The 144,179-nt window shown below is 39.1% G+C and overlaps 1 protein-coding gene, 1 non-coding gene and 1 pseudogene across 3 annotated transcripts; all 3 read right to left on the reverse strand.

The window, feature by feature from the left end:
• Positions 1–32,091: 32,091 nt before the first annotated feature.
• HYCC1 (hyccin PI4KA lipid kinase complex subunit 1) lies at positions 32,092–94,414 on the reverse strand. Of its 2 annotated transcripts, XM_037136296.2 has the most exons (12): positions 94,224–94,414; positions 72,038–72,116; positions 65,423–65,524; positions 60,442–60,621; positions 59,532–59,612; positions 58,699–58,814; positions 58,226–58,321; positions 53,865–53,981; positions 51,061–51,148; positions 50,474–50,633; positions 37,376–37,671; positions 36,488–36,576 (listed from the first exon to the last, which is right to left on the reverse strand). In XM_037136296.2, the coding sequence occupies exons 2-11, from the start codon at positions 72,086–72,088 to the stop codon at positions 37,403–37,405; spliced, it is 1,260 nt and encodes a 419-aa protein (XP_036992191.1). In that variant the 5' UTR covers positions 72,089–72,116; positions 94,224–94,414; the 3' UTR covers positions 36,488–36,576; positions 37,376–37,402. The 2 variants fall into 2 exon arrangements, with proteins under 2 accessions (XP_036992189.2, XP_036992191.1); XM_037136294.2 differs by lacking the exon at positions 37,376–37,671 and having other exon boundaries at positions 32,092–36,576.
• On the reverse strand, positions 86,457–86,560 carry LOC119042566 (small nucleolar RNA U13). Its single transcript, XR_005081253.2, has one exon. It is a non-coding gene; the product is annotated as a small nucleolar RNA U13 (small nucleolar RNA).
• Positions 94,415–142,334: 47,920 nt separating the features above from the next.
• On the reverse strand, positions 142,335–143,767 carry LOC119042549 (ribosomal protein L18-like; annotated as a pseudogene).
• Positions 143,768–144,179: the final 412 nt, after the last annotated feature.

Below are 144,179 nucleotides of genomic sequence, written 5' to 3' on the forward strand. Positions count from 1 at the left end.
GAGAGGGGCTGGCACTGTCTGCCTCCCGTGGCCCCCCAGAACAGGAGCTCTGGCTGGGGCCCTCTGGGCTTGTAGGTTGCTGCACTGGGAGAAAGACACACTGCCTCTCGTCTCAACTTGGATGAGGACGAGAGACGACCGAACCGTCCCTGTCTCATAAACACCTAGGCCACGTGCAGAAAGACTTGTTAAGATTCTTAAAGAAGAAAGTGCTATTTTGCACTTCGACCTGTTAGGACTCAGAGGCAAACAAGAGCTGGACCTCTGCAGAGTTAAGTGGCAGCACCCCCAGAGTGCCTTTGTGCTTAGAGGGACCCCTTGGGCCCGTGGCTCCCCAGGCCTCTCCAGAGCAAGGCTGCCCAGCCTCTTTCTCTTCGTCAGGGCTTCGAAGCATGGACGCTCGCTCTTGCTGCCTCATTCCTTTGGGCCACTGTGCTGGCCAGGCCCTGAAGAGATAGCAGGCTGCTAAAGGTTCATGCCACGCGGAAGTTCCCGGCTGGTCCTCTCGGGCTGACTGGCTTTCTTTCCAAGAGCAATGCAACTGAAACAAAAGGATTCCATTTTTTATGGCAATTTCAGGAATCGGTATGTTCTCTTGGCTGAAGGACGGTGGGTTAGGGGATGTTTCCAGTTCTTTGGCTCATAACATAGGGGATAATAATTAGTGGCAGTTGTGGCTCAGCAAAAAAAATATATTTCTGTCACAAAACCTCGGAGCACTGAGTAAAAAAATCCTTGAGGCCCCAATTTACTTCAGTAATGACCTGAAATATTTCTTAAGAACAGACATAGACTGGACTGCCTCCATGTTTAGTCTAAATGACTAGTTTGCAGTTAGTAGCGGGGTTAGTTGAAACATCTAAGATAACAAGACTTTCCCTGTATAAATGTTCTACCAAAGAAAGCCAAAAAGCTATCTTGACTTGACACATTCCAGATCAATTATTTAAATTGGGCTGCAAGTGCCTCAGCCTAAAATAAATGGCTTTGTTTGCAGAAATGTGTACAGCACCACCCATTTGTCAGAGCCCCTCTCCCACCAGGTGATGCTGTAGTCCTGGAGAAAGGAAGCCCTCCAGAGAGAGAGAGAGAGACCCGCATGCCACGTCCACTGCCGCGTCCACTGTTGGATCCCTCTCTCCGTGACAAGGTCCTGAGAGGGGGTGTAGGACTTCAAGGAAGCAGTTTCCAACTTGGTGGACGTGGCATGGAAGGCCCTGCAATAACCTATTGTGATTGTGCTTGCTTTGGGGATCATGACCTTTTCTGCTTTAATCATTATGAATACCCTGGCAGTGATTCAGATAGTGTGCTTAGACCTTTCCCTGCTCAATGAACAGAATAATAATATCATACTAGAACGTCAGGGAATATAGGCACAAAGAAACAACCAGAACAATCTGAGAATTCAAGCTTAATCAATAACAGATCATTGGAAAAACACCCAAGATAAGATAGAATACTCTAGGAAATCAGGAGATGATCTCACTGCTTTCTTAGAAGGAATCAAAGTACAAAACATGTCTATAAAAGAACTCCTAGAGAAACTTAAAAGAAGTACCCTTGAAAGCCCCCTGCAACATAGGAATAGCCCCTCCTTTACCTTGAATAGGAATATATATCAACTAGACAGGCAAAGTAATAACAAAAGCTAGTTAGTTATTACAAACAATCACTAGGGAGTCAGAATTTATGGTACACAGAAAAACATTTTAAGCAAAAAAAAGGTAGATAGCTAAGTTAGACATCACAAGGGCCTTATAATAAATCTCCTATTTTCTCTACTCAATCTAGCGTATCCTTTTGCCCTATGACAAATTCTGAGAAACTTTAATATACAATAAGATACTTCTAATTGTCTGATTAATAGCTCTCTTGGTTAAAATAATCTTTATTATAACTAAATCTATAAGAACTTTCATACTTTTACTGATTACCTTTATATTAATTTTTTCTACTTAAATGATCATGTTATACGGCAAATGTTAATCACTACCTAAAATGAAAATATAAAAACCTGCTTGTACTTGCAATAAACGGAACAGAGCTTCACTGTCCTTTGACGCGTGTTGTCGTCTGTTACCCAGCGCCGACGCCTACCCTCACCTGTGGGACCCCTTGACCCGCTGCGGCGGGACCACGGCACCCGCAGGCTGGCCCCTGAGGGCAGGCAGGGCCCAGACACAGGGCTGGCCCTCCAGGAACAAGCTGGTTGCTGTGTTTACAAGTGTATAAAGATAAAACAATAGCCCAAGGCCCTGAGCTGCAGATTCAAAGACAAGGACACTTCCTCACTTGTTCTCTCTCTCTCTCTCTCTCTCTCTCTCTCACACACACACACACACACACACACACACACACACACACACACACACACATTAAACCCTGTGGAGAAAAAAGGAGCAGGTGTTTTTTCTTTTTTTCAATAGGAAAATATTCCCAAAGTATATGGAAATATTAACACAACTTTGAAACCTCAGGGGGCTTCCCTAAGCAGGATTTGGCAGAAGCCAAAACAGCCAGGTTAGTGCTTGAGGCAGAAATTTGCTGGCACTTGGGAACGGGAGAATTTTGCAGTTCTGCGGCTGATGGTGTGTGTGCACACATGTTACATTGTGTTAGAGATGCACGTATAAATATGTGTCCATATGGACACATATACACATGAGTGTGTGTTCACCCATTTAAACACACGCTCTGTGATGCATCAGAGATGCTTTGGTCATGAACAGAGAAATGATGAAATAAGTCCCAAAGTTTGGGCAGAAGTGGGGGGTGGAGAGAAAATGGTTTCTTATTTAGCATAAGACAACCAGCTTCTTAAAAAGTACTGTATTTGTCAGACTACAAGACGCGCCAGCCCGTAAGATACACCTAGGTTTAAGAGGAGGAAAATAGAAAAAAATTTTTGAAGCAAAAAGTGTGGTAAAATATTTAATAACCTGTGACCCTGCTCCATTGCTGCCCCCCGCCCACAGCGAGCCAGGTACGCTACATTCAGACTATAAGATGCACCCTCCTTTTCCTCCCAAATTTGGCGGGGAGTGCATCTTATAGTCTGAAAAATATGGTATCTTTCTCTATATAAACTATAAAAATCATATAAAAATGTACCACTCTATGCTTTCCATGCCTGTAAGGAACAAAACTGACATATCCAGTTAAAATGAAAAGAAAAGGAATTCTTATTCACAGGCCCCTGAAAACCAGCCCCTCTTTCTTCTGAAAGAGGTTTCTTCCTGCTGTGGTTCTAAGGAAGAGGACCTGGGAACTGGGAAATGGTTGCAAGGCTTGCACGTAGATGGGTTTTTATTCCCCAAAGCAGAATATTTTCCCCTCACTCCACAGTGCCTGATAGAATTATGCACTTGATTAAGTAGCCCAGCAGCCACTGAAACCTTAAGTTAACAGGCTCAAAGCAGCCCAAGGAGGGAGTGATGGGAACCGGATCAGACAGGTCTCCCCAAAGTCATGCACGTTCCAGTTCAGACCAGCTCTGTTTTCTAAGCTAGAAGCCCGGGAAATGCTGACCCCTGCACCCAAGCACTGGGTTCAGATCCTGCCTCCTCTACTCACCAGCCGCGTGGCAGCAGTCCAGCTCATGGATTTCTTCAAGCCTCAGTTTCTTACCTCTGAAATGGGGGTAATAACAGTCCTTAGCTCACACGGTAGTTGTTTAAAACCATGATAATGAAAACATGGAACAGACTGACAGCTGTAAGAGGAGCGGGGGTGGTGAGGACTGGTTGAAAGAAGGTGAAGGGATTAGTCAAAGAACCTGTATGCATGACCCATGGACAATGGTGCAGGCACTGCCTGAGGGACTGGGGCGGGAGCTGGGTGGAGGCGGGGGTCAAGTTTTATTTTTGCGTAGTCACAGGTACACAAATTCATCTGGTAGAAGCCGAGTGAAAATACTTGCATCTGGGCTGTTTTGGGTTAGGGGTAGGGGGTTAGGATGGCGGTGGGAGCTAAAAGAGAAGGGTGGGTACTCTAAAAAGTTCATTCACTTATTCGTTCGACATGTACTGAATGCCCCCTCTGCCCAGTGGTGAGGTTACTAAACAACCAAGACCATTAGCCTCTGTGCTTCCAACATCTTCGCCATCGCCTGTGCCCCACCCGAAGAGCGGCTGCAGGATGGCGGGGGCCTGCGGCTCCCCCGTCCACCACCAACCTGCCCTGCTGCGGCGGCGTTCGGGTGAAGCCTTGAAGAGCCACTCGTCAGCACGTCCCTTTAATAAGGTTCCCTTTACCCCGCCATTCATGCTTTATTCAGTAGAGGAGAAAAGGGTGGTTGACAATAACCTCTTTATGACTCTTATTGGTATTTGTGGAATATATTTTAAAAATACTTCCTGACACCAAAAAGAAACGTTCTTTCAACAGAAAACTGGGACCCATCATGGTGTGAATGGACAATGGTAACATCTGAGCTGTAGAGGGAGGTTAAAGGTCAGCGTTGCGATGTTGGAGAGGGTTAAGGGGGACCCAGCCAAGCTTCCCCTACCTTCCTTCCTGAACTACAATAGGTCGTAACCACCCAGGGAGACCACGGCACCACCTGCCTCACTTCCCCCGGTGCCTCAGGAAGGCAGTCCTTGGCCTCCAGCCCTTAGACACCCTGCCTGCCTGCATCACACAGTTATAGTTCCAGCCAGGTGGGCACTGGATTAACCCTAGTTTTCTTTTACAGATGCTGCACATAAACCCATGAAGGGCTAAGCAACTCTTCCCTTCCCCCACCTCCTACCGCTCCACACTGGTCACAGGTTTAGAGCCTGTGGAGAACAGGGCTGGTGCTCTTAAGCAGACAGTAGGGTAGCCCCATTTTTTCCAGCCCCCTTTTCCTTACAATGACTTTCTTCTGTGCTCTGCCACTGCCCCTGGATGCCAAGGGTCCTGAATCCAGGGCTCCTCACTGCAGGAGAGCCCTCCCAACCCCTCCCTGGCACAGAGTCCCTTCCCAGGGTCCTTGAGAATGGCTGTAACCTCAAAGGGGAGGATGTGCATTCTCATCTGCAGCCCTGGGGACAGAGGCCTGGTCCACGCCTCCCAAAGATCTGATGTTGCGTAAGAGGGTCCCCGGAGGCATGATGTTTTCAACCCTCTGTCTTTAATGGTGTATTTCAAACCCTGTTGGGTGGAAGGGGTTGGGGTTTTTTCGGTGGTGAGTTTTTTCTGAAGCAGCTCACATCTCTGCACTTTGTCCTGAGAACAAAGGCAACTCATTATTATCCTATGCATTTCCCTAAAATCCCTTTTCATCCTCAAAACCTGAGGGCTGAAATCAGGGAATAAAATTGCCATATGCCTACAATTCAGCAAGATGGGACGGGCTACAAGCAATAAGTTAACCTTTATGTAAAGTGAAAGCAAGTTTAATGATCAGTAAATGAAAACTGGATTATATAGACACTTCAGCAAAAATACACTGGACTTTTTTAAAAGCAGTCATCAACTACTGTGTCTGTGTTAGACAGGCTGAAATTCCAAAAAATATATTCAGTATAGATTATTCATGTATACACATACTCCTTTTCTGATAAATCATTCCATTTATATTAACTTGATGTCAGAAAAAGCTTTGATTGGCTTAATCTTGGAATTTCCTCTTTGAATAAAAATATTTGAATTATCAAAATCATTTTGGACAGAGTTAAAAATGCATGTGTATAATATGTTTATTTAATAAAGTAGTCTCCTTAGAATTATATTTTTCCCCTGTGTGTAGGAGCATTCTCCGTGTGATGGAAAGATAAATATGTAAAATTGAATAAAAGGCCTAACATTCATTCTTCCCTTTTCATTCATGTGCAACCCTTTCTAGAGTAACAGGCTCTGTCAGTTAAAATGTAGTTCTATTTGAGGTGTTTGTGTGCCAATGTTCTCTTGCAAAGATTATCTCCAGAGGTGCTGGCAGAAATGACAGAAATGTAAAAGCTATGTAGATAGCCAAGGGGGTGGACCTGGCCAGTGCTAACCCCCACTGGGCGGGCCGTCCCTGAGGGCAGGGTGGGCCCAGGCCTTTGTCCCACAGGCCTGTGGGCTCCCCCAGGGCACCAGCCTTCCTTACACCTTTGCCTCCTTGTAAACTGCATTTTTCTCCTATCTGCTATGGGATGTTCTGCATTCTTATCATTCTTCCCTTGTATAAACCTTTCTCTACTCGCCCTCACCTGGACAGAGAGGCAAACAACCCTGAAAAGTTTTAAAAGCATCATTTCCACATTGCAAGTTGTCCATCATATTTCATCTCCTGAAATCCATTCATCCCTTCTTAGCTAGTTGTCATAGCTTAGTTTTCCACCTTTCAGATCTCCTGGGTACAGTGCTGTTTCTCTGACCAGTAACCTGCAGGACATGGTATGGGGGAAAGAGAGCACCAAACCCAGGCAAGGCAGAGGCTGTTTTTATTGTGATTTCCTTGTTCCGTACACACTGTGATACCCAGCTAGATAAGCTCTGTGGCTAATGTTATATTCGAAATGAAAAAGATTCCAAGTTCTTCAAAATTTGCATTCTCAAAAGCTGTCGTCTTGAATTTCTATATTTGAAAAACAATCTTCCGAAAACTAAGATCGGATTAGTCGGCTTTGCAAATTCCAGCAAGAGACTGAGTCCGGATCGCTTGAGGATCTATTCGGTCGACTTCCCTTGCTTCCCCCTAGCCGAAAAGATAAACCATTTAAAATTCTTATCGAATTACTTTTAAGAATCATTTTTAAGTATTCAACATACAGCCGGCTAAGCACCCTGGGAACTACGATACAGAAAGAGCGAGGGACAAGAGGACACAGTGCCAACACTGGCAAATTCATAAATCGAATAGGACTCCAGAGCAATGGGACAAAGCAGACATCACTGGGCAGACTGCAATTCTGGTTTAGTTATTTCTGAACTAACCCTGAATTAATTTGTTTCATTTGACCCCTACAGAGCTGATATAAGGGCGCACCGTTCACAGATGCATGAATTTTTTTCACGTGGCAATTAAGCTGCAAGGCAAAAGCATCCAGCTGTCTAGCACAGGCAGAGCCTAGGAGAAGTGGGCTTTAGTGCTAGTTTGGCTGCAGACTCCTGGCTGGATGAAGTCTCTAAAAGTGTCTGCACCATAGTTTTGCCTTTTATACAATTCTCTTTGGTTGTTGCATGGATGCTAAAAAAAGAAAAAAATGTTTCACTGAGCATTCCCTGGCAGAGAGAAGAAAGGCCTTGTCCATTCCAATCTGAAACTTCTCTGCCCCTTGTTTTCCAAAGATGAGTCTTCTTTGACCATCTGGGAATTCAGAGTGCAAATCCACCCTTTATTAGCTCTGAACATTTGGCAAATGACTTAACTTCCCTAAGCCCACATGTACTCAACAGACACTGAGTTACTATCTGCCAACCAGTTTTCTAGGGCTCAAACAAGACAAAGCCTGCACTTACTAAGCTCTCATTCTTATGAAATGAGAAACGACAAACAGACAGATAAAGAGGCATTTAATATGCTGTCGGGTAACACTAAGTGCCGTGGGGCAAGGTAAAGCAGGGTGAAAGAGAGAGAGTGAAGAAGGGAGGCTATTTCAGGCAGTGCGGGCAGGAAAGGGCTCCCTGGGGTGAGGATGGACCCAAGACTAAGGGAAGTAAGGGACTGAGCTGGGTCAGGGAGTGGGCGGGAGGAGGGAACAGTGGCTGCAGGTGGGAACAAGTCTGGCCAGATCCCAAAGTGGCCAGGAGTCAGCACAGCTAGAGCGCGGTCAGTGGGAGGCAGAGCAGAAGGAAGATAAGGAGGTTGGGGATGTCCCTGAGGCCACTATGGGACTTTAGATTTCATTCAGTGACAGGAAGTAGTCAGAGAATTTGAGCAGAGGAACTGATTTCATGTGATAGAAAAGGCTCAAGTTGATTTTGTGGAGGATGGACTATCTGGGTGTAACCATGGAAGCAGAAGACCAGAAGGGAGATTGCAGTAATGACTGTACAGTCATTCACTAATCTGTAGCGTGAGGATAATGGTAGCATCAACTGCTTGGCGCTGTTGTGAGAATTAAATGAGATAAGTGGCTTAACATGGTGCCTGACACATGGCAGTAACTCAATGGCAGCATTGCTACTGTTCCAGCATGATTACTGGGGGCAATTCTTCTACCCAACTGGTAGCTCCTTTCCTAAGCTTTGGCACTGCCCTTGCTTGGGGGATTCCAAATACTCCTTTATCCCCTCTCAACATTGCCTTCTGTGTCCTAAAGCGGCCTGTGTACAATGTGTCTGGCCACAGGCATTTGAAAGGCTTTCTCAAGACTGTTGTTATTGATCGTGGTTGTGAGCCCCACCTTTGGGACAGCAGAGGCAGCACAGAGGAGAGCGCTGGGACAGTACCACTTCCCAAGGGGCAGCGAGTCCTGTGGTGGCCCATTTCTGGATGTCACAACGACAGGGGTCAGTGCTGGCACTTAGTGCATGAGGTCTAGGGATACTAAGTGGGACAGCCCTGCCCAATAAATGATTTCCTACTCAAACTGCCCATGCCGTCCTTCCAGGAAACAGTGCAGGAGAGTCTCTCCCTCTGTGCAAGGGGTACACGGCCCCACTGCAGGGCAGATACACAGTAGGGCAGGGGGACCAGCCCTGCGGTGGGGCTGCGGCAGAGGAAAGAGTGTCGGGTTCAGGGTTGGGTCTCAGTCTCAATGATCACAACAGAAGTCACGTGAACTCAGATATTTCATTTGCTTGGCTTCCTTAGCCATAAAAATGGGAGAATTTTTTTTTTTTTTACTCCCTCCTGGAAAAGTTAAGGAAATTCAATGAGATAATGCCTGTGTGTTCATTTATTAAAATCACAAACCACGATGAGGCTGAACAACCTGCCTCTGTACAGACGCGTCACTAATGAGATACAAATACAGTCTCTGCCCTAGAGAATTCATAATCCAACCCTCAGCAATGAAGACCCGCAAGCTCCCATTAGAGAAGACAGTAGGGAATGTGCTTTTAAAATTGTATGCCTGGTTTTCACAAGCCAAACATTTTATATTTAATTAAACTTTGCAAATGGTTTTCTTTTCATTTCTTTCCACCCCTAATTAGCATATTTTCCTAAGCATAGTCATGCTGTACTACAATAAATTAAACATTTAAGTATGTACCATACTTAAAATGGTACATAGGCTTTGTAAACAAAATTACAAGTAAAATTGTTTATGACGTCTACCTTCTTTTTAAACCAGGAAAGAACAGATTTCCAGTCAAGACAGAGGCTTACGTAAACACACTTTTCTTCCTTGCACAACCACAGACACAACTAAACCTCAAAACAAATAACACTGAAAACCATCATAAAATCAAGCTGCAGGGAACACTCCAACAACCAAGGATTTAACAAAGCCACATTCATCCAGATGCAGAGTCACAGTGTGGAGAGGAGGAGGTGGTCCCATATTCATGTGTGGTAGATAAAAATCGGGAGAGATACCCTGGGAGCAAGCAATCCTAGCCTGAGGCCAGACTGTACAGCCCAGGGGGGTTCCAGCACCAGGATGATAAATTCCCATAATTTCTGGCTGTAAAAACCAGTTGGGTTTAGGGTGGCAGAAAAAAACCTGCTGGATTTTCAGGAGAGTCTGCTTAAATGAATAGCCTGCATGGACTTAGAATGTATGCAGACCCATCCCCTCTGGAATTCAGCACCATGGCAACAGCTGAAAGGATACCAGTCACATACAGGAAGTGGGTGAAGTGACTGGAAACAGGGCAAGTGCTGGGCAAACCTCCAGAGGCCAGGGAGCAGCACTGTCCCTTCTCTAACCCTCCCCCAACTTAGAGCCGTAACGCAGGTTGCCCCACCCTGGCAATTACCCAAGGCTCCACCCCACACAATTCACAGGTGCCTTTTCTACAACAGGCCATGCTACTAAGACAGTCAAAGCAGCTCTACCTAATACACAGAAACAAACCCAGGGAGGCTGCCAAAATGAGGAGACAAAGAAATATAGCCCAAATGAAAGAACAGAACAAAATTCCAGAGCAAGAACTAAATGAAACTGAGATAACCAACCCATCAGATGCAGAGTTCAAAACCCTGGTGATCAGGATGCTCAAAGAACTCACTGAGTATGGCAAAAACATAAAAAAGACCCAGGAAGAAATGAAAGATACACTAAGTAAAATAAAGAAAAATCTGCAGGGAACCAACAGTAAAGGGGAGGAAGCCAGGGTTCAAATCAATGATTTGGAACATAAGGAAAAAATAAGCATTCAACCAGACAGCAAAGAGAAAAAGAATTTAAAAAAAATGAGGATATGTAAGGAGCCTCTGGGACATCTCCAAACACACCAACATCCAAATCATAGGAGTGCCAGAAGGAGAAGAGGAAGAGCAAGAAATTGAAATTTTATTTGAAAAAATAATAAAATAAAACATCTCTAATTTGGTGAAGGAAACAGACATACAAGTTCAGGAGGCACAGAGAGTCCCAAATAAAATGAACTCAGAGAGGAACACACCAAAACACATCATAATTAAAATGTTAAAGGTTAGCCCTGGCTGGTGTGGCCCAGTGAATTGAGCACCAGCCTGTGAACCAAGAGGTTGCTAGTTTGGTTTCCAGTCAAGGTACATATGTGGGTTGTAGGCCTGGTCCCCAGGTGAGAGGCAATGAATCAATGTTTCTCTTTCTCTCTTTCTCCCTCCCTTCCCCCTCTCTATAAATAAACAAACAAACAAACAAACAAACAAATAAAAATTTTAAAGTCAAAGGTTAAAGATAAAAAGAGAATACTAAAAGCAGTAAAAGTAAGGCAGTCACCTACAAAGAAGTTCCCATAAGACTGTCAGCAGAGTTTTCTAAAATAGAAAAAAAAATAATCCCATAGCACAAATTAAGCTTTTTCTGTTTTGTTTTGTTTTTGTTTCAATTATGATTACCTTCTTTTTAGCAAAATAATCTCAAATCAGGAGAAATCCTGATCTGCTAGAATCAGTTTAATAAAAGTTAAACGATGTCTTATGAAATTCACTTGGCAGTCAAAAAATAGCTACTTTGATGCATTCATTCATTCATTATTCAGTCACTCACTAACAGATCATAACTATTATCTACCACAGGCCAGTTTTGAACAAACATTCAAAATTTATTTTAAAGAGCACTCCTAGCCCATATAAATGACAACATGGGTATGAGAGGTATGGGGGCAACAAACCTAAAAGCTAGACTTTGTATAATTCTTTGAAAGAGACAGTTTTCTTTAGTTAGTGAAATAAATTATTAATAACAAAAAAGGAGTTGTGTTAAAAGGTACCGAGGTTACAATTTTGACAAACTAAGTATATTAATGAGGTTAATTACTTTGGCAGACATAAGACTATCAGCTGATTTTTCAAAAGAAACCTTGCAGACAAGAAGGGACTGGAAAGAAGTATTCAAAGAGATGAAAAGCCAGGACCTACAACCTAGATGACTACTCTATCCAGCAAAGCTATCGTTGAGGATTGAAGGACAGATAAATGCTTTTCAGATAAAGTCAAATTAAAGGAGTTCATCATCACCAAGCCCTTATTATATGAAATGTTAAATAAATAGACTGATCTGAGTAAAAGAAGATTAAAACTATGAACAGTAAAATGATAACAAACTCACAATTATCAACAACAGAATCTAAGAAGATAAAAACAAACTAAGCAAACAACTAGAACAGGAATAGATCCGCAGACATGGAGATCACCTGGAGGGTTATCAGTGGGGAAAGGGAAGGGGGAGAATGGGGGAAAAGATATAGAGAATAAAAAGCATAATTGGTAGGTACAAAATAGACAGGGGGAGGTTAGGAATAGTATCAGAAAGGGAGAAGCCAAAGAACTTACATGTATGACTCATGGACATGAACTAAGGGAAGGGAATGCTGGAGGGAAGGGGCATCCTGGGCAGAGGGGGGACAAAAGGGGAAAAAATGGGAAAACTGTAATAGCATAATCAATAAAATATACTTAATAAAAAAGAAAATTCACATATCATTATAAACAAAGAAGCAGTGTGGGTCAGCAATAATTCAAGAGGAGGGATGGGGATTTATTTTTATTACCTCAAAGGCTAATGTATTAACTCTGAAAATAACTCCAAATAGGATACTATTAACATTAAAAAGGATAAAAGCTAGAAAAATAGACTGGTATATTTCTCTTAGCTGTGGAAGAATAATACATGAGAAAATGGAGGCCATTTTCATGGCCTATATAATATATACTATAAAACTATAAAACTTTCAAAAGTTTTATAAAACTTTTACTATACTATACTATAGTAAAACTTTAGTATAGTATATACTATACTATACTATACTATACTTTCAAAAGTATACTATACTATAAAACTTTATAGTATACTATAAAACTTTCAAAAGAGTGCAAAATATAAGAATACTGATCAAAGAGAGAAATATGTAATAAACTGTTGAGAAAAGTTTACTGCCCAAACAACTTTAAATATAGACGATTAGCACCTTCTTTTACTCGACTTACAGACCATTTATACATGCAGGCTTGCAAACATCAAATTACCACACCAAAAAATGCACAGCCTTCCTGGCTTTCTTTAACAAGGAAATGGACATTCTAGGACACAAATACACATTTGTTAAAAAATTCTAAACAAAGTAAACTCAAGATTGGGGGCACTGGTCGGTGGAGGATGGGGATGGATGGCGTTGGGAGTAACTCACAGATGAGCACACAGATGTCACATGTAATCGGCAACAGTGCAGATGTTTTTCGTAATTCCAAAAATCTACCTAAGCAACGAGTCATGAAAGAACTAATATCCTTAAACTTGCTAGTTCTTTTTAGAGGACTCACAGTGGAATAGTGATCACTTGAATCACTATGTTGAAAGTATCGATGTGACCCTGGGCAAGTCACTTAACTGCTCTGGGTCTTGCTGCTGTTCAGCTGTCTGCGGTGGGCTGGGTGAAAGCGATGGCTCTCGCATTCAGTGTCCAAGTCAATCACGGCGCTGCTGCTGGTCCCACCAGAGAGCAAACGTTTCTAGAAGACCGGGGAATCTCCCCTTTTCACCTGACTTAATTCGGGTAAGATCTGCCTGGGTTTTGTAAGTAGACTTTTATTATGAAAAAGTGTCAGCACCTGGAGACAAGGAGCCAGAGGCTGGCTGAGGCCGGCGTTTCCATTACCCTAGTCCCTCCAGGTGACCTCCATGCAAAAGCCTCCTCAACTCTTGAACCTAGGAGGTCTGTTAGGAAAGTCAACAACTATTCAAAACATCTACTGAGAGCTTTCTGGGCAACGGCACTCCATTGGCACAAATGTTCTCCTGGGGCTTACCTAAACAAAGTGCAAGGAAATCACTGTGAGTGCGCAAAACATTTTGAAGGACACCTAGGTGGAGCCAGACTGACATACTTGTTAAAATGAGGATTCCTGGGCTCCACCTCCACCTCCCTTGCCTGGAGGAGAATATCTGTTGATAAGGCTGAGAAATCTGCCCCAAAAATTCCCATGCAGGCGGTTTGAGGGCTACCCTTAAAATCAAAAGTAGACTTTAAAGGAGCTGTAAAATCTTTCTTGCCCCCAGATTTTCTATCATTTTGTTTTTGGTAATTTAGAACTTAGAAATAGCTTAAGTGATGAAAATGGGGCAATGAGTACAGCATATTACTGTACAGTGGAGCAGCAGAAAGGTCCATTGACGAATTTCTTTTAGAGGACTTGGTAACTCTCCATTTTATTGGATAGCAGGGGTCCTGATGCCCCTAGTTCTTTCCCCATGATTCCCACTGAATGCTCTGTGGAAGAACCTCTCCTTGGTGAGGTATCCTGGTGTGGCGCTGTTATGGAACACATGCCCCAGTGTTTCGGCGCCCAGACGCAACTTGGTTCTTCTTTTGCTTACGATTTTGGTTTTACTATATCTCTCTCCTGGTCTTCCTGGTACTATGCAGAGGAAAGTAATGATAAAACAACATTCCCCAACTATGCTGGTTAATTCCAAGCATGTCTTTGACATATGTCTTCCATAAACGGCATCTACGCCTCCTCCTTTTGTCACCCCGTCAGTGATGCTCCCTCCTGTCTCTAACCACCCTTCCAGCATCTAATACACTCTGCACTCCAGCCAAATGGATTCTTCATAGCTGTTGTCATCAAGAATGGACCATATGCAGACAGGCCTGGCCTTTGCTCTGAGCTCTGGGGAGGTGATCTCTAATTCTTGGAATGCCCTGCCTAGTGAGAGACTGTTTACCTGGGGGCTTTGGACCACACTGGATAGACTAACAATGTAATTTGTGGGAGGGGCTTCAGGTCAGGCAGTATCAACTTGACTTCTAGAGGGACTACAGACTGCAAGTTAGCCATGCAGATGGTAAAATGGATCTACATGTGAGCCCCAATAAAAATTCTGTACATCAAGGCTCAGGTGAACTTCCCCAGTTGGCAACACTCCACATATACTGTCACACATCATCACTGGCAGAAGTTAGTGCCGTCCAGGACTTCACTGGGAGAGGGCAACTGGAAACTCCAGGTGGAATCCTGGCCTCTGCCCCATGCACCTGTTCTACAGGCTGACTTTAATCTGTGTGTTTTTACTGTAATAAGCCATGAGCGTGACAGCTTCTAGTGAGTTCTGGAGTCCTTCTGGTGAATTACCAAACCTAAACGTGGTCTTGGGGACTCCCCAACTTTGCATGGCCATAATGCTCTGAACACATCCAGGCCTCTCATTCTGCCAGGCCTTTCCTCCCGCAGCTCCCTCTACCTAACGCTCCTGTCCCTGTGACCATCCTCTCCCCTACTCATCTGACAAAACCCTGTTCTTAGATTTGGGATGATTAAACAGCGCCTCTTTTGTTGCATCTCACCATACCCCTCTTTCAGACAAACTTAGTGTCTCCCGTGCTCCCACGTGGGTCCCCCTCAGTTCAATCAGGAGACCTAGCACAGATGAGCACATCCTTCTCACCCTTGCATTCCCGTACCCAGCAGAGGGCCTGGTATATAGCAGGTACTTAGTACCTGTGTGTAGAACCAGTGAACACAACATATACATATAAACACAACTAACTAAAATAAAGAGGAAATAAATCAGGCTATAGAAACTGCACAAATGAAGTACAACTCAGTGGAAAATACATAAGGCCATTAATAAACATCAATGAGGTTTTTTTTACGATTTTATTTATATATTTTTAGACAGAGGGAAGGGGAGGGAGAAAGAGTGGGAGAGGAACATTAATGTGTGGTTGTCTCTCATGCTACTGGGGACCTGGCCTGCAACCCAGGCATGTGCCCTGCCTGGGAATCGAACTGGTGACCCTTTGGTTTGTGGGTCGGCATTCAATCCACAGAGCCATACCAGCCAGGGCCTAGTTTTCTTTTAATATGCAAAATGAGGGTAGGCCTGCTAAGATAAAAATTATTTACCAGAGAAGCACATGTACAATTGCAGGATTAGGAGCTCTAAATTATGATGTGTAAAATTTTACTAAAATGGGTAATTTTTCATATTTTAAATTCATAAGCAGATTTGCTTTAGAAATCCAATTACTTTGAGAAATAAAATATATCATTGCATCTCCCTTTTGTTTTTCCTGGCCAACTAATTTTAGTTAACTTCTAGTGAGTTATAGTAAGAAAGCATTTCAAGCATATACTTATTCTTTCTGAAGTATGTTCACTCAAAAAATACCCTGCAACCCAAAACACTAATTCAAAAGAACATAAGCACCCCTATGTTCACTGCAGCATTATTTACAAACATCAAGATACAGAAGCAGTCCGTGTCAATCAGTAGATGAGTGGATAAAACAACTATGGGACATTTACACAATGAAATACTACCGGCCATAGAGAAAAAGAATATTTGACACTTTGTGACAATGTGGATGAACCTGGAGAACATTATGCTAAGTGAAATAAGCCAGTCAAAGAAAGGAAAATTTCATATGATTTCACTCATATGTAGAATCTAATGAACTGAACTAACAAGCATAATAGAGACAGACTCATAGAGCACAGGTTGACAGCTATTGAGGGGGGGTTAGGGGGAGGGTGGACAGAGCAAAAAGGAAAAAGGACTCATGAACATGCACGGTGTGGTGATTGTGGGGGCAGAGAGTGGGGTATAAGGAGGATAAATGGTAACTGAAAAAATAGAATAAAATTTCAAAAATAAAGACATAAATAACTTTTCCATGCCAAAAAATATACCCTTCAAAAATCCACAAAAAGTACAGTACTCTCATAATTTCATGTTACTATTTTTTGTTTTATTATTTTATAGTAGTTCTTCAATTAGGGTTCACCTGTTTGGATTTGCACAAAAGCTGACAGCAAATTACTTTACTTTAGCATTTCATTGAAATTACTTTAGCATTTAGAATTTTAGCATTTAGAAATGCTAAAGTAATAAGCATGAAAAGTGCTCATTTACACAGGTTTTGGTTTCAGGGACAGGCAATAATTTCATGACCTTTTGGCTTTATATGATAGCATCTGTGGACAATTACTGGAATTGGACCCTAGCAGTTTGGTGGCTGCTTAGAGGAACTTAATCTTAAAAGGTATCAGGTAGACAGGGTGCCTGTAAATGAGAGCAGCAGTATATAGGTTGGTTTGTTTTTTATTTTTGTTTTTCTTGGCTCATTTGTTAATTGTTAATTATAATCAATTGCCCTGGTGCTAAAGTTCTGTGTAGTTTTGGTTTTATACCAGTCAATCTTTGATAATCAGTCTTGATACTTTATAAGAAAACTTTAGTAACATCTTTGACAGCAAAAGATAAATTACCCCTAAAACAGTCCCTGGAAAAAAATCATTTACTGTTCCCATATCTATGTTAAGTACAACTTCTTCAAAATGTTTTTAATTCTAGAACTATAAAGTATATTCTAACTAGCCCTGGCTGGTGTGGCTCAGTGGATTCAGCACCAACCTGTGAACCCAAAAGTTGCCAGTTTGATTTCTGGTCAGGGCACATGCCTGGGTTGTGGGCCAGGTCCCCTGCTGGGGGCATGTGAGAAGCAAGCAATTAATATTTTTCTCCCTTTCTTTCTCTCCCCCTTCTCCTCTCTCTGAAAATAAATAAATAATTTTTAAAGTATATTCTAACTAAATGTTTCTTGTCATGTAGCCTCAACTTAGCAAAGCAAAGTATTCATCTTTTTCTCAACAGGAACAAATAGTAAACTAAAAAAGGCAAATGTATTTGAAGATTGGCTAGTGGTTGTTATCATAAAAGTACAGTGATTGACTCCACAGGAGACTATAGAACATTTGCAACTTGATGGCAATGTTGATGACATTTGTTCAGGAAAATCTGGTAAAACTCCAAAAGAACAGAAGGAAAACACATAGGATGTGAGTTGTGATTTTCTCCCTCCTTTACGCCTCCCAGGTCAGCTTGACAGAAGCTCCATTCTAGTTGGATATGGCCAAGAATATTGGGCCTCCTGTCCCCTAAGCTCCTGATCAAAGGTTAATATATCTCAGCAGGAGGGCAGGCCACCAGCATTTTCTCCTCTGCTCCAACTCCAACAGGAAAAATTCCTGGAGAGTACAGCCAAGGAATTGGAGGATCTATTACTCCACTCAGTACATATCCATAGAATAAAGACTCCACCCCAGATGTGGCAGGCAGAGAATACTAGGACCCTAATTACCCCAGCTCCAGCTCACACAAAAGTCAGGGTTTTCGTGCCAAGATAGGCAACTCAAGAAGATCAGAGGCTACTTCCCCACTTGGCACCCAGAGAAGTGCTTCAGAGACTCTTTTCAGGGGTAGAGGTTGTTCATAAGAAAAGAAAGCTCTAAAGATTTCCCTAAAGTAACTGATTTTCTTTGACAGACTGGGAAAGTTGAAGCTTGAGGGTGCTCTGGAAAACAATAGCTCCTCTCAACTAAAAGCAACAGTTAAACCACAGGCCAGCTAGAGAACCACCAGAGAGAACAACAACAACAAAAAAAGTGACAGCTAAGAAGTGCCCAATATATTAAAATAGGAAAAAAATTTAAAGACTAGCCTCAAAAAGTAGTCCTACCTGAATTTAACTGGATCAGACTGAAAAACAATTTATGCCCCAGTGCACTGTTGAAAACAATGGAGGAATTAGCCAGTAGTGATTCATAAAGCCTAAAACTTGGATGTGATGCCAAATGAGTAGACAGTTTAACAGAGAGACTGGGGGAAACACAATCAAAGCCCTTCTAAAACCACTGTCATCCAAACATGACTGTGTGCGTGCCCACAGCACTGCCCTCCAAGAAGTGGTACCACATGGTGGGGAAAAAAAAAACAACCTCACTGGAATAATTTAATCAAGACTTCTTCTCCTTCTCTCTCTCTTTCTCTCTCATCTCACACACACACACACACACACACACACACATGTGTGCACAGGCATGCCACAAACAACAAAAATATGCCCCAGAGGAAGGGAAGGGAAATCAGTATCCACCATCCCATTATATTACTTAGTATGTCCAGTTTTCAACAAAAATTATGAGACATGCAAAGAAACAGGTAAGTGTGGGTCATATATAGAACAAAAGAAACTGCCTGTGAAAGGAACCAGATGTGAGATTAACAGACACAGACTTTGAAGTGTCCATTACAAATATATTCCAAGAATTCAAGGAAATAATGCATAAAAATGTAGAGGAATTTATGATGAAATGTCCCCTCAAATGAAGAATATCAAGAAGGTGATAGAAATTATAAAAAAGAACTAAATAAAATTCTGCAGTTGAAAAGTAAAACAACTGAAATGAAGACTTATTAGAGGGGCTCAATGATAGAGTTGAGATGATGGAAGAAATAAGCAGCAAACTTGAAGATACATTGATAGGGAATATACTCAGAAGAGAAAAACAGAATAAAAAATACAATGAGAGAGAGAAATAGAATGAAGAAAAATGAAGTCTCAGAAAAATATGGGACACCTTTAAGTATTCTTTCAAGTAATAAGAGTAGCAGAGTAAGAGAAAAAAGTAAAAGAAGAAAAATATTTGAAGAAATAATAGCTGAAAATGTCCCAAATATGATGAAAAAAACCATTAATCTATACCTCCAAGAAGCTCAAAAAATTCTAAGTAGGTAAATGCAGAGATAGAGACTAATGTTTCATAATAAAGATGCTGAAAGACAAACACAAAAGAAAATCTTGAAAGCAGCAAGAGTAAAATGTCTCATCACATACAAAGAAATCCCAGCAAGAGTAACACTTGACTTCTCAGTAGAAACAGTGGAGGCCAGAAATCAGTGGGATGACATATTCAAAATGCTGAAAGGAAAAAAAAACCTGTCAACCAAGAATCATATCTAGCAAAAACTATCCAAAAATAAAGTTGAAATAAAGACATTCCCAAACAAAGCCTGAATGAATTCATTGTTTGTAGACCCACCTTACAAGAAACTTAAAAAGAAGTCCTTCAGGCTGAAAGCAAGTAAACCCAGATGGAAATACGAATCTACATTTTTTTAAAAAACCCAAAGATATGGATAAGAGCAATAATGTAATCATAAAAGTAAATTGCAGTATGAATGCATGTGTCTTCTTTCTTCTCTGATTTGCAAGGCAATTGGATACAAATAAGTATGGAATTGTGTTATTGGACCTGTCACATGTAGAAATATAGTATATTTGGAAATAATAATAGAAAGGAATTGGGTTGGAACAAAGTACTGGAGTAAGAAAATGACACCAGATGGTAAATTAAACCAATAGGAACTAATAAAAAAATATCAAAATAGCAAATAAGAACTTAAATATAATTTCCAGTCAGGATGGCTGCATAAGCAGACATGGCTCACCTCTTCGCATAACCACATCAAAATAACAACTAAAATATAGAACCACCATCACTCAGAAACATCAGAAATCAAGCTGAATGGAAGTCTAACAACTGCAGTACTAAATTGAGTTGAATGGAAGTCTGATAACTATGGAATTTAAAAAAACACATCCAGCCAGACTGGTAGGAGGGGCACAGAGACAGAATGAGCTGGTCCCACACAATGTGGTTAAAAATTTGGGAGGGTTTTCTCAGTAGCAAGGAGTTCCAGTCCCACACCAGGCCCTCCAGCCCAGGATTCCAGTGCCAGGAATATAAGTCTCCACAATTTCTGGCTGCAAAACCAATGGCAATTGATTTGGTGAAAGAAATTTCTGGAGCCCCAAGCAGTTCTTAAAGAACCCACACATGGACTCACCTACTCAGATTCACTCCTTCCGAGCTCCAGCACCAGGGTAGCAGCTTGAAAGGCACCAGTGGTATACAGGGAAGAACTGAAGTGTCTAGCATCAAGGCCATTGTCTCTTCACTAAACCCTCCCCTCATAGATCCAGTAGGCTGGCACCATATCTGAGACTCCATCAACCTGGCTGACACTGTTTGACACATCTTGGAGATCCCCAGAGGCTCTGCTCCACCCAAATTACGGGCCCACTCAAGCTGCTTTTCTATTTGAATAGCTGGTCTTTGCCCCTAAACCAACAAAGCAACAGCTGGCTTCAGTGAACCCTAGGCAGCCAGATTAGATTAATAGCTTGGCTTCACCTGGGAATCTCCAAGCCCAGCACAAGTAGCAGCCAACTCAGATTGCTTTAGGACTCAGGGTGGTCCCAAGAAAACACAAGTGGAGGCTTACCTTGGCCTGCACCACCTGTAGCTGTCCCGGTAGACAGCTACAGACCACACTGGAGCACCACCACCCTGCCTCTGCACAGCCGATCCTCTGTAGATGACAGAGACCAGTGGTCAGTAGTCACAGCCAATGCTTGCAGCTGACTGGCCTGGGTAAATCTGTACCATTAATCTGCCAACAGCAACAAAGGCTCAACTACAAGAGGAGGGTGTACTCAGCCCACACGAAGGGCACACCTCAAGTACCCAGCTTGGGTGATAGGGAGGCTGTGCCACTGGACCCTACAGGACAGCTATTACATTAGGCCACACTACTAAGACACAGAGTCAAAGCAGTTCTACCTATTACACAGAAGCAAACATAGGGAGGCAGCCAAAATGAGGAGACAAAGAAACATGGTATAAATGAAAGAACAGATCAAAACTCCAGAAAAAAAGCTACACCAAATGGAGATAAGCAATCTATCAGATGCAGAGTTCAAACCACTGGTTATAAGGATGCTCAAGGAACTTAGTAAGGACCTCTGCAGCATAAAAAAGACCCAGTTAGAAATGAAGGATGCACTAATTGAAATCAAGAACAATTTACATGGAAACAACAGTACAGTGGATCAAGTTGAGAATCAAATCAATGATTTGGTAAAGGAGAAAGATTTATGCGATCTGAAGAGAAACTAGAGTATCAAATCAATGATTTGGAACATAAGGAAGCAAAAAACAATCAATCAGAACAATAAGAAGAAAAAAGCACACAAAAAATGAGTAGAGCATAAACAGCCTCTGGGACAACTTCAAGAAGTCCAACATTTGCATCACAGGGGTACCAGAAGGAGAAGAGAAAGAACAAAAAATTGGAAATCTATCTGAAAAAATAGTGAAAGAGAACTTCTCTAATTTGGTGAAGGAAATATACATGCAAGTTCAGGAAGCACAGAGAGTCCCAATTATGATAGATGCAAAGAGGCCCACACCAGAACACATTGTAATTAAAAGGCCAAAGTTTAAAGATAAAAAGAGACTCTTAAAAGCAGCAAGAGAAAAGAAGTTAGTTAGCAGATGATTGCCAGATGGGAGAGGGGTGTGGGAGAATGGGTGATGAGTGAGGAGATTGAGTACAAATAGATAGCTGCAGAATGGTCAAGGGGAAATGAAGTAGACAAAGAACTTATACTCATGACCCTTGGACATGAACAATGGTGGGTGATTGCCTGAGGGAGGGGGGAATTGTTCAGTGGAATGGGGCAAGAGAATAAAAATCAAGACAATTGTAATAGCATAATTAATAAAATATAATTTTTACAAAAGGAAATAATTTAAATACAATAAGTGATATACATATAAACTTTGTCCTTCCTCAACTTCTTTAACAGACATAAAATTACATAAATTGATATTGGACTTCCGCCAACATGGAGGCATAGGTGGAGACTTGGTGGCTTCTCACACAACCAAGTTTAGAGATAATTAAATATTAGCAACAGAAAACACAGCCAGAACACAGAAAATTGAACTTTTCGGAAATCTGTTAACAACAAATTCAACCTGACCGGTAAGGGGCAAAACCAGCAGCTGGTGGAGCAGGGTTGCACAGGAAAACTCGGTCAGACGAACTCAGGTGCGCAGAATGCAGGCGCAGGGTTGGACCTAGTGAGACACCGAGCGAGCGACCGTGGGGAAACAGCGAGGGAGCAGGGCTGTGGGTTGACTGTGGTCACGCATTTGTGCGCTGATAGACAAGTGAGGGAGTGGGCAATTGGACCAGTGCCCAGTGGGTCCCCACAGCAAGCAGCAGCGGAGGGCGCCGCCATTTCCCCGCTCTGACCCCACCTCCACATACAGCGTCATAACCCAGCGACTCTGAGTGGCCCGGCCCTGGTGAACCGCCTAAGGTGCTGCTCCTCACCCAGTGGCCAGTAACAGCAGAGGGGGCCACCATTTCCCCCGCTCTGACCACGCCCCCACATACAGCGTCACAACCCAGCAACCTGGGAGTCCAATGATCCACTCCTCACACTTAAAGGGCACGAACAGACCAAAAATGGCTCAAGAAGATCTCAAAGCCCCAGAGCCTATAAATCTAAGTGATGAAGAAATAGCAAAACTCTCAGACGCACAGTTTAAAACACTGGTGATCAGGATCCTCACAGAACTGGTTGATTATAGCCACAAATTAGACAAACATATGAAGGCAAAACTAATTGAAATGAATGGAATTGCATAGGAAACCAATAGTAATGGAAAGGAAACTGGGACTCAAATCAATGGAGTGGACCAGAAGAAAGCAAATAATGGCCAAACAGAAAAGAGTCAAGAAGCAAGAATTCAAAAAAATGAGGAGAGTCTTAGGAACCTCCAGGACATCTTTAAACACTCCAACATCCGAATTATAGGGGTACCAGAAGGGGGAAAGGAACAACCACCAGTGGAAAACTTATTTGAACAAATAATAAAGGAGAATTTCCCCAATCTGGCAAAGGAAATAGACTTCCAGGAAATCCAGGAAGCTCAGAGGGTCCCAAAGATGTTGGACCCAAGAAGAAACATACCAAGGCACATCATAATTACATTAGCCAAGATTAAAATGAAAGAGAGAATCCTAGAAGCAGCAAGAGATAAGGGGACAGTCACCTACAAAGGAGTTCCCATCAGACTGTCAGCAGATTTCTCAAAAGAGACCTTACAGGCAAGAAGGGGCTGGAAAGAGGTATTCCAAGTCATGAAATCCAAAGACCTACAACCAAGATTGCTCTATCCAGCAAAACTTTCAGTTAGAATGGAAGGGCAGATAAAGTGCTTCTCAGATAAGATCAAATTCAAGGAGTTCATCATCACCAAGCCCTTATTATATGAAATGTTAAAGGGACTTACCTAAGAAAAAGAAGTTAAAAAAACATGAACAGTGAAAGGACTGCAAACTCACAGTTATTAACAACCACACCTAAAACAAAAGCAAACTAAAAGGACAGCTAGATCAGGAGTGGAAACACAGAAATGGAGATCTCAAGGAGGGTTAGCAACAGGGGAGTGGGAGGAGGAGAAGGGGGGGAGAAGGTACAGAAAATAAGTAGCATAGACAATAGATAGAAAATAGATAGGGGGCAAGAATAGTATGGGAAATATAGAATCTAAAGAACTTGAGACACATGGTCATAAACTAAAGGGGGGGTAATGGGGACGGGGAGGTAGGGTGGAGGGGAATGAAGGCCGGAATAGAACAACTGTAATGGCATAATCAATAAAAAATAAATTAATTAAAAACAAACAACAAAAATTACATAAATTGATTATGTAATTTGTATTAATATGTATAATTAAATCCATAATTATGACACTATATTACTGGGTTTGTAGCACATAAAAATTCAGTATGTATACAATAATATTGCAAAAAGAGGGGAGCAGGGAATGGAGTAATATCTCAATATCTCAATGGCATTAAATTAGTATAAACCTGAAATTGATTCTGATGTTATTATATATATATATATGGTGAGCTCTAGAGCAACCACTAAGAAAAACTCAAATGGCTATAGCAAAAAAAAAAGTTAGAGAAACTTTATGAGAAAAAAATGAGTTATGAGTATGGAGTTGACTAATGACAGCCCCCTCTCAAGTCATGTCCACCTGGAATCTCAGAATGCAATCTCATTTGTAAGTAGGTTCTTTGGAGATGCAGTCAAGCTGAAATCATACTGGATTAGGGTGGACCTAAAAATCCAATGAATGATGTCCTTGTAAGAAGCCATATGAATAAGACCACATGACACCAGAAACAGATGTTGGAGTGATGCCGCTCTAAGCCAAAACTTTCGGGGAGCCTCCAGAATTGAGGAGGACGTGTGGACGAATTCTTCTCTAGAGCCTTCAGAAGAGGCCCTGTACTGATGACACCTTGGTTTCAAATTTTGAACCTCCAGAATGTTGAGAGCATACATTTCTGGCATTTTAAGGCACAGCATTTGTGATGATTTGTCATAACACCTGGAGGAAGTTAAAATACCAACCTTGAATTACTAGGATGAATTTTTGTTGATCTTCTGCCTCTGTGTTCTATCCATTATTGAAGGTGGGGTATTGAAGGCTCCAACTACCATTGAACTGTATATTCCTCCCTTCAATCCGGCCGTTTTTGCTTCATGTATTTTGGGGCTGTGCTGTTGGTGCATATGTTTGTCATTGTTATGTCTTCATGATGGGTTAAAACTTTTGTCATTATATTGGAAAATGCCTCTCTATTTCTAATGACACTTTTTGTTTAACAGTCTAATGGTTTGATATTACTATAACCATTCTGGCTCTCTTATGCTTGCTGTTTGCATGGTGTATCTTCTTGGATCTTTTTATTGTCAACCTGTTTGTGTTTTTGCATCTAAAGAATGTTTTATGTAGTCAGCATATAATTTATCCAGTCTAACAATCATTCTCTTGATTGTCTAATCCATTCTCTACTCTGCTTAAACATATTGAGTTCTTAGTTGTAGGTTTTGCATTTTTCAATATTCAAATTTTTAATTGATTAAAAAAATATATTCTTGTTCTCATGAAATTCTCCATCTTAACTCATTAATCAAGGTTATTTTTAAGTTAATCTCTGATAACACTAATAACCGGGTCATCTATGAATCTGGTTTCATTGCCTTTTTGCTCATGGTTCTGCTCTTTGGCATCCACTGTGATTTTTGACTTAATGCTTGGTATTGTATATGATATAGTGCAGTCTCTGGATCACCCTGTTCCCTGGTAGGAAGATAGTGACAGGCAGACCACATGAATCCAATATACAATTCACTGGATGTGAAACTAGGCTGCAATTTTTATAAGGCTTAATTTACTCTGATTCTCTGTTCTTAGGGTGTAGCTTTCAGAGTTCCGAGACTCTAGGGTATGTACTAGGGCCTCTTTCTCTTCGTGGTTCCTGAAATCCAGTTTTGGTCTCTTCAATACCATGATGAAATATACAAGTATATTAACAAAATACCTTCGCTTTGGCCTTCAGCAGATTTCTGCCCCACCCCCATTTTAACCATTCCTTCTCTGAGCAGTCCAAGAGTTCAGCAAATTCTCAAGGTGGAAAACCAGCAGAGTGCCAGGCTCACTTCTCTGCACCTTGCCTTATTGGGATTTGAGTTCCCCCAAGTGCTGGTTGATTTGGTGATTCTAAACTTTGCCTCTCCATTCCCACGTGGTTGCCATACTTTTGTTTGCTTCTCTGATTCTTAGCAGGAACTCTCTTCCTGAGCCTTCTACCCAGGTTAGTGTCAAAAACTGGCAACTGCCATAAAGGAAGAAGTAGCTGCAAAATATTTGCTTACTTCTGTGGTTACCTTCTGTGTTGAGACTCCCCAAGGCAACGCACAAGTTCAGTGAGTCAGCAGAAGCACTCACAGGACTCATGGCTATGATTTATTACAGCAAAATCAGCAAAGGTAAAAAGTACATGAGCTGAAATCCAGGAAAAACCACACACAAGCTTCCAAGAATCCTTTCCCTGTGGAGTCATACAAGATGTACTTAATTTCTTCACTATTGAATTATGACAACATACGTAAAATGCTGTCTGCCAAGAACACTCATTAGAGACTTCACAGTCTGGATATGTACTGGGAGCTAGCCAAACAGGTATCTTCTGCCTAGCATGTACATAGTTACAGATCCCAGAAGGAAAGGAGGTGTTCACCATATACCATGTTGTTTGTAGAAAGTTAATACATTAGGAAACTGCCTTATTCATTTAGGGAACGGTGGGAAAGTCCCTGTAATCCAAGTTCCCAGTTGCCTGCCCGAAGGTCCACCTTGCAAGCAGGGCTTTCTAAGGATAGTGTCTCAGGCCTGCTCTTGACTCTTTTCTGCATACCTTCTCTCTGGGATTTTGGCTCTTGGAGTTTTAGTTGCCTGAAAGTTCTTCAATGACTTCTGAGTTTTAAAAAATTTTATCCAGTGTTCCTTGTTCTCCTCAATGAGTGTTGCCTGCAGTACAAGTGTCTGGTTATTTCTCCTCTCTGCTGGACATTTAATTTGAAAAACCGAGGAACTTAAGACTTAAAATAGCTTTTCCCCTCTTCTTAAAGTATTTTTTTAATTGCCAGGCATATACGGGATTATTTTTATCCAATCTGAAAAGGGATGACTTAAGGCTGTGCTGAATTCTGTGTGGCGGTGGGGGAGTCGCTGGGGCAGAGTATGCCTCCAATTCATTTACTTTGGTGGGGATTTTTCGGGTCCTGAATCAAAGCCTGGTAGTTTTCTACGCCCTCCCTCATGACTTGGCAGGCACTAATTAGTATATCTAATTTTTGTTCTCCTAACCTTTCAGGGGTGGTAAAAAGCACTGCTTATCCTTTACAAGATTCTTCTAGAATCAGCCAATAACCCCAGTAAAACACAACCCCAGTGTTTGGTTTGTCTCTGTAGATTTTCATATTTCAAAGGAATTGTGTTCCGGTTACCTAGTTGTCCATGGAAATGCTGATGTTAATCACCGAATCTGCCACTACAGGAAGTGGTGTTTCCTTTCCATCTTACTTCTCATAGTATAAAATAACTTCCTCAGATGCACTATCTTGAGGAAAAGCACGATTACATAGGGAAGGCAAATCTAAACCCAGACTCACTGTAACTATTTTATGAGGACAAGTAGCTGCCTCTCCGAGAAAAGAGATTTGATATGATAAATCTGCCACTAAAAACTATTCAGTCACCCCAGGGCATGATATCTCAGGGTTGGTCACTCCTGCTGGCAGTGGCAGAAATCAGAGCAGCCTTGATGAAAGGAAGGCCGTGTTGTTGAAGTCTATGTACAGCCCCGATCTTGCTAGTACAGCCGCTTTATTCATAAGCTGATTGAAAGAGGACTAGGATATCAAAAAGAGCTCTATGGCCATCCTTAGAGTCATACTGACCATCTGAATTAGCTCCTTCACAACGGGACCTTTGTTTAGCATGTACGTGGGAAACAACTATTCTAACAATCTGAGCCCATACATTTAGCTCCCAAGTTTTTTCACTCCTGCTCCATGCTTATTATGTCCCTGTCTTGCACCACCTGGCCAAACATGTGTCATTTGATTTGTACCTTGAGATATCTCACCTTCTGTACAGAGCCGACAATCAGAAATACTGTTCGGATTTATTGTTACTGTAGAGTTGTTTTCCTTCTTGTCCTCCCCAACCGTTGCTGAGTGGCTTTGCAGAACCTCAGAGGACATCTAGCTAGCACCAGCATGCTGTCGTGTACTGCTTGTATAGCAAGACTCCATTTTTAACTCCTAAGTGAACTGGGAAGTAATATTCTCTCCTTTATAAGTATGGTTCACTGGCCTGCTTGTTTGCTTGTTTTCTCCTTCTTTCAAATATATCCTGCCATGTTAAGTTCAAGTTGATGGATGTAAACGAATAGAAACAAAATTCTACATCAGACTGGATTTAGAAGAAACAGTTGGTGACATGTTGTTCCAGAGAGTTACATTTCAAGAAATTTATAGAATGTTAGAAAAAACCATAAAGCACAACAGACAAGACATTAGTAGAAGAATCTTGACTGAATGAAGAGAGTAAAAGTTTTAAATAAATGCACTATGGGCCTTCATTAGGTCGTAGTGGACCTGGGATATGAGAGTTAAATACACCTGTACCTAACTTCTATTAAAGGAAGCAAGTGCACCAAGAAGTGAGAATATGTAGTGAAGTTAGGTCGTTCCTACTTCATGTTCTGACAAATCTACATATCACTAATGTGACCACAGATAAACAGAAGAAAACATTAAAGAAAATTTTTTTAAATTGTCAAATAGCCCAGAAAATGTTTATGCTATTCATTACTTTAAAATTTAAAAAAAGATATATAATTTACTTCTCAAAAACTTTGATACACATACTGTAAAGAACCAAAGTAGTCAAGTTTTACAAGCTTCATCTTCTCCGTGTAGACACACATTAGAAAACCAAAGGAGTTTTACGGACATCTCTTGAATGGAAGAGGAGCAACTCCGCTGTCACCCATTTCCTGGACTTGATTCACATCCTATGCAGTAAAACAAATCTTTATTCACTATCCTGTATGAGGCATCATACTAAAACTTCCCCAGTGCAATGGTCCAGTGAGGGCGACAAATATGTGAAAAGATAATCACAGTACAATGTGATGAGGATCACATCAGAGCACTTAGCAAGTGTGAACCCAGTGTGATAGGGGTCGAGAAGCTTCAGGAAAGAACCCTCTGAGCACAACAGCAGAACCCTAAGAAGCCACAGAAGACATATCAATATGCTGAATTTCTAATAGTGACTTACAATCTTTGAATAGAGATAAACAGAGCTGAAAACACAGTGTAGATGTGGCTTAGATAAAACTGGACGTAGCCCACCTAGGTCAACTGATTTAGTTATTTTTGCCTGGGAAAGATAAGATTGTAAGCAAAACAAAACAAACAGAAACAACCTCTAATTTTTTGTTTGCAGGAGGAAATTCCCATAGGATGGAGATAATAATCTGCTTACCTGGGTTAACAGCCTGCTTACTTAAACCAATTATTAAGATTGCCTAAACCAACTTGGAACCATTTCATTAACTTTGCCAAGTCCAATCAGTTCCCTGTCTTCACAGACGTGGCCAACCCCTGTGAACACAGGTCCCAGAGCTCTACAAATATCCGATTTCTGGTTCTGAGACACAGTTGGGCCTATCAAAGTAGTGCACTCTCTTACGCCAGTTTGAGTTCTTAGTTCTACTTTATTAGCAGATTGTCTGATGATATTTGGGAGAGTTGAAAAAATACAGTGTTTTTTTTTTAAGAATTGCTCATTTAATTGGTGTGTACTATACAGTAGATCTTTTTTTCTTGTCATGCCAATTCACCTTTTACTAACAGGTCTATGCTGCTGATGTTAATACATGTTAATTGGCTTTATCTTAGGGAGGCCCCATTTAGAATACAAGATCTCTTTAAGAAGTCTGTCCTTTCTGAAACAACCTAAGGGTCCATCAATGGACGAATGAATAAAGAAAATGTAATGTATTTATATAAATGGAATATTATTCAGCCATAAAAAAGGAAACCTTGCTTTTTTTGGCAACATGGATGGACCTTGAGGGCATTATTCTAAGTAAACTAAGTCAGAGGCAAGAGTAGAGGATTCACAAAATGGTTAAAGGGATCAAAAGGTACAAACTTCCCATTATAAATATGTCATGAGGATGTAATCTTAAAAGTTCTCATCACAAGAGAAAAAAACACTTTGTGACTCTGTATGGTAATGGATATTGACTAGACTTATTATGGTGATCATTTCACAATATATACAAATATTGAATCATTATACTGTACACCTGAAACTATTATAACATTATATGTCAATTATACCTCCATAATTAAAAAAAGAGGTACCATCCTTTGTAACTACAAACCACCAAAGAAACAAAAATTCATTGCTGTCACCTACCAAGCCAAACATTCAGTTTGAATCAACTGATATAAGAATCAACTGAGGGACTTGTTAGAAACACAGGTTTCCAATATTCACTCAAAGTGATTCTGATTCAGGGGATTTAGCACAAGGTCCAGGAATCTATTTTTAAAAGCACCAGTTTTTCCCTAATTCAGGCTGTCTTTAGATCACACTTAAGAGAAATACATACATACATTTAATGTATGTATGTATGTAGAAATACATTTAATGTGGATTAAATGTTCCACATGCTTAAGAAAATGGGATCGTATTCTCTATAAATATTGTTCTATCATTTGCTTTTTTTCAGGGAACATTATAGTATTATTTTTGAATAATCACATACAGATCTGTGTTGTTTTAATGGCTACGTAATATTCCACCATATTTTATCAAGTCCTCTATTAATGGTCATTTAGAGTCTCTCTTTTTTTGCTACTACAAGCAATACTGCAATGAATACACTCACATATCTGTGCTAAAATTTCTGTAAAATACAGAGTCGAAGAAGCACAGAAAAGTAGAACTGCTATGTCAGAGAGTACTTACACTTTAAAGTTCGATATATCCTGATGAATTACTCACCAGTTTAGTTGTACTGATTTATAATCCTGGCAATGGTCTGAGACAAATGATTTTCCCACACTTACACCAATACTATTATCAATCCTTTTAATCTTTATCTAGCTGAGAAGGTAAATTATAATTACAACCTTAATTTGCATTTTACCATGTTTTAAATAACAGAATAACCAGCATTCACTGTACCACTGCAACCTAATTATCTCAAATTCTTAAAACATACCATAATTTCTTTTTGGAAAACTTTTAACTTAACTCTATCTCTTATAAGACAAATAGGATAAATTCAAATATATGCCCACTATGTAGTATTTACTTAACATCTTCTTTTGCCAAGTGATATAAAAGAAAGAAAAGTGAGAGTCCCAAGTCTCGTGTTCAAGCCCCAGCTTTGCGACCCAGCAGCTGGGCAGCCTCAGGCAAGTCAATTGCTCTACTGAGAGCTTCAGTTTCCTCTTTTTGTAAAATGGGGATTATACTCATTTTATAGGATTGTTGAAAATTAAATGAGATCATAATTTTAATTATAAACATTACTACTGCCACAATAATAATGCAAGTAAAATTGCCAAATGATTAGATTTGTTTGTAAGTCTTCCTTATAAAATTATACAATGATTATGTTGTTATTACCAAAGTCAGATTTTGTTAGGTGAGTCAACTACTCATTGGGATTAATAAAGTCACTAGAAGAGTGTGTGCTCCACAAGACTAACCCCTGCTCACAAAATCTCTGCTCCAGTTCTCTAGGAATGCTCCTTCAACAGCAGTTCAGAAATGTTTCCTAAATTAGTTTTTTAGATGAGATGGAATTTATCCAAACATGTAATTAACTACACGCCACAATTTTTACTTCAAGTTTCTAAGAGGGTCCCATTTCTAAGCACACAGTAATGCAATTCAAGTAATGCCATGGAGGTTTCATAGAGCCAATAAATTCTGAAATTCACTGTAATAATAAAATAATAAATAAGGACACTCAGTGTCATATAATACATTGGAGACCTTTTCATAGATTCTTTCCCCAAACACCAACCTAACTTTTTCATTGTCTCAATAGTTATCATGCACAAAGTCCTATGGTAGGTACTTTGGGTGTATAATCTGCACTCAAAAGACCCATTAAAAATTAAAAGGCAAAGCATTATCTAAACTTTCCTGTGCTTTTGGTGTGACATGTAATCAGCCAGTGCAACCCGTGGTGCTCACCGTCCTTTGGACGGACACTGATGGCCCTGTCACAGTTCTCGTCCCCCTGCTGTGTAAAACATCAGCAAGGAATGAGGCGCCACTACCCTATGGCTCGCTCCCCAAAGCTCTCTCGTCGGCTCAACTCACCTAAGTCTTCTTTATTTTCTTCCTCCACATCATGATTTTTGCAAAAATTTATGATGACTTTTTAAATAAGTAAAATGATCTGGAAAAAATATTTTTTAGTTTTTATTTTAATGAAAGAGTCAACACTGCTGTATAAAGTATTGTTTATGGAGACCATTTACATGAATACATAAAACTTCAAAAAACTCAACTCCAGTTTATTTCCATAGACTTAAAGAGATTAAGAGCACATAAAAATACCCAAAGTCATAGTTTATTCCTTAGGAATGTAAACTCTAGGAATACAATTAGAAACAGGTATACTTACTATGAAAAGATCAGTACCACTACATGATTAGAAGTAAAGATAAGGAGTACACAATAAATTCCACCTAAGAGAAAGCAACAGCATGTGAAATAGGATCTAGAGTTTACCAAGTAGAACCTTCACAGCAAGACACAGGCAGGTACTATAATGCCACTAGAAAAAACCACAAAAACATTTTCCAAAATGTTCACTGCTGGTCTCTCTAGATACGCACAAGTTACAAAGCATAGAAAACAACGTATTTATGTTCTCTGAGGAAGACTCTAACAATATTAAACATAAATGTGAATAACTCAAAGTACTGAATATAATTTTACTAAGCAACAAATATAAAAGTATGAATTCATGCTAATTAAATGACTAGAGAGTTTTTATTTTTTACCCAAAGACTGGGAAAACACTATTATACATTAATTCTTATCTACAATGCTTAGTGTAAGTACCCATCAAATTATTCCTTCTTTTTAAAATGGCTTTTCAAAAAATATTTTTTCAGTTACATTATTTAACATACATATTGCCTTAAAGTATATTCCCTTTAATAAAGTACAGATTTATTGTGCCTACAGACTCAGATGTTTACAGCATATTTAAAATATTTGTTTAAAATTGTCTCAGAGTACATCGTTGTCTATAATTTAAAGGGTCTAATGCTTTAATTTTAGTCTTCCAAAATAGGCAAAAAACCCTTAAAACTGGGATCATCTTTATTTTGGTTTTAAAAATATATTTCCCTTGAATTCAACTTTTTGCTTTTAAAAATGAGTAATGTTTGCTAAGCAGTTAAGTCATAATTGAAAAGGGCAATAAAATATTGCTTTCTCAAAATGAACTCTTGTCATTTAAGGACTGAGAATTTCTACTCTCCAAGTCTACAAAGGGTCCATAAAACGTTCGCTGGTATTGTACAAAGGATTCTTGGATGCTCACGTGCCTTGGGTCCTCTGGGAGAAATCTACTTTCTTTCCTCTGAAAAGTCTTCTTTGCGTCTCTCTCCACGTGGATTTCGAAAGGCAAATGCTGAGGCCCAGTCTCACTAGAACACCACGAGTGCTGGGGCATTTGAAGAGTGAGAGGTTGAAAATGTGGAATGGAGCTCAGATCCTCTGAGCAGTGACCTGCAAGGCCCCAACCTGGTGCAGAACCCCCCTCGCAATAAAAAGGTATTATTATGAATACATAGGAGGTCTGTGACCAAATGGACACATCAGCATCCTTATGAGCAAATTATCTACAAATCACCTCAACTTTCAAATTTGGAGAGGTGAGCAGAAAGAGAATAGTAGGCATAATTCCAACTGAGTACCATAGTTAGCATTATCCCATATTTGTAATAGCTATAAAAAAATCTCAAATGTATGACCCTTATTTGAAATAGTATCAAAGGTACTAATAAAGACTTATACTATTACTATAACTCCATACTCCAGAAAATTAACTGGTGGAAATTACTTGGAGCAAAACTTCAAAACCAGTCCAGTGAGTAAGCCTTCAGAGATTTTAAACGAATGAGCATGTGCAGACTTGCTGTGCGTTGTTTAAAATCATCTCAAAATACATTATTTTTATATACTATAAAAGCATGGCATACTTTTCATAGTTAAAATTGTAGATATCTTCAGCCCTGATTTCATGTATGGTTAACAAGAAAAATATAAAATGTTACATTTTTATTGTAAAATAAGTGAGAATCACTAAAAATTTATAATTAGAGGACTTATAGGTCATGTCATTAACACTATCACAAATTGACTTGCCATCTCCGGTTGTGATACCACTGAGAATTCTAAATATTAGATAAGTGATGTATTTGTACTTCGATATTCTCTTCTCAAACTTTATCGTACATAAAAATTATTGGAGGATCTTGCCAAAATGCAGATTATGAATCAGTAGATCTCAGATAACTCTGAAATTCTGCATTTTAACAAGATGCCAGGTGATGGCGAGGCTACCCAGTGGTCCCAGACCCAGTGAGTGGTGACGATCTGGAACAACACCAGAGTGAGTTTCCACTCAGCAGCTGAACACTGAAACCTCACCTCTCACTGTGCCAGCTAACGCCTCCGCAAACTTATTCTGCAATATTTCCCAAGCAACTGAACTTGCTTAATATGCCAATCTTTTAAATTAGTTCTTAAGATTTTTAATACTATTAGTAACTATACCTAGGGGAAATTCTTTGTTAAAAAAATTACAAAAGGACAGAGAGAAATTCACAGTGACATTTTACAAACATTTTAAATTGTAAAAAAGGTTCCTATTAAATTAATGCTATATCAACTTTTACTGTCTGGCAGCCTTACTTTTTTTTTAAACTATAATTTATGCCAATAATTTATCATTTATGCCATCTTATTCCATTTCTAGTACTGGATTACAACAATCAAATTTACTCATGTTAAAGCCCATATTCTATCCAGGGTTAATGAATGAAAATGAGTTCATGCCTTTTGGATAATTAGATTTATAAATGGTAGCCAAAACAGTTACAGTCAGAACTGAATTTATATTGTAAATGTGTTAGCACTCGACACATGTTTGTCACATATTTGAGCTCTGCATAAGCAGGTAGAAGAAAACTCGTATTTTCTCTGTGTGACCATGGCTAGGGACCACAAATAAGAAAACCACTCTGTACTAACAGTGAGAACAGACCAAGCAGAGAGCTCCCAGAGCCTTCTTTCCCAGTCAGCTTCCTCTCATCCTCAGCCTTGCTTTCTCTCTCTTACTCTGACTTGCCATCAAGAGTATTACTTAAATACTCTTGATTTACAGGAACTTCCAACCATAGCTAAAATGACCATCACTAGCAAACACCAACCTTTTATGTCCATGCAGAAGTCACGTAGTTCTCTGTGACTACATACATGTTTGCTTAGCTTCTACAATGTTGCCTTTTTTGGGGGTGGGGGGGTAACCACATTAAATATTCTTCCTATCATAACCAAAACACTTAAAACAGGCCTGTTTACAAAATAAAAAACACATTTAATTTTCCTCATATTTTAAAATTTTAAATTCAAGAACACAAACATAAATAACCCTAAATCAGGTAATATGTAAATGTTCTTTGTCCATATTTGGTGTTTTTATTTTTTATGACATTCTATAGATTAAAAATTTACCTAATTTCCTTCATTTGTAGACATACAACATGGCCAACACTGTCATCTTGAGCGCTGTGTCGTGAGGTTTACAGGTTCCGGGAAGCCTTCAATAACGTGTGCTCTGAATTACGGCAATCCAAACTAACTAGAATTTCTGAAGTCAAGCAGGAGTTGCACGTCTGCCTCATCCTTTAAAAAACAGTTCATGGGTATTTCCTTTATTCTGAAGGCCAAACTTACATTTACCAGGACAGAAGTTATCGGAGGCGGAAACCACCCATGTCCTCACATGAGATGTCACCAATCTCATCAGACAACCTGCCAAAATTCATTGTCACACTGACAATCTTAGGGCAACAGAAACAAAGAAAAAAAATAAGAAACACACAACCCATAAATAACAATACCATATTTCAACTTGCTGCAACCTAGACATTATTCCCTTCATAAAGTCAAGGGAACCTTCAGAACTTAAGACATCGAGGCTCTGTCAGAAACAGGGCTGGAAGACCCTGCGCACTTTCATAAGGAAGCAAAGTCATATTTCCAGATTGACTCGTCACACAAGAAACCTCTTAAAACTTAATCCGTGGACAAAGTAATGCTAATACTGGGAGGTCTCTGCTGGCCTGACTGATGCTTCATTGGAAGTTCCGTCCGTTCAGAAACGTAAATAAGCTTTTCTTCTTGGAGACTACAAGCGGAAAACCTGTTGGCATCTGTCCCAGCCCCACAGCCCACAGCTGGTGAAGGGTTATGTGGGACTGTGACGCCGCTGACTTGTTCGAAGGATTTACTAAATACAGTCGCAGCAGTCTTAGCCAAACCATGGCTGTTAGGTTTAGGCAGGGACTGGCTGGTTGTTAACGTAAGTCTCTTCAAAGAGAGAAGCTCAAGGTTCTCACTTTGGGCTCTCTGAGTTTGTTTTCGAGCAAAGTGATCTTTGCAAGACTCCCCTGTAGCTTCTTTCTCTTTTCCTCCAGTCTTGCTTCCTCCCGACCGTCTCTGAGTCTTTCCTGCACTTGTTTTGCTACTAGAATTGTGACTATGGTTTGATAACCCTGACTGGCTGGTACTGGATGCAGCTCTGGAATAAAATCCCTCGTCAACTTCGGATATGTCCATCAGTTCTTCTTGACCTGTTAATTCTGTGTTTCCTAAACAGAGAAATAACAAGGATTAATTAACATTAAGTATTTTTAGTAATTATCTTTTCATGACTAATACCAAATCAATTGTAATTTAAGTAAGTCATACTTGCGCATAATTAGGTAAAGCAACAGATTATAAACCAAAATCAAAGAATAAATCAAAATATTCTACAAAATATCAAAAAGAATTCATTGTAATTAAATAACAGTAATTTATAGTATATTAAACAAAAAGCATGCCATAAGCCACACCCCACTGTGTTTTAGAGTTTTCTTACTATTCATGCAAAAGATCAGAAACAGTTAGGAAAAATACCACACAGTAAAGTTAAGGGCAGAGTCTCCTCCAGTAACAAAGCAGTGGAAAATCAAAGCTCTTTCACACCAAGGAACTTTTTACATAGTGGTATTAAGTTATTTTTAAAAAATTTTAAAGGCTGTATACTATAGTCTAGATTATTTAGAAGGATTAAAAATAGACTATAAGTATCACAAGCTCAACCTTGTTAAAATTCTATATACACTACCCTTCATATCGAAGATGGCAAAAATATAAACATGAAATAAACAATTTTTTACCTCAAAATATGAAGAGAAAATTATTTTGGAGGCAGTTTTCTGCCTCAGTTTTTATAACAATTTACTCAGAGACAATATAAGTATGACCATTCCAAAGAACATTAAGAGTCATTGAGAAATTATGGTGCATAATTCATGCATTTTGATTATTAGATGACATGCAAAATTTTTGTGACTATGCAACTGTTCCTTAAACATGCAGCAGTGGCCCTTTTCCATGAGGTACCTTGGAGTGCAGCTATAAAGTGCTGTGCTAAAACTGCACTCTGCCAGGTGAGCTTATTCCATCCTCCATCATTTTTCTTACAGATTTTTGTCTCCTGATCTCTGGCAAGCCTTTGCTTTCAGTTCTAGGATCTGTGGCTGTATCCTGCACACCCTGTATATGCTGAGCATCAATCTCTCCTAGTGTTCTGCCTTTTTCCCCATTCCCGGTTCTCTCTCCGGCCACATTTGTGACACTAATCTCAGGAATGACAAGGATGCCCAATTCAGTAGTATCATTATTGTTGTCAGGTTGCTCTAGAATTGAAGATGATAAGACAAAATGATGGCTGAAAACAAAACAAAATAAAAATGCAAAACAAGAAAAACAAAAGATTCAAAACCAAAACTGGACGACTGAATGTTATGAATTAGGTCAAATGTTTGCACTACAGAAATTTCCATAATTTACAATATTGAAGCACTAGAGACAATAGGGTCACATACTTTATTTTCGATGACAATGAAAATAACTCATAGAACATAAAATTTATGTTCTGCCTTTTTTCACACATGTATTTGACAAGGACTATGAAACAGAAATTTTTTATAAATCAAAATTGGATTTCTATTGTTTGAAGATAATATTGTGAACTTATTTGCAAAGCCCTAGACAAATATTCAAGGGCATACAGCCAAAACTCTGGCTTTTATCGACAAAAGGAACCAAGCCACTTAGGGATTCCCCTTTGTACACTTAAAACTCTATTTTTTATTAGATTTCATTGAGGCTGACTTAATAAATCACAATACTGGAAAAAGGTTCATTCACTTATGATTTCATAGTTAACAATGCTACAGGTGTACTTTTTATCTCACATACCAATCATCTTGAATTAATGCAACTGTGATATAACTAAACTGCCTATTCCTTTAGACTCATACTAATTCCATATTTTTAGGCCAGCTTGTAACAATTCATTACTAAACTGGAGAAAAACAAAAATGGATTTGGAAAAACAAATTGTGTGTCAATCCTTTATTCTGAAAATGGTCATTGTAATCAAAACAAAGGAACGAACCTCCTGACTAGTTAATACTTAGAGACATTTTATTCTGTATCTTAAATCATGAAGGCATGCTTTTATTTAAAGTTGTCAAGGAAATGTCTGTAAGAAATAGGGAAAAACGGCATGAATATATCTACCACAGGCCAGTAATGAAAGTTCAAGACAACATAAGACTATGTAAAACATTACATACTCATAAAAATGTAGACCACAAATCTTCTTGAGGGACATTACCTATTACTTTTGAATACTTTCCATGATAAGATTATAACGCTCTCACTAAGGTGCTAAAGCATGTGAAACAGTAGCAGGTAGTAAAAGAATGGAGGCCACAGCCACGTATTCCCAAACTTTGGATCATAAACTTTGTAGCACTTTGGTGTCATCTGGGGATCTTTAAGAACTACTGATACTTGGCTCTTTTCTTAGACATTCTGATTTAATTATTATTAGGTATGATCTGCTCACTGGGATTTTTAAAAGCTCCCAGGTAACTATTGTGCATCAAAGTTTGGGAACTATGGTTTTATTCTGATTCTTTCAAATTTTGAAAACTTAAAACTAAAGTTATTATAGAGGCCCTGGATACCCCATATCCAGCAGGAATATGTACTTCTAGAGGTTCTTGAAACTTCATGTTGCCCTGTGCTAGTTGGGCCTTAATTATAATAATTTCTCATTTACCTAGTGCTTCAGAAAAATTTGACTGAAGGTTCTCTCAAAGAAATTTTTATTTCCTAGACAGACCAAAGCATGTTGGTAAGGCAGCACCACACTGCAGCCCCTGGGTACCCCTAATACAGGTTCAATGAGACTAGAAAGTTCCAACCGAGCCTATTCTCCATTGCTAATAGCTGTCTTCGAAGTGAGGGCAAGTAAAATTACAGTGATATAGATGCCAGAGGCCACTGAAGCTGAGAGTGAATCACCACTGCGTTGCTGGGTGACAGCCAAGACTTGTCCGTTTACATTGTAGAAGCAGGCACAGAAGATCTATTAAGGCACCACCAGTCCCCAAAATTACAAACTCTGGACATTACCGAGACATAACAAAGCCAATGCATATTAACACATAACAAAGTTTTAAAAGATAAGCATAGGTGGCCTAATAGAATAGGAAGTACTACTATTTACGCTGAATGGCACTACATAGTTTTTTTAGAGAGTGTTCACATAATGTCATTCAATTATATTCTCAAAACACTGTGTTAGAGTGAACCTCTGAGGTAGGCGATTTGACTCCCATTCACAGACAAGGAAACTGAAGTTCAGGAAGAGCTACACAGCTATTAAGTGGGCAGCTGAACAAAAAAATCTTCCAACTTCGAATGTCCATTCTAACATACTATAAATTCAAACTCTTCAATTCATTAAAATCACTTTGAGTTAAATGTCCTCTGACATCCTTTAATTAGGTTTCACTTATTTGCTTAGATTCCTAGTCATTTAATACAAACCCAATAATTTGCTTTGGCTAAACAGAAGGAAGAGCAAATAAATGTCTCCAAGAAAACCTAAGTTAGTTTTTCTTTAATTGCATTTATTTTTTAAAACATGCCAAATATTTATTAATTTCAAATGGTGAAAATTTAGATTCTGCAAGAAAAAAACCATAAAATGACAATCATCGTCGTCACCATCATCACCATCATCGCATAGAGCAGCACTAGGCAACCGAACTGCTAATGACATTTACTGGAACAGTGGAGATGATCTGCAGCCCAAGAAGCAATGATATCAACATTTTAAAACATGAAATCAAATGGCAAATAGAAAAGAATGAGACCACATGTTTTTCACAAGCAGAAATCTTTGACTAATTAATATATGTATGTTCAGTGAAAAATGGTAAAAATGACAAAGTTTTTAACTGCTTGTTAAACTCATAAAAAGCACAAAATTCTGTATGAAGATAGAAAGAACAGAAATATAATTCTCAGGAAAATTACAGAAGAAAGATAATCATGTGACTCCAACAAACATTTGGTACATGATCTTATCTCTCCAACATCTTCCCCTATACAGCTCTGTGACCCAGTCTCCCAAAACCCATCTTCTTACTGGTCTTACTGTTCCCTAGGCCTGGAATGCTGTTCCCCATATAGCTACATGGCTTCCTCCTTATTTCCTTTTTCCTCAAAAATTTCCTTCACCCTGGCTGGTATAGCTCAATGGGCTGAGCACAGGCCTGTGAAGCAAAGGGTCACAGGTTCAATTCCCAGTCGGGGCACATGACTGGGTTACAGACCAGGTCCGTAGTTGGGGACACATGAGGGGAACCGCACATTGATGTTTTTCTCTCACCCTTTCTCCTTCCCTTCCCCTCTCCCTAAAAATAAATAAAATATTTAAAAATTTTTTCCTTCTTAGCAAAGCATTCCCCGATCATCCCATCAACATGCCCCATATTCCATATACCCTCCTCCCTACTTTGTTTTCCTTTTTTTACTATTTGAGATTGCTTTTATCATGTTTTAAAATTTAGTGGTTATTGTATTTTCCCCAAAACTTTGTTTTTTATTCTTAGCACTTAATCACTCTCTAACTTGCAGTTATTATCTTGTCTACCAGGTGTAAGTCCCATGAGGGCAGGGGGTTTTGTCTGGTCACTGCTGTGTACACAGTACCTAGGAACTGTGCATCTGCACATGGTAGGTACTCAATAAATATTTGTTTGAACTTTCTGTTATGAGATGAAATTATTAGAATAAACAAATTTTTGAAGACGTAAGAAAGGTAGGCTAGGAATGTATTACTTAAAATTAAAAAAATATATATATATATATAATATACAACTTATGCTGATATGAACTTTTATATGACAGAGAAAAGCAAAGGCTCTTTTCTTTGGAAAAATTACAGAGCCACCTCTAAATGTGGGTTTAGTAAAATATTTAGTAACATCAAAAATATTTTTTAAAAATCTATAGTCCCTTTATTGTGTCATCCATAGGATAACATATGCAGGTTAAAAAAGGCAGTTTATCCTTTCTTTAAGCAAATCATAGAGAAGGTTTTTTTAAGGGAATATGAAAGCATAAGAAAACAGAATCTGTTTAAAAGCCCAGAACTTAAAAATCTGTGCAAAAGGTGTCATGATTGTTCTATACCTATAAAAATAATACTTACATTTGACTTCACATAACATGAAAAGTTTGAGAAAGATCCAAAGAGAAACTTCTCAGAGACTAGTTTATTTGTATAACCTCTATCAATAGGTAAACTTCTCTCCATACACAGAAATGAGGAGAGTTAAAGAACACTCTTAATAGACATTTCCAATTTGGTTCTCAAAGGCACTCAATCATTTCTCCCCACAACATTTCTTCTGGCTTTGAGGGGAAGAAAAAAGTTGGAACAAATTACAAATATTATTAAATCTGACGATGAAAAGCTGTGATTTCTCCCTTATGTAATTTTATGCTCCCAAATAGCCACGCCATTATATAACTCAAGAAACTCTTTATCTTGTATTTTCAAGGCCAAACTATTTACTAAAAGTAATAATTTAAATTAAAGAACAATTTATTTATTCACAGAATTCACACAGCTCTGTACTCAGACTGCTTTATAAATCTAAAGTAATCTGGTTATGACCCAAGGCACTTACAAAATTTATCTGCAAAAACAATAAAGTAAACTGGAGCTTAAAAAAAAGTCTACACCTTAAATGTCTACATCATATGATTCTGACATGAATTACTAAAAGTATATCAGAGTAAACCCCAAAGAAATTAACATACATTTCTACATACATTTCCTATAAATTATAGGGTATAAATATATAAAATGCCTAAACAGCTTTGGAAGTTTTAATCCAGTCAGGTTATGTTTATAATTTATCCTATTCAATGGAAGAAAAATACTATCTATATTTATTACACTATTCATTGCCATATTATTTATAATAGCAAAAAGTTAAAAACAAAATACTTAACATATTAAGAGAATAGTTAAGTAAATGATGGAATATCAACTCGATATGGTATTATGTAGCCATTAAAATAATTGGAGTTACTATGAGGACTCTGGAAAATGTTTGACAATGTTAACTGAACAAAAGCAAAATCACAAAAAATTAATTTTTTAAATTTTAAATAGAGTACAACTATGAAAATATATACAGGTAGAAAAAATTATAAAATTATAACTCTTTATGTCCTGGGATTATAAGTGAATATCCTTCTACCCAGTTTACTATTATGTTGTTACACTGCTTTTCAATATAACAAGAAGGAACAAATTGCTTGGCCTATATTATAAATTTCTTTATCATTCATTCACTCGTTCATGCATTCAGCTACTATTCACTGAGCAACTAGTAGGTGCCAGACATTGTTTTCGCCTCTGGGGACACATTAGTCAACTAGACAAAGACCCTGTCCCCACAGAGATTACTCCATAGAACAGGAATTAAGTAAATGAGAATTTCAGATAGTGGAAGTAGCATTGAAGAAAATACGAATAATGGGAGTGAGTAAGCAGGGTGCTAGGAGAGAAAGTCTACTTTAGATATGTGGTTGGGAAGTTCTCTCTGAGAGATATTTGAGCTGAGATCTGAATGATGAAAAAGCACTGGCTGTAAAACGCTGTGGAGTTAGAATTCAAGATGGCACTTTTTCATCATTTAAAACTAAGCTTAAATATCCCAAATATTTAAAGCCCCTAGTACAAAGCCCCTAAGGCAGAAATGGCTTACTATGTTGAAGGGATAGAAGGAAGGGTGAGGGCGATCTTCAAATGAGGTCAAAGAGGTAAGTAAGACATCATATCACTAGGGCTAGCTATGCCATAGTACAGAGTTTAGATTTTGCTCTGATTACAGTGGGCAGCCATTGACAGGTATACAGATGAACTATTTGCATACTTTATTTGCATTTTTTGTTCAATAGAAGACAAATTTGTGTAATGCAAAACAGTGAGCATGAAGTATGTCCTGTGTTCAAGAGAACAACACTGTCACAACTCACAGCTGGGCAATAATTTGCAAAGCATATTAGAGGAAAGTGAGGCTGCCATAGAAACACAGTAAAACCCTGGCAGTTAAAGGACTGCACTCTGAGCAAGTACATAAAGACTAAGAAACCTGGCCCCTGAAGCCAAAGGTGGACTTTCCATATAAGAAAGGAGCAGCCCCCAGAAAACTGCAGTGTGGACCAGAATGGTTTATTCATAGACACACTGGTTAGGAGCTATTACCAGTTTCCTTAAGTTAAAGAAGGGTCAATCAAGTCTTTAGCTTTTGTTGCATATATAGTAAATTATACAATTCCCCTTACTGCATTGGATTCAGTCACTCTCAATCACTTCTTTTGTCATCTTTACTAAGTCTCAAGTTAGAAAAAATTATTCAAGAATTGCAACATGGATGCTGCTGGACCAGGGAAATCCATGATGATTAAAAATCCTCACGACCACACAGACCAAAAACAGGTAAGCAACACCTGTTACCAAACTGTCTATAAAAGTTTATTTCTTCCTCCATGGGCAATGTGCAACAAATGCTCCTAAAAAGGGTGTAGTACTCAATAATAAGTAGTGATAAATAATAACTTCATTAACTACAGAATCGTGTAAGGCTTCCTTAGTAAAAAATGTAGAACCTCTGAATTTAAGGGATTCATAAGTACATTGAACAATTTTTTTAAACTCAAAGTGAAGGGGAAAAAGCTGGAATGCTTGAGAAAGGGATAAATTGATCTTTAGCATTAAAAAAAAAAGCACAAAATTCAGGCAGAGCAAAAACCAAAAACAAATACAAATAAGCTCTAAAATGCTACAGAACAGCACAGATATCAAATGAAGGCAATAAAATCTATGCCCTTTTGAAAGTAAAAAAAAAAAAAAAGTAGAACAACAATGAACAAACAAGTGTGTTTGCCTAAGACCAGTAATTCTGAAATATCTTATTTCTCTGTATAGAAAATTATTCTACTTTCTTTTACCTAGAAATAGACTAAGCTGTTTCTGTTTTTTTCTAAAGTTGGCTAAGCCAGGATTCATTCCTTTTTAAACCTAATGTTTATATGTGTCAATTGTACTAACATAATATTTTAGCTCTTTGGTTAAAATATCCTCATTTTTCTTTTAGTCATCTAATATTTCCTAATATTTTATTTTGTCCTTCATGAGTATAAAGTTTCATATCAAGAATGCCAGTTAAAATTCATGCAATGTTAACTTTGGCCAGAAGGAAATGGTTATTTTTGGTCTAAATGTTTTATTATCTATACTGGGAAAGGAAAATTTTTTCCTCAAATAGCACCTTAGAATCTGAAAATAATAGAGCTTCTCAAAATGATATTAAAAACCTTTTTTACAAAACTGTTAGTTTTTATTTTAAATGTCCTGAATAAGTAAGTATAGAAAACTTATAAATTAAAAACACAAGCATTGTATACTTCTGATTGCAGATGCAAAATTCCAATAGCCAATTCTTTTAAGTTTGCTACTTTAAAATAATCATCTCTACATTTTCAAAATGTTTTTATAACTGTTAGCAACTTTGTTTCAACTAAATGCTTTTCTCATAAAGTCATAAAAATCAGATCCACAAAATAAATGTTCCATCTCAAGATTTGTATCTAGAAAGATATTGCAGCATCTAAAAGGATGACTAAATGTTTTGAAATATTTATAAATAACAATTTTTGAAGTAGTTCATTGAAATACACTTCTTTAAATTTATTTTTTATCCTCACCCAAGGTCATTTTTTTCCCATTGCTTTTAGAAAGAAAGGAAAGGAGAGAGGAAGTAAGAGGAAAAAAATCAATGTAGAGAAAAACATTAATTGGTTGCCTCCTGCATTGTGCCCTGACTGGGGATTGAACTGGCAACCTTTCAGTGTAGGGACAACACTCCAATCAACTGAGCCACACTGACCAGGACCAAAATACACTCTTATAATTATTTACTTTTGTTTAACACTTAGAAAATTAGTAATGTCCTATTCCACCAACACAATATTATACAATAGAAATTTAACATTTTCTAAATCAATGACCAGTTTTTAAACTATTTTCCAAGATGATGCTACTTCATACTGTTCCTCTTCTCTTCTCATCTAATAAGTTAGGACTAAGCCACTTAGCAAATTGAAACAAATCAATTTTTTTATCATTACAAAAAAAACAGGTGTCTGAATTTCATTATATTTAAATTTATTTAAACACCTTGACATCATTTAAATAGAAACTTAATACTGAAAATGCAATAAAACTGCTATACCAACATGAAATTTCACTTACATAAATTGTAAAATTCACCTATGTAAATTGTATTTTGTTTGATTTTTCACTAAAATATTCCATATAATTAATTAAATACTCTAAAATTCCCATGGTACTTATTTGTATTACTGTTAGAAAACTTTAAAATATCTACAGTTCTTACTTTCTGTTCTTTTTCACTACTTAAAATGTTCTGCTCTTAGATCCCCAAGTCAAAATAATCAAAAGCAATGTTATAAAAATAGACTGTTTAATATATGCCAAGACCAAAAGTAGGACAAAACTGAGAGGATCTAGCTTACAAGTATTGCTTTTATTATTGATACGTAGCTGATGCAAACAGTTGTAACCATACATAAATGGAAAAACACAAGTTCAATCTATTTTATTTTCTTGTTAATTGGGGATTGAGAAAACACATATTAAAATAACATTCTAAAAAATCGTGACTGTAATGGTAATATAAATATCAGATAATAGAATACTGTACTTCAGGGTTATAGAAACTACAAAAAATCATTAAATGGATTGTTACTGTTTATAACATATGTATACTTTTGTGTTTGATACTACATTCAAACTAAACAAGTTTATTTCAAATTGAAAGATACGGAAGAGCTAATGAATCACAGGACTATTTGAATAGCAAGGTAGCTAATACAAACTTATCAAGAACATAATTATGATGTAGCTAGTAAAACAAATATAACGGTTCTTAATTAACAATGAGCCTTTATGTAGAGCTTTTAAAGCATGCCAAGTGCCTTTCACTGACATGTCTCCTCTCACAAATACATAAATAGAAAAAATGGTGGGTGGTAATGCAGAATTGGGATTTCACCAGCTAAGCCTTTTTATTAGATAACTAGTTGGCAAAACCTATAAGCACTCATTATTTGCGCCATAACTTAATTAGGGGACTTCTGCAGAGTGAAGAAGTGGTATTTCAACAACTATTTTAAAAGAAAAGAGGAGAGTTGGTTACATTGTTCCAAATATAGATAATTTTTTAAAAGTAGAAGAGTGAGTCATGGTGGTAGTAAAATAAGACAAAAAAGCAACAATTAAATTTGCTCTGGAAGAGAAGAGGGAATGGAAATGTGCAGGGAAATAAATAAGTATAGGATGTATGAAAGAATCTTGAAATGGTAAGAATTATACAGAGATTTAATTAAAAGGGCTCTTATAGTTGGTATGATAATGAATATAGCTTTAGGGGTAGCACTTAAGAGTGACTTACTATTAAAGCATAATTTTAAAGAAATACTTTGTTTTCTTTTTTAAACACTGTTTATTTTTAAAAAAATATTTAAAAAATAAAATTGCATTATTATTAATTTTAAAAGTTAACTGATTATTTCACTGTTATATTTTTCTTATTGGAATTTTCACTTTGATTTATGTTTATGGGCATAATCTAATGATTCTTCTCTTCCCTTATTTAATGCTTTTTAATGTTTATTCTCTTCCTCTAATTTCATTTTACTTTCAAATTATGAATTGTAAATTGACCTCAAACTGTCGACTGCTTAAAAAATCTAGGTTTAAAAATGATACACTAGTAATAGCATAATCAATAAAATATATTTTTAAAAAATAAAATAAAAACAATACACTAAGTGAAACATGTTTTAAAAAATAATGTACAAATAAAATTATTAATTCTAAAATTATGATCCTTAAAAGTTAAAAGCAGCAATTCTATTTTGTAATTTTACTTTCTAAACATATGTATTAACATAGAATTATAAAGTCATTGCATTAAGTGAAAAGTGGGCAAAATCAGCCATTCTAGTTGTCAAATATCTCTCTCCAAAGTAGGTCACTTAAAACCAACCATTTAAAAAAAATCATTCTAGTTAGTCTACATGAGAATTCACTGTCTGATCAAAAACAAAGTTATAGGCCCTGGCTGGTGTAGCTCAGTGGATTGAGCATGGGCCTGTGAACTAGAGGATGGCGGTTCGATTCCCAGTCAGGCAGGGCACACGCCTGGGTTGCAGGCCAGTTCCCAGCAGGGACACACTAGAGGCAACCATACATTAATATTTCTCTCCCTTTCTCCTTCCCTTCCCCTCTAAAGATAAATAGATAAAATCTTTTAAAAATAAAATAAAGTTAAGGCCTTATAAACATGTCTCTCTGGTGTGGGATGTTGATAATGGGGAAAAATGCGGTGGGTGAGGAGGTGGTTGGAGGGTCTATGGGAACTTTGTATTTTCTACTCCATTTCACTATGGACCTAAAACTGCTCTTAAAATACAGGGCCAACTTAATAACAGAATTGGTCAAAATACAATTCCAGAAATTTGGATCGTCATTCAATAATAACAAGATCATAAAAAGGAATACATATTCTGAAAAATACAGATGCTAAGGTCATTTTTTACCTTCCAAAAGAACACTCTCCATTAAAATATGAGCTGTGTGTAACTGTAAACTTTAACAGAAGAATGGCCAGTCAGTGAAGCCTCAGAGAATCCTGAAATACATTCCAGGTGACTCAAAGAAAAATTTTAATGTAAGTAATTGAAAATACTCTAAATTAATCTGGGGAAAATAAAACAGATTTTAATTAATTTTTAAAATAGTTTTGGCTGTAAAGATAAAGAGATTTTTCTGTTACAAGTAAGAGAAAAGAATAGCCCTGGCTGGTGTAGCTCAGTGGATTGAGCACAGGCCTGTGAACCAGAGAATCACGGTTCAATTCCCAGTCAGGGCACATGTCTGGGTTGCAGGCCAGTTCCCTGCAGGCCAGTTCCCTGCAGGCCAGTTCCCAGCAGGGGATGCATGAAAGGCAACCATATATTGATGTTTCTCTCCCTCTCTCCTTCTCCTCTAAAGATAGATAAATAAATTAATTTTTTTAAAAAAGTAAGAGAAAAGAATAAATGTGATTAATTGCTACAGTCTAATGTATTTGTTTGCATGTATACTTTTTGGTGACTCAGAACACAAACACACTAATGAGTTCACAAGGTTTAATTATTTATATTCCTTAATGATAAGAGGAGATGGAAAGAAAAAGTAAAAAACAGAAAGTTCTGCTTGGCTGTTTACATGGGAAAACCTCATTTATTCCTCTCCCGCTTGTCCCCAGACAGACTAGAAGGGAGAGAGGCAATAAGTATGGAAGCAACCTAAGTGCCCACCAATGGATGAATGGATAAAGAAAATGCGGTACATATACAATGGAGTGTTATTCAGCCATACCTCAAGTAGTGTTTTCTCTTGCTTTGGTAACATATTCCTATTAAATTATTTCTGGAAAATATCTTCTACTTTACTGCAGGGTACACATCTTATTCTGTTAAATGCATGCATGGACACATCCACACACCTCTTTCTCTCACACACATGCACAAATACAACTAAACTTCAATATTACATTTGCAGCTGCAGGACCTATACTTTTTCCTCCCAATTCTCAATATGTCCACCTAAATAGCAAGAAAGAAAAGTGGGAAAGGTATTAAAATTCAATTCTGCATTTCTTATAGTGGTAGTTGGGGAACCATTATGGCCACAATGACTCACATGATCTGGTTCATTGCCTCTGTGCCTATTTTCACCTATTTTATGCCCTGGAAATCAGTTTCTTGTTTTGGCAGAAATAGGTGAATATTGGAGCATAATTTTCACCAAAGAAACAGTAGTATATGACTGTATGTTTTTTAAATGGTACCATAATTTGTCTTGCTAATGGTAAACATTACCATCTCTTTCACACCTCCCTAGAGAATTTTCAAGAATTGTCACACTACTCTTAGAAAAAGAAAAGGATTCAAAATGATCATTGATTAAGTTGGAAAAATTTCATCATCATTCTTTACTTGATATTCTATCTCCTAGATTCCCTGAGAAGGAACAATGGTTCTCATCACCAACTTGCTATTTCATCATAAATAACCTCATTCTTCTACTTTTGCATTTATCTATAGAGACCAGAAGGACAAATAAAACCAAATACAGCAAAAGAGATACAATTTTCATTAGCTTATAAGAAGAAGAAAACAATTGATTTTGCTTTACTCCTAATCGATGTTTGTTCAGGACAAAGTGGCTTTTTGCTTCCCACTCTCTCGTTATCCTCTGAGAAAAGTGACAGTAATCTTCTAACACTGACTCTTGTCACTATAATAACTTCTGAGTAGAAGGGAAGTTATAAAGAGAATAAGAAATTAAATAAGAAATAATTTTAAGAGAAGGGGAGAAATAGAGAAGCACTGAAAAGGCACAGCAAATAAAATTAACTTTCAACAGAATTTTTAAATAATAAAATGAAACAGTCAAGAAGAAATATTAAAACAAATGATCTCAGAAGAAAATTAACTTCCAGAAAACAGAAATGCCTAGAGTAGCATCAGTACCATGGCATCCTGTACAGGAAGACCAGAAGAAAACATTCAAGTCACTATTAGTCATTCTGCTTCAATATACAAGTTTACCTGCTAGAAAGTTAAGTGGAGAAATCAGAGACATGGAGAAATATTTTCAAATTAGTTGTGAAGAGAAACCCAAAATGTATGAATGATTTTAAATATATTTTTCTACTTTTCTACTCTATTGAAATAGAATTTAAAAGCCAATACAACATTTAAATAAATTTTCATTCATATATGTAACCTAAGGAGCTCTCTTTGCTTTACTGCCTGTCACTCATGGGTAATAAATTAGCAGTTAAAGGTGACCAAACAGCTCTTTCTTCCATGCCACTACGGTACTATTTACTAAGGCCACAGTTACAGCACCGTAAGTACCAAGGAAAATGTGATAGAATCAACAATCCTCTAATGTGAAGAGTTTTTTTTATTTCTTACCATGTCTCTTCCACCTATGACCTCGTATTGACATGCTGGTTACTGCATTTCTTGATATTCTAGAGGCAGTTGGTGTGATTTCAACTTGAATACACCTTGTACCTTCCTTACTAGATTTCATGGCACCATGAGGCAGTGAAGCCTTTATTGCATTAGCAACCTAAGAAGGAAGCATATAGTTTAAGATTGGTATTCATAAATCCTCTGGAATAAAAAGTAAGAGTTCAGAAGAAAACTTACAGTTAAATATGATATATAAATGATGAAAATTAAAAATTTCCAAGTACTGAATTATATTTCCCAATGCCTAATGGTAACTAATAAATATTGCTCTAGTATGTTAAAGAGAACATCCTTACAGGTTAAAAAGACAATTAATCAGGTATCTAAGAAGTTAGCCAAATGAAGTTTTCAAATTTTATTCTGTATATTCTTTTCAAGTATAAAACTTTTCTAGTACAACAGGAGCATGAATCATAGAGTATCAATAACATATTAAATGTACTATGAATGGCCACACCACAATTTAGAGTTTTAATTTGAGAATTTTTAAATTAAAACTTTGCATAAATAAGTAAGATACTTACCAGTAATGGCTCTGGATATAATTCTAACTGGGCTCTGTATATAATATCATCCAATGCTTTTTGAGCTAGATCCCATTCTCCATTATAACTATAAAATACAATATAATTATTTTAAATTAATTCTATATAATTGAAAACATACAATGAGAAACAATAGTATCTTTACTGAGATACTAAAATAACAGTTCCGATTAGCACATTACTTAGCATTCTGCTCTCCTTAAAAACATATTTTTAAATCTTTGAAATCCTTTCAATTATATTTGAAAGAAGCCTATAATAGGAAAGGAAATTTTATAGATGTACATTTTTTTCTCTAAAGAACATTTCTATTTATGGAGCAGATATCAAAAATGCCAGGCAATCTCAAAGCATTTTATACTTTCACATCAAGTCAGAACATAATAAATTATATACCTTAAAGTTCAGAACACATCATGGTCAAACTATTCTGTATCTGCCATGGTTTCTAATGAGAATCTACAACTACTATGGCTTTCACTATCCCAAGTAATTACTTCTTTGCATTTTGATAGTCATTTGGAAGTACATGTGATGTATGTAGCAACATCAGCAATATATTGGGAGGAAAAGTGTGTATAAGTATAATTTTCAAAGATACAGCCAAACTCTATCTAAAAATTGGCTAAATGATAAAAATGGACGGTAATAGTGGCTTGGTCATCTATTAACAAAATAAAGAAGTGTGAATCATACTAAGAGTGCAAGCACGGCCTAAAAAATGGAAAGAGCATTGTTACCATCCTAAAAACAAATTTTGAAACCTAAAGGCAGGCAGGTGTCCCTAAGGAGAGAGAGAGGTCACAATGCAAGCAAGTAATAAAAATTTGGCTAAACTTTTTAACAAATTGCTACAAGCCAAGTGTCAGTTAGCCATGACAGTACAGTATGCCTGGGAGCAGATACATGGGGAGTTCACACCCTCTCACAAGCTCTTCTCCACAAATCTCCTTTAAGTGCTTACAAGAAAAACAGGGAGCAAGATAGAGGACCAAAGAATGTTGCCCTTGGTATGTGTGGCCTGTATGAGAAGAGTGGCCACCAAGCAGGAAAAGACATGAAGATGCAGCCAGGCCCCTATCTCACATGAAACAAAAATTTTAAAGCCTTTGGGGAAAAAGGAGAGAAATACTTTCACCCCAATGGCAAAAGTTAAAAACAAGAGTGGCTGAGGTTAAAAAAAAAAAGGGCAACCTCTATCTGTGGGGGGAGGATCAGGATATCGTCCAATGCTGAGACCAACAGAGGTCTCATCACTGGAGCAGGGACAGGACCAGTGGGGAACAGGAACTCCTCCCCATCCCCACCTCATGTGGGGACCTAGGGCCTGCTTAGAACTGAGGCTGGACCAGGACAACAGAGCACACCACTCCCCACTTTCCCCAAACACTGGGGCAAAACAAACAGTAGCCTCTACTCCTAGAGGAGGAACAAGAACATCCAGAGAGACCTTCTCCAAAATGCTGAAAGCTGAGGACAGAGCAAGTATGTTGAGAAAAACAAGCCAGCAGTCCAGCTCCTCTCACCCTAATTGCCAGGTAACATGAGAGAAATATGAAGTAGGTGGTGCCATGAACGTAACCAGAGCAACAATCAAATCCAACCCCAACCAATCCCACCTATAGTAGTAACTCACTAGCAGCCAAGAAGAAAAGAGTCACGCTCATTTCCAGCCACAAATATTATCTACCTCAGTCTCTAATGTCCTACACATGAACAAAATGATCAATCAAATGATACAAAGCACATAAAAGCTAGAAGAAAACAATCTACTATCAAGAGACAAAAAACAATAGAACCAAATTAAGAAATGACTCAACTGTTGTAGTAACTATGATTACTATATTAAAGGCTTTAGTGGAAAACATGGACAGTATGTATGAACACTTGGAAGTATGAGCAAAGAGATAGGAACTATAACTAAGAGTCAAATAAAAAGGCTAGAAATAATAACAGAGATGAAGAACACCTTCGGTGGACTCATAAGTAGACTCGACACAGTAAAGGAAGTAATCAATGAACATAAAGATAGATTAACAGAATTACTCAATCTGAAACAGAAAGCAAAAAGAGAGGGAATAAAATATGTCAGAGCATCCAAGACTATGGGACAATATTAACAGTATATCAAAAGGGTCAACAAACTTTTACTTAAAGGGCTAGATAATGAGTATTTCTGACTTGTGGGCCATAGAACCTCTATTGCAACTACTCAGTTCTGTCACTATAACATGAAAGCAGCCACAGACAATATAAAAACTAATGGACGTGACTGTGTTTCAACAAAACTTTTTAAGAAAACAGGCAGCAGGGCAGATTTGGCCCAAGGATCATAAATTCTGCCTTTAGTCAAAAAGTTTATTATCTACTAGAAAAAATTAAAGTATCAAGTAATAATAAATTATAAATTATAAATTAATAATAAATTATTTGTGACTAAAAAGGTTAAAATGTTTTTCAAGAGTAAAATTTCTAGAATGGAAACAAATATTTATTGAGGAAAAAAGTTATTTGAAAATTTTAGCAAGAAAAAAGTAATAAAGAAAGGAACTGTGAGTATATTTACGTGTTTCATTCTGTCCTTAAAAAAAAAAATGAAGTGCTTCAGTTAAATACAATTCTTTAGAACATTAAATAATACATTTTAAATAATATCAAGATCTTGATATTCTTTCACAGAAATATGCCAATTGTTTATCTATTAGCATATAAGAACAATAAAATAACAAATTATGATTTTCAAAAAAGATCAAATGTTTAGTTTGTATCTGAAATAAACTTACCAGGCAAAATAAATCCCTGTTAACATCTGCACCATGAACCCTGAAGAAACTGGCATTCTGCTGCTTATGCCTCGGTATTTCCTTACATGTTGTCGGGGATATCCACACACACAGATTCTAGAAAAGCCAAAGTAAATATATGTGCAACACCAGTAAAAATTTAGGTAATTTACTTTTTAACATTTATAAGCCAGCGGTATACTAGATATGCTCTTTTCTCTACACAAACCTCATAGCTATGAAACAGAATCTTTGAAACAAAACATTTGTCTGTAATATTTTCCTGAGCAAATTAGACTGGGGGAAAATGTATAAAGTTAGAGGGATATTAGTATATATTAAGTGAACCAGATTCTCAAGAGTTGATTCACTAATTTTAACCAATTCAGTTATTAACAATTTTTGGTGACCATAAAAACATGGAACTCAGCACTTTTTATCAAAATAGATTTGTGGTATGATTCCCTGTTCCTGACAAAGTTCTTGACACAAAGTGCAGGCTCCAAAAAATACTCTAAAATTAGACTAAAAAATCATACAGTACATACCTTAATAAACTAAAAATAGAACATACCTTAATAAACTAAAAATAGATTGAAATGCCTAAGGCTAAAAACTCTAAGAGGTATAAAATATAAGCAAATAGTTCCAATTCTTTGAATGTCTAAACATGACAACAAAGGTAGAATCCTAAAGAAAAATCAACAGATTTTTACCAAATTTTTTAAAAGAAACTATCTTTAAAATATTAAAATGTAAAGAAATAATTATCCTTATACTTCCTGGCCTACAGAAATGTAAAACATAAATGCTTGCTGTTTTTTTAAAAAAGGTACTTATTATAGTGAAGAATATTTAAGGGGTACTAAAGGAATGCTTATAATGAATAGGAAGCCACCTAAAGTCCAAAAAGGGGAGCAATTATAAATCAATCAGACAATACTATGAAACAATTAAACATGACATTTTGAAACTCTATTTAAATGACAGAAAAAAATACTGTACAGATGCAGCCTAATCTGATTTTGTAATTAATAGGTGAATGCATGTGTTGCTATAAGATCATATACAAAGTCATAGAGTTACCTCTGAGCTATGGGATTATAAGTGTACTTTCTTCTTCATATTTATATTTATTTTCTAAACTGTTCTATGATTGATATGCATTGCTTTTCAAATAAAAAGTAAGTTTCTATTTTTATTAAAATGGAAAAATAGCTGTTTTCTCATAATACGTTATGGTTGATATAATACGACCATCACTTATTATAGTACTAGTCAGTAAATTATAATTATTTACCCCCTGCCTGTATGCAATTACTAATTGGAACTTAATATTCCCTGTACAGAAGGAATCTAAGCTTTTACTTAAACATGCCCAAGTACACCACAGATCATTCTAAAAATATCCCCCTGAGAATATCATTAATTCAAAGCTACTTTAAAGACTAAATATAAATTTATTTGATATTGAGAGGATCTTAAAACTCTTCAGAACCAAGATTAAAGACAGCAGGGATACTTATGGACTGAAAGTTTCTAGCCCCCTCAAAAGTCATGTTGAAGGTCTAATTCCCCAATATGGTAATATTTGGAGATGGGGCCCTTGGGGGTAACTAGATTTAGATAAAGTCATTAATGTGGGGCCCCCACAATGGGATTAGTGCCCTCAGAACAGGAAGAGAGAGCAGAGGTCCAGCTCTGCCATGGGAAGGCACAGTGAGAAGGCAGTAGCCTTGAAGCCAGGAAGATGGCCTTCACCAGGAACTGAATCTGCTAGCACCTTGACAGTGGATCTGCCAGGCTCTGCAACTGTCAGAAACTAAATGTCTATCATTAAGCCACTCAGTCCATGGTCTTTCATTATGGCAACATGAAAAGAAGCTGAGAAAAATAGAACCAACTCATTTGTTCTTTGCTATTACAAAAACGTATATTCAAACCTTACTCTTATTACCTAAAGAAGCAAACTTAGAACCATTTTATTTTCTTACACCTTATATCTTTATGATAGGGATGGTAGTAAATTACCAAACTAGTATATGAAAGATAAAATTTTCCAATGTATCTATTCATTCAGTAAATACTGATCAAAAACTTATACTGTGTCACACACTAGGGATACAGATGAAAGGTGCAGCACCTACAGGGATTCACAGTTGAATCATGGACAACAGTAAACAAATATTGCAATGAACAAGTTACAGAGATAACAACAGGAGTGGAAAACTCTAGTGGAAGCAGAAGGTCAGAGAAGGCTTCCCAGAATGAGATTCCTTTGAACTGAGCCTTAAAGAAACAGGGATGAAATACCATGACATCAAGGAGACTGGGGAAATTTGAGTAGAATAGAATGCTAAGACACTAGAAAATAGCAGAGAAGCTAGCTAGGGGGTCAGATCACAGAGTATCTTATAACCTGCTAGGCTTTCTCATGTAGGAAATGAGAAGCAACTAAAAGTTTTTGTTTTGTTGTTTTAAGCAGGGGAGTGACATGACCAGATCGTTCTGTTGATTATATCCTTCAGGTTGTATTGGAAGTGTTCACTGAAACTGGAGAGGGGAGTGTGAAAATGTCCCATGAGAGAGATGAAGTGAGGTGAACTAAAGAAGCAATTGTGGGGAGAAGGAGTAAGGGTGGAATTGGAGTCACATCTAGGAGTAGAATCTGGAGGGTGGGCACTAAAGGAATAATAGGAGTGTACAATCATTCCTACACTAGTGTGGATAGTGGTCTGGATGGCAGTGTCATTAAATAAACTTGAACAAGCAAACCATACTGTTTTAGAAGATGCGAAGTGTCAGAAATATGATAGAGATGTCTCTATATATCTATCTCTGCATTCCCGGGTCCTATCATCTAGGATGCCACGTAGAGTAGGAACTGGGCTTTGTAGTCTATTCGAAGTTCAAAAGGTGAACGTTATTACCTAAACCGGTGTTTCTGAAGTGTTGGCCCTTATTCTCACTTTAGCCCATAACAAAGTTTTAGTGGACTGGACCATAGTGAAATGAGAAACAAAGAAAGCCAAACATCCGATTTTTCATTTATAAATTATCCTCCTTCCCTTCCACTCTCCCTGCTTTTTGATGCTAATATAGTCTCTGTTTTGTTAATTAATGTTAATGACATGTATTTATAGATAATCACTTGAAAAAATAAAAAGCTGGCAATACTGCATAGATACACTACCCACTCCAGCTGTTTTTTGAAATTTTACAGATCTTATGAAATTCAAAAGTCTGGGGACCTGTAACTTTAAAGGATATAAAACAAGAAACACACTGGAAAGACTCAGTAAGTAGGAGAGGTGGCACATTGGTATCATCTTCCAAAGTGTAAGGAATCTAATTATGCTAATCCAAGAATCACCTGAAAACTGTCCGTGGCTCTATCTTCTCTAACAGGCCCCTTATTACCTCCCTCTCACTCTGGTCCTGGCAAAGTTCCTTATCCTATTCAGTACCAATTCCTGTTCTTTTGTTTGTTTTGTTTTTCTTGAACCTAAAGTATTGCTTAATGTATCCTCCTTCTTACTAACTTCAAAGTTGCATTTTCTAAATAAATTCCCCAAATCTAAATTATTCTACAAATTCCTTGATTCTCTATTTTCCCTATGTACTTGAATTACCAAAGGCATTTGATGTCTTTTTGTTTTTTTGTGTGTGTGTTTTTTTAAAGGTAACATGTTCATCACAGCAAATTTAGAAAAGGACATAAAAATCACACAGGGAAAAATGAAAATAGATCATACTTCCACCAATCAGACGTAACTATTGTAGATATTTGTTCATATTCAGTCAATGTGTGAGTCATAGCATATACAATCTATTAGTAAATACCCTTTTAAATTAGAATTTTTTAATGTTTGCATAATACACCTAAGGACTATTATAATTTACTTAGCCAACCTATGGGCTCAATTTTTTTAAACAAGGAACGTTGGAACACCAGTATCTCTTACTTATTTCTTGGTACCAAATTAGAGCACAACAAAAATAAATAATCTTTTTTAAACAGCAAACAAAACAGAATCTAACCACATGCTAAACACTGAAAGGTCATAACAGTTCCAACCTTTTAATTATATAGTATGATTTTTTTCTGATTCAATATTCCATTGAGATGCTATTCAACTTTACCCTCTCCATTGTGTTTTTCTGTGACTATAATTAATAAGAAACTTTCTATATGTTGACTAGGCTGGACTTCAAATTAACTTATTTAATTTTATTTAATATTTAATTAAATGTTAAATATTAATGTAATATTTAATATTTGATATTTAATTTAAGCCTTACTTAATATTTAATTTTAATATTAACAGATTAATATTTAAAACACTTAAATTTTAATTTACCTTGAAGAAATCTGACACAATGATTGAAGAGAAACACTGGGCATATAGGTTAAGGCCGCATTGTAACACAACAAGAGGAACGTCAACACTTCAAACCTAAAGATAAACCAGAAGAATATTTACAAATCTATGGAATCCTATGTCAAACATAATTAAATTAAGCAGGCATTGGGAAAAAATATTAGTTGCAGAACAGACCTGTACAAAATAATCACAATAATAATAGTACAAAAACGAAAAGAAAAATGAAGACTTCCCAGGTGGAGTCAGAAAGTTATCTTATAAAGATGATGTTTCCTATGACATCTAAAACAAAGTTTAAGTGGGAAATCAGGAAGATGTACTTTTTTTAATAAAATGACTCAAAATTTTAAAAAACTGTTATACACAGCTCATTAAACATTATTTATAAACCTACTGAAATAATTTTTTAATCAGTGTGATAATACGCTGCTTATGTCTCCACCATGTACCTGTTCTGAGCGGTCAGCATCTCCCGCTGGGGGTGAGGCCCACTGTACATGACCTTCGATAAGCCGTGCTGGGAAAGCGCACTCTCCGTCAGAGCCATGGAGCCAATGCTGGAAGGCTAAAGAAAAGACACTTGAATAAGTAAGAAAAAGAAAGTTCTCTTGGAAACGTGATATTTAGAATACATATACCACTAAGAATGATTGCCATAAACATTATATATCTTAAAAATATTCAGTCCTGGCTAGTGTAGCTCAGTGGATTGAGCGCGAGCCTGCGAACCACAGATCGCGTTTGATTCCTAGTCAGGGCACATGCCTGGGTTGCAGGCCAGTTCCCGGCGGGAGACTCACGAGAGGCAACCATACATTGATATTCCTCTCCTTCTCTCCTTCCTTCCCCTCTAAAGATAAATAAATAAAATCTTTAAAAAAAAGATTTATAAAAAAAACATTAAAAAATATATTCAGACTACTAAATTTTCTGCTCAAAGACTTAATAAATAATTAACAACCAAACTATTGTACAAATAGATGTAATCACTTAACTTTAAAAATTCTACCATGGAAATACATAACTGCTACAAAAAATATATACTGTTCTTATTCATCAGAAGGAGAAAAAAATATTTCAAAATGAAGACTCTGAATAGTTTAAAGTTAAATAATTTTGATTCTCATTTCAAATTTGGTAACAGCAAATACTTTATTTGGTGTCTTACACTTAAAGTACTAATAAATTGATCAAAAAATGTTTGCCGCAATAACCACACTCTAATTCGCAGCAGCTTCAAATCTTAGAAACCATAAATGTACTTTGATAAAATATCACTTACCTCATGATATACAGATGGTTTGGATAAAGATGGAATTGTAAAACTCAATACTTTGCTATGTCCCTGTTTGTCAACTATTTCCTAAAAAAGGTAAAAGCGGGTATATTAAAATATATAATTTTTACACATAAATTTACAAACTAAATTTAAATTGTTATTCTAAAAAATGACCTGAAAAGAAAATTTTAAAATAACTAAAATCTTAAATTATGATAACCTATCATCAATTATTTAGAAACACCTGCTGTTAATCTTCCTCTTTTAAAATATAAGTAACATACAATTTTAAGGATGACTGAAATACAGATGCAGTGTGTTAATAATCATTAATTTTTCTCAAGTAGGAAGTTACATTTTTGAATCAAATAACACACTTAAGAAAAACCCCTTAATTTTTTTCCATTTTGAGAAAAGCGGAAATCTAAGTATCTAGAATATCATACTTATTAGTATAAAAACACTCTCAGTAATTCACACTATATGTTATGTAAATGGTATGAATTCTGGAGACAGTCCAGATGTTATAGAATCATTAGTGGCAGATGTTAGACTAAATCTTTTCTCCTAAACTTTTAATGAATATCACACACAATTTATAGACAACAGATTTTAAGTTTTAAAAAGTTTAAAATTCAACAATATTTCCAGATACTTCTGTAAAAAATTGGTCTAATTTTCAGTCTTCGGTCAATCCCTAAAGATTTATTTACATAATTATGTGTGTACCCGTATAGCCCTCAACCTCCATAGAGTTATTTTTGGAAGAATGAGCTGAGTCATTTGATGTACACAAGACAAATATAGCTTTACAAAAATGAAAAGTAGTTGCTGTTAAGTATCTGCTTTTGCTGAAAAGGTTATGTACTTGCTCTTGCCCAAAAACATGTTGTTACCCACGTCAAATACAAACCAAATTATAAACCCCTAGGAGGAGAGCTTCGATGCATCCACTGCTATGCACGTTTCTGCTGGCGGAGACAGAAAGGTAGCACCAAATCAGTTCTGGAAGAAACTGCAATGTAAACCGAAGCAACTGCTCCTCTCCACTGCGATAGAATTCAAAGAGCTGGTGACAGACAGGTTCTAGCAACTGGAAGAAGAATGGAATGTTAATTCAAGGGTTGGATTGGATTGGATTTGAGTGACGCTAATATATAAAATATAAAAGTTTTCCCTGATTGGTAATTACTGAAATATACAAACATGCTTCCATTTTTGGGAAGCAAAACTACTCATTGCTAAGCTACTTAGTGAAACTTTGAATTCTAGTGGAAGGTCAAAGCAAAACTAGTATATACAGAAACACTTTATAAACTTTAAAATATTTTATAGCTCTAAGGTAGTATTGTTATTAAATTCATATTTTTTTAACTCCTTAAAATACCTAGGTTGTAAGAGCTTCTTCCTTAATACATTTAATATCCTTTCTTCCTGATTAAAAAATGCCAAAATATAAATAACTGACTACAGGGCTGGAGAAATTGAAATGGGAATCCCAGCTAGTTACTGTCACCTCCTGGGTTTACAATTAGGGAGCATCTGACAACAATGGCTGGTGCACGAAGTAGCTGAATAATTATACAGCCTCTGGATCTAGATTTCTATTGTAAACACGGCGCGTTGCTACTGGATAACCTGAGCATTGCTGTCATTTGTTTTAAATATGATTTGAAGGTTATCTATAACCTTCTCTCTCCCACCACACCCCCAGCATTACCCAGTTAATAGGGTGATTTTTATAGTAGACATTTTGCAATCAGAAAGTAAAGATAAGATACCCTTATAGGTAAGTGTTATCTTGAAGCATATGCAGTGATCATACACAGTCATAAGTAAACATGTCAAGAGATTCAGGGAGTATTCATTTTTCAAACCATCAGGCAATATTTTAAGTCAACTTACTAAACAGATGTTCTAATAACAATTGTAATGAACAAAACTAACTTATAGTGGGTGTTTCGATTTCAAGTTAAATATATAAAGTAAATCGGGTGTTATAAAAGTATTATCTATATAAGGTACAGCAAAAGTTCCACTTCAATTAACATTGAATAAGTGAAATTAGACTTTCTTATTGAAAAATTACCTAACTTCTCACAGTTAAGAAATATTTTCTCCATTCTCAAAATGGTCATTACAAGGCAACAGCTGTCCACCGTGGCATGGCAAAGGTAACAAGAATCTGGAGGCTGGAGGCATGAGGGTTCGCAGACAGGAAGAAAACTTTTTAGGATAGGAATTTAAAAGAATGGGGTTGGGGTGATAGGAAGAAAGAAAGACTGCAAGGGGAATGTTTAGCTCTCAGGTGGAGTTTTAAAAATTTCTTTGTGGACCAGTGTCAATAATCTTGTATTGTGGTGTAACATCCCTTTGTGGGGGAAAACTGGGACAACTGTAATAGCACAAAAAAAATGTTTAAAAATAATAAAATAAAATAAAATAAAATATATTCTACATTCTAAAACAACTAAATTACAAATAACTATTAAGACAATCACTTCATGAGATGTCTGTATTCTGTAGAGATTTCTCATAGTAATAAAAATGTGACTTTAATATGCCTTTATATGACTAATGCCACAATGAAAGATGGGAAAGAGTTAAGTTTCGGTAACTTTACACATTAAAAAAAAACTAGCTTTTTTTTTTTTTGCACTAAAATCTAGTAGGTAGGAAAAAGATATAGAAAAGTTGGAAGGACATTATTGTTCAGGTGCCAGCATCCATTGAACTGACCCTCTCTTCATTCTGGGCTCCCTATGCCAAGCACACCACCAAAGGGATTTCATGTGGCTCTTTCAAAAAACAGACCTGAGCATTCTTAGCCTCTAATCGTGTTTCCATCTTAAACTTTTAGCCAGTTAAAAGTACTAGTCAAGAGAACCATATTGTACAATACCACAAACTGCCTCTTTAGAGTGTCTTGAACGCACCACACATACCACCTACCTCAGTACCTTTGCACTTCCTATTCCCTCTCCTGGAAAGCTCTTGCCGCCAGTTTTATTTTCTGCCGCTAATTCATTCAGACCTTGACTGAACAATCACCTCCTCAGTCCCTAATCCACTTCATTTACCTTCATGGTTTTCTCACTGACTGACATTGCATTATGCATTTAGATATTGGTTTAATGTATCTTGCCTACCAGAATGTAAGTTCTAATCAACAGATCAAGAATTTAGTCTATTTTGTTCACTACTATATTTCTAAGTGATTTCTCATACATTATATGGGTTCAACAAATATTTATTAAATGAATTAACTGTATAATGAAACTGTACTGCCAGTAAAAAACCAAGTACCAAATTTGCCAGACTTCAAATAACACCAGAACCAATTCCTCAAATTTTGAAAATGCCAAAAAACAATGTTATCAACTCCTTAGGAATTATCTCCAAATTAAGACACAAAATATTCTAAGTGGCAAAAAGAAGGCACACTTATTGATTTGAGAGAGAGAAACGTTGATTTTTGTTGTTTTGTTTTATTCTAAATTACATGTAAAACCTTCTAAATCAGTGCTTCTGAAAATGTGGTCCACTGCTAAAGACCGTCAACAAATGGTACCAGTCTCCAACAATATAAATATGGAAACTAAAAGGAAGAATTTAGGAACTTTTACAGCAACTGGATATAGCTAAAACATCCAGGTGGATGATTAGCAGACTTACTGAACAGGATACAGATCAGCCAGGGGCCATCAAATAATTGGGGCACCTCCCACGTGGTATGAGGTGCCCGCGTCTGTCATTGGAAACTCACTACGCTGTGAGAAACGGTGCAAGGAGCCGTCAGAGCTGCGTTCACTATCATCTGAATAAAATAAAGGCTATGAACCAAACTAGCCTGTCAGAAATTTACCTTACAAACTCTATCCAAAGTAGCCTGGCTAAAACATACTTCATCAGAGGAATCATTTTTAGATCTTTCCAAAATACGAAGCACAAAATGATAAACAAGACTTGTTTAATAAAGCGCATAGTCATACTTACTCTGTTTGATGAAGTAATTTTCAACTAAACTTGGAAAACTCCCCGAACACATTAAAAACTAAAACCCTTCAAGGAAACATCTTATAAATACTTTACAAACTAAGAAGCTTGGGGGAAGAGGGAAGGACAGCAAAATAGGGTTATTCTATTCAGTTATTCCAGTTAACACTTTTGGCTTATCCCTAATCTTTCTTTCTTTCAGCACCTAAAATTCACGATGCACTTTATAGCACACTCAGCAGAAGCTGGGTTATTCCAGAGCCCCTCCATACAAGGTGAACTACTCAAATAACCAAAGACTTTAGTGTTGATAGTTTTATCCCAAGACGCACTAGATTTGTATAGGAGTGGACTCCAGAACAGAAGTTATTTTACCACTGAATGATACAATTAGTGCTGTTAGAGCCTATCATGTCTTCTACCGAAATCAAGGACCAAAGAATCACGGGCCTCATATTCCTTTCTACTACCTCCCCTCTACTCCACCTCTTTCCATTCCACTGACGCTGCCCCAGCTCAGGTTCTCAACAGCTCCCGCCTAGGCTATTTTCATAGCTTCCTTGTCTCTTGTTTTCAATTTTTCCACTCTCCAAATCTATCCTCCACAGTCACCTTCCTATAAGAATAATATAATCAAGTCATCCCTTCCATGCAAAAAAAAAAAAAGCCTAAACTGCTTATGACAGATTTTACCATCCACCATGGTTGAAAACTAAACCTGCCTTTCCGGCTCCAGTTCCCACATGTCTTACCCTCTCTTGTTAACTAGTCATTAGCTTATCTGCTTTTCCTCCCCAAATGCCATACCTTTTTATTTCCTATGCTATTTCCGATCCTTTTTTATTTCCACTATGCATGGTGGGGTTTATAATCACCGGAATCTGGAATATGGATCATCTTGTCACCTTCAAACTAAACTTGCTATCTAAAAACAGAAAAGGAGATGGAGACAAGAGAAAACAGGAAACGACTGGGGAAAGCAGCAGCTGGTGGTTGCCATTCTTTAAGTGCCTTACACTTCTTCAGGCCTCCATGTACTATCCCTACAGCTTAGAAGGACCTTTCATCTTGCGTACCAGGCAAATTCAAATGCAGGCATGTAGATTCAGTTAAGAATTTTCTTGAAATTGTGTTTACTTATTATCCTACTTCTTTTCTTTTTAAGATAAAGACCATGTGTTACTCACCTTTGATTTTCTATTGCCTAGCACTGCAGCTGTCTCATAGTGGACATAGGAATAGTTGCTGAAGGAAAAAATGAATGTAGTGACCCAGACTTTTTTAGGCTACCTCCAGTAAGAGAGAAAGAGGGCCCTGGCTGGTGTAGCTGAGTGGATTGAGCTCAGACTGCTTAACCAAAGGGTCACTGGTTCGATTCCCAATCAGGGCACATGCCTGGGTTGCAGGCCGGGTCCCCAGTGGGGGCCATGTGAGAGGCAACCACACATTGATGTTTCCCTCCCTCTCTCCCTCCCTCCCTTCCCCTCTCTCTAAAAATAAATAAGTAAAACCTTTGAAAGAAAGAAAAGGGGAGAAGGAGAGAGAGGGAGAGAGAACATGTTCAGAGATGGCTTTTGGAAATGGTAATTTTACCAGAGATGGTAAAATTCTATTCTTGGCCTGGGGGAGGGTACATTAGAGTTCACTTTATTACAGGTTTGTTTGGCTTTTTTTCTGCACTCTGCCATTTCTGAACAAAAAGTATTCCTCTGTTATTCCCTCCACCCCATTTCTCAAAGGTAATCAGCTAAACACTTCATAATATATACTATAGTTCTTTAAACACATAACTTTTCTTACTTTTATATATGTTATATTTCATAATAAAAATTTAAAAATCAATCAGCTGGACTAGTACAATCAATAGTACTAGTACAATAAATTGTAAGAGTACTTACCTCACTCTGCGGCTCCTGGATAACTTTATAAAGAGATGAAACTAAAGAACTCTTATCTTTCAAATTTGTTGCATAAGTTGGTAAAGATGTTTCTGGTAGTGTCTAAACAAATAAAAAAAATATGTTTTATTTTTATGAAATGTCCAGAATAGCCAAATTCATAGGCAGAAAGTAGACCAGTTGTTGCCAGAGATCAGACGGTGGGAGTGACTGACTGGCATTGGGGTTTCTTTTGGGACTGACAGAAATGTTCTAGAATAAAGATGCGGCTGTTAGTTGTACGACATTATGAAATAATGAAAACCTTAAGACAGTAAATGTTATGTGAATTACATCTCAAAAAATAATTGCAAAAGTAAAACAATATATATCTAATTCTCTTATCATCACACAGGGACATAAATTAACATTAACACTTCATCTTTGGCAACAGTGTAGCGATAGAAATGAGAATATAAACCACGCATAGAGCCAAGGATATGTTTTCTGTTGCATTATATAAGCTACAAATCTCATTGCCATATTGATCCTGCTTTTTAGTAAACCTTGTATTAATTAATATTGTTGTATAGGATCTAACAATGTTTCAAACCTGAAAGCCAAAGATCATTATCAAAGCCACTCTCTGGAGTTACATATTGCAACTGTTAAGTTAGGTAAGGCTGTTCTCCTTTTTAGAATTGGGAGGAAATTTTCGACTTCTCAGAACTGCAGAACAAGGTAGTTATACTAGCAACCAACTACTTTTCCTAATGTCATTTAAAATATAGACAACCAACTGCAGTTTGCCAGCACTACTCATTCAGAAAAGATACCATGACAAGAGAGGAATGAGAAAAGATAAAACTCCAGGGGTAAGTCAGACGGTTTCAGGTAAAAGTAGTAGGGAAATCTGAAAAGCAAAAACAAAACCAAAACACTTCATTATAATAAGTGATAAGGAACCCGTCCTTCTAGATGATACCCCTTCTTTAGCAGCATGTGTCCATCTCCCAAGTCAGTACGCCTTCTCATGCACATGCACTCAATCAACAGATGTTAGTCCTGCAGTGCACATAATGTCTCAAGATATTGCTAAGTCATTCCAAGACATACTCCTTCTTACATGACCTGTATCCTAGTATTTCATGATTTAAAGTGGGTATGGTTAGTGTGCGCCTAAATACACACATAAAAATTAAACAGCATAAATTCTTACAATAAGAACATTTTTGATTTCTATTTTACTATGAGCTCCTTGAGGACAAGAATTATCTTATCGTCTCTCCATCCACAGCACTCAGCACAAAGCCTTGTATTCAAACTTTTGCTGAAGGAATTTATTATAGATGCACAGAATAAAAAATAAATACTATCACTGTTTACACCAGCAGAGTCTTTAAAAATAGGTCACATTTCACCTTAGGATATATAAGTGAATAGATGCTTTTTTAAAAAAATTAATAAGATAGTTTTGCTCAGCAGAGTGTAAGTAAATGTGAGCTATTTGGGAAACTTCCCCCCTTCTCAAGGCAGGGTGGGGAGTTTTGCCACAACCGTTTATATAAAGACGATATTAGGGCATTCTTCAATATTTCAAAAGCATGTAACAAAAGATCTCCAGGCAACATTTTATTTCCGTCATTTGATCAATAGTAACCTAACACTGAGGAGTTTATATAAAAGGGAATAATAGTCACATAAGTAGATTTCTAATACCCTATATGGAAATGAACCTGAATTATATATGTAAAATACATTAGTATATATGTATACATGTATGTCTACCATAAAATTTAAAACTGAGTGAACTGAAATATAAATCTTTTAAAATCTTTTTAAAAATTGAAAATAAAGATTATTATAATATTATACATACTATGTAGGCTAAAAATGAAAGATTCATTAAAAATGTGAACTATTACAATTTTAAGTTTACATACCAATTAACCTTCATGAGATAACTGTTTTCTGTGAAACAGCCAAAGACAAAAGGACAGCTCTTTTTTGGAAAAGACAAGCTCTAGAAAATACCCTGGATCTAGGCTACTACTGCTGAATGACAGGATAGGTCTCCTAAAATTTAGTATGGTGAACTATTACATTTTATCACAATTCTGTTATTATTTCATTTTGTGAGTGTGAGAGAAGCTAATTTTGTTTATAGAAGGGGAGAAAATATAATTGTTGTGTTTATGAACAGTGCTTTGAAAAACTTAAGGTCTAAAAGAGTCCTGGGTGGTGTGGCTCAGCTGATTGGACATCTCCCACAAACCGAAAGGTTGCCAGTTCAATCCCCAGTCAGGGAACATGACTAAGTTGCAGGTTTGCTCCCCACAACTAATCGATATTTCTCTCTCACATTTATGTCCCTATCCCTCGCTTGTTCTTCCCTTCCTCCTCTCTAAAAATAAATAAATAAACTCTTCTAAAAAATAAAATAAATAAAATATCCTACTGATTTTAAAACTGTTACAGAAAACCTTCAAATTTTCCTGCATTGTATCAGTTCAAAGGTACTGCCCTTCTGAAATACCAGGTGAGCTTTCTCACTTTTCAGAAAGCAGAACTGGAGACAAAAAAGAAAAAGTAATAATGGGAAACTATGTTGGAAAATTAGTCTTGGCAAAATTTAAAGACAGATGCTTCATACTAAAGTATGACAGATGGTTTTTTAAAAACTGTAAGGATGTGGTACGGTTTGGGTGGAAGAGAATTAATGAAGACGGACAGATGGGTAGAGAACCAATAAATAAAATAACTCTTCAAAAATGTTACACATGAGACTGGATTTTGAGTCACATAATGCTATTCAGTGACTATCAGAAAATCGAAAAGATCAGAAGTCTAGAGTCTGGAAATATGCTAGATAAACCTACATGGAGCCTTAAGAAAAACACAATACAATCTGAAAGAGAAGTTATAAATAAATCTTTGAAAAGCTAGAGGTTGATCTATTCATGAAATCTTAAAGAAGTCCCAGTCTAATTATTTTGTTAGTATATAAAGAGTACTAACAAGTACCCAAAGCCAAAGTATACACTGAGTGGATCTTCCAAAAAGAAAAAGAATTTACACGCAGAGCAAATTGAATTGTCTTTGTACATTTGAGAGAATGTTGAGTGCGGTTGTGAAGCTGGGGGTCCAGACTGTGACCACGCAACAGTGTAGAGCGGAGTCGCCTTCAGAGTTCCTGCACTTAAATTTCTGTGCTGAGAACACCGAGACCCAAAGAAGTATGTGACTTGTCCAACATCATAAAACTGCCTACAAGGAGAATAATTAGATCAAAGGGTTTCTGACTTCTCGGACCAATGTACTTTGTACCATTTTACCGATCGTGATGACCTTGGCCATATAGCACATGGTTGTTAAATTAACCAAGCAGAGGCTTTTTCTAAATATATATAGTTATATAAATATATGTGACTCAAAATCCAGTCTCATGTGTCATGTTTTTGAACAGAGTTATTTTACTTATTGGTTCTCCACCCATCTGTCCATCTTCATTAATTCTCTTTCACACAAACTATATAACATCCTTACATTTTCTTTAAAAAGTCTGCCTTTGTACTTTGGTACAAAGCATTTGTCTTCAGATTTTGCCAAATGTTAACCAAAATTGTAATTGAAGTCACAAGTCATTTCAAAAGACAAGATATTCACATTTTAAAAGTACTTAAGAGGTTTGTTCTCAAGCACTTTTCTACATCCCATGACCTATAATATGCTGCTGCTTTTTCCTGATAACCTTCATCTCTTTATCAAATATAAAAAGAGCTGAATGTAACACACAGTTAACACAATTCAAAATAACACTCAAAATAACTTTCAGGAATATCTACCAAATTAACCAAAGAATAAGAAATATCTCTTTAACTAGCTATAATATAGACTAGACAATAATTTAAAACATTTGTTATACCAAATCAGTTGAAAATTGGGTAATTTTAATCTTACAGGATTAGGACAAAAATTAATTCATTTTTATTTCATGGGGCTTAGGATTTCACTTCTCTTCTCCCAATGGGAAAGTTTCCTTACCCTTGAATTAAATTTATAAAAATTTTAATAAAATATCACTACCCCCACAAGACAGGGTAGAACAAAAGTATGTGAAAGAGTTTATTCTTATATTATTACTTATTATTTTATTATTTTCTATACAAACAACTGTATATTCACTTTTGTCCCACCCTGTATATGTTAATGTTGACAAAATACTGCTTAGATAATGCTTTCTTTAATCACATCCTAGTTTATTTAAGTGGATGATGGTACTTAGAAAACAAGACGTATGTGTTTGGTGTACACATTGCTACTGGGGTGCCATTGCTTCTTGGCCCTCTAGTGACAAAAGCTAGAAACTATATGTATGCACATATGTATGGATATACATATATAAATGTATCATATACACTCTCTTAATTCCAATCCAACACCTTAGGGTGCTTTCTTGCTTTCCCCCTTCCATGTTTCTAATTCCTTTCTCAGACTCAGAGAAGTCTAAGTCCCCATTATCCCCTATATTACTTACTTACTCAAAGGAAAAAGCTACCAATGTAACCACTCTGGCTGACTCCTCTACATGCCACCTGTGTAACTTTTCCCCCAGAAAATCCATTTCTTCAAACACTAGGGCACATTACTGTCCCTACTGCCATGGTACCCGCTACCCCTCACTGCTGCACTTCCTAGGGAATTGCTATAGTCCAGCCAGGAGGAGAAAGAAGGGAATAAACAGATGGGAAGGGAAGGAATCAGTCATAATTTTCAATTATTTGTCTTAATAGTTGACGCCTCCCCTATACCCCATCTTTTAATATGCCATCTTTCCACAACTGCCCTATTAAAGAATGGCTCACTGGCTATATTTGCTTTTGTAAATTTGACTTTACCATTAAAAATAAGAATGCCCTAGAAGTGATACTCATTTCTGTTAAATTTCACAATTTCCATCAAACTGGCAGAAAAGAAATCATGATATAATGAATCATACTAAACACTCTTGAAGCAGAAAAGAAAGCTTCAAAATACCTTGAACACTTATTCACAAAGACAGCATATGCATTAAAAAAGCACATACAAGATTTGCTCAAACTATTACAATATGTAGAAAGTACTTTATACGTGCACTTTAATAATATTCTACATCACTCTATGATGACTTAGGGGTTCCATAAGAGGATACATGATTCATGACTGTAAAAGCTGAAAAAGTAAAAATCTGCCCAGCCACTCATTCATCACGATGAGATAACAATGATTGATAAGGCCAGCTATAAATTTAATAGGAAACATTATTTCTCTCAAGGACACACTGCAGCTGAAAAGTATCATAACAACATCATTTTCTGAGTGACTACCATATTGTTACTCACTGAGAAGCCTTATTATCTAAAATCACTGCTATCAAAAACTTTGTTGTTTCAACATGTATCAGTAAGAATGAAACATCCCACACCTGCCTGAAGGATCTAAGTCACCGTGACACAGAGAAGCAGGCTCAATTTCCAACCTAGGTACAGAAGCCCAGTGGAGGGGTTTCTGAACACGATGTTCCACAGAGATGTTAACTTTGTAGTTTTGGAGACAACAGGACCCTGGGTCTACTTGGAAGTTGAGACCAGATGTCGACCCCATTTACACACAGCTCTGATTTGAGCCCGTCAAAATACAGCTTCATGATGGCGTTGGTGGTATAGTGGTGAGCATAACTGCCTTCCAAAATACAGCTTCATTTGATTTTCATCTGAACTCCATCCTTTCTCTAACTCCTACAATTTTATCTTTTCCTTTGTTTGGCAAGATATGTAGTTTCTCTCACTGAAACAAGTGAAAAAGTCTGACATAATTATGTGTAACAGTGAGACCCTGAGGACAAGGGGAAGGTAATTAGTGAAAACAACACAATTTTAGCTATCATAGAGACAAGTTCATGAAACAAGAAAACACAAGTTTTATTTTCATCAACTAACCAAAAGTTATACACCCCTTATACAGTCACTGGGTTAGCCAGCTAGAGAAAGACCCACTGGCAGAAAGTTAGGTAAATATCTCCACATCTTCTCCTCACTGTTGATCATGCCCACTTTCATTACACAAGTTGGGACTTGGACGGTGGTTGAAAAGCATGATGTCAACCTTCAGACATTCTAACCATTCTTTACTGTATTGCCATAAAAGGGAGAAAACAAACTGTTTGAACCACATGGAAGAAAAAACAAATTGTATTCTAAAAAAAGATTACTATATGTAAGTAATCCCTATTAAGATTATTTGGAACATACTTGTGCTTCCACAAATATTTAGCTTTCCAGTTGTATTTTTAAACAATTTTCTTTACTTTTTAGAAAGAAGTGAAGGGAGGGAGAAAGAGAGGGAAAGAAACATCATTGTGTGAGAGATACATCAATTGGTTGCTTCTCACAAGCCTCCAACTGGGAACCTGTCCCAAAACCCAGGCCTGTGCTCTGACCTGGAATTGAACCTGTGACCTTTTGGTTTGCAGGCTGGCATTCAATCCACCGGGCCACACCAGACAGGGCCAATTGTATTTTTCTTTAAAGCCACTAGAATTTAAACCCAAGACAAAACTTCTTTGGAATAAAATTATTATATTAAAGCAAATATTACCTTAAACTCTGATAACCATTCCTCCACAACTCCTTTCTCTGAAGTGAACATCTTTCCACATCTGTTCTGAACCTTCAACCTGCAAATTAACATAGATCATTATTAAAACTTTACATATATTTTCTTTGTAGTTTGATTACTATAGATAAAAATAAGCCTATAAATTTTAATTACTTCCTATTGGTAAAATTTAAGCAATTCAAACATAAATTACTGGGTTCATTTGAAAACCAATGTGCACCAACAAGCATTAAAATGCAAGAGTTTGGACAAAAGTATAAATATCATAACATGAAACTGGCTCTGGAGTTTTCATTCAGCTTTCAGGAATGCCAGCTGCAAAATATACTGGACATTATTTCCTAGTTTCAGTTAAATGATTTCAAATAGATCATGCATCTTAAGAAAACTGCAGAAAATTGCATCCAAAATTGACTTTATAGAACACATTAAAGTAATTTCATTTGCTTATATTTCGGTTATTTACAAGAATAACAATCTACCTAGGCAAGCCACTTTGGTTCTCAGAAAGCTTAGTATTCATAAAACAAAAGTAAAAGTAATAATATCCAAGACGATGACTATAGTCAATCAAAATACTGGAATTACTTAAGCATAAATAAGAAAAAAAGGAAGCTAAGAAAATACAAAATAAATTTATCTCAGGTAAAACGTAAAGTATAATGTCGTTTTCTTCACCCATCCTTAGAAATGGTTTCTTGAGGGAAACCCTTAGCTCCATCTGAATTTCCTAACTTCCTAATTCAGGCACAAATCCTGCACGAGGCTTCTTAATTTTCACCAGCATTATCAGGTAGGAGAAACTGAGGCTGAACTGCCAAAAACTGAATGCATGACCTTGAGCTAGTTATTTGCCCTTCTTTTTTCACCTGTGAAATGGGAATAACCACAGTATCTACTTTCAAGGGGTTGTTGTACAAGTTCAACAAAAAATTACAAATAAAAAATTTATTATAGTACCTGGCAATAACGTATTATTAGTGTGCAATAGTATTATTAAAGAATATCAACTCGCACAACCTCCGAATAGCTATCAAAGTACATAGTGGATATGCCTGAATGAACAACACAAGGTTCTTGATAAAAAATAAGTTTCTGTCATCTAATGCCCATGAAAAACAATGTTAAGAATACAGAAACACATCTAGGGGGAATTACTTGAGAGATATGCATTTTATTTTTTAGAATTAAAAATAGTCCATTTATTTTTTTATTCTAAATTTTATCTTTGGATCAAGTCAGACAATCAGAAAACCACATATTTAATACTCGGACTTCCGCCAAGATGGAGGCATAGGTGGATATACCGTGCCTTCTCACACAACCAAGTTTAGAGACAACTAAATATTAGCAGCAGAAAATACAGCCAGAGCACAGAAAATTGAACTTTTCGGAAGTCTGTTAACAACAAATTCTTCAGCCTGACCGGTAAGGGGAGAAACCAGCAGCTGGTGGAGCGGGGTTGCACAGGAAAACTCGGTCAGACGGACTCAGGCGCAAGGAATCCAGGCGCAGGGTTGGACCTAGTGAGCGACCCAGCGAGCGACCAAGCGAGCGACCGCGGAGGAAACTGCGAGGGAGCAGGGCTGCGGGTTGACTGTGGTCTCGCATTTGTGCGTGGCTAGACAAGCGAGGGAGTGGGCGATTGGACCGGAATCCAGCGGGTCCCCAGCGAGCGGCAGGGGGGGCGCCACCATTTCCCTGCTCTGACCCCACCTCCACATACAGCATCATAACCCAGCGACTCTGAGTGGCCCGGCCCTGGTGAACCACCTGAGCCACTGCTCCTCACCCAGCTGGGCAAAACAGCAGAGGAGGTCGCCGTTTCCCTGCTCTGACCACGCCCACACACACACAGCGTCACAACCCAGCGACCTGAGAGTCCAAGGCTCCGCACCTTGTACTTAACGGGCGAGAACAGACCAAAAATGGCTCAAGAAGATCTCAAAGCCCCAGAGCCTATAAATCTAAATGATGAAGAAATAGCAAAACTCTCAGACGCACAGTTTAAAACACTGGTGATCAGGATCCTCACAGATCTGATTGATTATAGCCACAAATTAGACAAACATATGAAGGCAAAACTAATTGAAATGAATGGAATTGCACAGGACACCAATAGCAATGAAAAGAAAACTGGGACTCAAATCAATGGAGTGGACCAGAAGAAAGCAAATAATGGCCAAACAGAAAAGAGTCAAGAAGCAAGAATTCAAAAAAATGAGGAGAGTCTTAGGAACCTCCAGGACATCTTTAAATGCTCCAACATCCGAATTATAGGGGTACCAGAAGGGGGAAAGGAAGAGCCACCAGTGGAAAACTTATTTGAACAAATAATAAAGGAGAATTTCCCCAATCTGGCAAAGAAAATAGACTTCCAGGAAATCCAGGGAGCTCAGAGAGTCCCAAAGAAGTTGGACCAAAAGAAGGAACACACCAAGGCACATCATAATTATATTAGCCAAAATTAAAATGAAGGAGAGAATCCTAGAAGCAGCAAGAGATAAGGGGACAGTCACCTACAAAGGAGTTCCCATCAGACTGTCAGCAGATTTCTCAAAAGAGACCTTACAGGCAAGAAGGGGCTGGAAAGAGGTATTCCAAGTCATGAAATCCAAAGACCTACAACCAAGATTGCTCTATCCAGCAAAACTTTCATTTAGAATGGAAGGACAGATAAAGTGCTTCTCAGATAAGATCAAATTCAAGGAGTTCATCATCACCAAGCCCTTATTATATGAAATGTTAAAGGGACTTATTGAAGAAAAAGAAGTTAAAGAAACATGAACAGTGAAAGGACAGCAAACTCACAGTTATTAACAACCACACCTAAAACAAAAGCAAACTAAAAGGACAGCTAGATCAGGAGTGGAAACATAGAAATGAAGATCTCAAGGAGGGTTAGCAACAGGGGAGTGGGAGGAGGAGAAGGGGGGAGAAGGTACAGAAAATAAATAGCACAGACAGTAGATAGAAAATAGATGGGGGGAGGGCAAGAATAGCATGGGAAATATAGAATCTAAAGAACTTGAGACACATGGTCATAAACTAAAGGAGGGGTAATGGTGGGGACGGGGGGGTAGGGTGGAGGGGAATGAAGGGGGGGAATAGAACAACTGTAACAGCATAATCAATAAAAAAATTTAAAAAAAAAGAAAACCACATATTTATACCATATTATTGATTTCATAGAACTGTACACTCAGGAAAACTGCACTTTGGAATTAATTATGTCCAAAATGTTACTGAAAATGTTGCTAGACATGTTTTCCCCTTTTAAATCCAACAGAGGGAAAAATCACATCTTCAGTTTTCAGTGCCAAGAAAAACTATCCTTTAGAGTAACGGGTTTGCTTTTATATTATGGATACTATGAATCTCATAACTGATTCTCTTTGCTTTGATGCTAATAAAGGAGAGTCAAAGTTTCAGCCTTAACTCTGCCCACCCCCCAAAAACAGTGTAGGCCTGAATTAATCTTATCTGTTGTTTTATAGTATACTATTACCCTTATTTTCTTTTTGCGTGGATTTGTGTGTTTTTATCCTAGTATACATATTATAAAGCAAAATGAAGCACAGTAAACACGAGTTCACATGAGTTTTTTAAAAATTTACCCATTGTTTTATCCAGTAAATTAGGAAAGAAAATGATCACAAATAAGACCAGGTTACATCAAGTTACTGAGAATTAAGAGATACATTTTTCAAAACATTTTATTTATTTACTTTTTGAGAGAGGGGGAAGGAAGGAGAGAGAGAAGGAGAGAAACAATGATGTGAGAAACATCTATCAGTTGCCTCTCACAGGCTCCCTGCCTGAGCATGGCACCAGCAACCTAGGCATTTGCCCTAACCAGGAATTGAACCAGTAACCTTTTGCTATGCAGGGTGACAGCCAACCAACTGAGCCACACTGGCCTGAGCAAAATAAGTTTGATTTTAGAGAGAAAAACTATGTTTTAGTAATACATATTTGTGGACATTAGATTCTAGAGCTGTTTGTTATCTTTCAGGGTTTTTGTTTTCTACCTGTAAAATGTACTGGATGCTGAATTCCTCCAGTTTCCTCCAATATCTGTCTATGACTCTCCAAACTAAGTCACAGTTTTTTGACTTGGAATCACTGAGAGCCCAAACTGCTCTTCTCTCACAGCCACGCAAGCTAAAGTGACACAACTTGATATAAATTTCAGAGAAATCACTACAGCAGATCATACATTTGACAAATCTTCGTGCCTGCTGCAGAAAGATCACTAGAGACATTCAAGCTGCAAACCAGAAAAATCTATTGTCATTGCCTGCCTTTAATCCATCTGAACATGCTTGAAGCTAGACATCTAGAAATCTTCTCTACCACCTGCCTTTAGAACTCAGAAACTGGAATTATAGTCTGTTCCAATCATTAACCTTTGTTTTTCTTTTGTTTCCATAGAGATGCCTTTTTAAATACATGGTTGCTTTCACCATAGGACCAATTTTAGGAGCCCACCTGCATCACCACCTCCTGAAATGAATAACAACTGTTTAACTGGACTGACCTATACTGGAGACTGAGACTGGTTTAACGAGATACGAAACAATCAACCCAACTCCTGGAATGTGATACTTCTCAGGAAGTTTCTGAGGAGGAAACCCTTGGGATTCAGAACAAGTCACCCCAAGATGTGTCTCTGTGGTATTCAGATTATTCTGAGCCGAAGACGACCAAGACTCTATAAACTCAAGAGAAACTCTGTCCCACTTTCCCACCCACATCCCTTTAACTACCTAGAATTTGAATGAAGGTCATTGCCCATAGTAAGAGATCATGAGAGATTGCCTTTCTCAACCTATCAGTCTGGCAGGGCAAACTACACATCTCTTCTTATTGTCCTGTAATGATCCTTTGAAGCCCCCAAAATCCATACCTCATTGTTAGCTCAGAGTGGCCTACATACACACATACCTCATTTTAACTTTCTGCCCCTGAGCCCCTCCTGTATGTGGGGTCTCTGACTCTCTCCTGTACGTAGCCATCCTGCCCACATTCCAGAAAAGAGGAAAAGGAGGATGGAGACTGCCCCGTAAGGAGACTTCTTTCCCTGAGCTCTTTGTATAGGTCATCGGCCACAGTTCAGTATTAATGGCCACATACAGCATTACGGAAGGCTAAGCAAAAAATCTTCAGCAGGGTAACACATAGCTAAAAACTGGGGCTCTACTACTAAGAAAGAAGTAAAAAAAAATACTGTGAACAAGAGCAGTCTGCGCAACAAGTGCATTTTGTTACCTGATAGGGCTTAGTTCATGTTGCTATTATAAATGAGCTCTTCTCTTGTTTTAAACTTTATGTTTTGTGGGGTTTTTTGTAATTATAATTACTGACTACAAGTATTTAGTAAAGCCATCATTTCCATATGTATTCTGATTCCTACTAATCTTACTGAATTATTCAGACTTCTAATAGTTCTTCAGTTTATTATCTTTAATTTTCTAGATAGACAATCATATTCATTATAAATAACTGTCTTGTAACAGGGGGACACCACCCCCCCCAGAAATGGGGGTGGGGTGTGAGCTGCGCATGTGTGCTTAGAGACTTTGCCCCCTTAACAAACAGGGCAGCAGATGAGGGGCAAAGGCAGACATGCTGACACTGGCCCTCATTGTTTGTAACGCTGGACACTCCCACTGGCTTCCAGGCCACGCGGGATTCTGGGAGAGGACTTTTGAAATGCCAGAAAGCAAAAAAGGCAGTTGGTTCTTTCCTCTCCTGGCCGGGGAGGCATGTCAATTGTCACCAGCAGGCCTGCCAATGGTGGCCAGTGCGGGCCTGTGCGCAGAGGCCTGGGGGCACAGACTCCGAAAAATGCCTGAGGCTGGACGGAGACTGGGGACCAGCTAAGCCACCTACATTCATGATGCTTCTGGGTGGGAAAAGAGGTTCCCGATGCAACCCTGAACTGAGCTGGCAGAGGGTGACTTTTCTCTGGGTGTCACCCTTTCTCTCAGAGGGAAGAGGCTTTCAGGCAGAAACTTGCCGTTACTTCCAAGGACCTTGGTGATAATAGCTCTGGGAACACATTTTTGTTCTTGTGTTATTTTCAGTTCTTGAACCTATGTAGTAGTTATCATGACAAATGTTTAAATAGATATATTCTGCCTTTTCTTTCCTCTTACTTTTGTTATCCAGATATTTTAGGCAGAAACTTGCCATTAAATAAAAGATTTCTTTCTCTTCCAACCAACTCCGTCTCTGGAGATCTGCCTGGTAGGCGGCGAGCAGCAGGACCCGCCCCTACTGGTTGGGTTCGGTAACTGCCTGACAGTTAAATGTTTTATTCTACCACAAAGTTAATCTCCAATTTAATCTTACCTGTAAGAATGTTGCCATTTTATTGACATGTCATATTTTACAATTCAAACATTTGAAACTTGCAGGTCTTAAACTTTGCTACCACGGACATGATATGAGGAGACATTGGCACTACTGCTAGGATGACAAGTTTCACAAAATATTATTTTATGAAAAGATACCCAAACGTTTCAAAAATAAAGAATCTAATTCAAAAAGTTAACCTAATTACCTAATAAAACTGCCTGTTTAGTTCATAACTGAGAGCTATCACTACTACAGACAAATAACCTGAGCCAATTCACCCTCACCCCTCACACCCTCACAGACAGACACAAACACCTGAGTCCTGCTAACACCTATACAAAGCACACTGCTGTGACAGGTTGGCATAATACACTGAATGTTAAAAGGTAAAGCTGAATGGAAATTAAATGAAGATCATAGAGTTGACTCTAAAACATGGACAAACAAGGATGGGGAAAGATGACTATTTACAGAGAAAAATAATTTAGGTGCTTAAAAGAACAATAAGAGAGATTTTTAAATGTAACATAATCACCCCCAAAAGTTAATGTCATGGGCTGCATTAATAGGAAATATATAAAACAAGGAAGTTAAATGAGTGACACCAACAGAACATGATATTCTAAGGATGTTGAAGAAAAGCTAGAGTAGCAACTGGAGCCAGAGTTCTGTTTCCACCAATTATTCCAATGTGACATGGCAAATATGGAAACCAAGGCTAAGAAAGTTCTGGTGACTTAACATTAAATGGCATTGAAGTACAAAAAAATGAAAGCTGTCCTACCTACCACACTCAATAGTTAGAAGGAGAAAAAAAAAACCATGAGACCACTCTAAATCATAGAATAACAAATGAAAGGTATCATTACTAGTATTGATTTGGGGAAATATTTTTTAACAAATAGTTTCTAGCTGAGGGTAAATTTTATTACTTTTTATTTGTTAGGGTACAAATATATCAGAATATGACAAGGTAATCTAAATTAAGTTTGTAAAAGAAAGTATTTAATTCAACTTCTTACCAGAATTTGAACTGCTTGAGCAATTTTTCTTAACCAGATTTCCCAAACTTTTGAGAAATTTGAAGTGCTCAAGGAATTTTTCTTAACCAGCTTGTAGTTTTCTTTGTGGCTATTTCTATAATTAATTTGGTATCAGAAACTTGATCAGGATTTGGCTCCTATTCCTAGAATATATTTGCAAGGCTGGCTCTAGAACACTTGGTACTAAGGCTGAAAAAAAGTCAACTCTAATAGGCAGGTTTCAATGACATATCTCTTCAATATAACTGTTTATAGCCATTTATCTCATTTGTTACTGTTTTTAAAAAAAGATATCCTTTTAAATCTGTAAAGTCCTGCAATTCAGAATTTCACAGAAGAAAAGGACTCTAGAGATCTAGCCAATCTATCCCACATTAGGAAATCAAGGCACAGGTAGAGGTTAAACACAAGAACCCTCTCTTACAGAAATACTAGAAACCCCGCCTCCTAGACACTTCCAACTATACATCCTGTTGTCATTGTACAGTAAAGTCATGGAAAATAAACACATCATCATCCATATTAATTCACAAGTGTGGTACATGCAAGTACATTAAATAGCTTCGGCAGTGCTTCCTGAGCTTACGTTATAAGAAAGCTTTTCAGAAAAATATTAACAATGGTCCTAAAGGGGAAAAAAAAAGGCTTTCCCTGTGAAAACTTAACTATTCAAGAAAATTAAAGAGGTTTTTTTTTCAGCTTAAAGGACTTCTCAGGGCCTCTAATATGCTAAATCTGTGTTATGAATCTCCAAGAAAGGTGTTTAGAATGAAATATTTCCCCAAGTGCATTTGACCATAGAACACTTTACTGTTCAGACACAACTGGCATCTCTGGGAATGAAGTCTGGAAAACATTTAGTGTGAGTCAAACGTGTCACACATAGCAATGACAGATGTCCATGGATGATATTGTGGTGATGATTAACATTCCTCAAGCACTTATGTGTCTGCCACCATGCTAAGTGCTTTATGGAAATTTTCATTCAATCCTCACAGCCTTCCTAAATGGTGAATTAATGTAATCTCTACTTCACCAGAGGAGGAGGAGGGAAGGGTAAAAGGAGGAAAAGGAGGAGGAGGGAGAGGAGAAGAAAGGAGAAGGAAGGAGAAGGAAGGGTAGGAAGAAAAGGGAAGGAAGGAGGGGGAAAAGTCAGGAGGGAAGAAATGCAAGAGAGAGAAGCAATAAAACCTGAACAAATAACCTGTCCACCCTGACCAGAGTGGCTCCAGTTGTTTGGACATTGTCCTGCAAAGTGAAAGGTTGCAGGTTCGGGGCACCTGCCTGGGTTGCGGTTTTAGTCCTGGTCAGGCCACTATGAGAGGCAACCAATCGATGTTTCTCTCTCTCTCATTGATAGTTCTCTTCTTCTTTCTCCCTCCCTTCACCTTTTCTAAAAATAAATAAAATCTTTTTTTTAATTACCTAAATTACCTGTCCTATGTCACATACAGTAGGTGGCTGAGTTAGCAAAGACCCCAAGCAGCCCAACCCGAGAGTCCCCATTCCTAGTCACCACCATTCATGCTACCAACAATCCTACTCTCAGCACATAACACTTCAAAGTTTATAATACCAACTCATGAATAAGTTTATTTTTATTCTTTTTTCTAATATTTTCATTCCAATTGAAAACTGGAATATTTTCATTCCAAAGTAAACTGGTAGGGGAAAAAGTTACATGGGATATTCGGTTTGGCAGCCAAGTTGAAACTATAGGGTCATAGAAAGAACATGGTAGGGTATTGGGATCAGTCTTCAATTGACAGACCCAGCTCTGACACTTGTTAGCATATGACTTTCAGAAAATTCTTGGTTTTGGCATTTTTCTCAACAAATGGAACGAAGAAAAAGAGATGAAAAAGTATGTCACTGGTATTTACCACAGTGACCTCAGACTGCTAACAAGGGTGCTCCCAACTGTATGTATGTATGTGACTGAAGTTTAAATGCCAAAATCAAATTAAAATTCTTACTTGCCCATATGCCAGAGGTTTTTGTAGTTTTGTTTTGTTTTGCTTTATGGAAAACACATTTTTTAACTATGTAACTGAGATCTTAATTCAGTCCACTAGTTCATTTAGTCTTTACCCTAATCTCAGAACTCTGGTAAACTGCTTCCAAGTGATGAATGAGCAAGTGGTATATTTTTGTATATGTTCAAAATTTTCCTCTTTTAGCAAAGCACCCCAGAACACTGTAAAAGAGTTAAGTAAACACAGCACTATTTAACATGTGACCCAATTTTAAAATGGAAAAAAAAAACCCAAATGGTAAAAATTGCCTATAAAAGATCTGTCAAGAAAAGTCCAGCCACTGTTAATATAATGAGAACAGTTTGCAGGATATTGATGTAACCTGGCAACCAAGGAGAGTGGACTGGAATGTGCATGTATGAACAACGACAACTTCACTGTACTTGAAATGTGGGCAATAAATGCCATTGAGTGAGCATGTGTACTGTGTGGCCATCACATTCAAAATGACTGAGCAAATACAGCAACGAATCTGCATCAATTTTCGTGTTCAATTTGAACATTCCTCCACAGAAACTATTCAGATGATCCAGAAGGCCACGGCTATGGGCAACTGGTAATTGGCAGCTTCATCACAACAACTGCCTGCTCACACATCTCATCTCATGCAGAGTTTTTTGGAGAAACGTCAAATCACCCAGATGACTCAGCCCCCCTGCGGCCCCACTTTGGTGCCCTGCAACTTCTAGCTTTTCCCAAAACTAAAATCCCCTTGGAAAGGGAAGAAATTTCAGATCATCAGTGAGATTCAGGAAAATATAATGGGGACTGGGAGAACTATGTAAGGTCCCAAGGTGCCTACTTTGAGGGGGACTGAGGTGTCATTGTCCTAGGTACAGTGGTTCTTTTATCTTGCATCTTCTTCAATAAATGTCTCTATTTTTCCTATTACATGGCTGGATACCTTCTGGACAGACCTCGTATATTTAGCTATAGCTAAAGGATATGATGAAAAATGATGAAAATTATTGTGGCAACTAAGTATAACTGGTTGAGGATCTGAGAGGATAGCAACTATCAAAGCAACAGACATGGGCCAAAAGACACACTGCTTTGTTCCTGTTGACTATAACACAGGCAAAGGAATGTTGCTAAGACTATGCACAAGCAATTAGTTCAAATGAACATTATAATAAAAAGCATTTTACTCAGTCTTCCTCTTCCATTTTCTACTTTGAAAAGGCAACGAGATCTCTTGGCAGAGGCTTTTCAACACTTAAGAACATGAATGCCCCATAAACACTTTTTCTTTGCCAAACCAAACAAATTCAATTGAACTAAAAAATTAGCCAGCTGCTTGCCAATGACTGTAATGGGATGGGGGCGGTGAAAGTGACTAGGTATTACTTTCTCCATTAAGCCATCCAAATTTCTCTCTCCTGTGTCTTGCCTGGGGGAAGTATAAAAGTTTTAAGGTTTTGGCATTGAGCCTGGCAAACTATTCCTTGGGGATCAGCAAATTGAAGGTATTTGGGATGGGAATTTTGCTATATCCAAGCACACGAGCCACCTGTATCAGTTCTCTAGGGTTACTGTAAAAAGTACCACAGACTGGGTGGTTTAAACACCAGAAATTATTTTCTCACAGTTCTGGAGGCTAGAAGTCCAAAATTAAGGTGTCAACAGGGTTGGTTCCTGTTGAAAACCATAAGGCCAAGATCTGTTCCAGGCCTTTCCTCTTGACATACAGTCATCTCCTTCCTGTGTCTGCACAGCATCTTTCAGATGTACGAGTCATGTCCAAATTTTCTCTTCTTACAAGCACACCAGTCAAATTGGATTAGGGCCCACCATAGTCACCTCTTCTTAATTTAATTACCTCTGTAAACACCTCTCTCCAAATATGATTACATTATACTAGTGTTGTGACTTCCACGTGTAAATGGGGGAGGGACGAAATGCAGCCCATTAATACCATCAAAACTATAATAAACCAGGATTGCAGCAATGAATCTGACTCTCTTTCTAGTACTAGAGGTATTTAAATGTCATCCATTTATTCATAAATTGTTAAATCTACTATGTCCTAGATGCTAGGTTTACAAAATTGAACATGACATAGTCTCTGACTTAAGGGATTCACAGTCTATCGAGGAGACAAATAAACCTAAAACACAGCAGAAGTGAGTATCCTTTAATTAGTTTTGAAACAAATCAAGGCAAATCAGGGTATTAGCAAATAAAATAATAAAAACAAAGGCAATGAGGAGGAATGTCCAATGTAAAGCCCTAAGTAAATATTATATTGCAGTTATTTTGCCATCATTTGCCCCTCTTCCTTGCTCTTTCCCAAGAATAATAGCATACAGAAATGTACTTTGCAAAGCACAGCTCTATTTTAATTCCTTTATTTTTTTAAAGGCTTTATTTATTTATTTATTTATTTTTAGAGAGGGGAAGGGAGGGGGAAAGAGAGGGAGAGAAACATCAGTGTGTGGTTGCCTCTCGTGCACCCCCACTGAGGACTTGTCCTGCAACCCAGGCATGTGCCCTGGACTGGGAATCGAACTGATGATCCTTTCATTTGTTGGCCGGCACTCAGTCCACTGAGCCACACCAGCCAGTATAGTTCCTTTAAATCTTTTGAAGGAATTCAGAACAAGTCACCCCACACCTTGGATTATTTCCAGCTAAAGGAAACAAACTCTGCAGGCTCAAGAGAACCTTCCACCCCCCACCGTAACCCAAGTACCTAAAACTTAAATTAGGGGCCTTGTTCATAATAAGCTATTATCAGAGATCATCTTTCTGACCTGTCTATGTGGCAAGGCAAAATTTAATTAGTGATCATCTGCTCTTATCCTCCTGCAACGACCTTCCCCTCGGCCAAAGCCCCTAGGTGCCTCACTCCACCATTCACGCAGAATGGCCTAGATACCTCGTTCTCCCTTTCTCTCTCCGAATCTCTCACGTACAGGGGGTTCCAGGCACACAAAACTAAGCTTGGTTTTTCTCTTGTTAATCTGTCTCATGTCATTCTGATTATTCAACCAACAAAAAGAAACAGCAGGAAAAGGGGGAATTTTTGTCTTACCCACACTTCTTGCATTCTAACTGAACATTTTCCCTGCTCTGACATATTAACAACAAAGGACAAGAGAAATGTTGACAGAACCAAACTCCAACTGACTCGTAGGTTGGGTTGATATCTAAGGGTGAGTCACTGCCCTTTAGTAAATTGGAAGGAGACCATTATGAAGTCTACTAATAGAGCCTCAAATGTTCAATTAGAAAATAGTGGAAACACGGAGAAAATGCAAGTGAACAGTGGTGGTACTATGTGCTAATAGAGCCATAATAACAGGAGAGAGGAAGCAAAGTTTGCCATCCCAAAATGTGCCTCTTGGAGTAGTGATTATTGTAAGTGAGTTATTCTTAGGAAGCAAAAAAGTCAAGAAAAAAATCTTTGACCTAACTGCCTACAAGAATTTAGATAGAGGACCTGCTCCAGGAAGAGACATATCACAGACAACTATAGTTTAATATGAACTAAATATAAAAGACAAGGAGGAACCAGGCAAGGACTGTTTGATCTAAGTCCTCGCGGTGTCCCATTGTTAAAGATGGCCCAGCAAACGTTTATCTACCAAACATTTACTTTTCCATCTCCAGGTGAATTGCCTCCCTGCCCTTTTGAAGTCTCAAACCATGAACACCTTACCCATGAAGCCTTACCCTTCTCCTGAGCTCAAGTTGGCATCCGAGCTTTAGCCGCCTGATCTGCCCTCAGGTTTCATATTCTTCGGAAAGCCCTGTACTTATGTAATAAACTTAGCTATTCTCCTGTTAATCTGTCTTGTGTTAATCTGATCATTAGTCCAGCCAAAAGAATTTAAAAGGGTAGAGGAAAAATTATTCTTCCTCCCCAAAGAAAGCAACAGATTTTAACTGTACTACAAAATTCTATTTGATTTTTCTCCATCAGAAATTCAGTGGATCTTATTAAAATAGCTGTTTTTCTTGGTTTAAAAAATTATGCTAACTAAAAATAAATAGTTCAAGCATAATCATGTTGATTCATGTTAACGGGGTAACGTCAATTTGTTTGTTTTAGCAGAGGCTGAATTATAAAATTATTTTTAAAATAAAGTTTCCAATAATATTAAGTCTTATATTAATATAACAAAATGTAACCTAGATGTTGCTTTGCATATGAATATGAAACTAAAATAAGTACAGCAAAAATATCTTAGTTCCTCCAAAAGTGCTTGAAAGTCCTGTACGAATGTTTAATCCTTAAATAGTTCAACTATTTCTACTTCAATTATGTACTATTTCTGGGTAAAAGGTTTATAACAGAAACCTAAACATCTGTTTGGACTCTTTCACCAATAACTAATTACTGGTTGATGGAATCAAATTCAATAAATCACATTATCTTACAATACATTCTAGGACTTCATAATTTAGAGACATGAAGAGTATCTCCACTGATTACTGACTTGCGACCAGCTCAATATGATCTCCATGAAGAGGCTGGCCTTTCTGAGGTGCTACCTAAAATTGTATAACATATTTGAAATTCTCATAGTGCAAAAAGCAAATTTTACTCATACTTTTCTGGATGTTGCCTTTCTTATCCTGCCATGCCTTTCCTCTCAATCTATCATTATCATAGATAAAAATAACATCTCATGCCCCAATATAAGTAATTGTTAAAAATAAATACTATAGAAATGGTAGAGGGGCTTATTGGAAGGAATCCTTTTAGCAAACATTTTGAATAGAAAATATAGCTAACACAAAGTATAGTGAGCTCCTCTATAACTAACATTTCTCTTCTAGTCCTTTCTGTAAGGAAAGGAATCATACCTTATAGTCCTTTTACAAGAATCCCACCCTACCCCAGTGTTTTAACACAGGTCAATGAACAAAAGAAGCAACATGATGTAATGAAAAGGTCCCAAAAACTCATTCCCAAGTTCCAGCAAGTTACTTGAACTTTCTTTTTTTTCATGTCAGACGGTTAATGTGCCAATGTTGTAACAAGGTCTGTGGGAGGCACATGTCACACAAGAGCGTGAACACCCAATCATCATGCTTATGAACTACAAAAGGATCAAGTTATCTGAACTTTCTAAGTCTCAGTTTCCTCAACTGTGAAAAGTAGGTGATTATATCTACATTACAGGAACGTTTTGGGGGTTAATAACAATAGCTCTAATTATCATTAACAAAGTACCAATTTGATGACTGGGAATGTATTTCAGGATCTTATATTTCCGGAAACAAGGGATGGAAGGAGGATGAGAGGGAGGCTTTATTAGACTCTGTTGCCCTCCAGTTACTTCTATCCTTATTTATGATTAACTCTCTGACTTAATAACCTATTTTGATGCCACTGCCTACAATTATCTCACCACCAATTTATTCCTTACCCCCCTTTACAGTATGTATTGGCCCTCATCATATACTCTCCATGATCTTATAAATAAATGTACTGGTTCTTTCTCGATACTCATTCTTTCTCTTTTAACCTTGCCACAAGTGTCTTCCTTTCTGAAACTCTACTAAGAAGACTTTACTGACTTCAGTATTCTACCACCCATGTAACCATCCTTTTGATTTTCTGTACTTCTCTAACGGCCTATTTGATTTGCACAGTTCTACCCTCCCGACTTAGTGGATGCTTTCCCCTCCACCCATTTCTAAAATACTTCTACCTTCTTCTCTATTGCTTTATCAGGACCCACTTTTAAGTGTCATAATTTCCAAAAAAAGTATTTCCCTCTTCGAAACTACTAAAGTGTGTACTGTTTGGGGGCTATGTTGTCCCTCTGTCCACCACCATAATATCTATGGTTACCAAATCATACGAAATTTGAAATTTAGATACAGGGCATATATGTGTCCAGCAAATTTAAAGAGGCCAGACTACCAACTTTTTCTGCCCTACATTAGGCAGGGGAGGGAAGTACACAGTACATGTATGTTGATTAGAATCAATACCCTAACTCAATTAACTGTTATTTACATTTAAAGGGGCAAAAAAAACCAGAAGAGCTCAAAAAGGTAAAAATAGAGTACATAACTGCTTGCACAACTGTAACACTATTAAGGCTTATATTATTCTCTTAAATTTCCAAGCCTATAAGCCACTCTATAACCTCAAATAATTTTCATAGTACAGTTTAAAAACTCAAACACAATGTTTTCATTAAATCTAGTGCAAATAACTGAATAAATCCTTATGCATTTATATGAGAAAGCAACTAATGTTCATCAGAACAAAAGACTCTTTGTTCAAGAAACACACCAAACAAATATCACTTAACATTTACTACTAAAAGGCTACCCTGATACAAGCCTCAGCACTGGCAAACACGTAAACTGCAGTGGAAAACTACTGTTTCTAACGCTCCTTGATCTCTTAAATCTGTTGCACTTAACATTCTTCACAAGGTCCAAACAGAATTCAGGAATGCAAATTGATCTTGAACACCCAATAAATTAAAATGCCAATTATATAAAGTGCATTACACAAATATTATCCCATTCTAATTCTGGAATCTTCTACTTAATCTCAATTCCAAAACAAAGGAAATTGAAACTATTTTCTTAACATGGTTAAAAAAAAATCTCAAAAAGAATACACAATTGTGAAACCCTGAGAGAATTCTCATTTAAATGAGAAACAAGCCAAAGATATTTACTATTTATTACTATAATTAACATTATCCTAGATGTCCTGATTAATATAATTTTTTAATAAAATAAGGGTTAAATATTGACAAGAGACAAAATTATAATCATTTTCAATGCTATAACTGCCTTTTACAAAAATTCAATAAAAATATTAGAATTAAGAGTTCATAAGATGACTAGTTAGAAAAGAGCCACCAACTTTTCTATGTTCCACTCAGAAGATGTGAACTTCTTTAAAATACAGTGGAAAAAAGATTCCATAGCAACAAAAAGCTTCAAAATATCAAAATTCAACTTTAAAGATAGGCAGAATCACATGAAGAGAATTACAAAATACTGAGTCATTAAAGATGACTTGGACAAATGATGAATATATTGTAAAGATACTACAACTCTTTCTAAAAAAATTAATTTAGAAATTCCAGTAGGGTTCTTTTAGGATCTTAATAAATTGAATTAAAGGTAACTAGAAAAAGAAATATATCTGAAATGCTAGAAATCTTTAGGAAAGATCATAGGAATTCACACAATCATACAATAAGATACATTAAAAGTTATGACACTCAGGAGTTTGAAATTACTGGATCAAAAAAATAAAGATCCAATGAAGTAGAATAAAAAGCTTAGAAAAAATAGTTATATATGATTAGCTATATAAGATGACATTTAAACCTGAGAAAAGACAATTGTTAATAAGCAATATTAAAATAATTGAGTTGCCACTCTACATTAAAATATATCCCAAATAGATTAAGATGAAATGTTTTTTAGAACTGTAAAAGTTATATAAGGAAATAGAGGTGAATAGTTATATAATCTTGGAATTTGAGAAGGCTTTCCCTAAGCAGGCAGATACCATAAAAGAAAAATTTGATACACTTAACTACACTAAAAAATTTTTAAATCTGTTTAAAAAGAAAAACCTACACCCAAAACAAAATTAGGATGCAAATGACGAACTGGAGAAATTATTTGCTATGTAATTTGACAAATTCTAACAGTTTTAAATATTGTACAAAGAGCTTCATAACTCAATTTTTAAAAATCTTTAATAGCTTAATAAACAAAGAACACTAATGGGTGAGTCAAAAAATAAAATACATTTAATGTCACTGGTAATGAAATAAAATTTATAGAAGATACAACTTTTCATATCAAAGTGGCAGTTTTTAATTGCTAGCGCTGCATACAGCAAGGTTGCTGGCTTTCTCAAAACAATTAATAAGCATGAATATTAATTAAACTTTCTGGAAGGTAATCTAATATCTATTAAAATAATTTAAATATGCATAACTTTTGACTTCAGAATTTATCCTAAGGAAATAAAGATATGGGCAATGATTAATCTGTCATGAAGCTAACTGCTACACTATTCACTCAAAATTATTGAGAAAAGCTTAAATTTTCAACAACTGAAATGGTGGTTAAATAAATGATGGTAAATCCATTTGCTGGAACATTTAAAATGATGTTATACTGTAAAACCAATAATATTTTATTGACTCAGGTAAGCATTTATTCTATTATGTAAAAACAAGATAGCAGCAAAACAGCACACTAAAAAAAAAACTATATTTAACATGGTTTCTTTTTGTTAAAGAAAAGTAAATACCTATTAAAAAGACCTATAAGAACTCACCAAAGTGTTAATAATGATTATATCTGAGTGGAAGAAATGTTCAGAACTCTAGAAAACAAACGAAAATTTTCACCCCACCTTTACTGAAGATCAAGTACAATATAAAAAAATATTTAGATATTAGCCATTCTGCTTTTAGCCCCCTGCCAAAGGCAAGAATTGAAAATGAGGAACAAGCTCTGGACCTCAGAACCAGTAGGGCTCAGCTTTTCCCTACATCCAAATCATGAGCCAGCAATTTTTTTCTAAAAAGTGAATAGGGGGAAATGGGTATTATCTTCCTCCGTATAAAAAGTGTGGGCCTTGTTCTAATCACAACTCTTCTCTGTCTCACTGGTGAGACAGAGGAATGATTTTTCTCCCCCAGTGTATTTAAAAGGAATATATCCAACAGGCAAGCAAGCAGGATTTCTTCTCAGCAAAGATGTTGTAAACAGGAGATTTTCAAATGTTAAATGTTCTCTTTCCTCAGTGCAAATATGCAGCCTAGCTACAAGAGGGCCAAAAAGACTCTGGCAGTACTCAGCTCTCAACAAAAGGCAATAGCCAAACTGTTAGTTCCATCTGTTCCCCTTCAAAAAAATGACAAAGCATTACATGGTGGTGCCAGGGGGCTCGGAATCTATGTAAGGGGCTTCCTGAAGGGCATGCATTTTCACAATATTAAGATGCTCTCTAATTTTTTTCTTAGCACTTGAGAGCACCAATCTTGATACTACATGATGACATCTTTGATGCTGATAACAAAGAAATGTACTATGTTTAACATCATAATCTTTGTTAGAGATGTTGTTTCCAGAATCGTCTTTCTTTCTTATTGGTCAAAGCTCTAAATTTCAACCACTTCTGTTGTCTCAGGAACTTAGTTCCAATAAATTGCTAATCTTTCCTGAATATCTTACTTCTTGCTTTCTTTAAGAATGTAAAGAAACATAACATCCCTTCAACCTGTATCCCTCTGCAGTGATTTTCAAAGTGCCTGCACAGTGGAATTACCCAGGGAACTTCAAAACACCTGTGCAACTATTCTATAGTAACGGAAAGTAAACCAGTAGTTTCCAGTGGGTGAAAGGGAAAGATTACAAAGAGAAACAAGAAGACTTTTAGAGGTGATGAATACATTCATTATTTTGATTGTGGTGATGGTTTTGCAAGTATAAACATGCCAAACAAACTGCACACTTTAAATATGGGTAGTTTATTAAATGTCACTTATACTTTAATAAAGCTGTTGATATAAATAGTGATGTCTAGGTCCCACCCCACCCCACAACTTGGCATGGGGGTGTTCCCCCTGGATTTTTGGATCCTTAAAAGCTCCCCAGATAACTGTAAATGTGCAGTTAAGATTGAGAACAACTACTCTATAGCTATCTCTATCCCCTCTCTCAATTTTTTATTTCAGTTTTCTTGAAATGCCTCACTCATGCATATCTACTTTATCATTACCCATTCCTTCTCACTTTTCTGAAGACTGGTTACTGAATCACCACTCAGCTAAAACTGTACTTGTTAAAGTCACCAATGGACTCCTGACAAACTCACTGGTCCCTGGAGTCCTCTCCACACTTGACAACTCTTTACAGCATTCAAAATTGTCGGTCCATTCCCCTTTATTTGAAAATCTCACCGCCCGTAGCATCTCTCCTGACGGCCTTCCTACCTTTCTCTAACTACTACAGTACACTTCTATCTCTTTCATACTATTCTTCTACCTATTTTTGCTCTTTATCAGTCTGTTCTCTTGGTGTCTGCTTTTATTATGCTAAAGGCTTTCCCTGAATCATTTCAACATTACCAAATCAATAGAGCTTCCATTTAACCCCCAATCTTCCCTATAAATCCAATTGCCTTTATAAATTCTATATCCATAGATCCAAACATCCACATCTTTACCTGAATGCCCCATAGCTTCCTCAAATTCAAAAAAAATCAAAAATAGAATTTATCATCTCTCCATTTACCCCTCACTTTCAATCAATGAAACCAAGTCAAATCCTCAGGGTCCTTCTTTCTTCCCAAAGGTCACAGGAGCTATCGGATTCTACCTTACTCTGCCAGAGTGATGGTCTAAAACAGAAATCCATTTAATGGCTTCTTGATCACCTTCAATCCAATTCCCTTAGCCAGGTAACAATGCCCCAATCTGGCTCTCAACCACTCTCACTATTCTCATATTCTACCATTTCCCTCCCTAACCTCTGCATTCAAGTCATATCAATGTCAGTGATATTGACTTTGGACTTGTCATTGACAAGGACTTTTCTACATTGTCTTGGTTTCTCGTGCCTCTTTGCCTTCTCACTTATATTCTCCTCTTGGAAAGTTATTCCATTACTTCCTGCACTTGGCAAAATGACATCATACTTCAAAACTCTACTGTGTGCTCCTGACTCTACCCTACACCAAGCTTTTAGCCATCTCCTACTCTATTTCCTTACACTAGGTGTATCTCTAATCACATGGTATTGTAACTGTTACTTTACTTATCTGTCTTGTAAATTAAACAGTAAGTTCTCTGATAAAAAGAGCTATGTTTACTCTTGTATCCCTAGTACCTATTTAGCCTGAGTCAGTACAAAAGAAAATTTTTTAACATAATTTAAATTATTTACAAAATGGAAACTTGAAACCCCAAAAATGGTCTTGATACTAACATCATTTAAAGATTTATTAATATTCATTATAAAGTAAATACCAGATAACAGAATCCTGAATAAGACAGTCAAACATCTTAACTATATTTTTGAACTGCCAAGACGACACCTCTTGCATTAAAAAATGCAACCAAGAGCAGATTTCAGAAAAGAGAAATACAAAGAAAGAAACGTACCAAGAATAACATACTGACCTGGCCAATGCCTCATCTGGGTGTCTTTACCCAGCTACTGTTAATGTTGGTAACTAACAGGGTATATAATCCTTCTACGATAATAATCATAATCATAGTAAATTTAAAAAATAAGCAAAATCCAGAGTTTGTTTTCTAAACATGTGATGGTTTTCCCCCTTGCCATTTTGTTTCAATGAATTATTTGAATAACTGACTTAGAAGCTACTATTGGCCAAGCCGATCCTCAAGTCAGTATTTTTTCCTTTTTTGCTTTCCCCTGCACTTTAAATAAATGGTGCCGTGGACTAACACTCATCTTGCAAACCTTAAAATGTACTAACCTAAAGAAAAAAAGTGCTTCGAAATTTGGGGTGGGGGCGGTGAGGTGTGAGAGTTCGGACGTTCAGAGAACGTTCAGGAAAACAAGCCTCCCAGGTCTATAACATTGACTCAAGGTTACACGGATCCTTATTACTTTATGCAGATAAGATTTTAAAAGCTGAAATCTCTAACTATAAAGCGTTATATGAACCAAAGAGGTAGTACAGCTGCTCCAAAAACTACGAGTGACTCAAAGATAAAAATTTGCACAAGGACAGTTTTGGTCCTGCCGCCAGTGGAACGGTCTCCTGGACAAGTAGCGGCTGCCAGTGGAACAAACTCCCCCTACCTGCAGAGCGGGGCAGCTGCCGGGCGTGCGATGGTGTCTCTACCCGAGACCCCACAGCGTGCGGTCGAAGCCACTACGGCAACATTACTATCTTTCAGAAATGTCTACACTGTGAGTGTACAAAGCACACATGTGCACACTGAAGAGAGGGCACCCAGGTTAGCTGAAGCGTGCAAACTTGAGATCTTTAAGTGTAACAATTTTCAGACAAAACCCAGACTATTCTCGAGCACGTTAAGATCAGCCTCGGAAGAGGAGTCACTCATAGAAAGAAGGGGCAAGTGCCAAAGAGGACACCTAGTGTCATAACCAAGGAAAGAATCGTGGCTGCTTTCTGGATCTCTGTGCCCTGTGGGGGGCCAAAAACCAAAGCGAAAGCTTTCGAAGAACGAGGGGGGTCGACGGTGACCATTTTGGCCACTAGACCGGACCCCTGACCAAGAGCCGTAGCCTTGCTGGACTGGGAGGAAGGGATGGAAGGGGTCCGGCTGGAGTATAAGCCACAGTGGGGCAGGGGCCGGGGGCGCTAGTTCCACCCTGCAGAGGGGCAGGGCAGCCGGGCCCCTGAGGCAGCGGCACGAGGTCACGCCCAGGGTCTGGACCGCTTCTCGCCGGGAAGAAGAAAGACCCGAGTCCACGCACAAAGCTGCGCCGCCCAGGCAGCAGCAGTAGCAGCAGGAGGGCTGTGCCCAACTTCAGGGCGAGCAGCCACCCACCGCAGCCCCCTGACCCGGCCCGCGTGAGGCCAGCGACGCCCCCGCGTCCATCGCAGCGCCTCGCGCGGGAGCCGTTACCCCCAAACGAAGCCGCTGCCCAGGCGACAAAGTCCCGGCCCCCTCCCAGCCGCAGCCTCGCCCCGGCTCCTCCCTGACAAAAAAAAGTTATCGGTTCTTGGCAGCCCTGGGGGCCCGCTGCGGGTCACTCAACCGGACTCACCAGAGCAGCTCCCTGAACCCCACCTCCAGATCCTCCACTTATCTGGCTCGCAGCGACAGCGACGGCGTCTGCTCTGCCTTTTCCCGGGTAGCAGCAGCACCTGCCCCCCTTCTTCCTAGCAAAACGGGTCCGGATGAGCCATCTTCCCCCTCCGCTCCCTGACTGACAACCCAGCTCCGAGAGCCGCCGCGGCCGCCAGCCACTCTGACAAGCACGAATTGGGACCCGTCCCAAAACAGCCAACCACCACCGCCCCAGGCCAGATGGGCCTATTGCCGCCGCCTAGGGCGGGACCAGAACAACTTCTCCACCAATAAGAATCTCCCCCTGCTGGGTCTGGGGGCGGATCTGTGAGGTGGGAGGGAGGGCAACTTAGGTGGGCGTGGTTCTCAGCAGCGGGCGCGGTCGGAATGCCCAAAGGGAGATGATTGACTGTAAGATTTGTGGTGCCGGCTAGGCAATAGTTACCAGTGAAGGTCTCTTAGACTCTGAGTCATTAGGATTTATGGTACTCTCAGAAGAAAATAAGCTTTTAGTAGTGATGTTAATCATAATCACAGAAGAGAAACTGATAATTTTAATTTGATCAGAAGGATTTACTTTCCAATAAGTTGAAACATAAAAATTTATCAAAAATTTTATCTAAGAGAAAGAAAATGTACATTTCTACAAAGTGGTGATAAAAACTCTTCCCACTTTATTATATCATTGCTTTCGGCCTTAGCCTGGAAAAAGTCACATACAATTTCCCAGTTTTCTTTCCATGGGCTGTTTTTCCTTTGTTTGTTTTGTTTTTTCAGTCTTCCCTCCCTACTCTTTGCTCAAACAGACATTATTTTGTGTAACGACTGGAACCTGAACACATCTGAGCCTGCTCTTACCTATATTCCCTCTGTTTTTGGCCTTGTCCAAAAACTCCTCCTACCACATCCCTCGCAAATCCAATCAGAATTAATTAGAAGAAAAATAGACCTTACCCTGGAAGACAGTCACTCCAGGTTTTTCTTGGAAAGGGGAAAGGCTTCTAAAGCAACCAGTGATCTTTTCAAACGTGCCACACAGGAACACAAATATATATTACTTGCCCTAACCAGAGTGGCTCAGTTGGTTGGGTGTTACCCTGCAAGTGAAAGGTTGCTGGTTCAATTCCTGGTGGGGGCACATGAGCCCAGGTTCAATCCCCTGTCCAACACAGATGAGAAAAAACCAATGGATGTTTCTCATTCACATTGATGTTTTGCTCCCTCCTTTTCTCCCTTCATTCCCCTCTCTCAAAAGTAAATAAAATCTTTTTTAAAAAAAAGAAAGCAAAATATATTACTTGTTATCAAAGGGGCATCAAGCAAACAATTTCAGGTAATCATTAAGGGAGATCTATAGATCAAGCAGACAAGATCCCCCTTGCAAAAGCATAGTCAAGGTTATTAGCAAATAATAACAATATGCAGTAAAAAGGGCAACAGAGTTGAGCTCAAAGAGCAAGGAGATCACACAGGAAGAAACTACTGTGTTTAAGAAAGCCAGGGAACTTCACAAGGAAGGTGGTGTTGGAATTGGATCTTAAAAGGTAGATAGGAGTTTGCCAGAGAATAAAGTCAAAGAGCATTTCAGGAAGACAAAACATCATGTTCAGAGGCACAGAGTTGTAAAAGGGCACTGAGTGGTTGGGGAACGTTGGAAAAATGGGTAGGGCTGAAATACCTTTTGCCCTACCCATTTGCGGCAGCCAGAAATTAAGCTAGAGCAAAAGGTTGAGGTGATTATAAAAGGCCTCATCGGCTACACTAAGGTATTTAGATGAGCACTGTCCAACAGAGCTCTCTGCAAAGACAGAAATGTTCTGTGTATGTGTTGTCCAACAGGAGAGCTGCCAGTCACATGCGACTATCGAGTACTTTAAATATGGTATAGATGAAGAACTCAAATTTTACTTGAATTTTAATAACTCCCATATTGGACAGCTTAGATTTAGACTTTATTCTACAGAGAGGAAAGGACCAACAGAATCGTTTAATCATGTGGACAACACAATCAGTTTTCTTTTCAAGGTTGAATATCCTAAAACCTGTGTAGAGGGTATCTGTTCTCTTTGACAGGAGTCTTGACAGATCAGAACGGGATATTGGAAGAGGACTGGTAGGATAATTTAGGTCAGCTGGGCCAGAACCTGGCCAGTGGAATTGTTTACCCAAAGGGTAGGGACAGGAAGATGTAAAAAGTATGTTATACCCTGACATCTTAGAGAACGGAAGGTTTCAAAACCAGGGAAATTGAATTCTGCTATCAAGTCCTGGACGAATACAAGAGTGAGGGGCCAAAACAAGAAAGAAAGCCAAAGGGTCAGCTAGTTAGCTCAGAAAACAAGGAGAGAGCAAGAGTGAACAGCAGAGTACACACACAGTCAGTTTTACTGGCCATTATCTAACACATGTGAGCCACCATGTGTTAGTGTGATTTAAAGGGCCAGAGAGTTTAGTATCAGGAAGACCCATTAGGACCAGGGGCAAAACTCCAGGAGAGCTGGAGTTCCACACCTGTGGAAGAAGGGGTGAAAGGGAGGGGCAAATACTTTCTGACTTTCTGCTCTATGCAAGGCATTCAGCTTGACAAGGACACAAAGGAATGCTAGACGCTTCCAAGATACCTAGCTGGATAACAAACAGGTAAAAAAGTTAAGCAAAGATTAATCATTCAACACAACAATAGCAGAGATGACACAAAGCAGTACATGACTGATTTATTATTCAGATGATTTCCCAGGCAATAACTGCTGTGTGGGTTCAGAAGAGAGACCGAGCCCTGTAGTCGAAGGCAGTCAGGGAAAGCTTCATAACAGAGGTAATACTGATCCAGGTCTTGAAAAAGGGACAAGAATTTGAATCAGGAAAAAAAAAAAGTGCAAAGAAGAACCTCTTGGAATGCCTGGAAAAAAAACAAAAGAAGAGAAGCACAATCAATGAACAGAGGGCACCCGAAGCCATTTGGGCTGGCTGGAGCCTGGCAGAAAAGGTTGGGGATAGAAAATAGATCACCTTGAATGCAAATGCCAATGTTCAGGCTCTGTCCTTTCGCCTAGTGGCTTCCTGGCTGCTTCATAGAATTATCCAGGATGCCATTTCAAAATATAAATAGCCAAACCATACTCACACCAAATAAATCAGAAAACCAGGGGTGGAGCCTGTATGTGATTTTGACATACACCCAGGATTAGAACATAGAAATGACAGCATAACATTTTAGCAATGGCCAGTCAGGACCATGCACAGGATGGATTGAGTGGAAAGAGAACTGAAGGCTGCCTAGTATATTTACATATCTGTTTCCTTTGTGCAAGAGGACAGGAAACAGTTTACTGCCTGACTTCACTTCCCGTTTTGCAGTGGTAAGATGATATAGAGTAAGTTGTCTTTCCTCAACGGTGAAACCAAAACACAAATTTATGTTTATAATCCACCCTCCTTCTAATCACAATCTGTGCATATACAAACTGTTTTCAATAATAACAATCTTCAGTTAACCATTACATATAACTATTGATATTTTAGCAGCAAAGCACCAGGAAAATGCCTGAGAACATTCTATTTTAAAAGGGAAATGCTTTTAACCTACTTTATTAAAGTCAGCATATTCCAGACTTTCCCCACCCATCTTTGCTAGCCTCTGATAGCTGTAAGCACAATTCTACATTAACAATTAAAATGCACTTACCTTCTTGCAAAGAGGCTTATTAAAATGTCAGTTGAACATTATAAAGCATGAACATTTTTTCCATAATATTAAATTTCAGAAACTTTAAGGAAATTTAGTTCAAATACATTTCTATTAAAATCAGCCAGAAAATAGCTAGGTAACATGAATATTTTTTCCAGTTTTACAGAAATATAATTGACATATAACAGTGTGTAAGTTCAAGGTGTACAATGTGATAACTATATATATATATGATGAAATAATACATAAGGTAGTTAACACATCTATCACTTCATATAGTTACATTTTTCCTTTCTGCATATGTGTGTATGTGCGTGTGTGGTGAGAACATCTAAGATCTACTCTCTTAGCAACTTTCAAGTATATTACACAGCACCGTTAACTATAATCACCATGCTGTACATCATATCCACAGAACTTATTTGCCTTAGAACTGGAAGTTTGTATGCTTTAACCAACATCTCCCCGTTTCCTCCACCTCCAGACTTTGGCAACCACCCACCTATGCTTTGTTTCTATCCAACATGACTAGTTTAAATGAAAGAGTCAGGAGAATTTTGCCTTGAAAGAAAAAACATGAAAAACATGTTACTTTAATGATCGGCACGTATTTTTAAAAGTCAAAACAAAAACAACGTGACTAAGGTCGTTCTGTCTTGCCATGCCAGATTCCCTTTAGGTCTAAGAGAGCTGCTCCAGCGAGTGCCCCTAGCTGAGACAGCAGCTTAAACCATGGCATGTGCATACGACCCGCTTCACACAACCAGATAACCGAAAGGCAGCCAGGCCTGAAAAGTGCCCCGATGTGAGCACTCTACCCAAACAAGGATGGCAGTGACTACCCATACCCATTCTCTTCCAAGAATTTGAAGTGGAAATGGAAAGGGAAAATCAATCAATCACCTGGTGGGAGTAGAAGCTAAAAAGTAAGACAGTAGGAAGAAACCCTAAGAGGGGTAAGTTATGAGTGAACTATGAGTAAAGTGAAGACATTAGGCAGAGAAAAGACATGTAAAGTTGAGGATGAAGCAACTGGTAACAAAGGAGCAGTAGAAGTAGAGACAGAGTAGAATGAGTCACTGTAACAAAGATGGCGACCAGTGAAGTCCCGCTGGCCAGGGGACAGTGAGATGGCCACTTCCTACAGCTCCAGTCCCCGGTGTTAGGGCTCAGCATCTCCGAGGTCCAGCAACGGCTCTGCAGAGCCCAGGCTCTGCAAGATTCCCATCTGCATCTCCTAAGATATTCTAAGTGAATTGCTGTACCTTTCACCTTCTATAAACCAATAAGTAAACTTCCAGAATTGTGGACCAAGTGAAAGAAGCTGGACCAATTGCATTTTGCAAAGAGAACTTTATGCTTCAATACTGGTTACAAGTTTTTCTAGGAGTAACATCTAGAAAGAAGAAAACATTCTCTATATTTTTCAAAGGAGATCCCTATATTAAAGTTAATTTTAATATCTTTATAACAGATATTTTTAAGGGAAAATTCTTCCTTCTCTTGGTTTTGAATAGAGGAGTCAATCTTGTTTATCTTGACAAGAAAGGCACATAGATGGTATAGAAAACCTAATGACTAACTTCTACCCAGACTGAAAATGAAAAGATATCCCCATATATCTTCTAAGATATTTTAAAAGGCCATTGTCTTCTAGAAGAATTATTGTTGGCTGAATCTTGTTATATGGCTTTTATGAATCACATTTTTAAAATATTTTATGACCTGGGAAAAATATTTCATGACCTGGGAAAAAGATGAAAAAAATGGATATAAAACAGTATACTTGACATTGTCACAATTTTGCAAATGTTTGTGTCAGAAGACTCTATCAGCAACGTGTACTAATAGAGAAGTCATGGGTGAATTTTATTTTCTTCTTCACATATGGTTTTGAACTTACCAAATGTTCTACAATAAACAGGAGTTAGTTTTAGAACCAGAAAAAGAGATATGCATTACTTTTTAAAATAAGAAGACAACAGACTCCATATCACATTGTGAATTCTGTCCATGCGAAGCTCAATTAAACATTCTTCCTTTTACTTTCAGCCAATTAGTCCTTCAAAGTCCTTTAAAGTGCCCTAGAAATTCCACCGAGAAGCTCTTGCTGCTGGAAGCAAAAGACCTCACTAGTGAGTACTTAGTATAAAAATACAAGCTTGTATGGAGATAATCTCCTCCAAATGGCAGCCCAAATAACAACAACAAAAAACACACAGAAAAAATATATAGGTAACTGTAATAAACAGGGACACCACCAGCTCAAAGAAGAACTGTGCTTTGTCATTTTTGGGTCCCCACAGTAGTAAAAGTAACAGCTTGGCCCACAGAAGACCTTCAGAAATACAGGCTAAAGGAGAACATGAAGAGATGGCAGTTCCCTCTGCTGTATTGGTTTGGTTTACGAGCCTTTTCCAGGCCAAGTGGAAACAGGATTTCTCCCCTTTCTGACCACTCACTGTATACGTGAGTACACAGCACACTTCAGTGAGTATTCAGTGAGTATACTGTGTACATCATCAGAAACAAGGCATTTCCATTGTATCCAGCATAACATTTCATTGTGTATTACCTTGAATATTTTGAAAATTGTTTCCTATGTGTTAACTTCTTTCCCAGAGAGCAGAGGCAGCAAGCAGGTCACACACCTCTTTGGTTTCCTTGCCAAGTGTATCCCCAAGGAATTCAAAAAGTGCAACTAATGGTTAACGGGTAGATGAGTCTGGGAAGGAGAAGGAGGGAAAGAAAAGGCAGGAAGAACCACACCCCCAAAGAATTTTGCCAGCCCATTCGTTGTGATATGTAATAGTTGGGTTAAGACAGTCTACTGTATGAATAATACTTCCATTTTCAAATTTTGTTCTCATGTACTTAGTCATCATCACCACACCCTGATATTTAAGCCAGTAAAAAGTTTCAGGGAGCGGATTCAGCATCATCAGCAATGTTCACTAAAGACACCATCCAGCTGGTCTTTCTTAATACCCGTTAGGCCAGCGGAACCAAGGAACACCTTCTCTAGACCTTCTCTGCTTAACCGAGACACTTCCTTGCACAGGCATGGGAGACATGTCCAGGCCTAGCTATCTTGTGACATTTAAAGGTTGCAATCCCAAAAAACCTCCACCTCTATGAGTGAGCCATGATTCTAATCCCTAAAGTCATTCTCGAGGATTTTTTTTTCAAATTTAAACAAAACCAAGAAGTGAAAAATCACACCAGTCATGAAAAAGTAAGCAAAGATGAAATAATGATGTCCCTAAGAAAGGGCAGAACAAAGCTTTCAGGAAGAAAATAGGAAAGGCAAAGGAAAGGAATGTGGACAGATGTCAGCCTGGCCATGTCCAAGGCGGCCTCTCACTCGGGAGTCCACGGGCAGTAAGACACTCTCAGGCGCTGAGAAAAATCAGGGAGACTGTTGAAGGACATATAGCCTGAAGGGATTAAGGAGGGGCAGGTCATGCTGACCTGGACCATCCCTGCCACTCTGCAATTATACTTTTTAGTTGAAGTATACATATAAAAAATTAGAGAAAACAGAAAAATGATTATCTCAGTTGATTGGCACAGATGAACAATGCAACCACAGACCCAGGTCAAGAAAAAGAACTGACAACAAGCTCCATTGGGCCTGTTCCTAGTATATTACTTCCTCCCTCCTTCCCCAAAATAACCTCAGTTTTGACTGCTACTGCTTTAGTGGATCTGCCCATTAAATTTTATGTCAGTGGAATCATACAGCATATATACTTTTGAGTCTGACTTTTTCTCTCCACGTTATGTTTCTGGAATCTACCCATATTTCCTGTTGTACTTATAGTTTATTATTTTTCATTGCTGTATGGTATCCTGCTGTATGAATATTCTACAATGTATCAGACAATTCTACAGCTGAGGGATGTCTGGGTTGTTTTCAGTGGAGGGTCAGGGCTATTACAAATAATGCTGCTGGGAGCAGTCTTGTTCATGACTCTCAGTGCACATTTATGGGCACTTACGTGGTGTACATCCAAGAGTGGAATTATTGGGTTTAGGTTCATTATATGCTCTTATTTGCATGATACTGTCAAATAATTCTGCAAAGTAATTATATCATTTACACACTCATCAGTAGAATATAAGGTTTCCAGTTGCTCAACATCTTTGTCAATATTTATATGATTCTTTTAAATATTTATAGGAGTCTTTTAAATTCCAGCTATTCAGGTGGGTATGTAATGGTATCGAATTGTGGTTTTAATTTGCATTTCCCTGATGACTAATGCAGACTTTTTCACGCTCTGCAATTTTAAACCTTCTCTGTAAGTCTGTTTTATTGCAAATCACTGCTCAGCCACATTTTAATTTAGAATCAATAGTCATTTTAATTGAAATACATTTGACATCTAACATTGTATAAATATAAGGTGCAGAGCATTTTGACATGATACATTTATATCTTGCAATATGATTACCACTGTAGCTATAACTAGCACTTCCATCATGTCACATAATTATAATTTCCTTTTTGTGGTTGGAATAATTAAAATATAGACTCTTAACGAGTATGATGATTATGATATAATAATGTGGCCTATAGTCACCGTACTGTTCTATATATCAGATCTCTAGGGCCTGTTTTTCTACAAATTGCAAGATCAACAATCATTTATTAGTTTCCTAACATGAGCCTCAGACTCCGTGTCAGTTGTATTCATGTACTCTGCCTGAAGTTCGTGGTGAGAGATTTTTCTGGTGTAATACCTGGTCAGTCCTGCTGGTTTCATTCCATATACTATCACTGACATTGCACAGAAAGTATTTCTGAGAAAAGAATGTGATGGCAGGGGTGAGTGCAGAGAACTGGGGAAGAGATTAAGTATAAAAAGTAAAAACCAGCTGGGTTTTCAAACTTTACAGCTTGAAGATAGTTAATGACAGTTTCTAGAACTAAGCAATTTAATCCTAGCTATAAAAGAAGATGATGATCAGTACTGATGCAAATAAAGCTAGTCTTTATGAACAAAGGGAAAAGTGAAATTTGACTGGTGTTTTTTTGGTTTTTTTTTATTTATTTTTTTATCGATTATGTCATTACAGTTCTATTCCCCCCTTCATTCCCCTCCACCCTACCCCCCATCCCCACCATCACCCCCCCTTTAGTTTATGACCATGTGTCTCAAGTTCTTTAGATTCTATATTTCCCATACTATTCTTGCCCCCCATCTATTTTCTATCTACTGTCTATGCTACTTATTTTCTGTACCTTCTCCCCCCTTCTCCTCCTCCCACTCCCCTGTTGCTAACCCTCCTTGAGATCTTCATTTCTGTGTTTCCACTCCTGATCTAACTGTCCTTTTAGTTTGCTTTTGTTTTAGGTATGGTTGTTAATAACTGTGAGTTTGCTGTCCTTTCACTGTTCATGTTTTTTTAACTTCTTTTTCTTAGGTAAGTCCCTTTAACATTTCATATAATAAGGGCTTGGTGATGATGAACTCCTTGAATTTGATCTTATCTGAGAAGCACTTTATCTGCCACCCTTCCATTCTAAATGAAAGCTTTGCTGGATAGAGAAATCTTGGTTGTAGGCCTTTGGATTTCATGACTTGGAATACTTCCCAGCCCCTTCTTGCCTGTAAGATCTCCCTTGAGAAATCTGCTGACAGTGTGATGGGAACTCCTTTGTAGGTGACTGTCCCCTTAGCTCTTGCTGCTTCTAGGATTCTCTCCTTTATTTTAATCTTGGTTAATGTAATTATGATGTGCCTTGGTGTGTTTCTTCTTGGGTCCAACTTCTTTGGGACTCTCTGAGCTTCCTGGATTTCCTGGAAGTCTATTTCCTTTGCCAGATTGGGGAAATTCTCCTTTATTATTTGTTCAAATAAGTTTTCCACTGGTGGCTGTTCCTTTCCCCCTTCTGGTACCCCTATAATTCAGATGTTCGAGCGTTTAAAGATGTCCTGGAGGTTCCTAAGACTCTCCTCATATTTTTGAATTCTTGCTTCTTCACTCTTTTCTGTTTGGCCATTATTTGCTTTCTTCTGGTCCACTCCATTGATCTGAGTCCCAGTTTCCTTTTCATCGCTATTGGTTTCCTGTGCAATTCCACTCATTTCAATTAGTTTCGCCTTCATATGTTTGTCTAATTTGTGGCTATAATCAACCAGTTCTGTGAGGATCCTGATCACCAGTGTTTTAAACTGTGCGTCTGAGAGTTTTGCTATTTCTTCATCGCTTAGATTTATAGGCTCTGGGGCTTTGAGATCTTCTTGAGCCATTTTTGGTCTGTTCTCGCCCGTTAAGTACAAGGTGCGGTGCCTTGGACTCCCAGGTTACTGGGTTGTGACGCTGTATGTGGGGGCGTGGTCAGAGCGGGGAAATGGCGGCCCCCTCTGCTGTTTCACACAGCTGGGTGAGGAGCAGAGCCTTAGGTGGTTCACCAGGGCCGGGCCACTCAGAGTCGCTGGGTTATGATGCTGTATGTGGAGGTGGGGTCAGAGTGGGGAACTGGCAGTGCCCTCCGCTGCTGCTAGCTGTGGGGACGGCTGGGTCCCGTCCAATCGCCCACTCCCTCGCTTGTCTATGCAAGCACTAATGCGCGACCTCCACATACAGCATCATAACCCGGCGACTCTGAGTGGCCCTGGGTTACTCTGAGTCAACCCGCAGCCCTGCTCCCTCGCTGTTTCCCTGAGGTCGCTCGCTGGGTCTCTCACTAGGTCCAACCCTGTGCCTGGATTCCGCGCACCTGAGTCTGTCTGACCGAGTTTTCCTGTGCTACCCCGCTCCGCCAGCTGCTGGTTTCACCCCTCTTACCAGTCAGGCTGAAGAATTTGTTGTTAACAGACTTCCAAAAAGTTTAATTTTCTGTGTTCTGGCTGTGTTTTCTGTTGCTAATATTCAGTTGTCTCTCAACTTGGTTGTGTGAAAAAGCTTGACGTCTCCACCTATGCCTCCATCTTGGCGGAAGTCTGACTGGTGTTTTATAGTATTGGTGAAATTTGGTGTTTGATGGTATTGTGAAATAACAATCTCCTCGAAAGATCTTTCTTTGAATGACTCATAGACAAAATGGATTTTCTGAAAATGGGGGTGAACATTTGATAGCATGATGTTCTCCAAGAGCCAAAGAAAGAGCTAACACGGCCTCAAATCCCACCTGACAGTTTTCTCTAGAGCTGGCTACACATTACCTTCCTCTGCGTCTCCCTGGAGAAGTGGTGCTAGACGGTCTTCCCCTCTGGCCCAGGTCGGAGTATGTGCATATCCCACTGTGGGCTCTATTTCAGATCGAAACATGGTAAATGTGCAGACAGTGGCCAGGAATGAGAATATGAGGAGAGTACTTGGGAATGGTAACACACTACACTCTAACTAGCAACCTTAAACAGTTAAACACAACTTTGTTTAGCAGGTCTTCTGCTGAAATCTCACTGAATCAAGGACAGGTAGACCTCCACGAGCAAAAGGCCAGGGACAGTCTGAAATGCTGAGCTATATTCAAGGGGGGAAGATGACCAGCTCCTGGCTGAGCCAGGGACTAGCTCTTGGTGCCAAGGAATGAAGCAAGGGGAGGAATCGTCAAAAGAAATTTGGAAAGAGGAGTGGGCATGAAATGACATAAGGCAAAAGTCAACCATTTTCCAATTCTCCCTAAGGCTGTCACCAGAGTATTGAAACCTAAAGTATCCTGCATTCCCTGGGTGGCCAAAGCCACTACTGAACCTGAATTCAGTCAAAATACTGAGTCGGCATTTTAACTACCTTATTACTTATCAGCTGTGGTGCATTTGGAGCTTTTCTGCTGAGTCAGTTTTTTCTTATTCATCCAGTTCTCCCAAAGCGACGTAGGTGGGCTTTTGTTATCATCACATTTTCATCTCTGTGCCATGTGCCATGTGCATCTGATTCAGATAAATAGCCTAGTGTTGGTGGCATATACCTGCCTGGAGAGAAAATCTTCATTTTCCTTTTCCTCTCAAGGAGACACAGAAGGTCTGAGAAACTGAATTGCGAGGCAGAAATAAGATAGTGAGTAGACTCAGAGGGTCTAAAAGATGCAGAGTGGGAGAGAGGAGGAGATGCACCGTGGAACCAGAAGTCAGGAGTAAGCTGAAACCTCACAGTGATCGGGTGAGATGTGTGACTGAACAAGTTCTGTGGATCTCAGATGTGTCATCTGTAAAATGAGGGGATTGGACTCTGATCTGAACTTAAAATGTTCTCTTAGTTGACATATTGTGATTTTACTCAAAGTTTTTCACCCAGAAGTTAGGAGTGTGGCAAAGCGGCCTGGTTGCTGTCCATCTCGCCCCCAGAGATTGGTTGGTCAGGGCCCTGAGAGGCTCTCACTGCTCATTTGCATCTCCTGGGCTCCTTCGATCTCTGGTTCTATCTGGTTTGGGCCAGTGGGAGATACTGCAGAACAGAGAGGGAAAGATTTCCCTCCTGTTTCCATGTCTTGTATCTATAAGCCCAGCTTCACAGGAGGGTCCAACCTGCCGCCAGCCTGGTGTATGCAACCCAGGATGGTTGTGAATGCGGCCCAACACAAAATCATAAATTTACTTAAAACATGAGATTTTTGTGTGTGTGTGATTATGTGTTGCAATGTGTTTAATGTGTGGCCCAAGACAATGCTTCTCCTTCTAATATGGCCCAGAGACACCAAAAGTGTGGACACCCCTGCTAGCGGATGACTCCTTCTTCAGCTGCTAGTACCTTAGCTCTCCTTGCCTCCTCAAACTGCAGTGGTAATAGCTTCCCACTGTCATCGCTAGTACCTCAACATCCTTGCTGGCTCCCTTGTCCATGCCCTCATCTCTGTGAATAGTCCATATACTAATTAATACCTCTTTTGTTAAATGATTTTGAGTGGAGAATTCAGTTTCCTACAAAGATTCTGGCTCATACAAAAACTTTCTCTTCCAAAAGGAAATTGTGGATTACAGAATTCCCCACATGTCCCCTCTCCTCACACTAATTTCCAGAGAATGATGAGGTCTGATGGATGGATTGGAGGAGGAAAAGGTATACAGAGTTAAGAGTTCTCTTTATAAATATAGATTTATTGTTTTACACTATTGCTTTCCAATTGGACTTCATCTGAGAAGCAACTCACAACAATATATAGCTACACACTTTACACAGAAGAAGTCCAGGTTTGGAAATGGTTAAGTTATTTGGCTAACATAAACGTCAAACTACAGGATCCAAGTTCCAATGACCATTCCCTCCCTCTCCACACCTCCTTCGATAAGAATTATTGGACTTGACTTTGAAACATAACCAGATTACACAGGCAGTTTCCTAGATTTCCCTTTCACTTTTGCATTCAAGATATCCTGATCCATGACTTTAATTTTTAACGCATTTTGGTTGTGGTCAGGAGTTAGCAGCTTTTCGGAGGAGCTGTACAAACTTTCATTTATTTACTGAAATTTACATTTTTTCTTTCTGATTATAAATGTCCTCTTCTTCCCTCCTCCCCCAGTCATTGTGGATGAGCAAAGGCGTTTGACAAGCTTCATGTCTACTGTAGATATTTCAGATTTGACTAGAAATGTCTATGATGTTTGAAAACTAGAAGGGTTTGAGACGCAGAAGACTGGCAGGGAGGCGGGGAGTCTGAAATTGCAGAGAATAAAAACTGGAGCTTTCAGAGTAGAGAGAGCTTTGGAGTGGAGAGAGAAATGAAAAGCTTGGCTCAGTCCTTGCTGTAGCGGGTGCCACGGACCCCTGACTCCCTATACCGCCTGTGGGGTAGAAGTGGGGGTGGGACGGTGGGCTACGGTCACACGAGTTTGGGAAATACGTGGTGCAGAACACGGCACCTTCTTGGAGCACCCAAAGGCATATTAGAGGCACTGTAAACTTCTATAGTAAGCAACTCCATTTAATGGTTGAATCCCCATGTTTCCCCTCAAAAATTTTTGGTCCCAGAAACTCTTAAAATAACACCTATTATTCTCTTGTGGAAATATCAAGAAATAAACTTTGAGAAACACAGTAGCAGGTTGTACTGACAGCAGAAACTCAGGGAGTAAAAAGGAGGGAATGTGACTTTTATCTTCGCTGTCTCTCACCTCCTGGGCAGTATGGCTCTTGCCCCGGGGCCCCAAACCAGATGGCTGCTCTTCTGTACCCTGGCGAACATTCTAGCTCAATATGGTCTGTAGCACCAGACTGGCAAATGTTTGATGTTTCGCAAATATTTGTTGAATGAATTAATGATTGGATGAAATGAGATAATCCCTATCAAGCCCTTAGCACAATGCCTGATACAGAGTACTAAGTAGCAACAGATGCTCTTATTACTATTCATCATGGTCTTTGGCTTGGGGGAAACAGAAAAACTCAAAATTTGTTATTGGCTCCTGGCAAAATAACTGGAAGACTTAGGTAGGTTCTGTTCTTACGTAACAAGTATTTTCTGAAAGAGTACCTAATGTTCATGCCACAATAAAATGACCTTTCATGGAGAGAAGTTTTACATGGAAAAGTAATCACAGACAAAAATGTCGTTTCCTTACAGTCATAAAGAATGAATGGCAGGTTTCTCTAGGGAAGAAATGTTGAAATGGGTAAGTATTCCAGTGCTGAGATGCAAAAAGCAAGAGCTAATATGTTATTTGAGAGTTTTGCTTTTTCATTTTTCATATCCTTCTCATAGTTGCAGTTATTCATGTACAAACCTGACAGAGGGTAAGGTAATTGATTTCACTTCTGCTCCTTCCTGTACTTGAGAGACAGAATGAAGGCTTGAACAAACTGCAATTGTTAAGATGATGTGCATCAGCTTCTCTAGAAGGATTTATCTTGTCTAAGGATTTCAAGGATGTCCTAATTTAGGAATGTACTGGAGTGTGTTTTTCACTGACAACTACTAACTAACCACGTAGAACCTTCTGAAAGAAAATTGTTTTCTCTTGCTCACAGTATGAGATGAAAGCATTAAGAATGGGGTTATGTTTATATTAAGTACTTTCTGTGACTTAAAGCATAGAAATAAATGATTATTTATACATGTATTATCTCACTGATGAAAGATAACATTGTCAGCTATCTGGGAGAGGGAAAACCTGGCATTAAATTAAAATGTTACGTATTTCAAATACAGGTATTGGCATTTTATTGAGTTTTAGAAATTATTGGACATTGTTACATGTGGCCAGAGCAAAGAAACTCTGATTTAAAGTAGCTGAAATAAGGAAATGTGCACAATCTTGCACATACTGGGAGGTGCAGAGGAAGATCAAGACTCTGGCTTGGTTGAGTCTGTGGCTTGATAACGTCATCAAAGTTCCTCTCTCTGTTCTGCTGTCTACAGCACTGACTTGTTACTGAGGCTGGTCCTCTCCTCGTGGCAACAAGATGGCTGCCAGTAACCAACAATTGTTCATTATTTACCTACATCAGGAAACAGTTAATCTTCCAACCAAGGAATATGAATCCTCGGCTCATTTACTTCATTTGTTCATTCCCCAGGACAAAGGGGTGACACCGGTTGTTTGAAACCAGGGATTCTCAAAGTTCAGTCCCCAGATCAGCAGCTTAAGCTTCTGAAAACCTGGAAATATGTTAGAAATGCAAATTCTCAGTCTTCACTCCAGTTCTAATGAATGAGAAATGCTGAGGGCGAGGTCCGGCAATCTGAGTTTTAACAAGTCACCCGTGTATTCTGCTTTAGATTTAACAGAATTCACTCCTAGCAACGGGGGAAGGGTGGATACCTGGACCAAATTGGGGTTGTGTTAGAAAGGAGGAAGAGAAAGTTATGCCTCTGAAGATAATAATAGCATCCACAACCTGGATTTTTCAAGAACAGTACTGGTTTCAAAGATCCCATTCCATGGGGTTTACAAATATGGTCATCATTAAGAGGACTAACTCAAAAACTCTCTTGACATCCTCTTGTGAGTGGTGTATTGTCTGGGACAAGACTCAGAAGAGCTGAGTTCCAATTCTAGCTCAGTCACTGATTAACTCTATCCTTGAGAAATATCCTTGAGAAATTCTCTTTGACTCTCTGAACCCCAGATTTTACTTCTGTAAAGGTATTAGAAACAGAGAGTCTTTAAGCTCCTGAAAATAAATAACAATTATAGCCAGCATTTGTTGAGCACTTACTATGTGCCAGGCACTGCCAACCAAGTATTTTATTTAGTGCACTATCATGTAAAACTTAGAATAGCTCCTCTGAAGAATGTAGCTCCCAAACTCATTAGGCTGCTGAGTGAAGAATTTTGGATTCAGGTCTGTCTGACCCTATGGTCCACGTGCCAAACCACTGCTCTATACCAGCCCGCTGCCCGGCCTCCTCCATCAAACTAACTCTTCACTATTCTATAGTCATTTGTTTAGTTCATTTGTATGTTCATATTGTTTAGTTCATTGTGCTTTTTTAAAAGACACAGGTTGATATAATGAAAAGAATGGGAACATTCAATTCAGATTATAAAAGATTTGGAAACAGCCTAAATGCCCACTAGTGGATGAGTGGATAAAAAAATCTGTGATACATTTATACAATGGAATATTACACAATAGTAAAAAAAAAAAAAAAAGAAGAAGAAGAAACTTGTACATTTTGCAACAGCATGGATGGACCTGGAGAAAATTATGCTGAGTGAAGTAAGCCAATCAGTGAAAGAAAAATACCACATGACATCACTTATTTGTGGAATCTACTGAACACAATAAATTAATGAACAAAACAGGAACAGAAGCTCAGACACATTAAACAGACTGACAGCGGCCAGAAAGGCGGTGCGGCAGGGGTGTGGATGACAGGGGTGAAGGGATTAACCAAAGAACGTCTGCGCGTAGCCCATGCACACGGACAACAACATGGGGGCTGGCTGGGGCCGGGGAGAGGACGGGGCTGGGAGGAGGCGCGGAAAGGGAGAAAAAATAAGAACAGTTGTAACAGCATAAACAATAAAAACAAAATGAAAAAAAAGAATTCAGGCTACAATTTGGAAATTACTTAGCTCCTCTGAAACTTAAATTGCCAATCTGCCAACTAACACTTTGTATGGTATTTGTAAGGATTGAAGGAAATAATCCATATAAAAGTGCTTAGCGCAGAGCCTGAACTGTGGCTGGCATTCAAGAAGTGTTCATTTCCTCCCTGCCTATTGCCTACTGGGAAATGTCATTTGCTGAATAAGGGCGGGGGGGGGGGGAGTGAAGGGATGGTTGTAGAACACACTTATTTATTACCCCAAATATTTCCATTCATTAGTGACCTTAGTAAGTAACACAAGGAATAGAAAGATTCTGCCTGTGACTTCTTGGCCAAAACTTTTCTTGGTCTAAGAACCCAGACAGAGAAGCTCATCCTGCACGAGAACAGCCCTAGAACTTCCGTCACTCCCCCGCAACACACACCCGAGAGTGTTCTCTTAATAATCTCTCCCAGAGTTTTTTCAAGTAGACCCTATGCAGGTCTACATTTGAATTCGGATGACCATTCCCACGTTTCAGAAGTGTTCCTTTTAACCTATGTTAATCTCGAAACAGAACAGTCACTATGGGGTGAGGAATCTCCTCTTTCCTTTCACAACAGAGGGGTAGCAGCACCCACGGACAGAGTTTGGGGAACGTTATTAGGCTCCTGACAACAAAGGCCATGACTCCCCAGGAAAGAACCCCACTTTGAAGCAGCTATATCAACAAGGGAAGAATATTGCCCTCCAAGATCAGTGTGTGTTGCAAATATTTCCTGATCCACTTCCATGGGGTTTAAAAAATTGTTTAGGATGAATTGTTTTATGGTTCTATCAACACATCGTTTCTAAAAGAAATAGATTTGGGAAACACAGCCCTTGGAAATACTTGAAAAGTAAGAAGCTCTTATGTTTGTTTTAAATTTTAATGTTATAGTTGGTTGTGAGCTGTTTGACTTTGTCATATTGAAGAACAACAGACATTTGGAGTAAATTTACAATACATGGCTTCTAAAGTTATTTAATGCTTCTACTTTCATAAGACTTAATTCCAGCAGAGTGGGCATTTACAGCCTTGTGTTTTACACGGCCGTGAACAACACTCCTTGTAGTCATATTGTGAAGCAAGTGCTTGACATTAGAAATTCATTCAGAATTTCTAATGAGACCAGCTCTCTAACATGTTCCCTATTGTAACCAGGAAGCAGGAATAGATCATAAAGATGAATGTACATAATTCTAACTCTGGCTGATGTAAAAAACACAAAATGATAAAAGCTTGTTTTATGGTCTCTCTTTATCTAACACGATGAAAGAAAGCCTGCGGCCAGTCTCTTGTGTCTTCATGAGCAGAGGGAAAAATTGGGAAATATCCAAATATTTCATTATCAATAGCCGTTCTTAATAACTTAACTCTATATCTGTGCCCAGTTTTCCTATAAAATTTTTATTTGTAATATATATTATTTTATAAGTGTGTACACTTACATCACACATAGCTGTTCTGATGTTACGATACGGATAAATGTTTTTAATTACTAGCCCCCAGAGCTGGGCTAATAACCAAGGATCTTGAAACTTTATGAGGTGAAACCCCAACACGAATCTATGGTAAAACTCCCCAAGTGATCATAATGTCGAGCAGAGTCGAGAGCCACTCATCTGAAAGCTCTACCAACCGCACATGAACATGAATACAAACATTTTCTCACCTTCACTGGGAACACCTACTACTAGTAATAAAGTCTCGTAGTGCAGACAAGTTCAAGAGCCTTGCTGCTTACTCTCTGCCTGCTCCCTCTCTCTATTATCCCCCTTTAATTTCCCCTTGAGCAGAATAGCCAAGATTGGTTTGCCCGAGTGTGTGGAGTATGTGTATGTGTGTTTAGCAGCAAAGTCCTGTTCTTTTGCCAAGTGATATTTCCTCCTGACTTAACAAATGAAACTGAACAAAGCAGAACTTACCAAATGGAAGTGGAATGAGTGCCTCGAGCCCTTTCTGCTCTCCAGCACCTTCTCCTTCGTCACCGAAACCCAGGGCTTCCAAGAACACCATTTTAAAACCTCCCATGTAGATGCAGCTTACTCAGTGGCTGCCAGGACGTTATTTTGAATGAGGGGAAGATCCCCAGAACAATCTGCTGAATCGTACAATGAACAGCTCCACCCAGGCAGGTCCTGGATCCATCTGTGCTTGCCTGTGACCTTGCCATGAAACGCTAGTAACTGGATTCTTGGAAGACTGTTATCCTCCAATTATTGGTGTGAATAGCTCTAAGCAGAGCCTTTTCTAAAGGGCAGTAGAGTGAAGCAAACCATTCCATGTTCTCCCCTCTCTGTTGTCCTCCTGCCTTGAAATCTGGTCCCAAGGAACATCCCAAGGGACCCCAAAAAAGGGACTGCCAGTCACGAATGAGCAGTATATGGCCTGAAAGGGGTGTGAGGAATACAGGAGGGCAGTTTCACCCTCTTTGCTTTGGTGATTTGAGGAAGTAGTGTTGGGTAGGTGGCATATGGGTCTTGGTCTATGTTAAAAACAAAACGAAGAAAGGCTGGTTGACATCACGTCCTCTCTCTGGCCTCCCAGTCTTACCACTGTTCTTCGTGAGCCCCCCTCCAGGGCTTGAGACCTGCACTAATCATTTCGAGTCACCACACAAAAGAGAGCTTGGCTGAAGCTGCTACCTGAAAGTTATAGGGTGTATAAATGTTCTGTGCCTGCCAACAACCCTGTGACTAACCTCAAAACCAGTGCTTAGAGAAGTTTAGCAACTTGGCCAAGGTCTCAAAGTAGTGGGGATGGAAGGCCATTCCACACCTGACTCCAAAGTCCACAGGCTTTTTTCATTTTGTCATCTTGAAGCATAACAGAATTTTAGAATAAATTTACAATAAATGGCTCCAAGGACTATATTTTCTTATCCTTGGAGCAATAACTTTGATCACCAGCAATTCCACTGCTGGGATTATATCCTAAGAACCCTAAAACACCAATCCAAAAGAACCTATGCACCCCAATGTTCATAGCAGCACAATTTACAATAGCCAAGAGCTGGAAGCAACCTAGGTGCCTGTCAGTAAATGAATGGGTCAAAAAATTATGATACATTTACACAATGGAATTCTATGCAGCAGAAAGAAAGAAGGAGCTCCTACCCTTTGCAACAGCATGGATGGAACTGGAAAGCATTATGCTGAGTGAAATAAGCCAGGCTGTGAAAGACAAATATCATATGATCTCACCTTTAACAGGAAGCTAAACAACAAAACAAACAAGCAAGCAAAATAAAAACAAAGACACTGAAATACAGAAAAGAGGGGCAATGACCAGAGGGGAGAGGGGAGGGAATTTCAGGGAGAAAAGGGGAAGGATTTACAGGAACTAGTATAAAGGACACATGGACAACAACTAAGGGGGGTGGAAATGGGAGGGAGGTGGGGAGCACTGGGGGTGGGTGGCTGGGGTGGGAGTAAAAAACAGAAAACTGTACTTGAACAATAATTAAATAATTTTTTTAAAAAGAACTTTTGATTAGAGGATGAAGTAAGAGATGGGTGAATTTAGAGTCAGAGTAGGCCTAAATTAATTTTTTTAGTAGGGGTCTCTAGAAACACACAGGGAAGCACGGACCCCAGCCACAAGGCAGCTGTGAGGGGCAGGGGTGAGGACAGAGAGAGGGACGACGCTAGGGACAAACATCCCCTGCCCCCAAAACTTGAACACCGCGAAACAGATTCTGATCCCTGGACATTACTGGATGTTTTATAGAAACTAAATATGTATAGCTCTTAACGTTTGTGTCTCTGTCTATATTTTAATTTGACATTTGAAATCTGTACTCCTTTAATTCTTCATCTCATTTGTGAAGCTGTTAGCACAGGAAGATAGTCTGACTTGCCAGAGGTGGCCAAACATCATGAAACCTTGCACTTGGTTAAGGTGTCAAAGTGGTGATTTGTTTCACACAGATCACCAATGGGGTTGATTCCCAGCCGTGTCTTTCCTGGGCTGTGTCAGAAACAGGTAAAGGGAGTGAAAATGTACAAACTTCCAGTTACGAAATAAAGAAACAGTAGGGGTGTAATGTACAGCATGGTGACTATAGTTAATAATATTGTATTGCATATTTGAAAGTTGCTAAGAGAGAGTAGTTAATAATATTGTATTGCATATTTGAAAGTTGCTAAGTTGTTAAGATCTACTTTTAAGAGTAGATCTTAAAAGTCTTCGTCATAAGAAAAAATGTAACTATGGTGATGGATGTTAATTATCCTTATTATAGAGATCATGTTGCAATATATACACATATTGAATCATTCTGCTATACACCTAATTCTGCTGAAACTAATGTGATGTTATATGTCGATTACATCTCAGTTAAAAACAGAGACATGCAGGTTACTCTCTGGTTCAGCGGTTCACTTAGGATTTGCCGTTGAGTCCCTCCAAGCTGCTGTGGATGTGGATGTGATGATAGGTAGACCCAAATGAGGCAGTGTTTTAGCTAATTTAAACAAGGCAGCTTAAGTAAAAATTAGTTCTAATCATCCTAATTCAACCAACCATTTAAAAGAATTTATAAGCAATCAGGACAATATGAATACTCACCATAAATCTGATGCTAAAGAACTTATTGCCTGCTTCTTTTAGTGTAATACTAATGATACTATGATTAGTTGGGTTTTTTTAGAAAGAATATGTATCTTATAAAGCTACATACAAAATGTTTACTGATGAGATGATACCATGTTTGAAATTTGCTACAAAATAATTCAGTGGTACCAGGAGGGAGTGAAGAAAATGTAGGCAGGTAAAGATGTAAAAGATTGGCAGAGTTAATAATTGGAGAAGCAGGGTGAAGGGTACCTAGAGGTTCCTTATACTATTACGGACAAAAGGGGGCCACATGCTAAACCTGCCAAACTCAGGGGAGGCCTGCGTGGCAGCCTTACAAACTTGGAGACCTAACGTAACCCAACAGGATGGTCTGAAAATAAAACTTATTAACCAATAGCAGTTTATAGCTAATAGTCATGTCCTAGGCTAGAATCTTCCCTGATACAAGTCAGTCTTTATCTTGGCTGAGCTTGTTTATTGTTTTTTGCATCTATGATAACATGCCTTTTGAATGTCAAATTTCTTTTTTCTGGACCCCTCAAAGCACAGGCACACACCAGAGGGAGACCACAAATCCCCTCATTGCTATTGTTATCATGTTCATTGTCGACTGTTAACGATCCTCTACCCACCCATGTAAAAGAGGTCTGTGTCTACTACTTTACTTTTTATCCAGTACCAGAGATTTCCCACATTTTTCTCCAGCCTCCCTAATCTATCACGAATGGATTTCATGTAACCCTCTTGTGCCTCCTTTAAAAAATATTTTTATCTATCTATCTATCTATCTATCTATCTCTCTATCTATCTATCATCTCCCTGTTTATAGAGGGGAGGGGAGGCAGGGAGGAAGAGAGGGAGAGGAACACTGAGGTGACAGAGAAACACTGATCCTTTGCCTTTTGTACACATCCTGAACGGGACCAAACCCACAATCTAAGCGAGTGCCCTGACCAGGCATCAAACTGGCGACCTTTTTGCTTTGTGGGAAGATGCCTAACCAACTAAGCCACACCAGTGAGGGCATTACACCTCCTTTTTTGATTGCAGTGGATTAAACAAGGTGCAAGACTGCCGTTTTGCAGCGCATTTTCACCATCTGTTGAGGTTTTATTTTTCGGCAATTGTCAGTTTGGCTCAAATAAACTCACAAAAATTCTCTACAGTTTGAATGTTTCTTATGTTGACACTATCCCCTCTTCCTTGGTTTTGGTTTAAGTTTTTTGATTAAATAGCTTTGTTTTTCTATAAGTAGACCTAATCGGTGCACCATAATGGAAATTCCAAGGGCTTTGTGGTCAGGCAGACCACAGGTGCTGGCTCTCTTCACTATCCAGGGAGGAGCCTGGGCAAGATCCTTAAACTCAGAACTGCTTTTTCGCATTTAAAATGAGGAGACTAACTTGCCTTGCCTTATAGATATTGAGAATTAAAGGAATAATATCTCTAAAGCAACTAGTACAGAGCCCAATACATAGTTAACACTCAGTAACTATTTTTAAGTATATTTTATTGATTACATTTAAAATGGAAGGGCAGCCCTGGCTGGTGTAGTTCAGTGGATTGAGCATGGGCCTGCGAACCAAAAGATCGCAGTTCGCTTCCCCATCAGGGCACATGCCTGGGTTGCAGGCCAGTTCCCAGCAGGGGCCAGTTCCCAGCAGAGGATGCACCAGAAGCAACCATACACTGATATTTCTCTCCTTCTCTCCTTCCCTTCCCTTCTTAAGATAAATAAATATTTTTTTTAAAAAAAGGAAGGGCAGATAAAGTGCTTCCCAGATAAGGTCAAGTTAAAGGAGTTCATCATCACCAAGCCTTTATTATATAAAATGTTAAAGGGACTTACCTAAGAAATAGAAAAAGATCAAAAACTATGAACAGTAGCTAGTGTCATAACTGTATATTGTGTATTGAAGAAGCAGGCATTTCCAAGAAACTTGGAGCAACATGGTTTAAGATTTCAATGCAAATAACTCTCGAATCAGAATGAAGTGCACTCAGGACCAGGAAGAGGTGGTACCCTTCACAGAGGTCCTGCTGTTAAAACTTACCTTGCTAGGCAACCAGACAACTATTCAGAAAACAAAAGGGAACAACTTTCTGTTTACCTCATTTCCAAGGTACTGAATTTTGGGGACTGTAAGATGCACCAGACCAGAAGAAGCACCTAGGTTTTAGGGGAAAATAGGAAAAAAAATTTGAAGCAAAAAATGTGGTAAAATATTTAATAACATAAATAACATAGGCCACCACTGCCCCCCATAGTGAGCCAGGTAAGTTACATTTGGACTATAAGGTGCACCCCCATTTTCCTCCAAAATTTGGGGGGTGCATCTTATAGTCCAAAAAACATGGTAACTACTGTATCAGCAGTGAAACAGCCCAGGGATGAACTGAAAATGTGGTTTGCAAGGTCTCCCATTCATTTGGTTTCAGTATCTGAGTGAGAAGGAGCAAAGAAATGTTTGCTTTACTGGGGAAGAGGAACACAGAATCCAGAATTTTTTTATTGATGTTTTGCTCTAACTTAAGTTTGTACTGGTTTTAGATCTCCTATGTGCAAATGGATTCTTATTAGATGATTGTGTTTAAAATTTGTTCTTCCTAATAAATTAACCAATTATTGGCTTTGCCATCCAGCTACTCACACCGGAACTCTGGTATACCTTGTGTAGACTCACTTCCCTTTTCCCTCCTCCCCTCTCCGCTCCCTACACACTTTCAATCAACTCCCAAGCCCATCAGTCTCACATACCTTTTGAAAGTGTCCCTTAATCTACACTTTCACCGTCTCTGCCTTGGGCCAGATTCAGAGCACCCCACAGTTAGAGTTCTGCAGCAATCATCGAACTGGTTTCCCTGACTCTAGTTTTGCCTTTCTTCCATCATATCTGAAAATGCTAGCAAAATAACATTTTTATGCTCAAATGTGATAATGTATTACTCTGGGTAAAATTTTCAATAGCTCCCAACTGTCTACAGAAGAAGTCCAAATTCCTTAGCATGGCATACAAAGACCCCTTGTCTGCTTTTCTAGCCACTTTGCTCTTTGACTATGCATTCAGAGGCACCCTGTCCCTTGCTCCCTGGCCACACTAAATAAGGTCATATTCTCCAAGTGCCACATTCTCTTCTGCTGCTATCTGTTTTTGCATATGTGGCACTCCCTGCCTTGCAAGACATTAGTCCCCTGTCTATTTGACAAACCTTGCTTATACTTTAAGACCCAGATTGAATGTCCTTTTAAGGTCAAGTTTACCTTTTCATTAGGAGTTGTTCACAGCCCCCATACTGAGTTAGACTGTCTGGTCTCTGGGCAACATGCATATACCCCTATTTTAAAATCTAACCGTAATTTCCATGTGTGTGCATGCGTGGGTATACATGAGCTCCTGGAGAACAGAAATCATAGCTTATTTGTTTTAATCTCATTAAGCCTTACCCACTACCTGACACAGAGTTGGGTGCTCAGGAATATATAGAATGAATAATGAAGAGGATGAATTAAGCATAAGAAAAGTTAACAAATGTAATACAATCAATAACTGTACTGAAATCCTTCAAATATATTTATCTTTGTTAGAATGCATTTGGTACCTTGACGCTGTGACACCTCAGGTTACTTCTGTCTAGAATACCCTTCTCTTCAATTTTATCCTTGGCTCATCCTTCAAGACACTGCTCAGGAGGTACTATCATTATCACTAGTCGTCTTGGTCTTAGCCTCTCAGCAGAGTTATACACCTCCTCCCTTGGTTGCCCACAGGCTTATGTGAAAAACTGACTTATTAGACACTTGAACTTTATAGTGTATGCCACGGACTCGTGGTACACACCCTGAGACCCCCAATGTGAACACACACACGTTTACACGGGCTTCTGGGTTTCTAGAGGCACCATAATCCCTATATATCACTAAGAGGTTCACTAAGATGTATATTACTAAGATATGTCACTAAGAGGTTTGCACTAAGAGACACAGCTCACTTATGGTTTTAACTTACACGTCCCTAATGACTAATGATCTTTACAGAGGTCACCTGCCAGCTCTGTTTCTCATTTTGTGAAATGTCTGTTCAAATAGTTTGTCTATGTTTTAATGTGATCATCTCCTGTTATTGAATTGTCAGAGTTCTTTCCTTACTAAGGAACTCGGTCTTTTATTAGACAGTGTTTTATAAATATTTTCCCATCTATGGCTTCTCTTTCATTTTCTTAACACTATCTTGAAGAGTAGACAGTTTTTATTTTGATCAAGTCAAATTTGTCAATTTTTTCTTTTCTGGTTTGCACTTTTGGGATGTTTTTAAAGAAATCTTAGCCTAACCCAAGGTACAAAGATTTTCACCTGTTTACTTCTAGAAATTTTATAGTTTAGGTTCTATACTTAGGTGTCTGATCCATTTCGAGTTAAGTTTGTAATATGGTGTGAGGTACAGGTCAAGGTTCACATTTTTGCACATAAATGTTTAATTGTTTCAGCAGCATGTATTTCAAGTTTATCCTTTCTCCATTGAATTACCTCAGCATGGGTATCAAAAGGTCAGTTGACACACATGCATTGTGTGTGTGTGTCTGCGTGTGTGTGTGTGTGTGTCTAATACTTTGTTGGTAACTTGGGGGTCTCTGTTTATGTAGGATACTGGCCAGTAGTTTTCTTGCAATGGTTTGTCTGGTGTCCATATCAGGATAATGCTGGCCTCATAAAATGAGTTTCCCACATCAACCCCTCCAGTACAGGTGAGACAGCTTTCCAATTTTTACCCGCTTACTTAATGAACATATTTAAAGACAAAAGAGCCTCTTCAGAGTGATTCCCCACAGGCATGCCCTGTTTCCTTGCACTGTGCCTTGGTCTAAAAACCAGTGTGTGTCGACAAAGCCTGTTTAGGGTATGGATGCCAAGCAGTCAGCTAGGTGTAGACATATTGGTTCAGGAACTGGATCCAAAACCCCAGTCCCCTCAGGGTTAAAGAAAAAATTATAGGCCTCAGTGCAATTGTAGATTAGCATCCATTGGTCTTTTATTTTGGAAGTAGCCAAAAACACATGTTAAATCCAATTGTATCTCAATCCTTATAATTGCTACTCTAATTCTTATTTCCAAAAACGAAACCAAAATTCTCACTCACCATATATAATCTCCTTATAGACAGCACATACAATATGTTCATCTTTTGTATTCACAATGTTATTATAAGGCCTGGGAAATCTTGGACATTAACATAATTTATTTAATGAATGAATGAGCACTCTAAAAATTGAAACAAAGCTATTTTTCTTATAGAAAAAAATTAATATCAAAAGGCAATAGACTCTGAAACAATATATATGTCATTTAAATCTTTGATTGCTACTGCAAGTATTCAATTTGTCTTTGTGTTTTACAGGGAAAAAGATGTTATTAAATAGAAGTAATGGTTATCGTTGAGGTTTTTTACACAGAGGCTTTAATAAACCTCCATATCACGTTGAAAGCATAATAGTCTCAAGTTGCCTGCTACGTTATGTTTCAGGAGTTATAATATTGTTAGTTATCCATATTCCTTTTGTAGAAATATATATTTTTAGCTAGGCTTTGAAATCTCCTTTAACTTTCAAAATAACCACAATTATGTACTAATAGTAGCTTCGAGCATGTTTAAGAAAAGGAGACATACATAATGCCTTTTTAATACATATGCACGTCATGCATCAAGACTATAACACACGTTTAAACTCCACGTCTTCGGGCTGCTGATCAGTCAGCTGGCTGCGTTACAACGACACCTAGTGGCACAGCCGGGGCTGAGCGCCCGGAGGTAGTCTGGGTTTTCCTCTGTGACTATCGGCTGGCATTGTGAATTATACAAGTCTGATTTTCTTAAGAAGAGAAATCATGTGCTTTTGAGCACTGCACTGCCACTGCCTAATACCGTGTTTGTCACATTAAAGATGCTCCCAGTATACGTTGGATGATCATGACCATCCCTGTCTGACCTTTTAAAAGGCACAGTATCCAAACAATACTGTAACAGTGACTTAAATTTTAACATGATGATAATAAATGCACTAAAAGAGAGGCTCTTCATTTTTGTGGTTGATTAACTTCTTTTAAATTTTAATAATGAACATGTCTCATGTTCCAGGAAAACTGCACACAGTTTTATGTACCATGAAGGTCCTAACCCTATCTCCCAACTCCAGATTGAGGTCCCCAGATCAGGAGGAAGCAGTGTGTTTTTAGACACTTCAAAATACACGTGGAAAAAATAAGACAACCATGAAATAACACTACCTACCTGTTAGAATGGCTAAAATCCAAAATACGGACACCGCCAAAGGCTGGCAGGCATATGGAGCAACAGGAACTCTCACTCCTTCTTGGCAAGGATGTAAAATGCTGCAGCCACTTTGGAAGACAGTGGGTCAGTTCCTTATAAAACTAAACATATTCTGCGTATCACAGAGCACTCGTGCTTCTTGGTGTTTACCCAAATGAGTGGGAAACGCATGTCCACACAAAAACCTGCACGTGGATGTTTACAGCAGCTGTAATCACAATTGCTGAAGGTTGAAAGCAAAACAGATGTCCTTTAGTAGGTGAATGGGAAAGCAAACTGTTGTACATCCATACAATAAAATATTGTTCAGCGATAAAACGAATAAACAATGAAGCCACCAAAAGTCATGGATGAACCTTAAATGCATATTGCTAAATGTAGAAGCCAGTCTGTAGAGGCTACATACTATATCATTCTAACTATATAATATTCAAGAAAAGACAAAACTAAAACAGAAAGTTCAGTGGTTGCCAGGGATCAGTGGGGAGGGCGGGATGGACAGGCATGGGTGGGCATCTCTAGGACACTACAGCTCTTCAGTATGACACTGTAATGGTGGACACATGTCATTACACATTTGTCCCAATGTACAACACAAGGGCGAGCTCTGATGTAAACTATGGACTTTAGTTAATAACAACATATCCATATTGGTTCATCAATTATAACAAATGTATCACCTAATGCAAGATATTAAAAAGTCTATTAACTTTTTTAATTAAAAGAGGTAAACATCCATCATATTGAGACATATTGTAGGATCTATTTCTTACAGTAAAAAAAAAATGCATGTAGTCCCATAAGAAATGACTTGAACAGGCTTATACGCCAATGTTTTTCTCTGCTGCATTTTAAATGACACATCATTCATGCCAGTTTATTTTAGAAGTGTTCCTGTAATCAAGTCTCTCTGACAAAAGGTTATTTTGTTCCTATAAGCCCATAGGAGACAAAGACTTTTTACTTAATCTTTGGGTTGATGAAATTAAACACTTCACTTGGTGTGCTTTTCATTTTGATGTCCCTTAGGACTGAGAATTGCTTTTCTCAGAAAGTACTATAAATCGACTGTGAATTGCTGGGATGAGAGAGGAAAGGACGATTCTATTACAGCTTCTGCCAAGAGCTCTCAGGCACATCTAGCAAGCTGCTGCCAAGAAATGTTTAATAGGGTGGCAGGGAGTTCTACTCCCAGGATCCTTGTAAAAAACTGAAAATTGCTTTTGATCTGTCAGTTCCATTATAAAAAGTCTTAGGCTTTAAAATTGATTAGCATTTTATCTCAGAAAGTGGAATGGCAGCCTGGCACATAACGATTTGTACAAATCGAAACCCCTAATCGCATCTGAACCCCTAATGCTTATGTTGGGGAGAGAAAAAATTCCCCCCTCTACCAATCTTTAGTTCTTATGGCTGGAGTAATAACAAAATAACAAAACTGACACAGGACTAGGTCAACAGGAGAACACCCAATTTCATGCGTGCACATGGGAGAATCACAATATGATGCTCAAAGCAATGCTCAAACCAGGCATTTTTAAAATACGTTTTAGACAAAGAATCAATAAATTTGTTAGAAATTATCAGGACAGAGAAAGTTAGTGCTCATTAGAAAGGACTCTAAGTAAGGTTTGGGCTTCGGCGGTAAATCACTGAAGGCATTACTAGGTTTACTTACACAGGCTTCTTAGACTCTGTGTGTTTTTTTAACTCTTGTGATTAGGTTGTCCCTCAGCCCTGTGCCGCCTACCACATGGAGATTTATTTGCTGCATTTAGAGAGACAGAGAAGAGTCAGACAGCTCCTCCCACTCTTGCTGCTGCTTCTCAAGCGATTTTAATTTGAAATGATCCATATGCCACACTTACCAAAAACGAAGTAGTTTTAGGCCATCTCCTAAAGATCAAAGGGAAGTGAGCATTCAGGCAATTGAACAATTTCAGGGCAGCAATTTGTCTTTTGGCTTGAGTTATTTGGAGTTTGGGTCTGTTATAATAAAATTTTCACAAAATAATAACTTTCTGCCTTCACTACTGAGAAAGCCTAAATTTAACTAAAAGGAAAAATTAATTGTAAGATAAGATGATAGGCATAACTGTTGATATTATTCAAGTTAAAAGATACTGTTTTGATCCGATGTTATTTAACGAGCTATCCTGAGGTCTAAGAAAAAGATGCTGCTCCAAATGAAGATACAAAACCGAAGAAGGTGAATCACCACACCCCACCGAGTCCCACCTTGCACTTAACTTGCTCAGGTGGAAACTGGTACAGGTACTAAGGCCTGGTCCGCCAGGACTTCAGAGACATTCCTGAAGGAGAGAGAAGACCATGGGAGGTGTGAGGGACCTTAGAGAGTCTCCTACTGTAAAGCCCCCACCTAAACTAATGTTAGAAATGCACTTCTTTATCTTATTTTGTAATTTGCGGGGAGCGAGGGGTCTGTTCTTTCACTGTAAATGGCAATTCTAGAGGCCCTAACACCTTTGGGTGAATTCCTTTGTCAAATTTCCCTCTTTTGTAGCATTTGACCAAAAACAAGACCCTAGAGAAATTATATAACCTGCATGCATGCTGAAGACAGGAAGAGGCATGATTTGGGGGGAAGAAAGTATGGGACACTCAGCGGTAGGGGGCAGGGGTGTTGCCCAAATGCACTATGGCATCAAGTGTCTACTTCAAGGTATTTATTACAGGCAACAACAGCAACAGCAACTATTCAGACTGTTTGCCTTCTGCTCTGTGTCCAGATTCCTTTGCTGAGAAACTCTTAGTCTAATACTTAGTGGATCACTGTTATCACTGTTTCTAACATTTCCCCCTTCCTCTGGTACTGAATGATTTATGCATGGTGGCACAGCTTTGGCCAGATGTTAACCTGAGACGCTACTCTGAGCTCTAGCTATCTTTGAGGGCGAGGAGTCTGAGTCGCTGTACTCCAAGCAGCATCAATCTGATACGAAGCAGCCTCGGAGTATCAATCAGACCTGTTGACATAGAACTGTGATTATGTCACAGTTCTATGTCAAGGGAAGGGGTAATGTGGTGGACATCCTATTAAAACAGGTCATATTCTTAAAACTCACTGATTAACACAGTCAGATGTTAGAAACAGAGAGTCTAGCATTTTGGCTCAAGTCACACAGTTAGGATTCAAACCCTGGCCCAGATTATTTGAAGCCCACCTTATTTCCACATCCTCTCAATGACCCATTAGGTTTCAGCCACTATTTTAAGTGCTTTGTTATCATTAACTCATTGAATCTTCCCTATCGCTCTGTGAAGTAGGTACTATCATCCCAATGTATATGAAGACACCGAGGCAGTGAGAGCTGAAATAATTTACCCAAGGTCATGCAGCTAGTAAGTGGTAAAGCTTGGATTTGACCCCAGGCAGCCTTGACGATATAATAATGCTTGGCTAAAACTGTAAGTCAAGATTTGCCTTTGTACAAATGAATTTTGAATTCCTTCCCCATGGTGATCAGTTTTGGTCATTAGAAAACTTCTCTCTTCCCACTCTCATGCCCCACCCTGGCTCTTCATCTGCAGCAGGTAAGGTCATGGGGTTACTGAGAGCAGGACACCATAGTCCTTCAGCAGGCTCCCTCGGAGGCAGCCGACAGGATTCAAAGCCTAGCTCTCCATCCTACCAGCAAGTCCTATAACCTTCCTCTTATTTCTCTCATCTTTAAAATGCAGATATTTAATCCTATCTTGTGAAGGTATTATGAGAACTAAAAATGTAGGTTTGGGAGACTTCCAGCCAAGATGGAGGCATGGGTAGACACACTGTGCCTCCTTGCACAACCAAAAGAAGGACAACGACAAATGTAGAAACAAAAAGCAGCCAGAACTGACAGAAAATCAAACTGTATGGAAGGCCGACAACCAAGAAGTTAAAGAACATACATCCAGACCCGTAGGAGGGACAAAGACAGGAAGCCTGGTGCAGAGGACTCTCTGCAAGGTGGTGGCTGGAGGACTGGGAGGCAGCAGTTGGCAGACTGGGCAGTCTCACATTCCCATGCAGATAAATCGGGAGGATCAGCTGGGGAGTGAGACAGACCAGGCAACCCAGAGTTTCAGTGTGGGGAAATAAAGCCTCAAACCACTGATTGAAAACACCGGTGGGGGGGTGAGGCAGTAGCAGGAGAAACTCCCAGCCTCACAGGAGTTCACTGGAGAGACCCACAGGGTCCTAGAATGTACACAAACCCACCCACATGGGAATCAGAACCAGAAGGGCTCAGTTTGCTTGTGGATAGTGGGGGAAGTGACTGAAAACTGGCAGAGAGCAGAGCAAGCCCCACTGTTCCCTCAGACCCCTCCCCCACATACACCATCAAAACATAGTAACAAGGGTTGCCCGGCCCTGGTGAATACCTAAGGCTCTGCCCCTCACTATGTAACAGGTACATCAAGACAAAAAAAAAAGGCCCAAATGAAAGAACAAATCAAAGCTCCATAAAAACTATAACTAAGCAATGAGGAGCTAGCCAACATATCCGATGCACAGTTCGAAACACTGGTAATCAGGATGCCCACAGAATTAGTTGAATATGGTCACAAATTAGATTAAAAAATGAAGGCTATGCTAAGTGAAATAAAGGAAAATGTACAGGGAACCAACAGTGACAGGAAGGAAACTTGAACTCAAATCAATGATGTGGCCCAGAAGGAAGAAAGAAAGATTCTACCAGAACAGAACAAAGAAACAAAAATTCAAAAAAAAAAATGAGGAGAGGCTTAGGAACCTCCAGGACATCTCTAAACATTCCAACATCCAAATTATAGGGATGCCAGAATAGGAAGAGCAAGAAATTGAAAACTTACTTGGAAAAATAATGAAGGAGAACTTCCCCAATCTGGCAAAGGAAATAGACTTCCAGAAAGTCCAGAAAGTTCAGAGAGTCCCAAGGAAGCTGGACCCAAGGAGGAACACACCAAGGCACATCAGAATTTCATTACCCAAGATTAAAGATAAGGAGGGAATCTTAAAAGTAGCAAGAGAAAAGGAGACAGTTACTTACAAAGGAATACCCATAAGACTGCCAGCTGACTTCTCAAAAGAAACCTTTCAGGCTAGAAGGGGCTGGAAAGAAGTATTCCAAGTCACGAAAGGCAAGGACCTACATCCAAGATTACTCTATCCAGCAAACCTTTCATTTAGAATGGAAGGGCAGATAAAATGCTTCCCAGATAAGGTCAAGTTAAAGAAGTTCATTATCACCAAGCCCTTATTATATGAAATGTTAAAGGGACTTATCTAAGGAAAAGAAGAAGATCAAAAACTATGAACAATAAAATGACAACAAACTCACAACTATCAACAAGGGAACCTAAAAAAATTAAAACTAAAACAAACTAAGCCATCAACTAGAACAGGAACAGAATCACAGAAATGGAGATCAAATGAGGGTTGTCAGTGGGGGAGTGGGAAAAGGAGAGAGGGGGAAAGGTACAGAGAATAAGTAGCATAAATGGTAGGTAGAAAATAGACAGGGGGAGGGCAAGAATAGTATGGGAAATGTAGAAGCCAAAAAACTTATATGTATGACCTATGGATATGAACTAAAGGTGGGGAATACAGGCAGGAGGCAGTGTGCAGGGCAGAGGGGAATGAAAGGGAGGAAATGGGACAACTGTCATAGCATAATCAATAAAACATATTTTTTTTAAAATGTAGGTTTGTATAAATGTTCTCAGACCAGTAGCCAACATCATTTGATACATGATAGCTGCTATTATTATTATCATCATCATCATCATCATTACTGTTGGAATATTACTGTGTTGTTATTATACCAGGAACACAAACCATGAGGTGAGAGTGTTTGCCATTTCTCGTTACATATTTGTGTGCTATTTCCAAAGAGAGGTCCTCACATTTTCAGTCCTATGAGAGATGACTCATTGTTTTTTTCAAAACCATTTGAAGCAAAGTAGTAAGAATTCGGAACAATAACATGCTTTATACTAAAACACCATGCACCAGAGAATAACAGTTATTTCTCACAAGTGCTGTCAGAAACTTGAACCCAGCTCTTTTCATGAAGCCAAGGGGCAAGGATGACAGAGAGGCATTAGTTATGAAGGCCAAGTTTCTCCCAAACACAGGCACAGTGACTCAGCACAGTGGCCCTGCCCACAAGGTCCACTGTTAGGAGACATTGGCATAGAATCCTGTAGCAGACACTGTGGACCCAGCTGCCTTTTCTTCCTTCTCCATCACTACTACAAGGCCAAATTTGTTCAAGTCCAGCAGTAATCTGCTCGGGGAAGGTCCATTCTGCCTCTGGGCCTTAGGCAGTCATGGTATTCTCCTTTCCCTTTACTTCCAACAGTGTAAGGATGCAAGTGTGATGCAGCAGGGCTATAAGGGGAAATCGGCTGAGGGTTACTAAGACTTTCCTCCCTGATGAAAGAGAAGTCACATGAGAAGAAAAACCTTTCTTTGTGCAGGCATTGTCAGATGCAGGTGTAATGCTTAGAACAGCGGCAGCTGTCTCATGACCATGAAGGGAAAGCCAAGAGAATTGAGGCCTCACTGACCAGCTCTTGAGCATCCTTAAACCTCTGGAAATTCCCACCTCTAGACTTCTTTTTACGTAAGATAATAGACCCCTATTGTTGAGCCATGTTTAATCAGTTATTCTGTTACCTGCAACCAAAGTTTCCCAAATAATTCAAACTGTGATCCATTAGGTTCTAAACTATAATCTGATGTGTGAAGTCAGGAGAGCCCCTAAAGCTCTCCATGCAGGGATATGTAATGAGGAAACAGGCATGGTATAGTTTAACTAGGCTCATAATAATCTAGGGTTGTCACATACCCCCCAATTGCCTCATACATAGGATGAGAAAAGAATGAAAAGATGATGAGCTTTAGGATGAGACGGGTATGGACTTGAATCTTGGCTCTGCCACTTACCGGCCGTGTGACCTCCAGCAAATTATTGAACATCTCTATGTCTCGCTTTTGAAATGTGTCAAATAAGAAGAACAGTACCGACCTGAGAGCACTTTTGGTAAGGATCATCTAGAAATACATGGAAGGAACTGTCTTGCTTAACCTCTCTTTCAGCTCTGCAGACCCTGGCACAGAGGAGGGCCTTAATTCAGTGACTGTGTGATTTGTTGCTTAAACTGGGACTGATCCAGGCACCCAAGACACAGTCATCCTAGGTTAATAAGTGTCCTCCCTTCCCTGCCTCCAACTAACTCTCTCTCCAATTGGGAAACAATCTTGTTTAAATCTTTCATGTTTATAGGCACGGCTAGAGGCATCCCATGAGAGGTGAGACTCCTGCCACTTCCCTGGCCGAAGGGGGGAGTTGGAAGGCCTCTCCAAAATGTCAGTGAATTAGCATCTCAGGACCCCTCAGCTCCAGTCACCCATGTCCTCTTGAGCAGCACCAGCCCTGCACCTCATTACCTCTCATGTCAAACTTGGGACAAAATTCTTCAGTGTCTATACCATCAAAAACAAAATCACTCACACCTAACATCCCAGAAGAAAGTAGATTCTACTGAAGATTTCAGGGGAAACCGGGTGGGGGTTATACTCAGGTACCATAGGCACTGTCACTCTCAAAGACCCTTTTGTCGGGCCAGGGCCGTGGACTTTCATTGGCTCTGCCTAACTTCGGACTCAAGCTTGCTGGCCTCTTCCTCCACTTTTTCCCCCTTCTCTCCTTGCCTTTCCTTATCCTAGTATAATGTTGCTTACCACCACCCCCCCACCATCAACTCTTAAATCTTGACCATGTCCAACATCTGAATCTTTGGCAGGACTTACCTTCTTCCCAAATGTGGTAGCCAGAATCTCTCAGATGGCCCTCATCACCCACCTCACAGTGTCCATATCCTCCCCCGTTGAGTGTGGACACACCTGTGGCTTGCTACTAACCAACAGAATGAGGCCAAGGTGGTGGGGTGTCACTTCTGTGATCACATTTCTTCACGTAGACTCTGTCTTGCTAGCAACTCCCTCTAGAGACTCTCCTTACGGGGTTGGTGAAGTAAGCAGTCCTGTTGGGTGGGCCCCGAGGCAGAAAACTGTGGGCAGTGTCTAGGAACCGTAGGGTTTCCAGGAGTCAGGACAGCCTCCAGTGGCAGCAGGAAGCTGGGGCCATCAGGACTGCCAACGCAAGGAAATGGATTCTGACAATAAAATGAGTGAGCCCAGAAGTGTTTCTTCCCCAGTGAAGCCTCCCACTGAGGCCACAGCTTGACTGCAGTTGGGTGAGATCCAAATTAGAGAACACAGCTGAGCTATGCCTAGACTCATAACCTGCAGAGATTTGGGGATGAAAAATGTTATTTTCAGCTGCTAAGTTTGTGGTGATTTGCTACACAGCAATAGATACCTAATACACCAACTATTTAGCAAGGTGTTTTTCCAAGGGAAGATGGTTCTTTCAAAATAGAGACAGACTCAGAGAGCGGGCTGACAGCTCTGGTGGGGAGGCAGTTACGGGGTAGAAGGGTTGAGCAAAAAAGAAAGAGGACTTGCAGATATGGACAACACTGTGGAGATTGCAGGGAGAGTGGGGGTAAAGGGGATAAATAGCAATGGAAAAAATACAATAAAAAAGACGGTTCTCTCTCCAAAAGGAATTCTGATAAAGTATTAATTGTTAACAATAATCTTAACATTGTAATCTTTTTTTCTTTTTATTTTTAGAGAGAGGGGAAGGGAAGGAGAAAGAGAGAAAGAGAAACATCAATGTGTGGTTGCCTCCCACATGGCTCCCACTGGGGACCGGGTCCACAACCCAGGCATGTGCCCTGACTGGGAATCAAACCTCAACCCTTTGGTTCACAGCCCGAGTTTAATCCACTGAGCTACACTAGCCAGGGCAATATTGTAACCTTAATAATTATTTTAAAATAATAATTTCTGTACATTATGATACATGAATTGGGAAATAGGCTCAGAAAGATTTAGTGACTATATTAAGAGGGGTAATGGAAAAGAATTTAATAAAGGGTCTGCTTATAATGAAGCTGTCACCGGGGTTAAGGAAAAGCAACAGAGCCAGTTTCAGAGGGAAAGCTTTACCATCCCAGGTCTGAGAGAAAAGGGAGCAGTTATTAAAACCAGAGGGGCTGGAGAGACCTCCACCAAGATGGAGGCGTAGGTGGAAACATTGTGCCTTCTCGCACAACCAAGTTTAAAAACAACAAAGTTTTAGCAACAAAAACGCAGCCAAACCACAGAAAATTGAACTATACGGAATTCTGACAACAACGAATCTTTCAGCCAGACGGGTAAGAGGGGTAAGCCAGCAGTGGAGCGGGGTCGGGCAGGAAAGATCCACTGTACTGACCTGGGCGCACAACCCAGGTGCACAGGCAGCTGTGGGCAGATCCCAGGTGTGGAGTAGCAGCGGGTGGACCCAGTGAGAGTGCAAGGTGGCAGGCTAACCGCGGTCACACATTCTCCAAGATAAACCGGCGAAGGAGCGAGTAGTGAGACGGACCACACAGGCCCCAGTGGCGGGAAGCAGCAGAGGGGACCGCTATTGTCCCCCTTTGACCCAGCCCCCACATACAGCGTCACAAACCAGCGACCTGGGTGGCCCCGCCCTGGCGAACACCTAAGGTTCCACTCCTCATACGTAACAGGTGAGAACAGATCAAAATATGGCTCAAGCAGAAGTCAAAGTCCCAGAGCCCATAACTCTAAGTGACCAAAAAATAGCCAAACTTTCAGATGCACAGTTCAAAACACTGGTAATCAGGATGCTCACAGAACTGGTTGATTTTAGTCACAAATTAGAGGAACATATGAGGAGCCAAACAGAAAAATATGAAGAAACAAGAATTCAAAAAAATGAGGAGAGGCTTAGGAACCTCCAGGACATCTTTAAATGCTCCAACATCCAAATTATAGGGGTACCAGAAGAGGAAGAGGAACAGCCATGAGTGGAAAACTTATTTGAACAAATAATAAAGGAGAACTTCCCCAATCTGGCAAAGGAAATACACTTCCAGGAAATCCAAGAAGCTCAGAGAGTACCAAAGAAGTTGGACCCAAGAAGGAACACACCAAGGCATATCATCATTACATTAGCCGAAATTAAAATGAAGGAGAGAATCCTAGAAGCAGCAAGAGATAAGGGGACAGTCACCTACAAAGGAGTGCCCATCAGACTGTCAGCAGATTTCTCAAGGGAGACCTTACAGGCAAGAAGGGGCTGGGAAGAAGTATTCCAAGTCATGAAATCCAAAGACCTACAACCAAGATTTCTCTATCCAGCAAAGCTTTCATTTAGAATGGAAGGACAGATAAAGTGCTTCTCAGATAAGATCAAATTCAAGGAGCTCATCATCACCAAGCCCTTATTATATGAAATGTTAAAGGGACTTACCTAAGAAAAAGAAGATTAAAAAGATGAACAGTGAAAGGACAGCAAACTCACAGTTATTAAGAACCACACCTAAAACAAAAGCAAACTAAGAGGACAGCTAGATCAGAAGCAGAACCATAGAAATGAAGATCACATGGAGGGTTAGCAACAGGAGAGTGGGAGGAGGAGAAGGGGGAAAAGGTACAGAGAATAAGTAGCATAGACAGTAGGTAGAAAATAGATAGGGGGAGGGCAAGAATAGTATGGGAAATATAGAATCTAAAGAACTTGTGACACATGGTCATAAACTAAAGGGGGAAAGGGTGGGGGAGGGGTGTGCAGGGTGGAGGGGAATGAAGGAGGGAATAGAACTGTAATGGCATAATCAATAAAATATATTTTTTTAAAAACCCAGAGGGGCTGTATGAGAAGGGCTGCCTGACAGGAGGACCCAGCCAGCCAGTGGTCACGTGGGAGGAGGGCAGGGGCTAGAGGAACAAATTCCCTGACCTCACTGTTCTCCCTCCTGTCCCCAACCAGTGGTCTGCTTTTCCTGAATTTAACCAAAGCAGAGGGAAAGGGGGCACTGATGCAGTTCATCTGGGCCGGGTTCCCAGGGCAAGCAGACAGGTAGAAGAGAGCAGAGAGTACACCTGTAAGCGCCATTCAGAGAGACCCAGGACAGTGACCGACCCAAAATCTCACAGGGAGTTGGTAATAGAAATGGGATTAGGACCTATGCCTCTGACCTCCAGCCCCGAATTCTCTGGCCAAAAGCAGGTCAGAGACAATGGAGACAATGGGATGTCCAGGGGAATAAACAGTAATTGCAGTAATTTATTGGTTGTTCCTCCTCATAAGTAGCATCTAGTATATAGTGTGTACTCAATACAATTTTGCCAAATGAAGAACGTAAGTGAATAATAAAAGGACTCTGACCAACTCTCCATCTACAGGGATCCAGCCAGGCATGCCCAGAGGCCCCACTGCCCTCCACAGGCCTGAGAGCAGAAAGTACCAACACCATCCTACCCACCCGGAGCAGGCAGACAGCCATGGAGGAAGCCAGGCCACTACGTGCCCGGCTACTTCAGCTTTCTCTCTCCACTGGGCAATATTGCATGAATGGCCCCACTCTACCAAGCCCTGTTTGCCCTCAGATGCAGCATAGCCCTAAAACAAGCCTCTGGTCACCGAAAGGGCAACAGAACATTAAAGGCTGCAGTCAGACCCTGTTCTGTGTACGTTGTGTGTCCAGACAATGGTGAGGAGGAAGAACACTGGACTACAGGTCAGTAGAGCTAGATCCCAATGCCTTCTCCATCCCTGTGTTATACATTTATTTATTCAGTCAACAAACCTGTGTTGAGAACCAATCACCTGAATCAGGCACTATGCCATGTACTGGAACTACAAAGATTTTTAGGACCTTATAGTCATCTTCAAGGAGTTTATACTAACCAGCTGGTGGACCTGGGGCAACTCATTCAACTTTAGCTTTTTCATCTGAAACACAGTGATGATAACAGACTCTACTTCCTTTTTTAAATTTATTGATTTTAGAGAATGAGAGGAAGAGGGAGGGAGGAGGAAAGAGAGAGAGAGAGAGAAAGAAGCATTGATTTGTTGTTCCACTTATTTATGCATTCATTGGTTGATTCTTGTATGTGCCCTGACCGAGGAAAGAACCCGCAACCCTGGCATACAAGAGTGACACTCTAACCAACTGAGCTACTTGGCCAGGGCTTCTTCCCTTTCTTTTAAATAGTACCAGTTTATAAATGGATTTCACCTGGCTGTTATGGAGCAAAATAAACACAAGAAAGTGTTCTGAAGAGAAGATAAAATTTGATGCAGACACACTCTTCCATGCGTAGGGAATTAAAAGACTGTTATTTCCTCTGAGCCTGCCTAAAGGGAAAATATTGTTTGACCTGAGAGTGTTACAAAAAGCAAAAAAGTATCTCTATATTATTATTATCATTAATCTTTTCTGTCCTCAGATTATCATTATCATCCCCAAATGCTGGCATCTGAGAGCCGAATTATTATGTGTGTTTGTTTGCTGGCTTCTTTGTTTTAAACATACTACTCCTGTATTGAAAGAAATTTGGGACATAAATACTATATTACATATTTGTATTATATATTCTCTGTATCAAGCCTCCTTTTAATAAACATAAGTATCTTAATCCTTTCTATAGTTTGTTTTAGAAAACTATAAAAACAGTATAAAATTACAACCCGTTTACTTGAACAATCCAGACATCATAGAGGGCAAGCAAAAACAACACGATTTTTTCTCCCCACTGCCTTTCCACACCCTCTCTAATTGTTCTTTTCTTGGATAAGCAGATTTATTAGCTTTTATTACCATTCTCAGATAACAAAGGAATTTTTCCCCTTTTTCAGGTCTTCAATAACCCAGTTCCGGGAAACATTAAAACTGTAAACTCTCTTTCAGTTGAAAACATCTCTCCTCCCTCTTCCTTCTCCGGTGGAAGTAGAAATGAGACACACAGTGGTGCTGCCTCACTTCCTTCTGTCTCAGGTGATTCTTTCCCCTGCCTGCTGGCTGCTGTTAACCACCCCCACAGGTTCGGAGCAGGGATGGAGAAGCGCAGGGGCAGGAAGGGTCTGACCTGACCAGGACAGTGACAATCTGGGTGTGCTGCTTTGCGAAGGCAGCTCTTACTCTCTGGGGCACCACCTGGGTTCTTTGGTAAAGCCCCATCTCATCCCCGCTCCACACCTTTTCACCTCTGGGATCAATCATCTCTACTCCCTGTGATGTGGGTGATGCCTCTAAAGCAGCGTGTCAAACTCATTTTCCCTGGGGACCACATCAGCCTCGTGGTTGCCTTCAAAGGGATGAATATAATTTCAGGACTGTATAAATGTAACTACTCCTTAACAGTTAAGCGAGAAGCTCAGAGCTGCCACCAGGTAGAAACAAGGTGCAGGGCTGGATAAAACAAGGTGGATTGCCACCTGTGCTCTAAAGGGTCAGCTGCAGCTACTTCCAGCTGTGGATATCTCACCCTATCAGGAGGCCCTCTTGGGCACAGCCCCTTTCAAGACAACAGCCCATGGCCACACTTAATCTGCAGGGCCCACCGCTAGCTCAGGGGAAATAGGACCTGCTGGGGCGTTATCTACCCTCTCAGGCCCAGGCTCAGCCTCTCCACTCTTCAGGTATGAGTCTAATGTCAATCTTCATGCCCCACCTACTCCAGGAACCTATGCCAAGTTCTCCAAAGGGCTCCACTGAAGCCTACTGCACCTGGTTTCTGATGAAGGTTAAGTCTCTCCCTTCTGCAGCCTGCCTTCTTAGAGGCAGAAAGAAGAAATGCATGCAAGCACCCTGCCCCTCTTTCTAAGGATCTGCGAATTTGAATGCTTCCCATCCTCTGAGATAGCCTGAGAGTGGGCCATGGGCTGATAGAGATAGGGCCACCCTGAGGTAGCCTAGCCTTTGCTTTAGAATGTGAGAATATTTCATACATATTATATTATTTTGGGCCTTGGGAGCTTCTGCTAAAACTTTCAATGAATAGGAAAAGTTCACTTAATATCCAGTTCCCAGAGTATATAAAAATATTAAATACATTTTAAAAGTTAATACCTTCTCTTAGAGATTCTTAAATACTTCTTCCAGGAATGGTGCCCACCCCACATCTGTTTTAGACATAAAAAAAATATTAAATCTTGCCCTGGCTGGTGTGGCTCAGTGGATTGAGTGCCAGCCTGCAAACCAAAAGGTCTCTGGTTTGATTCCCAGTCAGGGCACATGCCTGGGTTGCAGGGCAGGTCCCCAGTAGGGGGCACTGGAGAGGCAACCACACATTGATGTTTCTCTCCCTCTCTTTCTACCTCTTTTCCTGTCTCTCTAAAAATAAATAAATAAAATCTTTTTTTAAATATTAAAAGTTTGTGAGGCTCTCCTTGAAGCCCCAGGCATCTTTGAAGCCACCCAAATTTGGTGTCTGGAATCAAAGCTCAGTAGGGAGCTTTGGCCAGGTATAAAAAATACTAATCTTGATGAGCTATAAGAGGCGGTTTAAACTGACAAAGTTTACAGTCCGAACTGAAATGCCGAGCCTCTTGGACCATGTTACAGTTAGGATCCTCTAGGCCTATCAGACTGAAAAGGATCTGTCTGTCTAAGGGACTAGTAAGACCTGAGCTTTGAGACATCATTCTAGTCACTTGTTTGCTTTCCTTATGCCCGGGAGGAGGCTGGGGTTGGGATACTCATAAAGAGCCATAAAACAGAGTCAAGATGACTAACTCTATCCTGCAGATCTGAACACATAACTTTAGCCCCACTGGCCCAGTGCTCTTGCTAACTGAGCTCATATTGTAGAGATCAGTGAGTAACACAGCAGTGGTCCTGAGCATGCTGTTTCTCTCTCTGCCCAGAATGGTCCTAAAATATATACAGCCCTCCTCCTGACCGGATAACCAATCTCACAGTCCAGATTTTCCCGTAGAGAGCTGAGGAGATACATGAGAGAGATACCTTCTGAGGAGGTGGCGGCTCTCTATCACTCCACGGGGCACGATGCTGTCAGTGTTCTGTCCTCAAGGCAGCTCTGCTAGTCCTGGGTGCCAGCACAGTCACAGGACAGAGGCAGGGGAGGTGGTGTCCCCCTCTCTGTGGAGAAATCTGTTCATCTCCCTGGTCATAGCAAGTCCTGATGGAGTTGGGCATTTCTTTGAAACTTCCTCTAAGGAGATTCTACAAAACTCTGCTCTAGATAGGATGGAATAAGCTGAACACTATCTATGAAGTGGTTTCCTTTTTTAAAAAGCCCGAAGCGCAGGAGCAGCCTTCATTCGTGAGTTATGGCTCCTGCTTCTAGTCTTCCCAGGTGGCTGTCAACCAGAGAAGGGGAGGTATTTCCTTCTGAGGTGCTGAAGGCCACTGAGCAGCAGCTGACCGTCCTAAAGTTGAAGATCCCGGAGTCCAGCCACAGAGAGAGGGCAAGGGGAATTAGGACAATGCAAACGGGACCTCTTTTGATCAGAGACAAAGGGTGGTTGATAAACAGGACAGGGATTCCTACTGCCTAGGCTGTAACGACAGGTAATTTGGAGATGATTAATTGACTTTTCTTTCTTATTTTTAGATAATCCTCATCACCCCTAGCTGTCCCCCAACCCTCAAAATACACACAAACATAAAGTTAATGGCTGTGTACAAGTGAATGTCAACCTTCATATCGTGTAGGTCCCGGATTGTTCTCCACAGTGTTGCCTCAGAAGATAGCAGACCTAAGAGTGGAAACAAATCCAGTTTTCTGAAATATTATCCAACATGAGCCCTGAAAAAATACAAAGTGTCAGTGTAACCACAACAGAACTTTGAAAAATTCACCTCCTTTTCTCTTTTGCTCTTCCTAGTCAGGACCTTCTCTTGAAAGAGCTAAAAGCACCCATCTGTGTGCCTGTTAGGGGAGGGTGGTGGTAACTAGGAACAAAAGAAGTAGCAGTCTGCTTCTGACGTATTAACTAGGATTTTGCAGTGAGGAACTGTCAAGGTAAAAGGTGTTTTTCTACATCACTTGGCTCTCACTTAACATGTTAGGAGCTAGACTTGGCAAACCAAATCATAGAGCTTTTCCTCTTTGCCTATAACACTATGCCAAGAAACGTTCTACTCTGTGGTAGAAAGAGGACGTGATAGAGGAGAAGTACAAGTAAACTTTCCTCCTGTAGTACAGAGGATGGGGAGAAGGAAAAGAGTGATCAGCGGAAGGGAAAGGTGGACCCTGAGAAACTCATGCTTCAAGCGGTCACCTGACCCCCTCTTGTGGAATTCTGGGATAACTACTCTGAGTAGCTTCATCTCAGCATGAGATGTCTTGGTCTGATTAGTTGACTGGAGTGCCGAGGTCCCTGAGAGGAGGCGGGGGCGAGAAAAGGAGAGACAGGGGAGAGGAGAGGGCACCTAGTTTTTACTCCCAGGCCTCCCTTGGGAACATACACAACACAGAGCTGAGAGCCAGCAGCCTGCCCTGGGACCTGTGTGGAGTGGAAGAGACAATTCTGAAAGAGCAGCCAGGCCAGGAGCTTGCTAGGGGGATACGTTTAAGGGTCTGCAACCAGAAAGTGCCAAAGGGTGGCCAAACCAACAAGGAAGAGTGACTAGGCCCTGACTGAACCAGAAAAAAAACAGATAAATTTAGCAGCCACTGAAGTCTATAGCCAAAACTTGGGTGAACTAACCAAAACACAATCAAGAACCAGAAAGCACCCTGGCTGGTGTAGCTCAGTGGACTGAGCACAGGCCTGCGAACCAAAAAATCGCAGTTCGATTCCCCATCAGGGCACATGCCTGGGTTGCAGGCCAGTTCCCAGCAGCAGCCAGTTCCCAGCAGGGGATGCACCAAAAGCAACCATACACTGATATTTCTCTCCCTCTTCCCTTCCCTTCTAAAGATAAATAAATAAAAAATTTAAAAAAAAAGAACCAGAAAGCCATAGGGGCCCCTCCCTGCACCCCATATCATAAGAATATGGTAATCTATAATTGTCCACGTACTTTCAGATAAAAGAGCCGTGAAAATGTGGGGAATCCAAGAACCTGAGAACTACCTAATAAGGTGGTTTGAATTACTGGATCAGAATACATTTTAAACCAAATTAAACTGAACTTCACTTTTTTTTTCTTTCTAGCTACCTATCAGGTTATAAGATCAAATCGGCTATAAACAAAATAAGAAAACCAAACCCCTCCTAAATTTCTGTATCATGAGTAAATTTGCAATCCTGCTACAAAAACACTGAAAGCAAATGATGTTCTCATTATATTGCATTTGATTCCCCCCAAATAAATCATCTTTCACTAACCAGAAATTTGCTATAGAAAGTCTTTTACTTATGAGGCTTTCGTGCACAGAAAATGATCACTACTACTTCTGCTTCCGTACATATCCAATATTTTGATTTCATGGCTGTACTGAGTGTAGAAGATTACATTACTTGCTCACAATTCTTCCTTGCCTCCTCCCTTTTGCCATGGTCCACGAATGCAGGTAGAGTACTCTTCACCACTTCTTCGATGTTGGCCTTGGCCTTGTGACTTGCTTTAGACAATGGCACGTAGACCAAAAAGAGAGCCTGCCAGTTTTGGGCTGTGGGTTTAAGGGAGTCACATGTCTTCACTCTCCTCCTTTGCAGTTCTGCCATGTGCCCTGAGAAGTCTCCTGAGCACTCACCAGTCCCACAGCAGAAACACAGGAAACACACTTGAACTCAGCTCACGGGCGGAGGGAGGACCTCCCCAGACTACCTGCAGGCCACGGATATGAAATAAGTAATTTGGGAATTGTATTTTGTACATTAATATTGCAGAAGAAATGCATGAAACAGTCAGCATTTCTTTATATACTAAACGATCAACACTATCCTAAACATTCATACACTACCCGTACAACTGATATACCAGCTTACAGATTTAGCAACTTTAAGTTTCCCAAATATTCAGTGATTGTAAACTTACTTTATTATATACTCTAATTACTTAAAATTACAAATTTAACATAGCAGGTTCTTATAAATATTTTAAACACCTTATACAGAGACAAACACTCACAGTATTATACTGATTACCAGCACTGCAGGGCTGGGGTCGTCAAATTAATTGCTGCTCACATTAACAGGCCCGTAATTGGATTTGGAATCCAATCACAATCCAAACTGATTCTACCCCAAACTACTAGTTATTCAATTAAACCTTTATTTTAGTTAAAACTCATTGTTACTTTTAATTAGTTGCTTTTCCTATAGATTTTGATTTGCAATACATGGTTTCTCTCTATAAAATGATACACTATTTCATATATTCTAGGTCTGGCACTATCTAACCAATAGTCTTACCACTGTGATACAATAATAGCCTGTCATATGAATCACCTGTGAATCTTGTTAAACTACAGACTTTGTTTTAAGAGGACTGGAGTAGGACCTGAGATTTTGCATTTCTAACAACCTTCCAAGGGATGGCAACACCACTCACCCTTGAACCATATTTTGCACAGCAAGGGTGTAGAAACAGCTTCTCCAGGGTGGTGAGGGATTGAGTCTATTTAATTAATTATCTTCTTTGGGATGTCCAACACTTCTTATTTTCTTGAAATACATTACCTTCCTGTATGACTACTGTGTGTACCAAATAATTGCCAAACCTCCATTCTCCTGGTTATTCATTCCAGGTGGTCGCTGGTGCTGATGAACTTTTCTCTTTCTTGAAACAATATCTGCTTCAGATGTTCTTTGTGTATATTATTTCCTTTATAAAGACATAGAAATAAGAACATTATATACTTTATGAGTAGACTGTCAGGAAGAAATGTGAAAGACTTTGAAATAGGCAGAAAAAATATATATAGGGATGGGCAAGAGTAGATTTCCAGCCCTGGCTGGTATGGCTCAGTGGATTGAGTGCCAGCCTGCAAACCAAAGGGTCTCTGGTTTGATTTCCAGTCAGGGTACATGCCTGGATTGTGGGCCAGGTCCCCAGTAGGGGGTGCTCAGGAGACAACCACACATTGATGTTTCTCTCCTCTTTTTCCATCCCTTCCCTGTCTCCAAAAATAATAAAAAACCTTTTTGAAAAGAGTAGGTTTACAGTTGTAAGTGACATTCTTTTGAATTAATAAAGCTATTGTAATAATCATATCATGTCATGTCTTTTCCTTTATGAACAACTGTGAACCTACTTTGCCCACGCCTGTACTGACTGTCCTGTCTGGCACATTTTCCATGTTCCACTATCTTTGAATCCGATGCACTATTCCAAAATATGGCACCTTGACATGCTGAATATTTTAAGCTAAAGGAATTTGAGAAATGGCACCTGCAGGAAGAACATTCTGAACTTCCCCTGAGGCAGGTCATAAAACTGTCATGTGGGAGGTGCCCTTCCCATTCCCTGAGAAAAGAAACATCCTTATCTCCAAGATAGGAATCTGAGCAAACAGGCCTTGCTATTTACTCCAGCTTACACCCTCTCTGTGTGCGTGCGTGCATGCTATCATATTTTCGACTGCTCTCCACCCTTCATGAAACCTAGCACTAAAACACTCAGGTACAACTACTTCTCTGGGTCTTGATTTCCTTATGAAGTCTCCTCTGTCACATAGAACTTAAACAAATTTATATGAACTTTTCTTGTGAACCCTTGTTACAGGGTCCCAGCAAGAACTTAGAAAGGAAAGAGAAATGCTATTTTCCCCTCACTACAAACTATTTTACAACTCTGTGAGTTGTAGTAACCTAATAATAGTACAAAAGATTCTTGTCCATAGAAATACAAATTAATAATTGAATGCAATTTATTGTTGCCTATGGATAGAACCATTTCGCATCTATTTGTAAATTCATTTCAACATTCCTTATTGCCTACATATATGTGGTTCTGGAAATTTTCCTTTGACCAAGTGGTAACATAGGGCTGGTTCCCTAATTAACTAATGAGTTAAATAAAATCTTTTACATGGATTCACTTTATATTGTTAAAGAAGGGACAACAGGCCCATAATGGAGACACTTCTGCTACGCCTTACATCAGCAAAGCAAGACTTAATAATTCAGACTAATGAACACTAACCTGATTGCAGATTCAGCCTCTCCCATAACTAACCTTTAGCTAATCTAGAATTACCTGGTCAGCACTAGTGAGGTGATAGACCCTGTCTGTCCCCGAAAGGAGAGTGACCTTGCCTGAAACAATACACTTTTTTCGAGAATAACTTCCTTGCCCTACCTTCTCCTCCATATAGAAGTTTTCCATTTTGTACAGCTCCTCAGAGCCCTTTCTATCTGCTACACGTAATACTGTCTGATTCGTGAATCATTAAATAAAGCCAGTTACATCTTTAAGCTCATTCAGTTGAATTACATGTCATAATATCTACATCAGAGAGTACTATAAGTATAATGCCCTCTTTTTAAAAGTATCCTTTAGTGAGACATAAATTAAAAACAAAAAACCTATCTTATTATTTCATTAATGAGTAACGAAATAATAAACTTGTTTCATTGAACAAGTTTATTTATAGTCACAATTCTTTTGTCTTATATCCACCTTTTTTCTTATACTTTAACTTTTTTCTTTGTCAGCATTCAAAATATTTTTAATAACAGGGTGTGATCTGGGGTTAGTTTTTGTAGCCATGGGTGGCCCACTGCCCCCTGGCACACTCAGACCGCAGGCCCCGGGAGCACAGGCAGAGTTTGGTGAGGCTGTGCGGAGTTCCAGGGGCCTTGCAGAAATGCCTGTAGACCCCTCCGCCCTTTCGAGGACCAGAAAGACAGTGCCTCGGCCCTTGGCGGAATCTGAGGCCAGCTGGTCAAAGGTGAGGATCTTCACCCCACCCTTGAGGACAAGGCTCCAAGTGCAGCTGTTGACACAAGTGCACATATTTTCAGTTTGGGCACCTCCTGGGCATGCATGTCGTCCGTGAGAGTCTGTACAACCACAGTGGTTTTGTCCTCCTGGCCAGGAAGCTTCATATTCTGAATCATCCGGGAAAGGGACAGAGGCAGCCAGTTGCTTGAACAACCTCTCCAGCACCACTTGGTTGAAGGTAGAGTTGGTTCATCTGGCTAGAAACTGGTACAGTGGGACGAACAGCATTAGGTAGATGTCCTGGCTGTTGGGCTCCCTGCGCTGAACCACTCCTCTTTGTCATGGCAGATGTCCGCTCCTGTGATGGTACCTCCTCTGCTCCACCTAGCTTTTTTCTTTTGCATATCATTATGAACTTAACATAGTAAAAAGGACATTTGATTTTTAATTTTTCAAAATTTAGCCAGTGGGAACACTGGCTAAAGTTGTGTGGCCCATCCTAGTTGTGTGGCCTATTGCAGAAAAGGCATCTATAACTTGTGTGGGGCAGAGCCCCATTGGTAACGGCCAGAGTGGGGCAAACCATTTTACCTCTTTGTGGCTCTGCGGGGAGGGGGTGAGCTCAGAGAGGGTACAGTGCTGCTGCTTGGCTTGAGCTCAGAGAGGGTACAGTGCTGCTGCTTGGCTTCTGCAGTTTTGCCCAGCACTTGCCATGTTTCCAGTCACTTCGCCCACTCCCCATATGTGACTGGCACCCTTCCGGCTGCTGCTCTGGTGCTGAATCCCAGAGTGGGTGGGTTTGCGTACGTTTTAAGACCACGTGGGCCCTTTAAGTGGAGTCTCCTGAAAATCCAGCAGTTTCTTCTGCCATCCCAACCCCGACTGGCTTTACAGCTAGAAATTGTGGGGATTTATCTTCCAGGTGCTGGACCCCTGGGCTGTGCTGTCTGGACTTGGGCTGGGATCACTGGCTCCCAAGGTGTCCCTCCCGAATTTTATTCACCTGGACTTCTTATTCTGCCACTGCCACCACCTCTCCATACCACACCATGTCTCCTTGCCTCTCTGCCCATCTCCATGACTCTGCCCCTCCATCAGATGAATGCGGCTTCTTTAAATCCTTGGCTATCAGACTTCCATATAGTTCAATTTCCTGACAGTTCTGTGTGTTGTTTTGATGTTTAGTTGTAATTCTCTCTGCAGTTGTGCAACGGGGCAAAGCGTGTCTACTTACACCTCCATCTTGACTGGAAATCCTTAATGTAATTTTAAAGAATCATTGTTTTCTGGCAATAGAAGGATATTTCCTGATCCATTAAAGTTTTTCGTTCTCATCTCCAATCTTGGAAACTGCTGCAGCCCGAAGAGTCCAGGCTCCTTCTAGTGGAGAGAAGTAACAAAGACCCAAATCTGAGCATTGTACCAGATTTGTACGAGAGCTGGTGGCGAGTGCATGCTACTTCTTGCTGGGGCATGTAAGAGGTTGCAGTGCTGGAAAATGTCCTTTTAAGGTATTGAGTTGAACACTGATTTTTCCGAGCAGATTAAGTTGCTATATCCTACTCTTTTTTTTCAAGTCTGGGGTTTTTCACTTATCTCTGAGATTTTTTACCATGTTTCTGCTAAGAAAAAGATGCTAATGCATACATAGAAA

The sequence above is a fragment of the Artibeus jamaicensis genome, unplaced genomic scaffold (genome assembly GCF_021234435.1).
Source record: "Artibeus jamaicensis isolate MK-2021 breed Jamaican fruit bat unplaced genomic scaffold, CSHL_Jam_final contig_3230, whole genome shotgun sequence".
NCBI lineage: Eukaryota > Metazoa > Chordata > Mammalia > Chiroptera > Phyllostomidae > Artibeus > Artibeus jamaicensis.

Coding starts and splice junctions, on each gene's coding strand:
- HYCC1 (XM_037136294.2), bottom strand. CDS start 72,088: ATGTTCACTTCAGAGAAAGGAGTTGTGGAGGAATGGTTATCAGAGTTT. Junction 59,613..60,441: donor TCCTAGGGGTTTATAATTTG/GTTTGTATTTGA, acceptor TACCTTTTTTAG/GAAATAGTTGACAAACAGGG. Junction 50,634..51,060: donor TATATCCAGAGCCATTACTG/GTAAGTATCTTA, acceptor CTTCCTTCTTAG/GTTGCTAATGCAATAAAGGC.